This window comes from Scardinius erythrophthalmus (assembly GCF_964197995.2).
Source record: "Scardinius erythrophthalmus genome assembly, chromosome: 16".
NCBI classification, from domain to species: Eukaryota; Metazoa; Chordata; class Actinopteri; order Cypriniformes; family Leuciscidae; genus Scardinius; species Scardinius erythrophthalmus.
The window spans coordinates 8023422-8167600 of NC_138236.1; the positions used below are offsets into that span (position 1 = coordinate 8023422).

The 144179-nt window shown below is 38.8% G+C and overlaps 7 protein-coding genes across 7 annotated transcripts; 1 reads left to right on the forward strand and 6 right to left on the reverse strand.

Moving 5' to 3' along the window:
- Positions 1-64851: 64851 nt before the first annotated feature.
- On the forward strand, positions 64852-73710 carry tbx20 (T-box transcription factor 20). Its single transcript, XM_081389410.1, has 8 exons — positions 64852-65312; positions 66364-66610; positions 66919-67083; positions 67433-67541; positions 68121-68279; positions 68580-68656; positions 70540-70652; positions 71531-73710. The coding sequence occupies exons 1-8, from the start codon at positions 65186-65188 to the stop codon at positions 71869-71871; spliced, it is 1338 nt and encodes a 445-aa protein (XP_081245536.1). The 5' UTR covers positions 64852-65185; the 3' UTR covers positions 71872-73710.
- Positions 73711-78727: 5017 nt separating this feature from the next.
- On the reverse strand, positions 78728-85854 carry herpud2 (HERPUD family member 2). Its single transcript, XM_081389244.1, has 9 exons — positions 85736-85854; positions 84569-84940; positions 83911-83988; positions 82584-82685; positions 82325-82464; positions 82114-82239; positions 80818-81141; positions 80595-80697; positions 78728-79522 (listed from the first exon to the last, which is right to left on the reverse strand). Exons 2-9 carry the CDS (start codon positions 84713-84715, stop codon positions 79346-79348), a joined length of 1197 nt encoding a protein of 398 aa, XP_081245370.1. The 5' UTR covers positions 84716-84940; positions 85736-85854; the 3' UTR covers positions 78728-79345.
- A 798-nt stretch (positions 85855-86652) lies between these two features.
- Positions 86653-88201, reverse strand: pkdc (protein kinase-like domain containing). Its single transcript, XM_081387935.1, has 2 exons — positions 88137-88201; positions 86653-87787 (listed from the first exon to the last, which is right to left on the reverse strand). Exon 2 carries the CDS (start codon positions 87784-87786, stop codon positions 86821-86823), a length of 966 nt encoding a protein of 321 aa, XP_081244061.1. The 5' UTR covers position 87787; positions 88137-88201; the 3' UTR covers positions 86653-86820.
- A 3099-nt stretch (positions 88202-91300) lies between these two features.
- On the reverse strand, positions 91301-94452 carry LOC308703990 (uncharacterized protein; the record flags this gene model as incomplete). Its single annotated transcript, XM_081388039.1, has 6 exons — positions 91301-91451; positions 91692-91974; positions 92137-92291; positions 92396-92693; positions 94072-94155; positions 94377-94452. The coding sequence occupies 6 exons, from the start codon at positions 94450-94452 to the stop codon at positions 91301-91303; spliced, it is 1047 nt and encodes a 348-aa protein (XP_081244165.1).
- Positions 94453-101504: 7052 nt separating this feature from the next.
- On the reverse strand, positions 101505-105441 carry LOC308704435 (uncharacterized protein). The gene is made up of 6 exons (XM_081388723.1): positions 105349-105441; positions 104500-104576; positions 103585-103882; positions 103326-103480; positions 102893-103175; positions 101505-102721 (listed from the first exon to the last, which is right to left on the reverse strand). The coding sequence occupies exons 2-6, from the start codon at positions 104570-104572 to the stop codon at positions 102571-102573; spliced, it is 960 nt and encodes a 319-aa protein (XP_081244849.1). The 5' UTR covers positions 104573-104576; positions 105349-105441; the 3' UTR covers positions 101505-102570.
- A 1543-nt stretch (positions 105442-106984) lies between these two features.
- LOC308703991 (uncharacterized protein) lies at positions 106985-110255 on the reverse strand (the record flags this gene model as incomplete). The annotated part of the gene is made up of 5 exons (XM_081388040.1): positions 106985-107135; positions 107221-107503; positions 107652-107806; positions 107911-108182; positions 110211-110255. The coding sequence occupies 5 exons, from the start codon at positions 110253-110255 to the stop codon at positions 106985-106987; spliced, it is 906 nt and encodes a 301-aa protein (XP_081244166.1).
- Positions 110256-141286: 31031 nt separating this feature from the next.
- Positions 141287-142900, reverse strand: LOC308703992 (uncharacterized protein; the record flags this gene model as incomplete). The annotated part of the gene is made up of 5 exons (XM_081388041.1): positions 141287-141437; positions 141584-141866; positions 142029-142183; positions 142288-142585; positions 142891-142900. The coding sequence occupies 5 exons, from the start codon at positions 142898-142900 to the stop codon at positions 141287-141289; spliced, it is 897 nt and encodes a 298-aa protein (XP_081244167.1).
- Between the last annotated feature and the right edge of the window lie 1279 nt (positions 142901-144179).

A 144179-nucleotide genomic window follows, 5' to 3' on the forward strand; every position in this document is an offset into this window, starting at 1 on the left:
CTTACCCTACAACATGTGTATATATGTATATTATTAATAACAAATGATTATTTTAGCAATTATTAATGAATCATTCATTCATTATAAATTAATTTCCAGTTGACAGTCAACGCAAATAGCAATTTTGAAATATTTAGCTTATATTCTTCATTACAAATTCTTGGCTTGAGTTGTTTACCTGGTTTAGCTTTTTATCTCACATAACGCTAGATGATGATGATGATCATTTTGAGCCATAATCCCATAATATATGCATGAGCTGGCACAGACAGTCCTGCAACATCCATTATCTAGAAACGGTGTCCGTATATGTCAGTCTCAGGTGCCAAGCGATGAATTGTTTTCTGCCATTGTACTGATCTCACCATGGCCTTTCATTGCCTCTGAGTGAATCACTGGTGCTAGACATAACCTAAATACAATAACGAGACACGGTGCCCATCTTGAAAGTTATGGTTAGGGGTGCCACTGAAAATGTCTGTGGTGTTAGCACAGCTTGTGGCCACACTGAAGGAATTTGTTTTTTCAGCAAACATAGCTGAGATCTGGCCCGTTCGGAGGGTGAGAGCGTAGGTTCTGCTGTTAGCTGATGACACCTCCTGTCCAGGCGCTCGGCTTGCCAGGACACTTGGCCCATCATGAAAGCCAACAAGCAGATGCAGCTGCGTCATCATGGTGGGTGGGAGGATGTTTATTCACATTTTTTTGTCCTGTTTGAGTCACTTAGATTGAAAAGTGATGCATACCTATAAGTGCATTTAAAAAATAGAACACTATATCATTTCCTTTTAATTCTAAATAAAATATACATTTTATATAAACTAACATTCTGCATTTGTTGCCCTGAAGAGGTGATGACACCACATTTGAGTTCAATCTGATGGTAAAATATAGTATTATCAGAAGGACGTTGAGAAAGCCACCCACTGACCACATGTATGAGCGGCCTGGCTGGCTGAAGTGTGAATCAGGGATCATTGTTTATGTAAAGGGTTTTCTGTGCCCTTAAGGTTCCCCAAAACTCAAATATCTCACAGATGGGCTAAAGGCGTGCCAGTATAATCATGGGACAGTGAAAATTGGCATTGAGCTCTTTTTCTCTCTCCCTCAATCTCTCTCGCTGCACTAAGTTTGTAAGTATATATGCGAGTGTCAAAACAGTTTAATGCATGAGTTCAATCAAATTCGAGTAATAAAAACTATGAAATAACACCAATTCAATTTTGTGAATTATATAGTTCTGGCCACTTTATTAGGCACACCTTGCTTGTACCAGTTTAGACCCACTTTTGCCTTCAGAACTGCCTTAATTCTTCGTGGCATAGAGTCAACGAAGTGCTGGAAACATTCCTCAGAGATTTTCGTCCATATTGACATGATAGCATCACGCAGTTGCTGCAGATTTGCCGATGAGATGTTTTTGATCAAATAAATCCAGGCTTTATGAGCATTAGATACTTATTTCAAAAACATTTTCTAAACTTTTGACTGGTACTATATACATATTTAATAAAAAATATATTTAAACCTTTAATATAATTATATTTATATTAATATATATATATATATAAAAATTCAAAAGTGACAGTAAATACACTTACATTGTAACAAACTTACTTTGTATCAAGGAATCCTGAAAAAAAATGGATCATAATTTCCACAAAAAAGCAAATAAATGCAGCCTTGGTGCACATAAGAGACTTCTTCATCCTTCAAAAAACTTTTATAAACTTTTTTCTTCATTTACATTAACATTTTTATTTTTTTTATGTTTGCACACTTTTGGGGACTATTCAGCGTAGTATTTGTGAAATGATTTTGCAGTTGGCTATTCTCTCTAACATCTCAGCAGTTTGAGCGCGGTGTGTGGTGCAGTGAGGTAATTGCGTTGCAGCTACTGACTTGCCCGTCTGTGTGACATGTTTATTACTGGCAAGAAACACATGCTGTCAATGATCACTTATTCTTAGGGCTTCAGTTATCTCAACATTACGCCCCATTAGTATTCTCTGGAAACCAATTCAATTAGAGCCCTCCTGGGTCCCACAGATGCCATTTATCTCAGAGAACAGAGCATCAATCACTGTGAGAGTTTATCAGCTGTCTGAGCAAAGCACAAGAAAAGTGTGTCTGGGCCTAATTCCCTTTGCGACGTGCTTTGTGTATTATTATTCAATTGATTATTAAACTATGATCTTCAAAATCCTTTCTTTTGTGAATAAATCTTGATAGAATTATCATTTTTATGTGAATTATTCCTTCAAGGTTTCTCTCTGCTCTTGTCTCTCCAGGCACACCTGCTCAGACTGACTGCAGACCTTGCTTTAATCCCAATACAGCGCTTTCAGGATTACAGCTGCTCCGTCCTCTCAGTGTGTTAGTCACCTGATGCCTCTCCAAGGTGATCACACACATGTTGATATCAGTCTCTGCTCCCTGTCTTATCCCTAACACACACACTCACAGTCTCTGTGAGAGGATTTGGACATTTTTAACTTGTTCTTATAGGTGTGGTGTGTGTATTCTTTGTTTAAATGCTAAAATATTCCTATCATTTCTTAGTAAACAGAGATAAGACATAAATTATATGTATATAATAAATAAAACATTCATAGGTTGATATATACAGAACATAAAAAGAGGATATTATGAGAAATGTTTACGTTTTCTTGTCTATACAATAAAGGTCAATTCAATTTAATTTACTTTTTTATTTAATAAAATTATCCATAAAAGCAATATATGAAACACTAAAACACTAATATATATATATATACAGTATATATATATATATATATATATATATATATATATATATATATATATATATATATATATGAAGAGTTCAGATGCAAAAGCCTCTAAGTGCCATCTGAAATTTTCTTCTAGAATGATCATTTTATGAAGCTTGTATATTTAAGTTCAGTAATTTCACTTAAATGGCAATGAAAATGACCTATTAATTGCTATTTAAGTGAAATAACTGAACTTAAATAAACGAGCTTGATAAAAATGATCATTCTAGAAGAAAATTTCAGATGGCACTTAGAGGCTTTTGCATCTGAACTCTTCATATATATATATAACATTTATTTGAACAAATAATCTATAACTGTTTCAGATAGTCTATCATTTTTAATAATCTAAAAGAATGTAGGGTCCAGTGTTGTTTTGACTTTCGTCTTATGAATAAAATCAGTTGAAAAATTCTAAATGTTTTCTTTTGTGTTTCACAGAAGAACATACTTCAGGTTTACAATGACATAATGGGGAATAAATGATGTCCGAATTTTTATTTTTTGGGGTGAATATCCCATTATCTTACATTAACTAATCTTTACCCAAATGGCTACAATCTGTGGCACATACATACATCAAAACTTCTGCTAAGTTAATGTATTGTGGCGATAAAAACAGGCCCCTTTCAGTCGAGCATTTAATCAGAGTTGAATCAAAAGCACTTTGCGGGTAAGATGTGGTTGGGGGTTTGCGAGAGGACATGATTGGCTTAGTCCAGTGCAGAAAGATTGTTTCCTTTGGCCCCGTTCAGTGATTTCCTGCCCTGTGATCATCTCTTCCATATGATTAGACCGATGTGCAGAACATGCCGTCATGTGATGGACTTATGCCACAGGCCGTCAGTGGGTGTGAGCATAAAGAGAAATGAACTGCAACAGGCTTTGCAAAGAGACGGGGTAATTACTGGGAGAGAGCAGTAAAAACCCAACATAATTTACCAGAAGATATTAACATTGGGCCTGATGCCGCAAATGCAAAGATATTTCTGTCAGCAGCCTACGACAATATTATTTGTTGAAATAGCACAGAACCTCCTCCCCTACACACACAGAAACACATATGGCACCACAGCTGAGACACACTGGGTCCGTAATGCAATTACTCCGACAAGATGTCTTTTCATTCAAACACAACACAATACACAGAAGCTTTGCTGCAAAGTTGCAGCTGCTCCTCTTTAGGTAATACAAGCGCAGAGAACAAACTGTTAAGTAGTCGGGTGGTGCGGACACCGCGAGCGAACAGGTTGAGAGAGGATTTCGGATTGAAATCAATCATTGGTCTGACATCGCCAGTGGCCTCCTTGCATTTTTTTGCCTGCTGCGCATAGCAGCTAATTATGCGAAATATTTTTCCACTAAGCCTCTTACTCAAAGATGTACCTGATCGTCTATAGATAGAAATGTGGAAAGCCAATTACTTTAATTAAAGTGGAGGGCCTGGGATGATCTAGAACCCCTTGGTGTGTGACGGCTTCAGAACGCTTTACACACTAGAAGAGACTCCCTGTCACTTGTCAACACCCAAATGTTTTAATCTTTCCTTCCTCGGTGCGTATTAAAAGATTATGAGCTTTCTGCATGGCCGGGCGGCACACAGTCCCCTGTTTTGCAGCTTTCTAAAGGTCCGGCACATGTGGAGGCCCAGGCGGGGCGGGGGACAAGGGTTTTCAGTTTGACTTCAGATGGCTAGATGAGGAGAGAACTTGGAGAATCACACAGAAATGTGTTATGCTCACAAAAAAATCTAAATTATATTTTGAAGGCTGTATAGAGGCTGTTTTAGGCCATTATGATCATTTGTATTGTGCCGTTATTATTTATAGCAAATAAACCAATTTCACCCCAAATTTTTTGTTAGTCCTATTATTTTTAATAATGATTCTCATTACCATAATATACGCTGATTTCACGCAGCCGCCATTTTGAAATCGAAAGTGAGGCTCCGGTGGGAAAAACCCCGGAAGTAAAGATAAACAACAATGCCTTTGGACTACCAACCTGAAGCTGCTGCCGCGATTTACACTTTTGGATGTTTATATCCAATATAGGATATTTATATAATTCATTCCTGCTTCTTTTTTTACTTTCTGAATAATATAAAAAAAATATTTTATTTATAAATGAATTTCACTGTATATAGTCTAAAGTATGACCGAAATGTATGTACAGTTTTAGAATTGACAAAACATCATTAAACACAACAATACACAACAATCGCATTCACAACTCTCCTATGATTAAAGGCGACACTTCCAGTTTTCTTCCCACCGGAGCCTCGCTTTCGATTTCAAAATAACGGCTGCGTGAAATCAGCGTATAGTAATGTATTTGAGGGGTTATTGAACTATTAAATTATTTTTTTAAACAAATCAGCATAAAGGCGATATATCAAACACTAAAACAATGTGTAACATATATCCACATATGTGTAATAACACATAAACACTATAGCCTACCTAATTAAAATATATATATTGCAATACAATCATTTTTTATTTCTCAAAAAAAAAAAAAAAAAAAAAAATCAATAACAGGGGAAAAAAGCACATAGTTGTCATGAAAATAATGTCACAAGGCTAAAAAAGTTTAATTATCTGAAAATATAATTTTCTTTAAAAACACAACAAATAATAATAATGAAATTTTATTGGAACCCCCCACCCACAATTCTCTCTTTTTTGTTAATCCTATTATTTTTAATGATTCAACAGTGCCACAATATAAGTAATTTCTCTTATAATTATTACATTATTATTAATAGGCAATATATCAAACACTTACATAACGTATAAATACTTTCCAATTTTATAAAAAAAATTATACTACTTATTTTAACAATAATTTATAACTGTTTTAGATAATCAATCATTTTTAATGTCTCTATATTTTTTTTTAATAATGTATATTATTTTGATTGTTGTAATATTTAAAATCTTAAATAAAGTTGAAAAAAGTTTGAAAAAGTCATAAAAGCAAGAAAATCAAGTTATGATGGTAACACTTTACAATAAGGTCTCATTCGTTAACTTTAGTTAATGTAACAAACTGACAATGAACAATACATTTGCTACAGTTTTTATTAATCTTTGTTAATGTTAGTTAATAAAAATACAGCTGTTCATTGTTCGTTCACGTTAGCTCACAGTGCATTTACTCATGTTAACAAATACAACATTTGATTTCCATAGTACACATTGAAATAAACATAAACTAAGATTAATAAATGCGTTAGAAGTATCGTTCATTCTCAGTTCACGTTAACTAAAGTAATGAAACCTTGTGCTAAAAATATTAGTGTTAGCATGTGTTTATGAGTCTCAGGCTAAATTTGTCTATGAAAACTTTGCCACATTACTCCCAGACTCCATCCTGACACTAGCCTCGCTTGTTGGAGCCCATTGAAAAAAGAAAAGTGAGAAAGCGAGAGCACAGGTTTGTATTAACACCCCTTACAGGTAGAGAGCAGAGGCGTAATAGGCTCTTTCAGCACCTAAGCGAGCCGGCGTGCTGCAGTAATCTTTCAGCAACTTGGCTCCCCGCTAACAGGCCTTCTCTGAGAGCGCCTTTCAATTAGCAGTTTATTATTGCAGAGGCCCCACAGCACCGGGCGCTGATAGCCACATGCCAATACTGCTACTGACACTTCAGGGGTAAGCGCTTTCACCGTGGGGGTGGGGAGAGGGGAGAGGGGGGACTGACACCTCTCACTTACACCGGCATCTGAAACAACTACAGCTGATAGATAGCGCTACCACAGTCACACCTTCGTCTTTTCATTCTCGGTCTCTAACTTGCAGAAATACACCCATCTTTTGATCGCATTTAAATGGCTCGACATCGCAACCGACAAAACACTGCACTTCCCTGTCCTCTCTCTGAAACGCTTTCACACAAACACGGCACCGTCCGAACCCCGGGCTTCTATCTGCCAATGCGCTTGTAGAGATATTGTTAGCATTCCATTTGCCATTTACATTTTCTCTGCTTGACATAATTGAAGAATGGATGCTCTTATGAAAATTAAACTTGCGGTCCTCCCGGGTTACTGTAACCCTGTTAAAATGTAATGAGATTCTTTATGCGTCTTCTCGTGATTTTTTATTAAATAGAATATCAGTATGACTAATTCCCCGAGCCTAAATGCAGACTGGGACACAGCATTATTGATAGGCCAGTGCGTAAGTGGTCTCCCATCCCCAGCCTCTAATGGTCTAATAATGCATTATACCAGTATCAGTGGGCCTGTGGCTTGCAGTGCTTATTGTCGTTATTGAAAACACCTGGCCGGGCCATTCATCAAGGTTAAATCAAGAGGGCCCATTTGTTCATTAGCCTGTCACTAAACATCTTTATTTAGTTTTGCCGTCCGAGGAAGATCGCCGGCCCTGGAATTCTGAGCAGAGGAGTCCCGGAGAACGGGGAGCGATGCTAAACGGTGTCATTCCGGACGAATGATAAAGAGAAACAGATTATAGCTGTTCCCGGAACACTGGCTATTTCCCTGTGTATGAATTCACCGCACTCATTTATCTGGCCGTCCTGTTTATATGGGAGGGTGAAAAATATGGGAGGCCTGTCTCGTTCTTCTTCTTCTTCTTCTTTTTTTTGTTTACCCACACTAACATGCAAGAAACAGTCTGAGAAGAAGAAAAAAGCGACGCTCATTTCCCTCCAAATATTGACACGTGTAATTAATAGAATTGATAATTATCAGACGTTAATTAATTCTCCAAAATAAATGAGCAAGTCCTCTGAAGCCTATTATGAAATTACTGGCAATGACAACTGAGGTCATTAGTATTAATTATCTTGCCCACAAAGAGGATAGAAGGCAACCATATGAGCGTTTAAGAGCAAATTATATCTCCCTTTAAGCCATTTATTACGAATAAAATCAATAAGGTAATTTTTTATCGTCTCCACTATTCGCAAATGTTCATTTGGAAACGTAAGGCTTCGTGTAAGTTCAACTGCACTTTGTATTTATTTCTCTTCAATTTAGTTCTTTTTTATATCATATTCTCGTGTGTAAATATTAGTAAATATGAACATTTTACATTTTTATTCTCTTCAGCTATATGCATAAATACAGATATATATTTGGCACATTTATTTTGAGAGAATAATACTTTTCCATTAACTTCATATAGCCAATAATTTTTATGGGATCAAATAAAATCTTTAATATTTTATTAAGAAGATTGTCATTGCAATAAAACTTATTGCAATATTACAGTGAAATAGTTTCATTGCGATGACAATATAGCCTGTATATAATGATATATATACAGTATATATATTGTTAAGAAGGTAAGTTTTCAAAACAGCAAGCCTAACTGGTTGTTGGTGACAGAATAGGATCTATTGTATATTTCTGACAGTTTGACATATGAGGCTAAAACTGCTGCGGTTCGATATACTGTACACTATTCTGTGTGTTTGATTGTCAATATGCAACAGTCAACAACAGTCACTTCCCACTTCCAGGTTCACAGAAACCTGAACAATGGCATCATAAAACGGCAGCATTTCACAGAGACTGTAAATGTCATGAGCAATAAGGAAAAAATAATACACACACACCTTGGCTATATTAGGCGGAAACCCCGACACATTAGGCAATGGAGGGGCACCGCGTTGACGAACACATGCGCTGGTCCGAACCCAGATGCCAGGGAGGGACACGGTGTGAACCCAGTTCACAGAACCATATATCTCTCATGACCGTGGCACGCGGGCGTCCACCAGCCTCAGCCGTCTGTCAGTGTCCCGGGTCACACAGACCAAAGACAAACAAACACACGCAGCTGGACCTGCACCTTTCTCAGAAACACACACACACACAAAATCACAATTACGGTATACATCTTCACCCACATAAACCTCTGGACACATTTGGACATTGTGTGTGTGTTTTTGCACAACTGCTGATTCTAAATCTTGCAGAGACACGTACATGTTCGGTAAAAAAGGAAAAATGGTATGCAGCCAAAAGCTGCAGGGGTGCAGGACAAAAGTATATGTTACGAGATAAATGGCTAATATAAATAGTCATGAACATTAGTGAGCAGAATCACTAGCAAATGCACTGTTTGGGTTTCTGTGGTGTTTATATTGCAGTGAAATGCCAGTAACTCTGGGTGGAGACTGTTCTCATGGACAAGGGAAAAGAAAACGGAAAGAGAGGTTGAGCGCGAAATCAAGTTGGCAATTGCTGACTGTGGTTCATATCTCAGTTATATATCCCTTAAGAAGACATTTTATATAGATGGATGTTATAGAGGGTCATTTGCTGTTCGTCAGTATCTTTTATAGTATCTTTGAATGAATATGAATAGATTTGTACTTTAAGTTAAGGTTGTCTTTCTAGAAAAAGACTTTGCTCTGGTCAAAATTAATTGATAAGGAAATTAAAAAGATGGCAACAAAATGAAAATATATAAAAACAGGATTTCAGGAATGGAAATCTCAGGATGACAATAAAGTGCTTTCATGTTTTGAAATGCGAAATTACTAATGATTTCTGTATTGTTTCAAACATGAGGGAATGGTTTTAAAGTAAGACAAGCCAAACAGCTACAAAATAAACTTTAGAGCTTTCACTGTTATTTATACTGTTGCTTCCCACAAAAAATATCACTTCCTGGAGAATAAAGTCAGTAGGGAACTGGCTTTTGTTAGTATAGTAACGTATTTGACATGACTAACAGAATTGACAACGACATTAAAAACATTCCAAATCTATAGATTCAGTACAAATGAAAACAATATTCTAATTACATCACTTTCTCTCTCTTTTTTGGAATCAATTATGGAAAACCTAAAGAAAAACCTGGATTATTTCTTAATAAAATGACAATTTCCCATTCTAGATATTAGTGTAGTGTAGCAACCGGGAACATCGCAAGATCCTCAAACCGAAATAGTGAAATTATTTAATGACCACTGGAACTAATATGAACTGAGTTTAATATTTCATCCAATATATTAAGATACATATGAATAAATGTACTTTATCGCTGCAGGAATGAGCCATTTCCAATACCCTTTACTTTACCATATGTTTTACTAAAACCAGACCAACAAAAGTAATGACCATAACGCCATAAGACACATGTCTCACGTTTGAGTGGCTGTACGGTGTTTCAGAGAAAAAATGGGCATGTTTCTCACTCGAATATTCAAGTCTAATAGACTTGATTGTCTGTCAAAAGAGGGAGAAAATGTTGTGGTGTGGATTCACTTAGTAAAAAGGAGAAAATTATTCTTCATTCCTTTTAACAATTTGGCATGCGCTTGATGCAGGGAGAAAATTATTTTCAATTGTCTGCATCACTCAAGAAGCCCGAGGAGCTATGAATGGCCAAAAGTGATTTGATTAGGTTCAGCCTAATGACTTGAATCCATCTTCACATTTATCCTCTCTATTTAAACGGAGACAATGTTCCTTGTCAGCAAATTTTTACAACTGAATGGCTGTCTCCTGTTTTTCTGGCGATGACAATGAGGTTTTTTGCAGGCCTGTATGTTGCAGCGAACAGTAGCAACCTCAGCCATCATCATCTGTAGCACCACTCTCTCTCTCCATCTCATGGTCAGCCTCTCTCTCTCTCGCTCGCTCGCTCAGGGTCAGGCCGAGGGCCTGGGAGGGTGGGAGAGCTTTCCCTCAGGACTGTTTATTTTAATTTGCGGAGTTGCCGGGGACAACGAACAGTGGTTAGTTGTATTCCTTGGCAGCTTGTTTTAAACAGCCTTCTTGTCTGATGTCATGACAGGATTAGGGGTAAGCGTGCGAGTAACGCGTTGATGACGCATTCGTAATTGAACAGATCATAATCGGGTCCATATTGATCAACACCTACATATGGGAAAAGACATGGTGTGATCTAATCAGCAATAGATAAGTCTGTCAGATATAATTAATTTAGAGAATTTATCAAGATGAGATGAAGTATGCAAAAAAAGTAATGCAAAGGGCAAAGCTCAAGGCAAGAGAAAAAGAACTAAAATGTTTGTAATAGAGGTCAACAGTCGGGTTCAGGAAGTAAAAACTGCTTTCGATTTCTCCATAAGGAAATTGATTTTGAACAATAACTTATAAACCTTTAAAGATAGAACTATTGTAAGCGAAAAGGATGTTAATGTGGTATTTGCTTCTGCTGAAACCGCCAGCCTGCATTATTTCAGCTTATTGTTTTAAATGATCGTGTTTAACAGTGGAATTCCTGTTGAAAAACTACATTACCCATAGTGTACAGAAAATTACACCAATCAGAGAGTCGAAAATAGCTCTTTAGCTCCACCCACTCCCACAAAGCACTGCAAATCGACTCGATCTCCCTCAAAATACTGAAACGTTTGTATATATATATATATGCATATTTTGCAATAAACTTAGAATATAGTTTTTATACATATAATAAACATTGGTAAATAAGTAGTTTTATATTTCTCCATTGTTTTTTATTCGATTATGCTGTTCGCAATGCAGGAAGCTGTAGTAGCCTACACAGTCTTGTACCTTTGTCCGATTTTTTAAAACTTTTTTGTTGTGATTCACCTCATAGCTTGGTTCATGGTTGATAAATCTTTAACAAAGACTTAAAAAAAAAAAAATCCCTGGAAAAATGAAGGAAAAAAATACTTCTGGAACTACGCCGCTGAAAAAGGGGACAGGCACTAATGCACTCTATTATGGACAATTAATGAATAATTTATGATTCAAAAAGAGTAATTAAAGAAAGTAAATTAATCAAAAAAGTTTAAACAAACAAACAAACAAACAAACAAAAAAACATTTTAAGAAAGTTAGATTTATCATTGGCAATCAGTCGGGAAACACTAATAAATATAGCCTAATTAAAAGAAAAAAGGAAAATAAGTAAATTAATTTAAATAAATAAATGTGAATTAACAATTCAACAACAAAAAAAACAACATATTTCTGAGAAGTTTTTATAACTATGTTAGATTGTATGTTGGCATTTGCTGAAATCAATCAAAAACACTGATAAACATAAAATGTAAATGTAAATAAATATATTTAAATAAATAAATCTGAATAAACAATCAAATTAACTCATTTGCTCAAAAACACTAATAAACAGCCCAATAAAAGAAAAAATTAAAATGGCTAAATTTGAAAAACAAAAAAACAAAGACACATTAATTAATAAATAAATATTTTTTCATGACCTGTTTCATGTTTATGTTTAAATTTGAAAAACAAACAAATGAATAAAAACATATTTTTGAGATGTTTCTATAACTATGGCATTATTTCCAGCTGAAATCATTCAGAAACACCAATAAATAAACCCTAATAAAATAAAATAAAAAAATTAAGTAAATAAATAGGTTTAAGTCAGATTTTCTTAGACCAAGTTACATTTTATGTTGGTGATATTTTATCAATCAATTAAAAACACCAATAAATATAGCCCTACAATATTAGAAATACACTCTAAAGAGACCACAGAGCTTTGCCCTGTGTCTCACTTGTCACACCAGCTCAGTGTTCTAGCATTTAAGATGGAGGCAAAGATGCCAGCTGACATCCAACTCATGCATTAAATCTAATAATGAAGTCTTGTTTTAAAGAAGGAGAGAGGCAGCACGCCGGTAGCTTTTATTAGATGATGCCATTGGAGGAGTCTGATTCGGGAATAACTGAAGAGGACACCAGAGAGCCTGTGAGACTGAGTGAAACTGGTGTTTCAAAAAGAGGAACCGAGAGGAGAGGAGACAGGTGGCGTTTACGCCGCTACTACCGCAATCACAGGAGCATCTGTCGGAGGGATATTGCTCCTGGCGCAAGGGGAAAAAAAGAGAAACATTTCACCGCTTGCAGAGTAGAAAGTCTGTTGGTGAGGGGAACCCTAATCACATTACCCTAGAAAACTTTTACTTATGGCTAATGGAATTCGTTTAAAATTGAACCATGGGAGCATAAGTACATTTGCATTGATCCAGATATGTATAGAGCCAAAGTCAGTCTATCTATTTTGTGAGGGAATTAAAGCGGGTAAGCCCATAGAGCCAGACTGTATAATCCTATGTTAGAAGATCAATACGAGCTGGCCCGCTCATAGGCCTTTTTTATTTGCTAAAACGTGTGTATGCGCGGGTGAGCGTTTGTCCGGTGTATATTTTGCCAGCGAATTCTTCTGTGTGTGGGAATTGGCCATCTCCCATGCTTACCTGCTTGTTGGGTGGCGGCCCGGCTCTTTCGTGGCTCTTTGGGGTTTTGCGCGCCTGTTAACGCCATACAAATAAGCAGCGCTGCCCTCCGTTTATTTAGTCTGACACTTGTGACATCCATCGTCTATAAAAGCCCCTGTGACGGCCGGCCCTAAAGAGGAAACTGTAGGATTGCAGGATACCATCAGTCAGTTAAATAAAAAAAAGCACAGTTTTAAAAAATAAAATAAAAACGTTTCCATATAAATTAAGAAACATCTAAAATACTGCTAAATGAGTAACGAATGAATGAATATTTTAAAAATAACTAAATATTAATAACTTTTTTTTAAAGTGTGCCACATTATCCAACACTGACTGTACTCGTATTAGTCTGCACATTATGCTACTGCTAATTTGCATAAATGTAAACTCAACAAAGCACAACTTTGTAGCATTTCCAATTGCTACAATTGCTCACGTTGTGAGAAATCGCCAACTCTCAGTTGCTGTATTTCCATCCCAGGTTGAAAATTTAACTTGAGTGCAAAATTGGAATATCGCATAAAACATTTGCGAACAAAGCACTGTTTCCATAACGTGTTCAGGAGAACAAAATCATCACTTCCTGGGAAATCGGTGCAAAATATTTGTAATAAAAATGGAAGTTGTTGCATTCAGGGAAGACACTGTGGTTCTTTTTGCTTACATTATAAATGACTTGTGCCTCAGAGCGTGCAGACAAATGCAGAAAACACTTTCATGTTATCTTGCGTTCGGATGCCTGGTGTTTGGGAACGCCATTGTTTAAGACGTTTCTGGGAGGTAATTATGCCCAACCATTGTCATGACAGACTTTCACTTTGGCATTTCAGAATGACCAAACCAACATTTAATGCTGAGCAATGAGATTGATCCGCTAGTTAGTCCAGTTATCCAATCACATCCACTGTTGAGGAGAAGTCACATGAGATTTATTTTTGCGCATCCAGGAATTTATACGGTAAATTTATTTCCATCATAGTTTATGCGCATTTCTTCTTATCAGATTAAAAAAATGATCTGCCTTAATTGAGCGTATATGTTTTTTTTATTTAGGTGCATTTTGGTGTTTCCATCCAGTGTTTCTTTATACCACATCCCAAAATTTACATAAAAATAGGTGGTTGAAACATAGCTATTAAAAATAACTGATGTCTGGATGCTATGTCATTGCAAATCACTGTAAGTATGCACAGATGGAATTCAATACGATTGAAACACAAACTGGCACAGCTTAATGAATTTTAAAATGTAACACATCCAACCGCACCACAACTTCACACCTTGCCAGGGTCATCCACCACTATTCATTTTCCAACTTTCACAAGCGTTTCACTAGACTCAGTGGAATTAGCGTTGGATAAAAACCACAATGACATTCACTGTGGCTGGCAGAAGGTAAATCTGATGACTAAGAAACCCAACTATGAGATTAGTCTCGAGCTCTCCTTCCCTAAGTGCTACTCACTACAAATGGGACCCTAAGAAGATAATAACCTTACAATTGCTTTTATAGGGATTGAGTTATTCTATTACAAGGCTATGGAAGAATATCACCTTTATCCTTATGACTGCAGCATCACAGGCATCCTCCAGTTGTCCGGGAGGGGTCGGTGATGTTGGTGAATGCCATGGGAATCTGGATGATAAATAAGGATAAATATTACGAATCTTAAATAAAAGTCAACATGACATCAAAATTAAGCTGTTGTGAAAAAGAGCAAGAATTTTCTGCATTATATTATATGCTAATATAAACAGTACAGTTTATTCACACCAACTGGTGACCTGTGAACCAATTTTGTGTAACTTAACCATTGACTTTCAGGTATCTGTTATTATGAAATCACAATATGTTATAATGCTGAAATCAGATATCTCCTTCATCCTTTACCTATAAACTCTGACCTCAGAGAGGCTCCTATATATTTTCCCAATCTCATAAAAGGGTCAGGTGTGGAATAATCTCCCTATTCACACCCATAATTACAGCACTGTTGCCCTCATACGGTTTAGTGAAGCCCCATGTGGTGAGTGTTGCCACCAAAGACCCTAATAGTATTTCATAGAATCAGCAAAGTGGTCAGTAAAAGTGAAAAGGGTCTAATGGCTGATATCCTTCCAATGGCACTCCTCTTAACACATAATCCCTTTTGTCATCATCTAATGGAATAAAAGTGGCAGGGCCTTTCCCAAACTCCTCCTCTCAGTTTGAAAAACATTACTCTGCAAGGACCAATGTGACCACTTCCCATACACTTACACTGAAAGAAGGACCCGAGCCAAAAATAGGGAGAGAAAAAAGAGAATTGGGCCAGAACCCAACCACCAAGATGCCACAGCATAGCAACACTAAACTATCCAGAAGCTCCTTAGTAGAATAAATAAATAATAACATTTTTTTTTTTTTGTAGATAGTACGTCAGAGAGTGTATTCTAAAATGAACCTGTTAAAATAAATATGCAGTCATTATAAAGTATAGTATATAGTATGAGCACGACCATTATCTAAGGGAAGATGATGAGAGATGTGCATTCAAATGACTTGGTTTCCATCATGGTCTGATTCTTGGTCTATGGCCCTGTTTACACCTGGTATTAAGATGTGTTTTGGTCGCTCGGATCAGAAGTGGACGAAGCTTAATACAGGTGTAAACGGGGTCTAAAACGTTTTGAGCTTGTCCATTTTTGACCACTTTCAGATATTGTCGAAAGCGCATTTGACCGGATTGCTTTGGTAGTGTAGACGCTCATGTGATCGAATGTGTTCGAACAGCCACAAAAGACCACCTACTTACTTAAAGCATAAACATTATGGGAAGTGCGTGAGCCAGACGGGATTTAAACTTTGTCGGCTGAAGATTTGGTTTGGTTTGAAGACGAAAAACATACCAAGCACAGTGTTCTCTCATAATTCCTGATTTCGAACACGCACTCACAGTGTTTGGGTTGGTCTTGCGGCTGTTAGAGCAGAAAAACGAAAGCTGTTCTCCGTATATTTTCATATGTAAATTGCACAAGCTTATATTATCGAAAGATCTGGAAAAACCCATACATTTAGACCCTCCTCTCCAAGAAATCAGGACAGAAGTGGTTGAAAGTGGACAAAAGAGATGGATTAAAACACCAGGTGTAAACGGGTATGAGTCTCTCTCGTCTACTTGTCATCCGATCGACCTAAATGCATCTAAATACCAGGTGTAAACAAGGCCTATGAAGGGGGATTAATGGAGGCCTTATTGAACGATTTGACTTGACACCTCCCAGTCCTGCGGGTCCTGCTCGGGCATTAGTCATATCTGAATACAGTTAGCCTTAATGCTACTAATCCTTTTAGTGGCTCATCAATAGCTTTCAGTTGTGAGATGCTAAAATCTAAGTTGTTAAAAGTCCCCGGGACAAGACTTTAGGAGCACCGATCTGGGGTAAATTACCCAGCCAAAAAAAACAAAAAAAAACACAGCAGAACAAATAAACAGCAGGCTGGAAATGAGCTGTCATGAGCAGAAATAATTTTCTGGCATGGTGACTGACATCTCCTCGACCACCCGGGAAAATCCACGTCCACGGTTTTCATGCTTATTTCGGCCCGAGGTTTAGGCCGTCCTCACAATGCCAGGATGCTGAGCTGTTTCGAGAGAAAACAGAGCATGAATCATCATGTACGGGGGTTTGGGCCGTGCATGAGGGTGGCGGGACAAACTGGTGTCCCCAGATCTGCTATTTAAAGCCTGCCACCACCAGGCAAAGGAAGAAGCGGTTGTATTTCATTTCAAATGATGTCTTGTTCAGGAAGACCGTGAGGAAATTAGTCTGGCAGGATGCCACGGGGGTCCGAGTTCGACTCCCTTTCACACAGTAATGGCTACCGGGCCGTGAGTAGACCTGAGAGAATGATATCACATCAGTGATAGTGTGTTCGAAGGAGTCAAGAACCTTCACTTACCTCAGAACAACACATTTAACACACAAAATGTTCACACAAAATGAGAATTTTCACGCTACTCAATTATGAATAAGACAAACAAGCAATTAGTCCATATGACTCCATATGGCACTATATGTGACCCTGGATCACAAAACCAGTCACAAGTCACACGGGTATATTTGTGGCAATAGCCAACAATTCATTGTATGGGTCAAAATTATCCATTTTTCTTTTATACCAAAAATCATTAGGATATTAAGTAAAGATCATGTTCCATGAAGATATTTTGTGAATTTCCTACCGTAAATATATAAAACATTTATTTTTGTGAGTGAATGCAGCACAATCGCGAACGTAAATGAACAACTTTAAAGGCGATTTTCTCAGTGTTTCGATTCCAGATTTTAATAGTTGTATCTCGGCCAAATATTGTTATATCCTAACAAACCATACACCAATAGAAAGCTTATTTATTCAGCTTTCAGATGATGTATAAATCTCAATTTCAAAAAATGTACCCATGTGACTGGTTTTGTGGTCCAAGGTCACATATTACTAGTCTTCTGAAGTAAAACGATTAATCTACATATGAAAACCATTTGACATCTACAGCAGGGGTGTCCAATCCCACTCCTGGAGTGTCCAACAGAATTAATCTCTAACCCCACTTAAACAAACCTGAGCCAGTGAATCAAGTTCTTACTAAGCATATACAGTACTAGAAACTTATGAGCAGGTGTGTTGAGGCAAGTGGGAGCTAAACTCTGCAGGACAGTGTTTGGACAATTGAACAATTGTAGAACAATTGCCAACAATGGTCTCTACGATCAACTTAGGCTTGCGATGCTTTTGGGAAACTCAGCCCTGGCCTGTGTGGACAGAAAAATACAATATTGAAAATGACATTGCTTAAATGCTTAAATTTATCAAACTCGGGTTTATGTTGCTACAGCAAATATCACAACGTCTATACAGTAAGTGGGGATTACTCTAGCTAGCTTTCAGTAACTTGCAGCTTATCAAAAAGAGCACTTTTCTGCCAGCTACTTTAAGAACACTTATAACGAAGAGGACAGACCTGGAGAATTTCAGGCAAGTTCACACAAACAGACACCCTGAAACACACACGCACTACTGCCTCCATCTCTCTGCCTCCTCTGTTTTGTTAAATAAACAAGGTTTTCTTATCATAAATGAGTATTTACTGCATGACTGGAGATAGATGCACATCCAAAAGTACATGTATACATAACTGCACACTGTTATAACAGTATTCTGTTTAAAAGATTGGGGTCTGTAAGATTTTTAAAAAGAAATCTCTTTTGCTCACCAAGGCTGCATTTATTTTGATAAATATATAGTAAAACAGTAATATTTTGAAATATTATTACAATTTAAAATAACTTTTCTATTACGGTTTAAAATTATTAAATGATAAAAAATGATTCCTGTGATGCAAAGCTGAAAAGCATCATTACAGTGTCACATGATCCTTCAGAAATCATTGTAATATGCTGATTTAGTACTCAAGAAACATTTCTTCTTATTATTAGCAATGTTGAAAATAGCTGTGCTGCTTAATATTTTTGTGGAAACACATTTTTTCTTTTAGGATTCTTTGATGAATAGAAAGATCAAAAGAACAACATTTATTTGAGATAGAAATATTTTGTAACAATATAAATGTCTTAATTGTCACTTTTAATCAATTTAATGCATGCTTGCTGAATAAAAGTATTAATTTCTTTATAAAAAAAATTCTGACCCCACAATATTGAATAGTAGGGTAAAAATGTAATTGCATTAGATAATGAAATATTGAAACAGGTGGCATCAGCTTTTCTGGGACATCTGAAACCCCATAAAGTGGCTTGACAAAAGCAGTTTTCCTTCCTGTGTTGATGTGTTTCCTTTTAAAGCAGGAAGTTTTGATGGGACTTATGAAAGGGTTTGTGGCTTTTTAAAATAGCCAGAAGGCTGTAATTTCTGTCACAGCCATAAACCATTACTTGATAACGCTAGTCAGTGTCAATGGAAGGTGGTGTTAGGAGGAGTGACATTCTCCACAGAGAGAGAAAGAGAATTTGACTAGACAGATGAGAGATAAATAAAAAATATAATAAACATGAGTCTTTTTTGGTGCTTTTTCCAGGGAAAAAGAAAGACTGTCAATTTAAAAAAGCATTTTTAAAATGTAGATTAAGAACATGTCTCTATAGATGTGTGCATTCTGTGTCATTACATTTCCTCAACTCTTGTTTTATATTCTAGCTTCAGAGTAAATCAATTAACATTTTCACTTTGTTAGTAATTCCCTTAACATCAAGCAGGTACTGGTCGCACCACGTCCACCGGCCCTTTAAGACTAACAGTCACGTCTCCTTCACTTTAGTCTCCTGATCTCTTCTCGCCTCCCCAATTACAGCACTAATTTCCCTAATGGAGCATTAATGGACAAACAGGCTGCTGAAGCGACGAGGGAATAAAGCTCACTGCTCAGCACAAAGCGAGCGAACACAACACAAGCCTATTAGATTTCACAAACAATGGCACTGCGATGCCTTTCCCCGAGAGACAAACATCTCCCAAGTAGCAGTCACGGCTACTTAGCATGCGGGACAGGAAAGCCAGGGCTTGTTTGCATGTCACGGTGTGACCTTGCTGTGAGCGGCATCTATTGATTGTGTTCTCCACGTGCTCGCTGTCGTGGTGATTATCTGTGTTGATTTTCAAACGGCTGGTACTGTATCCAGTGCCTTCTAGTGCTTTAAGGACCAACGAGTCGACTTGTGCAGTGTATTAGGAAAATTAACTTCATTGCCAGGTTACCATTGCAGGCTCTCATATCCAGACAGCCATGAGTGAGTCGTTTTTTTTGTTTTTTTGTTTTTAAGATATGTGGTCTCTTGAGCTGATATGATGGCACGGGAGAGCTTTGAAGCTGTGCCTACTAAAACGGGAATGCCGAAAGATGAGTAGCTAGTGTAAGATCTGTCGTACAGTGCTTAGATATTGGCATTGAAGAAGGGAGGGTGTCAGGAAGACAGAACTAAAAGATCAACACTGTGGCGCCAAGACCCTCTTCTTATCCTAGTCATTCGCTCACAAGCAAACACACACACACACGCACAGCACTTTTTTCTCGCACCAATAACAGTCAGACACTGGACACAGACATCACATTGATTGGAACAGAGGTTGATAATTAGCAAACACTCATTTGAGTGGAGTGAGGCATATAGTTTAATAACACAAACCACAAAGATGGTGAAACTCAACAACCACATGTTTAAAGACAGTAAACACCATAAAATCTCACTTCTTTTATTTAAAGGTATAGCGGAGGATTTTTTACTTCCGGGTGGATCACCTATACTATTGGTCCTCCTAATTGTCAATCATTCTGGTGAATCAATCAAACTTTTCAAAAAGTGGAGAGGGCGGGTCTTATCTAAAATTCGGAAAGATCCTCCGCTATACCTTTAAGCCAACAGTTTATTGGCCCAACACACACACACACACACACACACACACACACACACACACACACACACACACACACACACACACACACACACACACACACACACACTGTGTTTTCATGGTTTATGGGGACTTTCCATAGACATAATGATTACTGTACAAACGGTATATTCAAAATTCCCTAATCTTAAACATACCCATCACAGAAAACGTTCTGCATTTTTTTTTTTCATTTTCCAAAAAAACATAATGATTTGTTTTCCTCATGGGGAATAAAAATGTCCCACAAGATAAAAAATGTCTGGTATTACTATGTTTAATTCTTTCTTGCTGTTTCTTTCTAATTATTTGTCATATTTACTAGCAATTTTTGAGTGTTTTTATTCCAGTATCTATCTATCTATCTATCTATCTATCTATCTATCTATCTATCTATCTATCTATCTATCTATCTATCTATCTATCTATCTATCTATCTATCTATCTGTCTGTCTGTCTGTCTGTCTGTCTGTCTGTCTGTCTGTCTGTCTGTCTGTCTGTCTGTCTGTCTGTCTGTCTGTCTGTCTGTCTGTCTGTCTGTCTGTCTGTCTGTCTGTCTGTCTGTCTGTCTACTTATACAATACAATATATAAATATATATAATAGGATAGTTTATGGTCTTTGTTTTTTTAACACCTGCAATAACATGTCCTACAAGTGAAGTCAGAAATATCATATTTACCAGTGGCCAGTGGGAAACTTTAAAACTCAATGATATCCAAACTTAAAGTCTAATGTAAGTTTAATTATGAAGTAGTGTAAAGCTAATGACTCACTGAATGAATTATGTGTTAGATACCATGCATAAATAAATCATATACTGTATGTAGTGTAGAAGTGATGTATTTACTTATGCTTACCCACTGATGCAACACTGTTTGGCATCGTACAGTATTGATTTGTTGTTATTTGACCGTCCATTCCAGAAGTAGGAGGCTCTAGGTGCACTTTAAAGCAGCTAAATTAATAAAAAAGGAATAAGAAACATTTTTTTGATTCAGTAAAAGTACACCTATTCACTTTTAATAGTACTCAGGTAAAGTACAATTCCCCCATAAATTACATAAATAAAGTAAAGAAGTAAAGTACTTTATATCCCAGCTGGAGTGACATATCTGGAAAGCATGAACTGTGGGAGGGAGGAAGGGGTGACGGACAAGTTCAACAGAAAGAAAAGAAAGCAAGTCAAAGTAGCAGAGAAATGCAGCCGCTCTAATCTGAAGTCTGGCTCCACAAACAGTTCGAGTGAGAAGCTCCAGAGGTCAGCTGGACCTGGGATCCAAATCCACCTTCTCCGCTCCCAGATGACTCACACTGGAAGGCCTTCTATGGTGACATCATCTATAGCGGAAGAGGAGAATGAGAGTTAGTACGCAAAGGACTCAGTATGAGAAAATAATCTACAGCCCTGATTTAGGGCACTGCAACCAGTCGTGATCATCCACATACACTAGTTCTCATGGGAAGAGTTAGGTGTAATGCATTACAAGTAACTCGTGCTTACGTCATCCAGGGTTTTTCAACTTTTTACAGGCCGAGGACTCTTGCAAGGGTGCAAAATACACCTCAAGCCAGATATAGCGCTACTGTTCTGGAGGAAAGAGAACATCAGCTGATGGTCAGAATATGAACCCTGACCCTGCTCGCATACTCGAACTACATGCTTCTCTCTAGCTCTGCTGCGCTGGGGTGAATTTAAAGGGGCCTGATAAGAACTGGAGCCAAAGAGTTGTAAAGCCGACTGTCTGTTTGCATTCCTCACATGTCTCAGTGCCTCCTACCACGCTTGAACACTCACGCTAAAACTTACACATGCAACAGTCATACTGATCGACAGGGATGAAACATAAATCTTCCATTTTAAGTTGTAGCTTCTTGCTCGTAACTTAAGAAGTGGCGACAGCTGAATATAAACGGAAATATTAGCATCATCGATAAATTATGCTGGTTATGAAAATGGTCAGATTTAGCCATTCACCGATTTTAGTCCAAATTGTATCATTCTTGCTGATTTATCGCAATTTTGTACTGAGGCAATCCAATATGTTTTAATAACTACTCAACAGTTTATTCAAGTATCTTTTTTTTTTTTTTTTAAGAGAAAGTATCTTTTATACTTCTGCCTCATTTGGTTGTTTTGGATTTAGGCCTTTAGACTGCATAAATCAGAGGTTGGCAACCCAAATGCGCCATCTTTTTGTCATGGAAAGAGTTAATCATTGGCGCATAAGTGATACGAGTGAGAAATTATTACTGGTAAATGTATTCAATTTTATTTAGTTATTTTAGAAATCCCTCATATGCATTTACTTCTTGCTGCTTGCAGCCTGTTTTATTCAGTTATTAGCTGTATGGCTGCCAAACAATAATGAATCTTACAAACTACTTGTAATCTACATATCTCTGATTAATCAAAATTAAATTCATCAAATGTGACAGTAAAGACGTTTATAATGTTACAAAATATTTATATTTAAATAAATGCTGTTCTTTGAGTTTTCTATTCATAAAACAATCCTTAAAGTATGTGTCCATTTTGTACAAAATAAAAGTTTTTCAAAACAAACTTCCTGGTGAAGTATTAAAGTAGACTAGTGTGATCAACAGTGCATATTTTATTTAATATTGTGAAAAGTATTAATAAATAATGCTTTGCATTTGCAATGCAGCGCCAAGCGCAACGCACGTGTTTTGCACGGGTCCAGAACGCGCGTACACTCTGCCTATTAAATACACAGGGACGCACAGCGGCACACAAACATGCCAAATATTTAAAATAAAAGGATTACAAAGTAAAAGATTCTTATTGTGTACATAAAGATATGGAGGAATCCGCTTGTCCCGTAGACGCACTTTTACCTCGCACACGAGCAGTTCCGTTTGCGCTTTGGAGACGCGATATTTCCACTATCAAATTCCGTCATGTAAATAGCGAATCTGCCATGGCGCGAGCTCAACTGGCATTTAAAGGGAATGGGAGATGAGACTCTGATTGGTTTAACGCACGTAAATCCCAAAACACACCCATTGCTCATTAAGAGAATAGGGACAACCCTTTTAGACCATGCGCCTGTTGCGCCGACCATTTTCCCATCCTTAAACTAGCAAAAGTGGATTCGGACACGCCCTAAGTGAGCTTTAGACCATGTGCTTAGTTCGTTAAAATAGGGCCCTTGACCCATGTCACCCCGAACCTGAACTGATTTTCTTTATTCTGTGAAATATGATATTTAAAGAATATTTGAGCTGTTTTTGTCTACATTATGAAAGTCATTTGGAACCCCAAAAGGTCAAGTTCTAAAAAGGACATAAAAAAAAAATCCATGCAAGTTTAGCTAAGTGTTCTGAAGTGACAATCACTGAAGTGACAACTATATCTTTAACAAATAAAAATGTAAGATAAATAACCTCTGGCATAGCCGTAGTAGAAAAAGCAGTAGGAGAATATTTACAGTATGGGCCGTTTGTGCACTCTAGTGAAACTCTTCTCAAACCTGGACATATTTCTGAATTTCAGTGTTCTAAAGCATTTTAGATATGTATATAAAAATGCAATAACATCCACACAAATAGAAGAGAAGCAGTCTTAAATGCAAAGTTGAGAGGGTCAGATCCTGCATGACCTATTATTCATTTTCTCTTTGGGACTTGTTCAGTTTCAATCAGCTCTGTATGCTAGTTCATGAACTACAGCCCTCGTGCCAGGCTGGAGAAAAAATACTGTAATTACCCAAGTTGACATGAAAATAACCTCCCAGTAAAATACTACATCCGATTTCCCAGAGTATGAATGGAAAGGTTGCTGCTTTTACAAGCTACTTAATGATTGTGAGTGTTGCCTTAAACCTTTTGGCAACACTGTTTTGCTAAGGAACAGAAAGTTCCCTGTGTCAATAACCTTGTTAGAGCTCTCTTTTGTTCTGAACTTGACAGTTCATCAACAAGTTCGCCAGGAGCAAAATTTGCTATCCCTCAATGGGAAAAGAGTAGGCTGCTTTCCTCTGTCAGGATAACTGAAAATATATTTTTAAAAATAATAATTCACCCAGAAATTTGAAGATTTCAAGCTTCAAAAAAGGACGGCAGACCACTATAAAAGTATCATACATGCAAAAAAGGGTTAATTTGACTCATACACGATTTTCCAAGATTTCTGAAGTCATTAGATAGCTTTGTGTGAGGAACAGACATTTTATTACAATTTATGTCATTCTTCACTGATGTACCCCAATGAGCTGTTGCACAGCTACTGGTTTGAGTCAGTTGAACTCAAGAAGATTAATAAACAAATCATTCAGAGTGGTTTTGTGAACTGAATCAATCAATTTATTGAAATGATTCTGACTCAAAAGAACGATTCTTTACATTGCTACTACTACTCTGAAATATTGCAAGGAGTTCAAGCCGAGGGCAGATGTCAAGATTTTCAGTGAATAATGACTTAATTTCAGTCATGACAACTCTCTGGATAGTTTATAACACACTTTATCAATGTAAATGGTTTCATACGTTTTATAGGCTTTTATTGGGAAACACATACAATATATGCAAAAAGTCAATACTTACATTTTTTACCCTTCTTCTTCATAACCTCTACAATTCAGTCTGACATGCTGGATATCAGCTTCTGGGCCAAATCCTGACTGATGGTGATCTATTCTTGCCCTATTTGTGCCTGAAGTTGTTCACTTACCTTTTGAGGATTGACCACAGGTTCTCTATGCGCTTAAGATCCAGGGCTACAGATAAAAAAAATTCAATGTAATTATCTCTGAGCCACTTCATTATCCCTCTTGCCTTGTGATATGGTGCTCCATCAATGCTGGAAAATGCACAGATCATCACCAAATTGCTCCTGGGTTGTTGGGAGAAGTTGCTCTTGCAGGAAGTTTTGATCCCATTCTTTATTGATGCCAGTGTTTTTGAGCAGAATTCTGAGAGATCCCACTCCCTTGGATGAAAAGCGACCCCACACATGGATGGTCTCAGGATGCTTCACTGTTGGCACAACACAGGACTCATGGAAGCGTTCACCTTTCCTTCTGAAGAAAATCATTTTCCAGATGTCCCAAACAGTCGGAAGGGGGCTTCATCAGAGAAAATAACTTTTCACCAGTCTTCTGCCGTCTAATCCTTGTACTTCCTGCAGAATTTCAGTCCGTCCCTTATGTTTTTCTTAGAGAGAAGTGGCTTCTTTGCTGCCAGGCCATTGTCTCACTGTGTGTGTAGATGCACTCGTCTTCAAAACCACTTGCTGCAACCGAGCAAGATCTGCACTGGTGGTGACACAATTCTGCAGAGACTCCTCACGAGGAGACCGGCCTGGTGCTTGATAGATGCTCCGGGACGTCCTGAAGCCTTCTTCACTGTAATTGAACCTCTTTCCTTGAATTTCTTGATGATTAAGTAAATGGTTCTTTTGAGGTGCAATATTCGCAGCAATTTCCCTGCACGTGAGGCCATTTCGATGCAAAGCGTGAAAGCGATGACGGCTGCACCTCTTTCTTTGGAGGTAACCCATTACTAATGCAAGAACACAATGATTGGAAGCAATTCTTTCTTGCTTTTTTATAGCAATGATTACTCATTACTTAATAATAGTGCTCGTTCAGACTTTCCCATGCACTGATGATTAGTGAAATGATGTTAGCTGGTCATTTTGTGCCAAAGAAATTGTGAAATTTCGTTTTTGTGTTTTTTTTAGCCAATTAAGCTTTTTGCAATTATTTAAAATCATCTGATCACTCTGCACAATAATCTAAAACAATGTGAATCAACACCACAATGACTGAAGCAGCGAACTTAGCAAAACACAAAATTTATGTCACTGCCAACACTTTTGACCATTGCTGATCGGATTTATATTTGTTTTGCGGGAACACATTTATGTGGCCGAGAGTTCATTTGAACAGTTTTAACAAATCGGATAGCTGTCCGATCAGTAAAAATGCATGAAGTGACAGGTGCAAACAGGCCCAGTCATCAGGACCTGTACACTGTAAACATTTATTTTCATGACTTATCACAACTTTAATTCTTTTGTCAAATCAACTTAGATAATTAATGCGGTTCGGATAACATAATATTTTGAATTTCTATTTTTTTAAACAATCTCATTAATTGTATGAACTCAATTTTTTTATTTCAATGAACTTACTTTTTTTAACCCTCTATTGCATAGCGTTGCCATATGGCAACAATTACTTTATCTTAATTTTTTTTTAAAGCTGTGATATAAAATCTATGTTTTTACAGTTAGTTGTGAAAAGGGGGCTTTAACTTCTAAGAAAATACAATTTATGAGGTCACATGACCAGGATATCCTGTTTGCCAGTCCTTTTTGCTCATGGACATTGAGATGCAAACATCACTGTCTGGGGCTCCTGAAGATAGCCTTTTATTCAGAATTTTGGAAAATTTTCATCAAATAAAAAAATTAAATCAGTATGTGGGGTAAGTAAACTTTAATTTTTTAACATTAAATTCAGTTTTGATTTTATAAGTTTTTTGTAATATGCTAAAATACATTTGTTGCCATATGGCAACTATATGCAAATATGGAAACGTCCTGGTGCATTCAACCTAATGGAGTCCCATTGACTTACATAGCATGAAACTACTCTGAGACTATGTTTACAAATTTTGCTTATATTTTAAAGGTAAAAACATTAGACCTTCACAAGCTGTTGTGGTGGGGAAAAATAAAAGAGGGCCCCAAAGCTTTGTCCCGCCAGATCCTGTCCGCAGAGACCGCACAGACCACTGGCCCTTGCATGCATCTGAGAAGGGCAGATGCAAAATGCCAGGATGCAAGGGCATTGTAAGAAGCAAGTGCTCCAAGTGTTTAGTTTTCCTCTGCTTCACTGACTTTCACAAGTCATGAAGAGAATTAAATGAAATGAAACAGCAAAAAAAAAATGACTAAATGAAATGAAACGAATGAATAGTGTATTTCAGTGAGACAGGTTCCAGGTTCCTGGTTATTATTACCAGACATTTCAGATAACTGTTGAAATTATATAATGTTTTTACTGTATAAATGTTTGTTTAAACATTTCACTAAGTATGAGAGGGATTTGTTGAGTCTTGTTTTAAATAAAATTAGTTTTTTTAAATTTTTTTTTATTTTATGGTACTTTCCACGATTGCATATTGTTGCCATATGGCAACAATTTACCAACGACCCCCCTTTAAACTTTTTTTTAGATTTTTTTTATATATATCTGTTATTTAGCTCATGTTAAGTAATAAAAACATGCAAAACATTTTTTACAATGTCTAATTAATAATGCGTGCAATAGAGGGTTAAGTTAAACCAACAATACTTTTTTACAGTGTATGAAATGAGGTTTAATAAATAATGACATATTTCTCTCTATCTTTCTCTCTTTGTGAATTATTCCTAAGAAATTATTCTCCAATTAGAGGAAGTCTTACCCAAAGCGATAAAATGTTTGAGCAAATAAGACATAAAAAAACTCTTTAAACTCTTTAAACTGTCAAATAACACAAATGAAAGCTACTGAGTAATTATAGCATTTAGCTTTCCACACTGCCCTGAGGACTTTGGAATCTGTGTTTTGACAGGAATACATTTTTGTCAATACAGCACACCTCTGAAACCACAAAAAAACCACAACTCTGAAACAACAAGTTGCTTTTAACATATGTCCAATCATAAGTGTTAATTGATGGATTTAAGCTGCCCATTTATTTCATTTCTGATAGTTACAATAGATGAACTTGTGCTTTCGCATTCATCTTTGTCATACAGGAAGATAAGATTAGACTTCAAATGTTCTTTCATTCATATGAATCACATTTCATCTGTGCCTCAAGGGTCACGTTCACTTTCAGTAAGAACATAAGCTACCCATGATTCCGGCTGTCATCGTTGCCATTGATGTATGGAATTATGCCATTTACATAGATAGGAACAGAGTAATGACAGCTGAAGCTTTGGGAGGATTTGGAGACAACGATGGAGCACACTTTGCACTTTCTCACACAAAAGCACAATTTAAATTTCCTCTTCTCGCTAAGGCCCCCAGGACTGGGCAAAGAACCTTGACTTTTGAGATAATTCATATGGACACTTTGGTCTCATAATTGTGAGCAGTTTTACATGACTAAATTCATTCTGCATAGTAACACCTCAGGTTGTGAGAAGTATCAGGTCTTTGTGTTCAAGCCAAAAACCAAATGTTACCTGTGCGTAAAGCTCAGGTGATTTAAGGCTGACGCCCGGAGATTATGTGAAATTATGGAAAGAGTGTGTTGCATGAGGAGAGGTAATTATGTCTGATAGCCATCAGAGAGGGGGGCGACCACAGGTCTCCTCTGTTAATCTCGGACCAGTTGTGGCCAATTAAAATCCCACCCGGCAGCCAAGACTGATGGAGCTGTGGAGGGGGGCATTATCTACTACTTTCATCTGATTAAAATGGCACAGAGAAAAGCCGCTAATGGTTCAGATGTGATTCACAGAGGGGAGATAGAGGATATGCATCACGTACACACTCATTACGTCAAGCTGCACCTGCTGAGAATGTCCACTTAGTATTTAAAAAGTCTTTCATTTGATGTTTCTGTCAACTTAAAATGCAATTGATTTAATTAATGTATACCACCACAAAAATATTAAGCAGAACTGTTTTCAACATTGATAATAATAAGAAATATTTCTTGAGCAGCAAATCATCACATCAGAATGATTTCTGAAGGATCATGTGACACTGAAGACTGGAGTAATGATTATGAAAATTCAGCTTTGTCATCACTGGAATAAATAGCATTTAAAAATTGTTATTTCAAAATGCAATAATATTTCACAATAATACTGTTTTTACTGTAAAATGCAGCCCTGTTGCAATCTAACAACTTTTACTGACCATAAACCTCAATAAAGGTATGAAAAACCTTTATATATAAAAAAATAAAATAAAAACTATTGCTTTGTTGTGGATGGTTGCCAGGGTGTTGCTATGCAGTTGCTAAGGTGTTTCAAGTTGTTTTTAGCATGCTGATATGGATTGTTAATGTGTTCTGGGAGGTTGGCAAGGCATTGCTATGCAGTTGTTAAGGTGTTCTGAGTGTTTTTTAGCACACTGATATGCAGTTATAAGGGTGTTTTGGATGGTTACCAGGGAGTTGCTATGCAGTTATTTAGATGTTCTGAGTGGATTTTAACACATTGCTATGTGGCTGTTAGGGTGAGATGTGTGGTTACCAGAGAGTTGCTAAGTAATTGTTAGGGTGTTTTGGGTGCTAAGGTGTTCAGTCTTTAAGGTGTTCTGAGTGGTTTTTAGAACATTGATATGAGGCTGTTAGGGTGTTCTAGATGGTTGCCAGGGTGTTGCTATGTGGTTGCTCGGGTGTTCTGGGTAGTTGCTTTGGCAATGCTATGTGGTTGCTAAGTCAAATATATTCTAGTAAATATTCTGCTCAGATCCTTCCTTCAATGTAACTGAGTTTTTTTTCCTATGTTTTATTGTCTGCCAGGCAAAAAATATAAGTCTGATTGCTTAGAAAAGTAATATCATCATCATTGATGCCATTATTGATGTCCGCAGCACAAACAGTACAGGTTGAGATACAAGCCAAAGTTTAATGCTTAGGGGTTTGTTCAAATCCATAACCATAAGTATGAGCAGTAGTAATAGTTGCTTGCCTGAGACAATGTTCTCTCTAAAGACATCACACATTTCAGAAGAACATTAATGGTGACAGTAACTGTGCTAATATAAAGACGCGTCCTGAAAAAGAGTCAACTCCTGTCCATTAGCAGCTTCATGAGAATCAGTCAGAATCACAAACTGTAACGCACTAATCCTAGCCAAATCCCAAGCATACTTGAGGGGCACTAGATTGCTGATTCCTGGGCTAATGGGTAAAATAAGGGTGAGGGTACATTCCAGTGGAAGGACGGCCATTGCTCTTAGTCATGGCCTTCTCCAATCACCACCCTTTGGTGGAGTGATGCATGGGATCTATGCACGAGATAAGTTAGGGGTTAAAAGGCCTATTATGTCCTGTAATGCCTTTTGCTCACGCCATGGCCTCCAGAGGAATGAACTAATGCTAAATCACAAAGATCGATGTGGGAAAAACTTTCAAGTGGACTCATACTCGCGTTCATTCACACACAGAGAGATAAACACCTGACTCACAGAGAGGTTAAGGTGCTTGTGTGAGAACTTGGACGTCACAGGTTAACAAACACGCCGTAAAGCAACAAGGTGGAGACAGGCTCCTCGTCGAATGCACTTTTTAACTCCCCCCAAAAACGAACAGAGAGGAGGTTTACACCTTCTGGTACAAGGGACGTGTTTACACTACACTAAAGCCTCCGCATATTTATTACCAGCAGCACGATCCCAGGTACTTAAGGGTCTGCGGACAGAGGGAGATCGGGAGAGAAAACAGAGCCGCCACTCTGTGCTCACCGCTAATCCTCAGGCATCCCGCTCTGCTATCGAATAAGAGGGTCTGGATTGCGATGAGAATATATATATATACTCGAAGAACATAGCTAAATTCGAAATATTATACAAGCATACCACTCTTACTATTTCTGCAATGTAGATACTAGAGGTGTAATGGTACACAGAAGCCACGGTTCGGTACGTACCTCGGTTTTGGGGTCACAGTTCGATAGGAGTTCGGTACAGGAAAAAGCAGCAAATCCCCAATGCAGGTTTCTTTTCATTAAATTGCAAGTTACAGTTTGTTCCACCTAGCGGCATGTTAGTCCCCTAGTTGGTACAGTACAGCCTCCTTTAGTCTATTAAGCACTAAGCAGTGAACAGAATGCACACTTGCATAGGTAATATTTTTTGTAGGGCTGATAAAAAAACAAAAGGTTTCTGGTCATAATCAGCTACAAAACTGAAAAGTGTGTTATAAATGAAAAAAATAAATAGAATAATGAAAAATGAAACCTGTGCAGAGATTAGTTTTTGCACTCCTGTAGTCTTTTTCTGCCTAACTCACACATTGGCACATCTGGATGATGCCATTTTTTTATATATATCATTCTGACCCCACCCCACCCCACCGATTCCTCATGGCTTAAAATTTACAAAGTAAGGAATTGTTGATTTGTTACTCTAATTTAAAGATTGACCAATGCTGTGCAGTAAAATACAACTGCTGTTTTAAAACGTATTGATTTGATTAACGTGTTGTAGCTTATGCTGTCATTTTCTTTGCGAGTGAGGGCTCATTAACATGTGGTGACATGTTCGGATGCACAAAGTTCAATATTACGCTTTTTCAAGAAATCACGGAAAGATGAGCGAGAAGGAGAAAATGTGCCATCTACATCAGAGCCTATTTCACCTTTCCATGAGGAGACGGCGAGTGAAGTGGCACCTGCGGCTTCCCATTTCTAGGACACGCATATTTCATCACTGGACTGTAGTGAGACTTCCACAACACAAATCGGCACAATGCCAAATGATTTTGTCTCATAACAGCGGAAACAACTCTTATCTGGTCATACAGATAAGAGTAAAGCATCTAGGGTCTATTTTTTTTTGTGTACAGTACACTCACAATAAAAACAAAACATTGTGCTTTTGTAAAATATAGAATATAAACAGGGTGACGCTTTTTGCCGTCCCAGTTTCCTTTCTGTGAAGTTTGTGGAGCATGTCACAAAAATTAATCGAAACTCAGCGTATAGGCTACTTGCAAGCTCTTGTGTGCCATATGAACTTGTTTTGCTTCTTCTTCTGCTTTTTCTTGTTGAGGCGGTTAGCAAAAAGCATTGCATTACCGTGCACGCGCCCCCTTCTGGATTGGAGTGTGGATCGCCTGTGACTGTATTCGTCTTCTGACTGTATACACCGAAGCATGACATCCGTACCGTGACGGTTCGGGACGAATACATGTACCGTTATACCCCTAGCAGATATGGTAGAATGTTAGTATGCTATTTCAAACACTGCATGTGTGCGAAATATCAACACTTTTACTATTGCGATAATATACACAAGTTTGTAATATACATCATTTCCAAAAGGCTATGCGATGAATTAAACATGTAACATAATGATGGGGTCATGTGACAATCCACGCAGTATGTTCGCATTGGTGTCGGGGCACGGAGGTTTCCAGAATGATTTTCATGAAGACAAACAGCCCCCTCTCGCCTCACACGCCTCATCTAAGTATGCTGAGGAGAGCGGGAGATGGAGTTAAATGGAGAGAGAGATTGAAAGCGAGGGATGAAGATAAGTGGGACAGGATTAAGTTGTCTTGAGTCTGTCTGACGGTCTACATGGCAGAATGGCAGCTGCTGAAGTGTTTATCAACAGGAGTCCTGCTCCGACGCTCTGTTTGTTTTCAGCTGTTTGCAGACAGCTCAGCAGTTCACACACAGAGAAGATCAGGAGGGCGCGAGCTGTGATACAGTTATATTGTCACTGACGGTGATATACACATGCTCATATCTGCTGTTATGTGATGTACTGTAGGTGTAGGTACACTTTCAAGCCCCCATGAAATTAAAATTGAAGTTTAAGGCTCAAGGCTATCCATAAGCGAGTGTGCTCCAAAACAATGACAAAATCGCATTTAGAATATGTGAGCAGTCTCTCACTTCTGCCAATATGGATCAACGATTTTGATGACATCACTCTGCACTTCGGCTTGTCGTCAGATTTTCTGTCCAATCAAATGCTCTGTAGAATCGACAGCGTCCCGCCTCCTACATTATAAATTGACGCTGAAGCTGAAATCAGTCACTTGTTCACACAATTACTATTTTCTATATGGTGAATGGCACATAGTGCACTATATAGGGGATAGGGAACGATCCAGACAGTGTTCATATGCTTTCCATTGGGGTGAATGAAGTCTGGTTTCACGTTAGTGTCACGCACACACAGTCTGCTCTGGTCCAGAGACACGATAGCAGAGCGGATCTTATGCGTGAGTCGGCGCAGACCACAAAACATATCAGAGCCATTTGAATTCTACACAAAATGCTATATTCTAAAGCGATAGGGAGACTAGGAGGAGAAACATTTAGAAAGACTCAGCCCTGCGAGTAGAAGAGATAACACAGGTGCCAAACACCAACAGAAATTACACAATTTTCAAACTACACATCCTCAGCATGATTATGATCACTGTTTTGCTTTAGTAACATGCAGTTTCATATTAAATTTAAAAGGGTTAGACTAATCTATTAGACTGTGACCGTCATAAGCTGTCAAATGCGGCTTTACCGAGCTCAACAGCTCTGGCTGAGCTGTGATATAAACAAAATACTATTGGCTATTTTAACAAAAGAGGAGGAGCTGCTCGATATGTCCCGCCCAACAGTCAACAGTCAACATGCAATCAAAACGAACCATATTTCTGGTGTGTGTGTGGGGGGGGGAAAGTGATCCATTTGATCCATTTAATCCCAAATAGATAAAATCAACTCCTGTCCAACATTTTTTAGCTGGGAAACATCACATCAAATACAGATATAATTTTTCTTTTTCTTTCTTTTTCTTTTTAAATGTGCTTGTTCCTATTTTTCTTTCTAAACAATGGATGAGACCGTGGTTTTATACTCCATACTGACACTTATCTGCATGGATGAAGCAACACACAAAAGCAAAAGGTGAGTTACCAATGACATTGTAAAACAGGGATTCCCAAACTTTTGACCAAAAACAATTAATCCAAAGTAATTGTCATTAACAAATAACTTATTAACAAAAGTTATTGTTAATATTTCAACAATAAATGTGCATGTTTATGGTTCTCTGATGTCGTTTAACGGTCACATGACATAAAGGTTAACAAATAAAATATATATTTTTTAAGTGTTCTATTTTGATTTCTTTCATTTTCATTTTAAATTATATTAATTATATTATTAATAATTTATAAATCAATATTTTAGCTTTTTGTTTACCCCAGGGGATTGAGAAATGTATAATTTTCTGTGTCAATTATTAATTTATTCCACAGCTGGTCATTTGGACATGGCAACCCTAATGTAGAATAAAACAGCTTCATCTTTTTATGCACATGTGCATCATTGTATAACGTCCAGTATTTGACAAAAGTAAAGCTCGTAAAGCTTTTAATTACTTACATTGAGACGCAAGTCCACATTTTAAGCTGTCAGGCAGCAGACTGAAGTCTCTTATCTATGGTGGCCCTTGCAGTGGTCTGGGTTTCTGGTCCTGTGGTCAGCATGGACAGTGTCCATACAGTGGCATCGGCCCTGCGGGGATAAGAATGGCAGCGGTGAGGTGAGGGATGAGGAAGGTGACAGGATCCTGTGTGAACTGGCTGATAGAGGAAGCTATTCCTGCCCATTCCCACGGACAGGCCCAAAAAACACACACATGGGTGTCAAGAACCCTGGCAACACTGCTGACAATGCAGAAAGTGACAAGCGTGTTTGCTGCCACCTCTCTGAAGAGGCACAGCGAGGCCCTCACGTGTGCGTTTACGTGTACATGCTCGAACAGACATACACACACGCACCACGAGCAGTGCTGATGCTGTGGTCTCCAATGACTGTTCTATGTAACCTCTCAAACTAATTTAATTGAGGTGCTGATGGCCTTTTCTGCACACTTTGATCATAAAATCTGTAAGGAAACAGAACAACGCACTGACAGGAAGACAGTCACCATGCGGCCGGTCGATTGCGTGTGTTTGTGTTTTGAGAGGTTGTTGATTCTAAGCATCAGCACCTTTGAACTCATTTAAACTTTTGGGGTCGGTAAGATTTTTAAAATGTTTTTTGAAAAGTGTCTTATGCTCACCAAGGCTGCATTTATTTCATAACAATACAGAAAAAAAGTGATATTATGAAATATTACACTCTAAGGACACAGATATGAAGGAATTTCCATATTGATTTTTCACAGGTGTTTTACCCACATTTCGAATTACACATTGCATTGTGCAATTAAACAATTACGAGAACCTTTTCTACCGCTTTTTTTCTCACAAGTGTATTACAATTTAGATTAACTGTTTTCTATAATACATTTTAAAATCTAATTTATTCCTGTGATTGAAAAGCTGAATTTACAGCATCATTACTCCAGTCTTCAGTGTCACATGATCCTTCAGAAACCATTCTAATATGCTGGTTTGCTGCTCAAAAAACATATCTTATTATTATCAATGTTTAAAGCAGTTGTTCTGCTTAATATTTTTGTGGAAACCATGATACATTTTTTCAAGACTTGCAGGTATGACGTCAGAACCCAGAACACTTGGTTCCATCTAGATTTTCATATAGGGTTTATTAATAGGGATTTTTGATTTATGTGTAAAATAAAACCTGTGGTAAATGTAATTTGACTATACTTTGACATTTTGTTTTAGGTTGTAGAACAAAATGTCAAAGTATCGTCAAGTTATGTTTACAACAGACTTTATTTTTCTTGTAAATTGAAAAACCATATAAGAAAATCTCGAAGGAACCAGCGGCGAATTAGACTTCTGGGTTCTGACGTCAAACCTTCACCACTCTATAACATTAGAAATGTCTCTACTGTTACTTTTGATACATTGAATGAGTCCTTGCTGAATTAAAAGTATTAATTCCATTTTTTCCCTTTTAAATCACCCTGACATCAAACCTTTGAATAGTAGTATATTTTTTTTGCACTATTAAAAACTGATCTCATCTGGTTTTTAATACACAAAAGCTTCAATTCTAATGCATGATTTCTGCTCCAGTTGATGCTCTTTTCTATTTTCAGTTCTGCTATTTGCAGTAGAAAAACAAGGAGTGACATATGCTTTGTCTGGCATTGAACTAGTGGTACTAGAGAATGGATGCGCTGGCAGTGCGGGAATGAGCTAAGTGATGTTTCACTCTTTGCCCTGCCTTTTTGCTTTCGCTCCCAGTGTCAGCCGTGGATAGCGTCCTCTCATTCAGCCAGTCTGTGGACAGATCCTCAGCCTGCAGACAAAACATTGTCACCCATCAAAATTGACTGCAGCGGCCATGCCTGTGCAGCAGACCGGCGGATCGGTCCCTCTTTGGCTCGGCTCAAACCCCCAGCTCCGCTGACAGCTCCTGCTTTTGTCCATCACTCAGACCGCCACAAGCCACCCCTGCACGCAGGCCAAAGCGCAAACAAGAGGACAAAAAGAGAAAGGATGACACAGATATAAAAGCCCTCCCCCTGGCTTTCTTTAATCCAATTAGAGGGCTGTAAATTTGATTGGGGCCCTGAGAGTGTGCCTTCAGCTGTCCGTCATTAGCGAGTGGTGAGAGGGGGCTCATACCTCATAGCAGAGGTAAAGACTGAGATCTGAGTACAAGGAGACACGCATGTGAAAATGGAACCGCAAAGGACATGTTTGGATATTGCACAGTGTAAGGAAAGAATCTGTATAAAAATGGAAAAGATGCTAGGACATTATGAAAAGTTGAATGAAAAGTTTAGGGGCATTTCATTTAACCCTAATCCACAATGCAATGCGTAATTCAAAAACTTGGGAACATGGCGTAATTCAAAAACACTTCCTTCATACTAACATAATCTATATCGTTATTTTGATGAACTTTTTAACAGAGATGCAAAGGTGCTGAAAAATAAGAGAATATGTGAAATATGAATATAAAATATGAAACATGCATGTTAATAACTCAAAGTCACTTATAAAACAGACAGAAATAAATATAAAATGGGGGGGGGGTGCAAAGCAAAAGAACAAAAAAAGCAAAGAAAAAAGCAAAACAAAACAAAGCAATTTTTTATATATATATTTTTAAATATAAATAAATATACTTTTTAAAATACTCTATGTCTGAAAACATAAAAAAAATGTTTGTGTGGTCAATAATAGTAAATTATATAGTTTATAGTCAATAATTTTAAAACTATTAATAAATAAACAAATAACATCTGTAAATTCATCTGTTGTAAAACCGTATCAATTAATTATTAACAACAAAGCAAAGCAAAGAAAAAAAACAAAGCAAAGCAAAACAAAAAACACAACACATAAAACAAAACAAAGTAAATCAAAATAAAAAAGAAAAGAAAAATAAAGCAAAGCAAATAAAAACAAAGCAAAGTAAAAAAAAAAGAAGAAGCAAAATCTGGGTTATTATAATATAGGCCTACTTTATGCCTGAAAACATAACAAAATTACAAAATAAAAAGTCTTGTTTGTGTGGGCAATAATAGAAACTATTAATAAATAAACAAATGACATCTGTAAATTCATCAGTTGTAAAACCGTATCAATTACTTATTACAATTAGTCTTAAACCCAGCTATTTAAATAGCTGCATTGAATTGAATGCAACAATACAACATTTTTGTGGATATTTTTAGTGTTGACAACTGACAACATAATGCATGCAAGTTATTGTAATTTTGCTCTGCGTATTGGTTACAACATCCCTTTACTATGGTAAAAATAACTGAAACACAAGGCCTTCATTATCATAGACTTGCATCACTGAATTCGACTGATTCTCTGAACTAAAACGCAAACATTATCAGAAACAATACAAAGACAGAGGAAACAACTTTGAATCTGCCATAGATGAGTATAATACTGAGGTCATTTCAGCTATCTTGTTAGTAAAACAAGAAGAATTGATCAACATTCAACGTAATTTCTCCTTTGTCACACGAACACATGTCTCAGAGAGGCTTTGTTGGAGCTGGTGGATTATGGGGGTGGCGCTGGACAGAACCTTGGACGCTGCGGTAACCAAGTTTACTTGCCGCACATACAACGGGACAGCAGGGCCCTTTCTTTAGGTCATTGTGTAATTATTGTGTCAGAGCTGCATTAGTCTGATGGCTGTCACAGGCCTGTCCTCAAGCTCTTAGGGTCAGACTAATGGATGTAGTTACAGTGGTCGGTAAACAAATTGACTGTGGAATCCATACAGGAAAATAAAAAGAGAAAAAGAGAGAGAGAGACCGAATGAGCAGACAAGAGTTAGACAATAGAGAGAATGACAGGAGGATGAAAAAAGGAAAAAGGCTAAAGAAGAATAAGCAGGAGGGAATATGAAACAAGAAAAGACTCAAATCAATAGAAGTCTGCGGGATCAATAAGAGCTACATTTTCATCTGTAACAGGATTGACTCTCTGCGACCTTATATAACTATTCCCAGTGCATATGTTGAATAGAGGGAGTCCTGCCCTGGGGACGTGACTGACAAGTCTCAATCGTTCAACTACAGTTTGACAGGAATCGTAAAAAACAAATGATGAAAACAACGGATTAGCAGAGCTGTGCAATTTATGAAACTAAATTGTCCTGGTATGTTTATTATTTTTTATCATATTCACCATAAAGTAGGGAATACATGCAATCCAATAATCACCCTTATCTATATGTTAAATAAAAACAAACAAAAAACTGCGTTATCATATTTCAGTCATTTATTTTTATAAGATGCTAGTGACTAAATGTGTTTCTTTAACTAAATGTTTTGATTCAAATTCAAACTTGCTGTAACTACACAAATTTAACCAAAACATGACAATTTAATAATTATTTACTTGCCCTTATGTCGTTCCAAACCTGTATTTTTCTTTCTTTCTGTCAAACATAAAAGAAAATATTCTGAAGAAAATTGGCAACCAAACAGTTTCTCTCCCCATTGATGTCCATTTTATTTTTGTCCATACAATGGTAGTCAATGGGAAGCGAAACTGCCAACATTCTTCAAAATATTTTCTTCTATGTTCTGCAGAACACAGGAATCCATACAGGTTTGAAACAATATGTGAGTGAGTAAATTATGACAATTTTTTTTTTTTTTGGGTGGACTATCACTTTAAGCTACATGAGTTTGATTCACTAAAAATAACCTGTTCATAAGAGTAATTTGTTTTAGAATCAGATTTGATTTGCTGTGCTGTAATTATTTGATTCACTAAAAAAGAACACACAAGATTTATTTGTGCAGTAAACCAGGGTTGAGAGGTCTGCATGACAAAAATAGCAATGGCCAAGCTAAAATAGCCCAAAAGTAGCCAAATGAACATATCTGCTGTGATGGAACAATCAAAATATGCCACTCCCAAAAATTCATAATACATTGTTATGCAAATTGGAAACCACTATATCATACATATCAACACAGCTCAAAGGCGATCTAGTGTAGTGGCCCTCCTTTACAGTGTTATCACTAGTAGAACATAAAATATTTCAATTCAAACATAGCAGTCAAATATAATTTATGCAATTTGTCAAACCTTTAACCCACGAGGGGGGAAATCAAACCGCGCCAACAGTTTAAAAGTCGCCAAACTTGGCAACCCTGCAGGAAACAGACTATAGGCTGGTTGCTTTTGAACCAGCCAACAGACCAACAAACCAGATGCTAAGGTTTGTTGAAATCACTGTAAAATACTTGATAAACACACTTGTGAGTTATGACAGCATCAAACTGAATACTAATATCAATATCTATCACCACAGACTAATGAACTATATAGCTTTGGCGGGGGGGAAAAGTTATTATGATTATTACTAAGTGTAATTACTTGTATTGGTATGTTTTATCATCTTGTAGGTGCCATCTTTTTTTTACAAAACTTAAATCAAGTGGTCTCTCTCACGCTATAGATTCAGTAGAGATGTTGCAGTGCTGTTTCCTCATCATGGAAGAATGCAAGCATGAGAACCGCTCACAGACACAAACATTCAAAAATGGAAAGACTACTGAATAAGAACTGGTACTTGGTTCCCAATTGAATGAAATGCATATATGGGACCAAATGGCACAGAGTATTTGTGGCATAATTAATATCTGGAGTGTACCGTACTCTCCACTAAGGAAATCACAGATACACTCACAGTCTTATCTTTTATTGGCTGGCTCCTCTCAGACTTATCTTTTATTGGCTGGCTGCTCCTGATGAGAACCAATGAGCTGAGGCAGGCCTGCTCGACTGTCCTATGGCAGATAAGTCTATCGCCACAGTCTGGGAAAGCAAGCCTGTTTCCACTTTCTCTGTGTCCTGTGCTTTTCTTTCTCCTCTAGGCCTCTTTCTTCTTCAGTGTAGGGTATTTGTGGGGACAGAGAGGCTGGACAGGGATTAGAGTCTGCAGCGCTCGTACATTCATCATCGCCCTCATGCTCTTTTGATCTCGCTGCTGAGAGACAGTGAGGGAAGATGTTCAGAGTCAGGAAGGTTTCCGCTAATTAAAGAGACATGTAAAGAGAGGTCGTTTTTAATGCACTACTTTGTCTGACATGACCTGCTGGTTTATGAAAATCTGCAGATGACATGACATGCATAACATACAGTACATACAATGTTAAAGGCTCAACAATAAGTTTTTTTTTTCCTGCTAGTTCAGATTTCTTATTCGCTTTGTCAACATTTTCATTGCCCCCAAAACCAAAAATACATTTTATATTTTATAAAGATACATTTTTAATTTGTATGTATTTAAATTTATAAGTTCATATTTACATTCATACTTGTAAATAATCTTTCAAATACTTATTATAAACAATCCAGGGCTCAATAGTATGGCTTTTTTTTCAGCTATATTTCTTCTTGTACTGTCAAGAATAGCCCAAAATCATATTAAATTTATATCTTTAAATATACATTTATACTTGTGAATTTTTATGTACTTTTTCATCAAATTATGTTTTCCCTGAAATTATGCATTTTATATTAAACATTATTCTGAAAACTAAAAGACAACCATATATTCATAAACACATTTGCTGTATGATGTAGACAAGTAACGAATCAAATATACAAAAAAACAGCAGATGTGATTGCGCTGAAAAGACAATAAGTTAATATAAAATATTTAGCGAAGAGCAATTTCAGTGCATTTTGTGTCCGGCTGAACTAGATTGTGGGTGGTTAGTGAATGAGACATGTTTTTTTTTTTTTGTACTGAAATACTATGCATTAAAGAAGTCCAAACGTTTAGCGAATTCACCCTTTAGTGTTACCATGTCAGAGATCGGTCAAGAGCAGACACCAAGTCTCATCCAATCAGTCAGTGACCCCAGACCCCCAAACCCCAGCCAGTGGAATCTGGAGTCAGGAGCCAAAGTTAATCCCTGGCTCTCATCAGGATCTCTAAAGTTGAGCTGGGCAGAGGTAGAGTACCATGGTTTTGTCTCTCTCTCTCTCTCCACTCACTGACATATGACAGAGCAGTAAAGAGCATCCTCAGCACTCATCTCCATAGCCCTAAATCACCCTAAACCTAAACAAGACATTCCGAACTCAAAGCCTTTTCACCACAGTAGCACCACAGAGCAGAGGGAAATCATCACGTCGGCTTTTATACATCATTCCCCCTGACACCGATGCATTCTTCTCCTGTCAATGATTGAATCACTGTCAACATTCGTATGTTGCTTAGAACAGGAATTTTTTTACTTTTTGATGCCAAGGACCCATAAATATGACAATCAACTTGCAAGAGATCCCCCTTCCTAAAATATACAAATGTTTATTGTGTGTGAGACAAATATTAAGTACAATGTAGACAACTAAATTAAAGGGGCTATATAAGAACTGTCATGTACTGTATAAATCGCTTTTTAATGTGTGAACAGCTTGTGACAAAACTTACGAGACCTTCCCTGACTTATGAAAGCCTGCATGTAGACTGATTTTTGTGGGAAGGACTCGGGACGTTTTGCCGTGAAAATCCAAAGGGTGTGACGTTTACGCACGCTCCCGAGAGTCACCCCTCCTGAAATGAATGCTTATACAATGTTCAGGATAATGCCGAAAGAGCAATTCTGTACTGTACTTGATGTATTCTAGTCAGAATTAATCTATCTTAAATATACTTTATAATCAAACTATCATAACAGTGTCCTTTTAATTACCTATCTGTCCACATGATGCTGGTGAATTGCAGAGCTTGTGTAAACATAGGCCTAGCCACATAGTTACAATCAAATGCTTTCTTAACTTCTGTTTTCTCACTACTGTCATTTTTTGTTTTGTGTTTATTTAGTTTTTGAGGAAAGCTAAATTCATCAGCACCTGGATGTTGTAAAGGTATTTCCAACTTCTTTTTACTCGCAAAGAAAAAAAAAGAACTTCACCATGAGAACACCAGGGCCTTGAATCATGTTCAGTCTCCCGTACGAGCATGAGCAGCAGTAGCTGGCTGCAGTTCACGTAACGGCCACCGGTGTCGCTAATAACAAGGGTTTCTAAATTCTACATTTAGTCCCTTAAAAATGTATTTTACAAAATCAAATGTCTTTTAAATTGTCTTTTCACTAAAGCAAATAATTAAAATATTATCTGGAAAATATTTAATTTTTGTTACCTTTTTATTTATATTTTTTACAAAACTATATGCAGACTTTATTTAATGTTAAAAAAGAATGCGTTTAGTAGAACAATTCATTTCCTGATTTCCAACCGAACTTCAAAAAGCAGAATTAAGAAGAAATAATATGAACTTTGGTTAAGGTGAATGATTAAAAACTTTGTCAACATCCATATGTTCTTTAGAATTAAACTTTTTGGTACCAAAGTACCCATAAAAACGTACCCCTTCCTAAAATATAGAAACATTTATTCTGTGTGAGACAAGTGCAGGAAAGACACCTAAATTAAATAACTGTTTTTATAAGTAAATAACTTTCAATTATATTGTAAATTATTGAAATATTATCCGGAAAATACTTATATTTTGTAACAACTTGAGTTTTACCTGCTACACCCCACCACCTGTCTGATTTCTTGTTTTTCACAATTCCTTTTAATAATGCATAGCTGTTTCCTTCACTGGCCAAAACTGTTATCTCTTCTCTTAACTGTTGGCAATTAGTGAGTGGATAATGGGTCCACGGCCACACCAGACACTCCTGGTCCTCATACACACCAAGCCTGGTTCTGTCAATGACGCACAATCAGCAATATGAGTTTCTGCGGCTGCGGTGCAGGTCGGGTGAGCAGGTGCAGCCGTCAGGGAGACTTCTGGAAGAACTGGATCTGTTTCTTTGTTTTGGACAGAAAGGGTGTCATGGCCCTTAGGGCTTCACTGTCCAATATCACAATCAACAGTTAAAGCCAGGTCTGTTTTTAATGAAGATGTTAAAGGAGACTTAAGGGTATTATAGGGTATTTTCCTGCTGAAAAGATCAGCAAATGCTCCTTGGATTAAAGGGATAGTTCACTTTGAAATTAAATTTTGGTATGTTTTAGCTTACCTCAAGGGCATCCAAGATGTAGGTGTCTTTGTTTCCGCAGTAGTTTCAATTTTGATATTTTTAGGTCAAACCGTTCTTGTCTGTCAGTCATATAATGCAGGTCTATGGTCACAGTCTCAAAGAGCATGCACAGAGTCCAAATTAAAACAATTCCCCATCGTCCAAATTAAACAATTCCCCATCGTAAGTACACACTGATGGCCTAAGACACGAAACGAGCGGTTTGTGTGAGAAAACGAACAGTATTTATATCGTTTTTACCTCTTATACACAGCCACGTCCAAGTGATCTGAGGGCGCGCACGCATCCTGGTGTGTGACGTGTACGCAGACTGGTGCATAGATATATACACTAGATGTCGCCTTGTCTACGGCAGTTCATTGGAACGAATGTCTTTAAGGCGACATCTAGTGTATATATCTATGCACCAGTCTGCGTACACGTCACACACCAGGATGCGCGCGCGCCCTCAGATCACTGTGCATGCTCTTTGAGACAGTGACCATAGACCTGCATTATATGACTGACAGACAAGAACGGTTTGACCTAAAAATATCAAAATTGAAACTACTGCAGAAAAAAAGACACCTACATCTTGGATGCCCTTGAGGTAAGCTAAAACATACCAAAATGTAATTTCAAAGTGAACTATCCCTTTAACAAACGGTCAGTATATCACAACAAGTTTATCTTTTTGTGTTTAAATGAAACCCATGTGCTGGAATAAGCTGGTCTTTTCGGGAGGGTTGCTCTAAAGCAGCGGTTTTCAAACCCACTAAACATTTGAGAGAAATAAATGACAAAATGTTGACGGACAATAAGATTCCACTAAAGCAATTTATTCATTTAAGCATAGTTAACAAACAATTATGAAATGTTAACTTTGGGCCACATCCATCCATCCATCTCTCTCTATCTATCCGTCTTTTTGTCAGCCTGTCTATTACAAAAGAATATCAGATCATTAATGGTGCACAAAAGCTGACACAACACATCATATTTCCTATCTGGAGTAGCAGACTAATTTGGTGAATGGGAGCACTTGAAACCCCTTTCACTAAGATGTGAGGAGATAAAGAGAAATTTGACTGACTTGACCGAAGACAGAGTATGATGAATGTGAGACACTGAAGCTGAGACGAAACAAAGTGAATGACCTTCACGCAGCCTCATGAAATCCAGCTTTGAGAAACTGCCACCATCATAAAGCGTTGGCTCAAGCAGTGGCATTTTTTTTCAACAATGGAAGTGAGAAAAATGGCTAAAATCTAAATTTTCCACACTTTGTTTACCCTGAAACATAGTTAAGCCAAACAAGTCCGTCACCGGACGGATCATAGCCTAAGACAAGAGCTTGAAAACTTTTGATAATAGACGCACAAATATGATGGTAAAATAAAAATGATAAACTAAAATGATAAATACACTACTGTTCAAAAGTTTGTGGTCAGTAAGATTTGTTTAAGTTTTTGAAAAGTCTATTATGCTCGCATCCATTTATTTGATCAAATAAAAAATATTGTGAAATATTGATACAATTTAAAGGAACCATTCTCTATTTTAATAGTTTTAAATGTAATTTATTCCTGTGATCAAAGCTGAATTTTCAGCATCATTACTCCAGTCCTCAGTGTCACATGATCCTTCAAAAATCATTCTAATATGCTGATTTGCTGCTCAAGAAACATTTGTTATAATTATGTTGAAAACCGTTCTGCTTCTTAATATTTTTGTGGAAACTGTGATTATTTTTTTTTTATTAGGATTCAATGATGAATAGAAAGTTTACTGGTAGGAGGTAATAGAATTTTTTGTAACAAATGTAAAAGTCTTTACTGTCACTTTTGATCATACATTCTTGCTGGATAAAGATACATAAAATATATATTTTTAAAGACTTTTTTAAACCTAATTTTTAATTTTAACTTAAAACATTTTTAATAGTGTATATGTAAGTTTAGTGAGCCTTCCCTGAGTTCATTCCCTGTAAAATAATGTGGCTTGATCTTAATTTGTCTTGCCAATCACAAACCTCGAGTGTCACATTTACATAAATATGCAAAAGGAATGCACGACTAATAAGGTCCCTGCATATGATGAATAAATTGATAACTGATATAAACTTTAGAGTCTTTCATTCAACAGTAAAATATCCTTTTACAGCATGACTTTTATGATACATCACAAACCTTTTGCATCTTTTCTTGGTATTTTTGCCACTTTTAACAGACAGAACACGGAGGACACCGGAAATTATTTGGGTAGAGACCACAATGCAGACTATATTCAAACCTACATCTTCTAAATGATCACTATGGATTAAACATTTCTGGAGGGAGCACATGCTCTAACCACTGCGCTCACCCTGTTTTCTGATCAATTTCTTTCTGAATCTGACCTAAATGGTGCCCACACTGGCCAGGGTGTGAGAGCCTGATGAAGGAAAGTTTCCTTCTATCAGTTCTGCTGTTTCCCTCTCCAGCCTGCCTGTCTCCCTCTTATCAGAGCAGACCTCCCCCTGCCGGCTCCTATCAAACCCTGCTGCAGCCATTCTCTAACCGTCTACCACTCCGCATTCTCTCTCTCTGGAATATCTCTCTCTCTCTTTTGTCTGCTGCCCCACTATAGTTCAGCATAACACTGCGGTAAAGCTCTCGTCCTCTCTTTGGCTTTTCATAGCCTCTCTTGGGATTGTCCTGATGTCCGTGCCGCACTATCGGAGTGTGAGGGAGCGCTGTGGCTCTGCACAGTGTCTCAGAGCTGCAAGTGTGCGCACATACACACATATACACTATACCGCTTAAAAGTTACTTTTTGTTTCTTTCTTTTTTTCTGAAAGAAATGTATACTTTTACAACTGTTGTTACAACTATATATGTTACAAAAGATTTCTATTTCAAATAAATTTGAAAAAATGTAACATGGTTTCCACAAAAATACTAAGCAGCACAACTGTTTTTAACATTTATATTAAATTGCATATTTTAATGATTTCTGAAGGATCATGTGACACTGAAGACTAGAGTAATGATACTGAAAATTCAAAGTAATAAATTACATTTTTAAAATATATTATAATAGAAAACTTATTTTAAATTGTAATAAAATTTCACAGTTTTACTGTTTTTACTGTATTTTTGATCAAATACATGCAGCCACAGAAGACTATAAAACTTTAAATCTACAGTTTAAAATAAGTTCTCATTATAGTTTTATTACTCAAGCTAACATGACCAATGAGCTATTTGGTTAAAAATACAGTAATATTGTGAAATATTATTACATTTATTATTTACTGAATTTGTTTTTAAGGCAAGTGGTAACACAAAATCTTTAAAATTGACATATTTTTAGTTCAACTTAATGTTTTTCTGTTTTTGTTATTTCAGTTCAAAAATACTATTCCAACATATTCAAGTCTGTGATTTTGAGTAAATGGAAAATACCTGGTTTTGTTGTTTGGTTATGTTGTACAATTAAAAGACTTCAGTCTTCAGCAAGCACAGCACAAGTATAGGAAGGTACTTGTTACTATAGCATTATCAACACTATTGCTCATTGAACAAAGCAACATGCATCTTACATGCAGTTATCCACAACCTAACCATAAGCGCACAATGGTAACATAAAAACTTCCACCATAGAAACTCCTTTAAATGTCAAACATAAATAATAAACATTATCAGGTCTTTCCATTTACTCAAAAACACATAAAATAACATTAAACATGTTGGGAACTAAAAATCCCCTATCCAGTTTCAGTTAATGCAACAAAAATCATTCATGTAATCCCAACACAAATGGATTAAGTAAACATCAATTTTAAATATAGTAAGTGGATTGAACACTATGAAATTAAGTTAGGCCAAATGTAAAGCAATTGTGTTTCTTTAGCTCATTTTAACTAAGCCATTTGAACAAACAGCAAAAATATTTTTTTCCCAGTGTATTTGAATCTATTCCTGTGATAACAAAGCTGAATTTTCAGCATCATTACTCCAGTCTTCAGTGTCACACGATCCTTCAGAAATCATTCTAATATGCTCAAGAAACATCTATTATTATTTATTAATATTATTATTTTATTATTCTTATCAATGTTGAAAACAGTTGAGCAGCTTAATATTTTTGTAGAAATATTTGTGAGCAATATATATTTTAACGCGTTTATTAATCTTTGTTAATGTTAGTTAGTAAAATATAATTTTGGTTTGATTGTTCATGTTAGTTCACAGTGCATAAACTGTTAGCAAATACAACTTTTGATTTTAATAATGTATAAATAAATGTTGAAATGAACATCAACTAAGACTAATAAACAAAAAATATTGAACATATTTAGCTCAACTTTAACATTGTTAGTTCAACTTTAAAAACGTATTGAACATTGTTAGTTCATGTTAACTAATGTATTTAAACCAAATAGTGAAACCAAGTGTTGTCAAAACATTTTACCAACACCAAACTGTTGAACGGTATAGTGTTAATATGAACATACATATTCTCATACTAACAAAGAGAGACATGAAACTAGTTTTAAAACCACATAATATCCACACATCTACAAACAAAGGCGGTAGCATTAGTTAACACATACATGTTTCATCCACATAAACAAAAGCAGGAGACTTTATCAGAGCTCTGTAACCAATCCAAAGCAATCTCACTTCTTGTCACTGAACAGACAAAACTGTTTTGGTCACCCTGACAGAATTGTATGGTCTTCCAAGGATACCTTCGTAGTGACGAGATCCTTTTGAATTTCACCCAGTCTGGTCTGATATTTGCTTACACACACATAACACACAAACGTCCCATTGACCACCCACATTCCCTCCCCGAAACGAGCTCGGCCAGCAGATGAAGAGCTGCCATGCTTCGCCTCAGTCAGCGTTGAGCTGTCATCTTCCTGCGTTACGTCACGTCGTGAGTGTGGGAGCTCGGTTCTGCTCTGCACTTCAAATGTGTGAGAAACAAACTGATGTACATGTCTGTGGACCACCCTGCTTCTGTTCAGATAGCGCCAAGATAGGACAGCAAACCTAAAGCGGAGACTAATCTGTTGTATATTTGTAGCTCATCATTGATAGGGACACCGCTTTTAACCCCCATATTAATATTTTAGTCACATGCAAAATCATGTTGCACCATATCATCCATCCAGCACTGTAGTTGTGGGATACTATAAAAACAATATATACCTTTCAATAGTTTGAGGTCAGAAAGATTTTCAAAGAAATTAATACTTTTATTCAGCAAGGATGCATTAAATTGATCAATTGACAGTAAAGACTTTTATAATGTTACAAAATGTTTTCATTTGAAATAAATACTGTTCTTTCTATTCAAAGATTCATGGGAAAATGTATCACAGTTTCCACAACTGTTTTCAAAATTACAAATTCAGCAAATTAGAATGATTTCTGAGGGATCTAGAGTAATGACTGCTGGAGGTGTAGCGTATACATTTTATATGATATTAAATCTACTGTATTGTGACACTATCAAAACGGCACTATCAGCAAATGTGGCTTTTTTGGGGTCCAGGGACGCCCAGAGGGCCACATCTCGATACTCAGGGGTCTGTGGATAATTTCAGAAAAAAAACAAAAACATTAAAAGAGCTAAACAAATAAATCAGAATTAAACTTAAAATGTTTCTCTTCATTTTTGTACATATAACACTGACGATAATATTTTCCAGATATGTTGATTACTAAAATTATGCAATTTATCCAACAGCATGCTGTCTCTATAATATCTTGTTTACTATTTTCACACATGCTATAATGTGTCTGCATAAATTAAAATATATTTACATTTAGGAAGGGAGTCCCGCAAAAGTAGATCATCATATTTGGGGTCCTCGGCATCGAAAAGTTTGAAAACCGCTATAGAGACATCATATGGCATACATTAAATACGGCATGCCCTCTACACAGAATATATCATCATAAACTGTAGTTAAAGTTTACTATATTACAGAATTGTTTTAATGGTGTTTTGTTCTGCAAGCTGTTTAAAGAGACAGTTCACTCAAAAATGAAAGTTCTGTTGCATGTGATTCCACAAGTTTGACTTATTTTCTTCTGTGAAAAGTTGTTAAAAAATAGTTTATAAAAAAGTCAAAGGGTCCAATGTTGTTTAGACCCAAACGTTCTTAAAAATATCATCTTTTGTTCTCCCGAAAAGAAAGTCCTGCAGGCTTGGAACAACTAAATGACGAACTATCCCTTTAATTATCAACAAGACTGACCATTTGCCATTCTGCACAACTAATCAAATCCATAGAATTTTGGGAAATTGCAGATTATTCCCAGCGGTGCTGACAATGGCTCCATCCTTATCCCCTCCTTCCTCTTCCTCACTGTGCAGTCCTTCGCCCTGTCTATCTGCCTGGGCCAAGGAAGAGCGTGTCACCCAGTCACTCAGGGGGCTCAGATAGGCCTGGCTCCCTGCTAGGCCTGGGACGCAGCTTATCAGCCAAGCCTGGCTCCATTTGAGGGGGAGTGGGCAGACAGCGTCTCCACACCAGGCCCGAGCGCCCCCACCCAAAATCACAAAAAATACTGATAACACAAAGCAGGGAGTGTGAGAGCGAGCAGTTCCCATTTCGCAGTGTCCGCTTATAGTTTCCACAAAAATTATTAAGCAGCACAACATATTAGAATGATTTCTGTTGGATCATGTGACACTGAAGACTGGAGTAATGATGTTGAAAATTCAGCTTTTCCATCACAGGAATAAATTACATTTTAAAATATATTATAATAGAAAACAGTTATTTTAAATAAAAGTTATTTAAATGCAATAATATTTAACAACATTACTGTTTTCACAATATTTATTTGATCAAAAATGCAGCCTTGGTGAACATAAGAGACTTCTTTTGAAAAGCATTAAAATAATCTTACCGAGCCCAAACTTTCGAATGGTATATTGCATCATATACAGATATTTTGTCATGCAATCAATACTACACAATCCTCGTATTTAAGTTATAGTTGTTGCATGATATCTATATGGCATGCAACAAAAATAGCAATAGCACAAAGCATCTGCTCATAGATAACATCATTTTAAGAATGTTTCAGAAATCAGCGCAATATGTATCCGGTCGTTCTGAAGCCAAATCAATGAACCAAGTGCAGAATCCATCTTATATGACAGAGCTTCAGAAAAAGGAAAGTTTAACTAAAGGAAATGGGATTGCGAGTAAATGGGTTAACCAACCATTACAAAGTATTCCCGTATTCTCCTATTAAAACACTGGTGAAGCCATTTCAGTGTTGTCATTTCTCCGTTATACCTTCGGGCCATTCAGCAAGCTCTAACTTTATGGTGGTGCTTTTCATAAAATTAGCATCGCGTAATGTATTTCCTGTCTGACTCATGACTAGAGAGAAAAGAGGGAGTTTATTAGCCAATAATGCTGCGGCGCTGCAGAATGTCACTGTGTGCTGTCAGGCCTGATTTCATTACCTTACAGGATAAGAAATGCACTGTGATATTGAGGAGAAAGTCCATCATTCGTGGAGGGCATTGACAGGCAGGGAGGAGAGCCAAGGAGCCTTGGCATCTCCTGGGGGCCATTTCCTCCTGTAATCTGTGGGACCCAGGCTGTTAGAGCATCCTTCCACTGGTTCTGTCTCTGATCCTGTGGCGCTATCATCTGCTGACCCCATGTATCTCGCACACATACAGAGACGCAGCCGGTCAGCTCATGTCTTATCGCCTCGGCCTGACGGCATCTTTAGAAGCTAACTGTCTACAAATATAGTGATTGCAGGAATTGTCAGCACCAGCCTTGTGGTCTGATATCATTCGGGCACTCACTTAGGAACCGTTTAGAAGCAAAGCTCCAGCATTTTATCTATACCTCTATTGGTCAAGCCAATGTAACAGGAGAAGACGTTACATATCAAGATATAGCCTGAGCGAGTTACAGGCCAATGTTAATCTTGTCAGTAACAGTTCAATATTCTAAAATCATAGCCACAACTATTCAAAACTTTGGGGTCGGTAGGCGTTTTTAATGATTTTATTAATAAGTATTTTATGTTCACCAAATAACTGCTCTCTATTCAAATATATATTTTAAAATGTAATTTATTCTTGTGATGGCAAAGCTGAATTTTCAGCATCATTACTCCAATTTCAGTGTCACATGATCCTTCAGAAAACATTCTAACATGCTGATTTGCTGCTTAAGAAACATTTATTATTACTATCATCATTGTTAAAACCAATTGTGCTCCTTAATATTTTTTTTTTGTGGAAACCATGACAGTTTTTTTTTTAATTCTTCGATGAATGAAAAGTTGTGACAGAAATCTTTTATAAAAACATTATAAGTGTCTTTAGTCTCACTTTTGTTTCAGTTTATACCGCAGGGCTGTTGAATGCTTGAATCTTATTGGTGTGCAATTATTTTCAGGGAAACGCACGGCTAAAGTAGTTCCAGGCAGGTCTTTACCGCATTACAGTTCGGTCCGCCAAATTTGTTTCAAAGGTCCTTCCAACTTGAACGGCAAAATAACCAAAACCCACAATTACACTTATATATATATATATATATATATATATATATATATATATATATATATAGAGAGAGAGAGAGAGAGAGAGAGAGAGAGAGAGAGAGAGAGAGAGAGAGAGAGAGAGAGAGAGAGAGAGAGAGAGAGAGAGAGAGAGAGAGAGAGAGAGAGAGAGAGAGAGAGAGAGAGAGAGAGAGAGAGAGAGAGAGAGAGAGAGAGAGAGAGAGAGAGAGAGAGAGAGAATTGAAAGGAAGATTCTGAATTCATTTAAACATGGTAAAATGTGTGAAATGGAGCTGAGAGTAGCCAAAATATCTTGTATCAAACACAAGACTTTGGAGATATGTAGCACTCCGGGTGCAAATTTCTGTTTTAACTATTTTCATGTGGTCAGTTGTTATGCTCTGGTGAGGGAGGTGGTAATTGGGGTTTTTCTGAAGGGTTAAGGAGAGCAGGACCCCTTGACAGACTGCAAGCTTCCAGCCCTCCTCCCTCTGCCTGACCTCAACACATGTACACTGGGTCTAAAGTTCAAGGTTCTGAGAAAAGAGTTCAAATCCACAGTCTGATAACACTTTCAGTCCAGAGACACCAATGCTGTGGTATAAAAGAACCCAAAGGTTAAGGTCTCAGAGACATATATCTGTACGTTCATCCTCAGACCTGAAAAGATAAGGAGAACCCTCACACGATGACTCCAAGGAGGTCTGATGGGAAGCAGATGAAGGTCAGAAAAACCACAGTGATTTCAGAACATCATACTTCCTTCAGACTTCATCACAAATTTGATCATAACATACTGAATTCACGACAAAAACTTGGTGACAGACATTGGCACAGGCCCCCAGCAAAGACCACAAGAACCAGACAAGTCCTCTGCACACACCTATGACCAGCTTCGTCTCCATACTGGTGATGAATCCGATCTCAAAACAAAAGGAACTGGAAGAATATTTGGTTTGGAATATTTGGAAACCACAATCTGGTTTCTGACTTGTGATGCAGCCTGAATCATAATATCCCTGTGTTTGTTCATTGGCCAGAGGAGAATTTGCCCCCCCCGACTGAGTCTGGTTTCTCCAAAGGTTTTTCTTTCCTCCATTCTGTCACCTGATGGAGTTTGGGTTCCTTGCCACTGTCGCCTCTCACTTGCTTAGTTGGGGACACTTAATATTCAACAATATTATTGATTTGACTGCACTGACATTATTTGATAAGAACTGAACTGAGCTGGACGATGACATTACTGTTTTTCTGCAGAACTTTCTTATAGATTAAATGAACTAATTTAATAATTGATGATCTTTACAACAGTACTGAATCAACACAACTTCAGATGAACAATGACACAATATTTTTGCCTGTACAGCCGAAATGAACTTGAATCATTTTCCTTTTATCACTGTAAAGCTGCTTTGAAACAATCTGTATTACATAAAGTGTTATTTAAATAAATATGACTTGACTTGAAGGTAACTTGGGTGGTTGCTAAGGCATTGCTATGGATTTCTGATTGGTTGCTTACCCAATGGGCAATTATGGCATAATTTACCTAACCACGTGTCATTGCAAACCTGTACAACTTTCTTTCTTATAAGAAACATTATATTATTGATTATTTTGTCTCAATTTTATCCATACATTGAAAGTCAATGGGGTCCAGTACTATTTTGTAGAAATACATACAGGTTTAAAACAGTGTTCTTATCTAAAACTATAACGTAGTTTTTTATTAATTAAAACAAAGCTGACAAAATATAAATAGACAAACTAGCATAAAACAAGTTTAAGATGAAATACTGATTTTAAACTAAAATTAAAATGAAAAATTGATATATACAAATAAAAGCCCATTCAAAATATTAAAAGTATATAAAAATAACAGTGGTTTCAAATGACATGAAAGTGAGGGAACTTCCCCTTTAACAATAACCTACAGGTACAATTCACTGTGTCTAATGGTTCTTTGTTATGTTCCATCCTCATCATGTGAGGTCCTAATCCCATTCACGTGACATCATGCTATTTAAAGATACAAGCACAAGTTGTAAAAATACAACTCAAATAGACCTTACCGCAACTAAGTGTTCTTTATTCTACTCATATTTTGTCAGAGAGCAACAGGACGAGCAAAGGAGACATCTAGCAGTTTGTAATGGTGTGAATGTCCCTGTCTGTGTTTACTTCACGCCTTTCATGGAGTGCTAATGCAACCGGAGTATTTGAGCGCTAAATGAGCCACACTCGGGACGTCTGGGAAGCAGTGACACTCTCAGCCCCATGTGCCTGACAAACAACGGTGGTAATGGACGCAGCCCAGGGGGGCGGGGGAGATTTAGTTATGACCCCTTGCCACGACAGATGAAGGCCGTCTGCACGTTAACCAATTTCAGAGAGATTTTCTGCTCCAGTGGAGGCACGAGGAAGCCCTCCTGTACCTCGGCCTCACCTCCCCTCCTCCCTGTCTTCACGTCCCCCTTGGCACCCTCTCTCCCACCACTTGTCTTATCCTCAAAGTTTTTGGTTCTGTCCCTCCTCACAAAAAACTCAATCATTGACTAATCAGCAAGATTTCCCCTCCAGAGAGAGTGCCCAGCATGGGGCATTTCAGGGGGAAATGGGCTCAACGCCACACTCCCCCACACCTTTCTAGCAGTATTTTAATTGAGCGTATATTTAAACTAAAGAGAACATTTCATCATGTTAACAGAGGCTTGACCTCAGATGTCAGTCATGGAGTGATGAATACCAGTGCATTGTCTGTTTCACACCTTCACTCTTGGTCTCACCCGTACACTTGACAGACTACAAAGGAACTGAGGTTACGCTAACTGAAATCTACCAAAATTTAAAAACGCATTGAATTTTTTAAAAACAAATTTAAAATGCTTCGTCATTTTGACAGAAAAAGGACCAGAGGTTATGCTAACTGAAATGTATCAAAATCTAAAATTTCTCATTTTAAAACCGTTGTCATTTTGACAGGGGAACTGAGGTTACGCTAACTGAAATGTACCAAAATGTAAAAATTTCAAATTTGAAAAACAAATATAAAATGCTTTATCATTTTGACAGACAAAAGACCTGAGGTTATCCTAACTGAAATGTCCCAAAATCAAAAGATCACATTTAAAATTAAAAATGTTAAAAATCTGACATTTTGACAGATTACAAAGGAACTGAGGTTACGCCAATTAACACTGTACCAACATTTTTAGAATATATATTAGAAATTTCTGTCATTCTCTTGAAATCAATGTCATATTAAAAATAAGTATTATAATATTTCACTGAAGGATAAAAATAAAACATAACAGAAAGTATTATAATTTATAGAAATTTGTATTTGTAGTGTAATATCTGCCCCTGAACACCCTGAACAGAGTAGGAGGAATTCACAAGCTGTGCTAATACCTTCAAAAGCCTGAAATAAATTTTTTTTTTTTGTCCCTTCAACACTCACATTGGGCTGTATTTGACCCTGTAAAGTGTATTAGGGCAAATCTCTGAGAAAATCTCTGCTAAATACTTAAGAAAAGGCTTCTGCATGAGACTGACATTGGTTAGATTCTAGAGGTAACAACACAGGGAAACAATGGGCCTTTATTGGAATCTGACTGAACTACAGTTTCTCAAATGTTATGTTAGTGTCATGACTAATTCCACTTGTGTTATGCGTATGGTGGACACACTATGTAGCGGCTCAATCCGACAGCCTGCAAAACCCTACATAAATCAAGACTGAGCTCGATAAAACCTCACAGTTCTTAAATTAATACAGTTCATGTGTGAGAAAGTGTGTGAAATCCGCACACATAAACAGAGCCAGATAAATATTTTCACTCTTTCTAAATTCTTTCTGTTTTTGTCCTTTTTAAACAAGTCACTTTCCTTAGTTCCCCCCAAAATGAAAATTGTGTCATCATTTACTCACCTTCATGCTGTTGCAAACATATATTTCATCTGTGAAAAACAGAAGGAGATGTTTTGGAGATGTAAATTTCTGTCTGTTCAAAACAAAAGAAAACATATTGGACTACTTTTATGGGTTGTTTTTGGGGCAAACAGTCTGGGGCCAGTTACATAAACTTAAGGCACCCACAGACTACAAGATCTCTAGGACTCTAGTTGTTTGTGAATGCTGTTAGTGTGTGGTGTGCTGTCTTGGGCACAAAACTGTTAATTCTATGATTTTTTTTTTTTATCGTCATGTTTGTGGTCTCTCACATTTTGAAAATCTGATAAGATTTTTTAAATCATTTGGCGTTAAGACTGTGCTTACGTGACAAACAAGCAATTCAATCTATGGTAAGGGTGCACATCTGCCTTTTTATGTAACTGACTTTAAAGAGATAGTTCACCCAAAAATGATCCCATAATTTACTCACCCTCAGGCCATCCTATAGGTGTATATGACTATAATCTCTCAGATGAACACAGTCTGAGTTATATAAAAAAATATCCTGGCTCTTTCAAGCTTTATAATGGGATTGAATGGTACCCTAGATTTTGAAGGCCAAAAAAGCGCATCCATCCATCATAAAAGTAATTCATACGGCTCCAGGGGGGTTAATAATAAAGGCCTTCTAAAACGATGCAATGCATTTTTGTAAGAAAAATATCCATATTTATAAAATATACATATTTGGGTGGTAAATCGTGATCATTTTTTTAAGGATTCATTGATGAATAGAAAGTTCAAAATACAACATAATTTTTTGTAACAATGTATAAGTCTAGAATCCTGAACCAGTGCAACCTGGAGAGCGTTCCTGAACCACAGCAGAAGGCTGTGAGTGACAGGAGAGAAAGGCCCAGGAGAGACGCTTAAACAGAGCAAAGGTTAAAGTCAGAAATACTAACAGAAGCTCTTTGCACATGCAACACATTGTCCTGAGCTGGGCTGAAAATGATCACCACAGCCCCTGTTGCACATGCACCTCACAAATATCCTCCTTGCTCTCCATCTTCAGAATTAGAGTTATCATATTGAGAAGGGCACATTTGAGAAAAATAATGCTCATACTAATTCTGCCTCTAATCTGTTCTGTATTTTAATGAATGTCCCTACAGTGCAGAACTGAGCTTCTTCCATAAACTAACGTGACTTGAATACATCAGGACAGCGGATTTTTATCTTTTAAAACATTCAAAGGATTATTCTAGTGAAAATGAATGACTCATCAATGACTGTGATGGTTTACTCACCCACGTATCATTCCAAATCTGTACCACTGACTGATTTCTGTGGAATACTGCAAAACACATTTTGAAGAACATTAGTGACCACAGCCTGTCAAGATCCATAAGAACGAAGAAAGCATGATAAACTCTTCTGAAGCCATGCAATAGCTTTGTGTGAGGAGAAACAAATTTAAGTTATAGTTCACTGAAAAGCTTCCACTCCACCAACTAATTTGCATATGAAAACTTTGTTGAATAAAAAAAAAAAAAAAAAAATCACATGATAGTTGTTGTTTTTTTAAGATTTATTTTTGCCGTTTTTTGCCTTTATTATGACAGGACAGTAAGTTGACAGGAAGAGAAGTTAGAGAGAGAGGGGGACGGGACCGGGAAAGGTCCACGGGCCGGGACTCGAACCTAGGCATGCTGCCCACAAGGCTATTGTGATATTGTTAACTAAAACTAAAACTATTAAAGACATTTTTGTTATTTGAAAAAAAGCTAATAAAATAAAAGTATTAGATGAAAAACTTAAACTAAACAAATTATAAATCTTATCATGGCAACTTACTGAAATAAATGTATATTTGAAGCATTAGAATTACTGAAAAAAAAAAAAAAACTGTAAATGGCAATATAAAAAAAACTACAAAAAAGAGAGACAAAAGCACATAATAAAATTACTAAAACTTAAACCAATAAAAAAATATAAAACTGTGAAAATACAAAAAAAATCTCATTCAAAATATTTATAAAAATTATAACAGTACATAAATAATACTAAAATAACACTGCATAGTGACAATGAAGAATCAATGGTGTTCGGCATCATTAACATCAAATGCATGTGGCATATTGAAATATGCGAATAAGATTTCTGAACTATGGTTGGCGGAAAGATTTTTTACTCAATAATAAGGTTGGTCTGTTAATGCATTTCAAAAACTCATAACAATGGGAATATAGCACATATCAAACATTCAATATTATTCACTTTGTGTTCCACATGAAAAAAGAATATTCATTTTTGAGTAAACTAACCCTTTAAATACAGTTTGCACACTTATCCAGCAGACAGTGGTAAAATGTTCTTCGGTTTGTGCTAGTGAAAATCTGTGGAAGTTAAGAGAAAAGATCAAAAGCAGAGGTCAAAGTAAAGAAAGGACACCAAGTCAACGCCCAGAGTTTAGAGCGTCGAGTACGATTACCACTTTAGTCCTTTTTAGAAATGTGATCACCGCTGGAGAGACACAAGGGGGATGGGACAGAAGCGGCCGAGTAGAAACACAATTAAAGTGCTCCTTAAAGAGATGTTTGTAGGCTCCGGTCCCTCTGCAGTTTGCAGCGTTGTATTACCGGAGACCTGCTAGTCTTGATGGCTTTTATCACCGCACGCTTGCCGCTAAAACCTCAACAACATCGGTGTGATGCTGCAAAAAGGCTTTCAGCATCACAGACATCCTCTCTCTGTCACACCCTTTCCCCCGTGGGATGGGCCGCTCATATTCTTCCTTCGCAAGTGTGTTAAACCACATTAGTACAGTTTTTAACCACCAGGCTTCTCTATTATTCATGGCTGTGGCAAAGTCAAACATTCCCATTTAAAGATTTTACACTTGTTTGACCAGGAGAATGTCCGATAGTCATGTACGGACAGGAGAGCATCTCAGAGCAAATGAGCGGAGGGGAGGGGAAGGACAGACGCCGTCTCCTTTTTTTCCTGCCGCTTCCTATTGCCAATGCGAGAGAGGGAGGAAAAGAGATAAAGAGAGCTGAAAGACAGAGGCAGTGAGAGAGATCCAATCACATCTCTGATGGGGACCTTTGAAGGTTGTGAGGAGCACATGTTGACCGGTGTGACCATGGAGAGACTGCCGCCCATGCCAACGCTTTTATCACACTCTCGCAAACACACAAACACTCTCTGGAAGGACACAGACGTGGGCAGATATAGGATGGTTCACTCCGGCATGATTACTAAAGTGATAACTACACTGAAGGGTTAGTTCACCCATAAGTGAAAATTCTGTCAACATTTACAGTACTCACCCTCATGTCTTCCCAAACCCGTAAGACTTTTTGTACATCTTCGAAACACAAATAAAGATATTTTAAATTAAATCAGAGATATCTGTCACACAACTACCACTCTGACGCTTCAAAAAGTTCATAAAGAGATAAAAAAATATATATATATATGAATTGAGTGGTTTAGTCCAAATTTTCTGAAGAGATATGATCGCTGTATATGATGAAAAGATTGAATTTAGGCATTTATTCACATATAAACATTGATCAGTGAACCTAAACAGGTTCATCCTCAAACAGAGAATGAGCCTCATTGGAAACAAAAAACTGCATCTGTTCATCATATAAAGCCACAGTGTCTCTTCAGAAAAACTGGACTAAACTGCTCAATTCATATGGATTAGTTGTACGATCTCTTTATGAATTATTTGAAGCAACAAAGTGGTAGTTGAGTGGACTGTCAATGGAGGGACAGAAATCGAATATGAAATTTCATTTTCATATCAAGTTTTTAATGTTGTTTATGTCTATGTGGTGTTTTTAATGCTTTAAGACAAGCCATGTGCAAATTCATAAGTCAACACCATTGCTGAGTATTTTCTCTTTAAAACAGCAGAGTCTCAAATCGCAGGTGTTTCTTATGTCACAAATTACCTTGTAACCAATCACGTCAATATGCGAGCGGGTTTTAGCATATCATTAACTATGCTGCAAAGCAGGGGAGTAATCGGGAACATTTAGCAATATAGCAGGGGAATTATGTGATGTACTGTATATTACGATGTTATGATGAACTATATGCCTTTCTCCATTGATGTTCTGAATCGTTCAAAGCATTGCTGATGATTGTTAGAAGGCAGACTGAGATGGTGAACGGGAACATGGTTTGTGTAACATGAGCAACACATTATTAGCGTTATTTTTAGTAACACATTATTAGTTTTATAATGTCGTCAACCAAAATAAAACAGTAAAGTTGGCCGAGTGGATCTCTGAGCTGGTGTGAGTGAGTGGAGGCGGGGCTAAATTATAAGGGGATAAATAAGGAATACAATTGTTGACTACAGGGGGACTTTGCGTTTCGAAGATAAACGAAAGTCTTACGGTGCTGGAAAGACTTGAGGTAAAGTAAATGATCACAGATTTTATTCTTTTTTGTTAAACTAACCCTTTAGGTTAGTGCATGGGAGTGATTCTGGCACTTTTTCAGGTGGAAGACCACTTTTATACTGAAACAATTCAACTGTAATTTTTCTGTTTGAATATATTTTATAATGTAATTTATTCCTGTGATGCAAAACTGAATTTTCAGCATCATTACTCCAGTCTTCAGCGTCACATGATCCATCAGAAATCATTCTAATATGCTGATTTGGTGCTTAAGAAACATTTCTTATTATTATCAATGTTGAAAACAGTTTTTGTGCAAACAGTGATCATTTTTTTTCAGGATTCTTTGAAAAATAGAAAGTTCGAACGAAGAAATAGAAACCTTTTGTAAAAATTTTAAAGTCTTCACAATCCATTTGATCAATTATTTTATTTATATATAATATTTCTTTAATTGTTTATTTTGTGTGTATAAAATAAATTTAAAAATGGTCAAATTAAACATATATTTACAAAATAAGCATTTATTATTATTGATTAATCAGTTCAATTACAACTTTTTTTAAATATAAATGAGCCAATAACCTTGCAAATCACTGTAGACAATGAGAACCACTGCATTATGAAAGATGAATAATGTTTTAGAAAATGAAATAAAAATAAAATCCAAATTTCTCAATCAAAAATATTTGGGACATTAGAGTCATCCTCTAATAAATGATTTAGCTTTGATTTAAATAAACATAACAATGACCACAGTAGAAAGTAAGGGTGGTGTAAACTGAAGACAACTAGTGTTAAAGGTGACCCTCAAGAAGTCAAATCCACATCCATCAGTGTTATTGGCACCCTGTTTACTTGCTCCGTTGCACCAGCGTTAGCCAAACTATGAGCAGCACTCTGACAAGTTCTCACTCACTCATACAAGACTAATGACTTGAAGCTATTTTCACTCTTACTTGGGGCCGCCTTCCCCCTCTGATGGGCCCTGATACAAGCTGGAAGCACAGAGGGGTCTGAGGTGATGAGAAGGCAAGAGGTCAGACTCAAACTTCCTGGGTTGATTTATCGCTGCTTGAGCAAAGACACCTCATTCGCTTTCAGTTCTTAATGAGCCTAATCTGAGATACGTCCAACACCCTCCCCGCATTACCCCTCCTTCTCCTCCGAACACTTATCCTCTACAGTCCGTGCTCCCTGCACACACACCGCCTGATCCCAAGCCTGTCCCCAACAGGCTCCGGTCCCGGCCCAGGTCAGGGCAAAAAAAGGGTAGAGGGAAGGGGCGGTTTAGACGGCGGGGTGGAGGAGTGCAGTGAGCCGGCGCTGCATTTGAACTTAACCTCTATGTGCCCCAAGACGGACGTGGCAATTAGCACTAGAGCTCAGCATCAAAAAGAACAGCGCAGCGTGAAGCTTGTCTAATTAGTCATATGAACGGAGGCACTGGCTCGGCCTATGCATGCCTGTCAGCCCGGGCTAGCTTGGGAAGGGCATGCCTTGGAAGTAAAGGGGGAACTGGAAAAGCTTCTCTACTTTTCTTAGAACTAGCCTGATGCAACACGACTTATTTTGCTGCCCTAGAATTTTAAGGTCATTACTAACCATGGCAACTTAGTACAGCTGACCGAATGTTTTACTTTTCCTGTTGAGGCCTCTGAATGAAGGATGATTGTTGTATTTCACGCCTCTGGATTAATCCACTATATAATTAATCCACTTAATATAGGCCTAACAGGAATTTTAATGGTGACAATATAATTCACACTTCATGAGATAATTATACATAAAAAAGTGCATATGCATAAACATAACTTATTTTGTTGATGTATATTTTTTGGATATAAAGCAATACTCTAAACACCAACAAAATGAACACCAAATCTGAAATAATCTGACAGCTCAAAAATTCAAGTGATTTAACAACTGTCCAAAAAAGATTTCAATATTGTACCTGGAATTTTTTTTTACTTTTGAGTCACCAGCATATAAGAATATACATACATACATATATATATATATATATATACACACAGCTCAAACATGCATCTTAGTCTGGGTTTAGAATTAAGCCTTCTCTGTGAAACCGGCCAATAATACTGGGAAACATAACTCAGTCTGTCACACTCATCCAACAAAACAAACACCCGTAAAGTTTCTTGGCCCAATATGATTTGGCCTTTACATTGGCTAAATGGGATGAAATCAATGCACCTATATGGATTCCGTTTAGATTGGACTCCATAGCCTAAATATATTCATAACAACATTGTTTACCACAGACAGCACATTCGTTTTAGGCCTATTCCAAAGTATAATTGTAAAGTTTGTCTGAATTGTCTCACCACCGTTATATGATCCCCGTCTGATGTACAGAAATTATTATAACAGTCGTTTGTTAACTGCAGACCATGATACAGCAATCCTCGAAATGTATCCGTCAGGTGTTTTCCTGTTTGTTACGTTCCTACTACTTTTGCCAGTATGGAATAGGCCTACTACATGCTTAAACAGTGTTGCCAGATCTCACAAGAAAACAACCAAAGTGGTTCGATAAAGTCAATAGAGAGTTGCAATATATATATATATATATATATATATATATATATATATATATATATATATATATATATATATATATAGGCTCTAAACACACACACACACACACACACACACACACACACACACACACACACACACACACACACACACACTCAAAAAGATTATTAAAATTCAAGAGGGGAAAACTACATCCATTAATAATGGTATAACATGTTGTAGTTGGTGATATTTGGCAACTACATTGGTCACTTTCTGCCAAGCGCTAGCAAAGCCGTGACTGTAAGGCCAAAGTCGCTGATAACATGCGGACATGGCAACACTGCACCTGACGGGCACGTTTCGGGGGTTTGCCGTATCTTTAAAAGTAGCCTTTGGTCGGCTGGCACATCGGCCCCTAAAGTGTGAATAATATTCAGTAAGAAGTTACGCTAAGTGGGAAAGCTTTTAGCACATTATCCGCTGGCAATTGCAGAGTAATCTAATTTTTCCAGCCAAGGTCCCTTATAATATATCTGCAGCATTGGATTTGCATTTGAGTGTCGCCTTAATGGGTTTAAACGCTGTAGATCTGGGGCTCTTGCGTCTCTCCAGAGAGAGTGACATTGAGGATGAGGTGATTCCTCAAGCGGAAAAAACACAAGAGTCAGCGCTTTTACGATATATATTTTGTTTACAGACTACAAAAAGCACGTAGGCCTATCAATGGTGAATTAACAGGAAATAATCAAAAACGGATAGGCTACCTGTAAGCTATTGTGTTATTGTGCTATAAATAAATTCAACATGAATATTTAAATAAGTGAAAAAGTCCCATCACGCTAAATTGAACTGGTTAGGCATAACCCGACAGACAAGAGCTTTATTTGTGGAAAACGTGTTAGTTTAAATCTGCAGTAGGCTAATGATTTCACCAAGCTTGATCGGCATAAGCTTACCAAGTGTTTGACTTGACAAAGGGCCTGTGTCTCAATTTTGGCATCAAGGGAGAGCTGTGGCTTGAGGTGGCGTCTAGACAGGATTTATTCTTATCAAAAGTTCAAAAGGATAACGCAAAAAAAAAAAAAAAACAGAAACGTAGCCTACTATAATCAGATAAAGAATGAATTAGTGAATACAGAAAATATAACAATAATAATAATATACTATACTATTTTACTCTTGTTTTAGCCTACTGTTTTCTTGTCAAATTAATTTATCAATTACAAGCAGTATAAATGGAGGATTTAAAATTATTACAATAGGCCTACTTTTTACTTTACAGAAAAATAATTTAACATTTTAAAAACGTCTGGATTTTAAAATAGCTAAATAAAATTAGCTAAATTGTGATAGGTGATAAAACATTTGTCTTCTTAAGAAGGTCTGTAAATTTCCTCACAAAATGTGAACATTTAGGTTTCCAATAGCTAATACATAACCAGCCTTTTTGTGTAGACAGATGTGACTTGTAAAACTGATGAAGTTTATTTAGCATTTTGACGGCTCTCTCAGGTCTGACCATGATGAGACCCTTTCATTGAAATCATAATCATAGCGCCCAGAAGGCGAGCTCGCAATGATGAACTCGTGAATATGAATAATGTAATTTATGACGTTGAACGGTAACCTTGAGGCATCCAGTCACAAAAGGTCATAAATATTCATAACAAGCCACGCCTTCACAATAAAGTATTCGTTATGATTCGCCAGCTCACTGACGCCCTCTCACTAACGTCACTCTTTCAGCAAATCAGAAACACATACGCTACGTGAATAAATTAATATTCATGAACCGAGCCTTCATCGTAGTAGGATTTGTAAATAAACTCACTTCGGAGAGTGTTGAAGAGCCAATGATCTAAAAGCAGCACAACGATTGGTCGTGTCTGTGTAGGACGGAGGGGCTAGTGAAATTAAGGAGACTGCAAGTGTCCCAACACTTACAATGAAAACCTTGCTTGTGCAAGAGAACTAGAAGGTGACTGGAGCAGGACACACATAATGTCCCAGCCGCTTTGGAAGTAACAGCCTGTTGCAATCTTCTCAATCCTGACTGAAGTATCATCTTGCGATTTAAAGTAACTTCGGGGCTTCATCTGGACATTTGTGCTGTTGAGAATAGTTTTGAGCACCCGCATCATGGAGTACACCTCTTCCCCAAAACCACAGCTCTCTTCCAGGGCGAACGCTTTCTCCATAGCCGCACTCATGTCAAGTGGGAAATCGAAGGACAAGGAGTCGGAGGAAAATACCATCAAGCCGCTGGGTAAGATCTGACTATTTAACGAGTCAAAGTTTTCATGGCGAGTGTTTTGTGTTTTGTTTTGCACGTGAGGCGCACGGTAACATCAGTGTCAAACTAGAGCAGTATTTATATAAAGGCAAACATCCTTTATAGGCTATGTGCATCGGTCGAATAAATACTTGCATAAATAAATTACATAAGTACTTACACAGGCTTTCAGTGCTCTTGCGGTCATAAAATTGTAAATATTGTAAATTGGGTAAATTGGTGACCTGTCAATATGAGTAGCCTAGTAATTCTGTTCCTAATCTTTTTTTTTTTTTTTTTTAAATATACAGGCTAAAAGAAAACATGAAATTAAAAAGTTTTTGTAGGCTATCTGACTAAGGGTTTTGTATGATTTCCTGACAAATCAATAGATTTAAATTTATAGGTGAACCGTAACCATCTCATATGCCTTCCAGTTTTATTTTATTTTATTTTTTACATTTACACATTACAATCAAAATAAGAACGATGTCTTAATTGACCTATCGCTAAATATAAGATTCAAAAACATGAATATCGGTGTGTTTAATGCCCACTGCACTAAAATATTTTTGGTGCTTCTGTAGGCTAGTTTGTAAAAGGCCTATTTGCCTACATTTCAGAGATATTAATGAAAATGTAAAAAAATAAAATAAAATAAAATAAAAAATACATATAGCCTATATAGTAAATCCATGCATTTAAACAAAAAAGCAAATAAAAATATCCCACAGTATTTGTATTTATATTGGGTCATTATATTGTTTGTTTTTGTTGTTTTATAAAGAATATAGCGATGTTAAGTGTTTCTAAATGCAATAATTTTTACATTTCATATCGTATATTCTAACTATGCAATATTAAAGCAAATAATGCAAACGGTATTATGCCTAAGTTCCTGTAGTCTAGCTATATGGTTATTTTATATTTTATTAGAACCTGTACAGTCCCAGACTTTAATATATTTTGTAACACCAACTGCAATACATTTTTGCACATATAGGCTATATAGCCTATTTAATAATGTTTGGTCTTTCAATCCTAGAACAATTCGTGGAAAAGTCGTCGTGCCACCCAAACCTCGGCGACCTGCCCTCGCTGGAAACCCACGGGGACTTCAGCGGCAGCGTCACCGGCACCGGAGCTCCGTTATGTACCGAGCCGCTCATCCCGACGACCCCCACCGTGCCCAGCGAGGAGATGGCCAAGATCTCCTGCAGCCTCGAGACTAAAGAACTGTGGGACAAATTTCACGACCTCGGCACGGAAATGATTATCACAAAATCTGGAAGGTAAAAATGCTGATATGATTTGACTTTTTTTTTTTTTTTTTTTACGAATTTAGCCTATTAGATGAATTGAATTATTTGCTTTTTAGGTTATTATTTTTGAAGGCTATTATACTTATTTAAAAACGTTGCCTATTTCTGTTGTCAGAATCCAAAATATGCTTCTTCAGTTCATTTTTTTGCCAAAAAAATTCATTTTTTTCATTTTCAAGTTCATTTTTTGTCTGTTTCACATAGGCCTACTTGAACCAGTTTATTCTTTCAAAAATTATGTTTACTCACGTAAATGCCACTTTACGTTGCTTCAACAGGCGAATGTTTCCGACAATTCGCGTGTCATTTTCCGGAGTGGATCCGGACGCCAAATATATCGTTCTTATGGACATCGTTCCAGTGGACAATAAAAGATATCGATATGCCTACCACAGATCCTCATGGCTTGTGGCGGGAAAGGCAGATCCACCGTTACCTGCTAGGTAGGAAGCTTTTTATATTACGTGCACGCGTTGTTTTGCTGTTTTTATTTTATTTTATTAATTTATTATTAGTTGCTTTCTAATCATTAAATTGTGAACGGCCGCTGTAAAAGGGAATAAATCATAACGAATCAGATGTTTTTATGTTGATGGTCTAATTCGCTTCGAATGTGTACGGATAATTCTAACAAATTACAATTTCGCACGTTCTGTGTCTATTTTTACGCAAAAGGTTTTGTTTTATAGATATGAATTCAAATGCAAATCGAATTTTGCGAAATGTAGGCCTAATATAAGGATGATTAATATATAAATAAACAAACGACTTTTTTCTGTTATTATTTTACAGGTTGTATGTGCATCCAGATTCGCCGTTTACAGGAGAACAGCTATTGAAACAGATGGTTTCCTTCGAAAAAGTGAAGCTTACAAATAACGAACTGGACCAACACGGACACGTAAGTCAAATAAACAGTGTGCAATTGCGGCTTTACATTTTATTCTGTGTAGCAGCCTAATGAAATAAATAAGAATAGTGCGTAGGCTAGGAATGTAAAGTGAACAGAAGAAATTTTGCCTGTTATGTCCAATTCTCTCATTTGTGTTTTTAAATAATATGATTCAATATATGATGTAGCTACAGATTTGCCAGTCAAACCATTCGTTTTTCAGTAAGCTGATATACAATACAACACAACATTTTGATATGCTTAGGCTGATGACGCATAATAATGTTTTATTTATAATAATGTTTGATGAATTAATATAATAATTTTAATATATAATATTTATAATGTATAATTATTTAAATGTTTAATACACTCCAAGGGTTTGGGAATCATGATATTATTGTTTTTATATGTATTTATATCACAAACTCTGATTAGACACATTTATAAACATGCAGTTCTTGCACAATTCTTGCTTATTAAACTGTTCTTGGTCTTTTATTGAAATATACACTATTATATAATATATAATCATGTATAGCCTAAATATAGCAAATCACAATTTTTTTTCTCACGTTCCTTTAACAGATCATCCTAAACTCCATGCACAAGTACCAACCCCGAGTTCACATCATCAAGAAGAAAGATCACACAGCATCACTTCTTAACCTAAAGTCTGAGGAGTTTCGTACATTTGTCTTCACTGAAACAGTTTTCACTGCAGTCACTGCTTACCAGAACCAGCTGGTGAGTACAAATCAACCAGTTTACAGATTTCCCAGTAAGGCACCAGAAAAGCCAGTATTTATGCAAGAATGCTAGATGTATGTTTTTTATATACCCATTAGCTCTTTTTATTCTGCTGTAAATTATAGTCCTACGTATTTTTTGGCAGCAGTTTAAAATTGATTCACTTTTAGCAGAACAATTTACTGGAAGACATCAGTCATCCCATCCGGCCTTATGTTTAATTTAATGCTTATGGCATCATGTGGGAGAGGAAAAGATCTGCTGGATTAATTTAGTTGTTTCCGATTTTCGCTACAGATAACCAAACTGAAGATTGACAGCAACCCTTTTGCCAAAGGCTTCAGAGACTCGTCCAGACTCACGGATATGGAGAGGTATGAGGAATTCTGCTGTTGGTCATGTGTTGATTTCTGACCTGTGTTCAGTGCAGTGAGTGATTGCAGAAGGAGGAGCAGCTGCTCTGGGGAGTGAAGCATGTGTGTGTGTGTGTGTGTGTGTGTGTGTGTGTGTGTGTGTGTGTGTGTGTGTGTGTTTGTGGTGGGGGGAACGTTCAGCGAAACTCATTAACAAGTGCACAAGTGGCTTTTCATTAGACTCTCATTAGACCTAGACATGTGTGGGTGGGTTGGTTCAATGAAGGGAAGAGAAAATAAGCAAAAAAAAAGTTAACTTAAACGTTTGGCTCATGTGGTAAAATTAATAAATTAATCAATAATAAAATAAATTTGATTCAAGTCAAAAAATTGTTTAACAACAGAATCATATCTATTTATTCATTTACACTTTTATAATAATTCACTTTTAGCCCACCAGTGAATAATATATGATATATTTTCATTAAATATATATTAACAGAGAAAATGCGCTCATTTGTCACAGTATCACTCATTTTCTCATCTAAGATTCACAAGCAAAAACAATACAATGACCCACGTGCTAGAAATGCTAGAAATGACCAATTTTGGCAATGTGCTCTCAAATTACACCAACAAAAACAAATATTAGATTTATATCAGATTGAGCTATAGCATCTAAAAGTAATAGTTGGAGGTTGCCCCTTTTTATTGTATATACACTTATGAATGACCCACTAGTAAATTTGTGTTATATGATCTCTAAATGGCATATATTTTAATTAAGTCAATATTAACATATATATAAATACTACGAGAAAATGCACAAGAAAAATGATCAGTATCGCTGACTTTTCTAACCCAAGATTCACGAGCAAAGCAATTGAATGACCCAGAAATAATTTGATAAAGCTAGAAATGCTGGAAATGACCGATTTTGGCAATGTGCTCTCAAATTAGCATTCCAGTTAAACATTTGCCAGCAAGTTCCATTTCAGACCCCAACGAAAGAACAAGCGAAAGTCAATGACTGCCAAAAATACCACACAAAAATGCATCCTGCTCTCTCTCTCTCTCTCTCTCTCTCTCTCTCTCTTTCTCCGTCTCTCTATTTCTTTTTCTCTTTGGAAGGGCTGTGAATTAGATCTGATCAATTGATCTTCAGGGAGCTGCAGAAATCGCATTAGTCTGGAGTCGGGCACTGCACTAAAACACAGCGTAATTCAATTGGGCCCCGTGACTGATTGAAAACAGCCACCCAAGTTGTAGGGCTGCGAGGCCCCTCTCCTCGGGAGCGCATCGCAGATAAAAACACACATATTTGTATTGCGCTGCTGACAGATATTGCACTTTCCTAACCTAATTGGGAGGCTAATGTGGACGCATGGCTCTCGTGATGCAGACCATCTCAGCCTGTCTGAGGAGTCTAATCTAACAGGAGCTAATGCACTTACTGCAAGGCTAGCAGACACACTTCTCTCTGTGTGTTAACATATTTTTATGTGCATGTTGTTCAAGCTAGTTTGAACTGATGCAGTGAACGCGGGAACCTGCAGAGAGATAAATTGGAGGTGTTATTTGTACCAATAAATTAGCATATTCACACCATAATGTATGGTTTATGGTTGTTCCAAACCTGTATGACTTTCTTTCTTCTGTACATACAGTGAAAGTCAATGGGGTCCAATGTTGAACAAAAACAGTTAAAACTTTCTTTAAAATGTGCTCAGTTGTGTTCATTTTTGGATGAACGGTCCCTTTAAATGAGAAGATATTTTGTGATGCTTTGAAAAATAATGTTTTAGTTTATTAAAATGCACATTTAACCACATCACATGATTTTGTGTAAGCGGTTGTGAATATAGAGATATATTTTGGGCTGTTGTCTTTTGGTTTTGCTGTAGGGAAAGTGTTGAGAGCTTGATCCACAAGCACTCTTACGCCCGGTCGCCCATTCGGACTTACGCTGGTGATGAGGACACCTTGGGGGAAGATGGACACTCAGCACACAGTAGAAGTAAGAACATCTTCCTGTAACAGTCCTGTACACTGTAAATATATCCTGCTAAATTTACTTAACTATAGATACCATAAATTCACTGTAAAAAATAAGGTGACAATGTTTCCTGTATTACAGGATGTCATATTGGTGCTAACTTATAACCGTATATTTCATCAAGCGATATAATGTTAATACCAAATTACCAAAATCTGCTTCGTACCTTAAAATGTAGTGATAACTACTATAAAAATACAGGTAAAATAGAAAAACATGATGAACATGAGTTCATCTTATAGATGGTACACTCACACAAATACAAAGCACCATCAGGGAAACATACATTACACTAAAATAATCCAAGAAAATAAATATTAACTAAATAATATAAAATGTAACACAAAAGTATTTTACTAATAACAAAATTATAAAATGTAATAATGTGTAATGCCACAGTTTCAATACCGTAAATTATATGGCAATTCATAGTTTTTACTTCCATTTACCATAAAAAGTAAATTACATATAATACAATGGTATACCATTAACATTTTTTTTTTTCACCATATATGGTACACTCTTAAAAATGAAGGTTCTGTATTGGCATTGATGGTTCCATGAAGAACCTTTAACATCCATAGAACCTTTCCATTCCACAAAAAGTTCAATATAGTGGAAACATTTTCTTTAGATGTTTAAAATATTCTTCACACTAAGATAAAATGGTTCTTTGAGGAACCAAAACAGGTTCTTCTGGGGCAAAAACGCCCTTCTGGAACTATCAGTTAACCAATTAAAGCAGGTTTTACTGCTGCAAAAATGAAAAAAATTATATTAAGCCCTAAATATGCTCATTTTATGGTACAAATTATACATTGAATTCTTTCCTTTTGCAGATTCGGCGTTCACTGCATCGGACAACCTCTCTCTCAGCTCCTGGGTCACCACCACATCTGGTTTCTCAGGCTTTCAGCACCCTCAGTCTCTGTCTGCCATCGGAACCAGCACGGCGTCCCTGGCCAGTCCTCTTCCTCACCACATCCAGGGTTCTCTACCCCCTTACAGTCGCCTGGGCATGCCTCTCACCCCGTCCGCCCTGGCTGGCTCCATGCAGGGCAGCGGGCCTACCTTCCCCTCCTTCCACATGCCACGCTACCACCACTATTTCCAGCAAGGGCCCTACGCCGCCATCCAGGGACTGCGGCATTCTTCCACGGTCATGACACCGTTCGTATGATTCCCGCCCCTTCAGCCTGATAAGATTTCCCTATCGCCAGCATGCGAAGACATACGGCAACCCTTACACACGCAAAACACGCTTACACGAAAGGAAGAACCACATGTAAATAACATTGACTGACAGGGCATTACCAAACGACCCGGACGTGCTGCTTCCTGCAGTTACGCTGGAGAAAAAGCGAACGAATGAGCCCGACGGACACGGATTCTTAGAACTTCGAGGTTTTAGCGTTGATAAGAGTTTTCATCTGCAGACATGTTTATGCTACCTGTAACGATTCATCTCACGCCTTTATCGCCGCTCCGAGTCAAATGAGGGAGAACGCAACTCGCTGAATGTTACACTGGACAACTGCTGTTTCTCATTCCACATGATCCATCACCTCTTAATGATATGATACGATATCTGTGGAGCTGCCAACCACTCAGCCCTCCTGTTCAAATGGTCGACACCAGAGGGCGCTGTGCTTTCTGAAAACAGCAATACTGGATGGAAACATTATATATGTGGACTCAAAAATGTTGGACAGGTTGGTTTTATCTTTCTGGCCAGATAAGTATCTTCTTTAAAAAAACTTAAAGGCATTTAATTGTATTTCATATTTAAGTTGCTATTCTGTTCTCAGCAAGAAAAACTATAAATGAACATAATTCTGTTAAAATGAGGGTGAACTGCAACTGATATGAAGCAGCGGACACTGTGAGGCGACAAGTCGCAACCAAATATCCAGAGGAAAATGCACATATTTCTGTTTTGGAACTGGCTGATAGAAGAGCGAATGCTGATCTTTAGCCACTCAAGGCTGCTTGCCGACAGCCAGCTTGCAGGAAGTCTACACCTGTAAATAATGGGCTAATTTTTAAATAATAGGCTCGTCTTCTCCAGGGGAATGAGGGAAATTGGGTGATTTGTGGCTGGAGTGGTCCTATTTGTACAGTCACATCGACGACAATTCATCAACATCCTGTAACCAAATCACTGAGAAACAGCACTAGCCGTAATAGCCAGATGAAGAGGAACTGGTGCGTGTGTGTGTGTGTGTGTGTGTGTGTGTGTGTGTGTGTGTGTGAGGAAGTTAATGATGATGGCACTGTCTTTTATTTATCCTTCAAATTTGACCAAATCAGGACAGATGAGCATAAATACACAACCATCCAAACAGAGCCACACAATGCAAATAATGTTGTGCATTTTAGGGTTCAGGGTGTTTTATTCAAATTCAATGTGAAATTCAAGGTAAAGCACCATTTTCAAGCCCTTTGATTTGTTATGAACAGACTGTACAAACAGTTATGTAGTTGCAATATATTAGCAAATGTTTTCTCTTTATTTCATTTTTGTTGTTTTTTTGTGTGTATTTTTAAGTCAGGTGTATCCTACTCATAAGGAGACGTCTGACAATTTTTTGTTTTGGTGCCTTTTTTAAGTGCAATATATTTATTTCAGCTATGAAAAGGATATGGCTAATGTAATATTTGAAGCAATGATAGATGTTATTTGTAAACAAAAAGAAATATATATCACCCCAAAAATAATGTTGTGAGAGTGTGATTTTTACGTTTGCATTTTTGTTATGCTGCCTTTGCAATCATTTTATAAGCAATTGTAATATACCACGTTGAAATTAATCTACATTTTAGGTTTACACTATGAAACTTGCATAGAACTGATTTATAGTATATTTAAAAAAACAAGGAGGAAAAAATTAACAAATTTAACCTGTGCGTAATCTATAATAATGTAAAATGACATCTTATTGAAAGCTGATTTATTTTTTATATGACTGAAATGTGAGGAAAATTAATTTAAGCATCAATTTATTTAATAAAAACAGCCAAAACTAACCATTTATTTACTTTCTTTTTATTACATATACCTAATTTTTTTTTTTTTTTTTTAAATGAACTGATGGACAGCAAACATAAATAGCCTATGTGGAATTATATTTAACACTTTATTTAACAATAACAAAACTCATGCAGGTCATAATGATTTTACAGATCTTCATTCTGTTTTATAAACTGTAAAGAGGTTCTGTTCCACTCAAAGACCTTATATTCTCTTAAAGGGAGCAAATTATGTAGGCTACAATTTCCTTCATGAACATTTTACGCTAGTAATTCCGTAAGGGAGAGAACTATCCCTGTATGGATGCATATATTCATTCATAAAATCATTTGAATTAATAATTTTATGATCATTCATTCTTTGAAGCCTGTGAGAGTTGTACATTTAGGAAGTTGAAGGGATAGTTCACCCAAAAAAAAAAAAAAAAAGTCTCATTAATTACTCACCCTCATTTCGTTCTAAACCCGAATGACTTTCGTTCATCTTCGGAACACAAATAAAGATATTTTTGATGAAATCTGAGAGATTTCTGTCCCTCCATTGACATCTAGTCTACTTAACTAGGCTACCACTTTTGACGCTTCAAAAAGTTCATAAAGAGATTAGAGATCGTAAAAGGAACTAATCCATATGAATTGAGGAGTTTCGTTCAAATTTAATCCAAATCCAATCGCTTTATATGATGAACAGATTTAATCTTTTTTTTCACACATGAATATTGGCAACACTATCTCACGCCAATTCGAATTCGTAGGAATGATAAAAAGTGGGCTAATTCGTACGAATTCGTACGACCTCACTCGTACGAATTTGTACGATTTTTCTAAACCCACGTGATAGGTAGGTTTAGGGGCGGGGTCAGGGGTAGGTCATTCGTACGAATTGGGCAATTCGTAAAATATGTACGATTTTGCAAAGAGGTCGTATGAATTCGTACGAATTAGCCACCTTGTAGAATTTGTACGTTTTCCCGTGAGATCAGGTTGATATTGATCAGCGAACATAAACAGAAGCACAATCGAACCTGCTTGACGTGAGAGAATGAACCTCATTGGTTCTTGCTGAAGCACATGAGAATGAACCTCATTGGTTCTCGCACGTCAAGCGAAAATGTTTGAGCTTCGTTTACCACAACTGTGTGAGTTGATGAATGTTTATATGTGTATAAAAGCCTAAATTTAATCCGTTCATCATATAAATTGATCGAGTCTCTTTAGAAAATGTAGACTAAACTCTTCAGAAAATGTTGACTATTGATTCCTTTTAATGTTAAGTAGGCCTATTTAATATGAAATCTGAATGATTCTCGTAAGTGCTATAGGTCAACTATTAAATGTTATTTCCAAAATCACACACAAATAGCATTTTGATTGAAATGAATGGTTTTAAAAACTAACATTAATCCCTTTAATTATTTGGCATTGTAAATTAATTAATGAATGAATTTTAAAAAATGACACAATTTGTACCAACCAGAAACTAATTTTCTGTCATTTCTGAATCTTTATGGTCTATTCTTTCTAATCTTAAATGGATTTGCAATCTAAATCCCCAACAATTATCTGACTGTTTCTGACACAGATGTGACACCAATTATTTATTATTCTGCATGCATTTGTTGCAAAGTTCATTCTAGGAAGAAAGGAGGCGGGAACCTGCGAACATTAACAGACTTTAATAATAAAATGAACAAATAAAAAACGAAAGTAAAAGACAGCAGCCCCTCACGGACGACTGCAAACAAACAAAACACAACATAAATCCAGGCCTGTTCCTCTCTCGATCTTCACTGCTTCTCCTTTATGCTCCTCGAGACCGGTGCGTCACGCAGGTGTCGGTCATTATCAATCACGCCACCGGCCTCGCGCCGCTCTCTCACGGCCCTCGGCCTCGTCCTGCTCGCCACAGCGTTCTTTGTCTGGCAGGACGCTGTGTGGCAGGAAATGTCTAAGGTATCTCTAGCATAATTCTAAATATAAAGATGTCCTTTCTATCACACAGCCATCGCTATCATGGACAAACCAACAAATCGATAGCAGGTCGTTAGTCACCGTTTCACCAGGAAGAAGGCACTTCTATCCTCTGATAAAAATCAGTTACATCCATTGAAAATAAATAAGCAAATAAATAACATCCAGTGAGAGGGTGATTGGATTAAACAGATAGAGGAAGGGCGGTCTGAAGACCGTGAGGTATGGCTAAAGAAATTGGAAGGAACAGTTCACCAGGGAGTCCATTTTAAGGAATAAGAATTTACACAGCAAGGACTGCCAGCTAAATCTAATGTAATTTCATTCAATTTTGCATGTCCCCCCCCTCCCTCCCATGTTAGCCTACTTTAATTTACGCAAGACAAAAAGAGCACATTTCATGGCAGGAATGGAAAACCGTCTGCTGTCTTTGCAGTGAATTAAGGTTAACCCACATCCCTGTCAATACAGTCCATGTTGTTTATTGCCTCTATTAAACACTGGTTTAGTAAGAGTTTCACAGATGCCTCACTTAATTTTATTTGAAAAAAATACATAAATAATTAGTAGATTCAATTTCAAGAGTCAGAGTCAAACAAAACACTTCTTGAATACTTGGAACATTCTTGCACTCAACTATTTCCTATTTTATCTATCTATCTATCTATCTATCTATCTATCTATCTATCTATCTATCTATCTATCTATCCATCTATCCATCTATCCATCCATCCATCCATCCATCCATCCATCCATCCATCCATCCATCCATCCATCCATCCATCCATCCATCCATCCATCCATCCATCCATCATTGCCTTGGATAATGTTAACTGTACACATTTACCTTTTGTGACAAAATGCCCCAATATTGTCATGATATGGGGTAAAATGTCACAATGGAAACTGCCAACAACATTTTCAGCTAAATTTAAACATTATGAAAGAGTTAATTTTAACAGAATTTAAGACAACATACTGTATACACACACAATTACAGTTTTTCCTCAATCGCTTTAGCACGTTTTTCAAAACACTCTCTAAACTGTAAGTTCAAAAGTCACAGCTGTTTGCTGGATATCAGCACTCTATATTGCACGACTGTGAAATGTAGTAACTCACACAAAACATTTAATTCATGCCTCAAAATGATTGTGTGAGTAAATTGATGAATGACACAATAAAAAGTGTTATTAAAACTTTTTTTTCACCATGGAAATATTTGTTATAACTGTTTTTACTGTACTGTCAAATAAATGCAGCTTTTAGTGTAAATAGATATAGGGCACAACTTTTTTCCTATAAAGAAAGCATGAAATCAAAATGGACCCTTTACACTTTATTAATAAATGTCCCATTTTAATGTGCACAATTCATTATTATACTACGCTATACACATGAATGTCAGTTTTGTCTAGTTGAATGCTCTTATTTATCACACTCAGCTTTTTAGATACAGATTTCAATTTAGGTAAAAATGTACTTATTTATGCAGTAGGGCTACATTTATTTTTGCAGAAATGTGTTACATGTAAACTGAAGCACATTTTACACATTATGTCTCCCCCGAACTTACATGTCTTCATGTTGCTCTTCCGCAACAAGCAACTTTACATGTAAGACATTTCTACAAAATGAAATGTACTGTATATTTACACTGCTAGCTGCTGCTGTTTAGGGTTGTGCTGTGGGCAAACTCCATATGCTTCCAAACTTGATTGGCAGATTGGTAAGATTGTAATTCCTGTGGCAGGACATTTGCCACTTTAGCAGACATTTCATGTCAGATATTTATGGAATAGGCCTATACTTGCATGTCTGACAGATTTCGATAACTGAATGGACCGTTTGCATGTGATGGCTCACATGATGAAAGAATGTTCTGAAGAGTATCTACTCATCATTTTTGATCAACAACAAGCCATGTGCATTTAGTTATTGTGCAGACTGAAGAAAATTGCACTTGCTGTTTTGCACATGTTCCAAAACACATGCAGTTTGCTTAAATCAGTAAGAAATTCAAATCTGATGTGAACAAAAAAAATATTGTTCAGAGATCTGAGCTTATTGTTTTGAGGACATTAACATTTTGGCTAACAAATACTGTAATTATAACATTTAAACCTCCATTTGAGTTAAAATCTTGCTTTATTATGCACTTGAGTCTTATCTGAACTTATTTCATTGTGACTTTGTTGTGTTTTGTGTGGCCAACAAATAGCCTAGTCTATTATAAACATATGATGATATTGACATTTTCGTTCGGAGGACAGGATTTTTTTTTCTTTTCTTTTTCTTTCTTCTAACTAAGACTATTTGCTTCGTGGTGTTTGAAAACCACATACAAAAAACACTTCTATGGAAACACTAAACCTTCTAGTTAGTTACTCCGAAACAACCTCTGTGACAACTAGCCCCCGTCTCCTTTAATCGATAGTTATCAATCACATTTTTATTCCTTTTTTTTTTTTATTCCTGGAAAAATTCACTTCAATTCAAGTGAAATAATTTCAACAACTGCATTTGTCTAGGTCTATCCAACCAAGGATGGAGTCATGATGAAATCATCGTCTGACAGACAGAGCCCTCCTCAGAGATCTGTTCTCCTGATAAGAGTTGTCCTACCTTGGGAAGAGGGACTATAACCCGATTTGTCCAGTTACTTAGTGGAGTCCGGGTGAAATGAGCCCAATAAATGTCTATGTCATGCATAATTAATTGTGTTGTTACAATGAACCGTACAAAATCCATCTTCATTTGATTAGAGGTTTTCTGAGGGCACTGAAGTGCATGATGGTCTACTTTGTCTCAATCTCACCTCAGTGTCTGTATATGACTGGACGGAAGGGTGTAAAGGCTCTGGCTTTCATTTCAAAATGTAAAATTCAGATATTCATATATACCGTGCGTATATGTGCACCAACTCTTACCAATGCCATCCAAGCGTGCTTACATTAGGAATCACAAACACACACAAAAATATAGGCTATTAAATCTGAGAAATTCTTCCCCGAGTAGAAATAATTGCACCATATAGCTTGTGAAATACTTTTAATTACAAATTATTGGGCTAAACATAGTGCATATATCACAGGGAAGAAGCATCATAAAAATCTGTGCATATATGTAGATATATTTAGATCTTTATGTAGATGTAGCAGTTTTTAAATCAGTGGCGCCCACTAGTGTTGCATCAGTTGAACAGCTGAAGGAGAAAAAAAAAACTACGTATTACGATTAGAAACCAAAACCTGATTTTATTCAAAAACACACCTTGTTTCAATGAGATGCATATATTCATATCTGTAAATATTTACTATTTATTTACACACAAGGAAGAGAAAAATAGTTATGCACTAAAGTAACTGCATGATTCACTAAGTCTTATGGTCGTATGAGTTTATCAACCAGCCTTGAGAAGAAAAGTCTTTTGTAACAACATGGACAACACATCCATGAAACCTCACCCGACTTATTGATAAAGGCGGAAAGAGAAGCATTAGGCAATGGCATGGGGGGGGGGGGGACTGAACACCATTAAAGCAGCATTACAGACTTGCCAGGACATGGCAGACCATGTTGTTCTTGTTTTTTATTTAATGATTTTTTATTTTATTTTCTACACTCCACAGACTATGTGGAGACATCTGAGTTCAGTTGGCAGCGTGTGCAGGTCCCTCAGGGATGAGGGAGGTGAAGAAAGTGCTAATGAACGACCACGCGGCCGACAGGAAGCCCGGCTGATGCGGGCCTGCGTTCATGGGATCTTCAGGACCTTCCTCCCCGCTGTCCCCGTCATCATCCTCCATCCCCTCATCCATCATACGCTCCTACAGAAAAACAAAAAGAAAAGCGATGGCTGTGTTTGTTTATTATGCTTCGGTTCACAAGTAAGTGGTGTATAAGTTTCATAATGAATTAGTGAGAATGATATGTGACCATTTTAAGATTATTGGTATCAGTTGATAATTGTGAAATGGGTCGGTTTTAAACTCCTGACGGTCTTAACAATATATAATGAGCATTTTCTTTTATATATCTGATTCTATAATATACACTAAAAACACAAAAGTTTGAGGGTTGTTTTCTAAGAAATTAATACTTTTATTAAGTTATCAGAATGATCAGTTTCCATAAATATATAAAGCAGCATAACTTTTTCAACACTGTATAAGAAGAAGAAATGTTAAAATCAATCTATTAGAATGATTTCTGAAGGATCATGTGACACTGAAGACTGGAGTAATGATATTGAAAATTTAGCTTTGCCATTACAGTAATAAATTACATTTTAAAATATAAACTTTAAAAACATTATTTTAAATTAATATTTTCACAATACTACTGTATTTACAGTATTTGTTCAAATAAATGCAGCCTTGGTGAACATATGAGACTTCTTTCAAAAACATAGTACCATCCCCAAACTTTTGAATGGTAGTGTATAGAGTAAATAAATAGTGTAAAATAAATTCTCGTTTGCCACTATAAAATTACATTATTGCATCAGATGTACAAATGCACCACCCGTAAAAGTTTAGACACCCATGATCATGATGATTTTCCACACTTTAGAATAATGTAAAATTCATAAAAAATATATAAAATAACACAAATGGAAGTACAGGGATTAAATAGCGAGGCCAAAATTAAAAATATAAAAAATATATTTTTACAGGGAAATATATATATATATATATATATATATATATATATATATATATATATATATATAGGCACAATTTCCATGTCTACAAACCTATTTTAATGTTTTAGGGCAATACATTTTTAAGATCATAGAAAACAAATTCAGTCAAAGCTGTCCAAACTTTTGAGTTCAGTCAGTATATCGGCAACCTTGCGCTCTAGATATCTGCAACAATATTGGCCACTATTACTAACCATCTCTTGCAGTTCCTGATTTTGCTCAGCCTCGTCTTGTGGACCTTCTTCAGCTCTTGGATTCTGCAGTTCTGCTCTAAAGGGAAACCAGCCAGCCTGGTGCCTAGAGTACACAAAAAGAGACAAACTATAAGACAATGAAGTGCAAATACAATGTTAACCTTCCTAAAAGAACAAGTCAACTACTGCTCATCAGAAAGCTTCTGTTTTGTATGTGACGTACAGATAAACCAGCAGCATGGCACCGATCACCATGACGAAGCGACCGAAGGAGGAATAGAAATAGACGATGCTGAGCAGGATGGCGGCACGTGACACGGTGTACATCCAGTCCAGCCAGTCTCGGTTGAGCTCATCGTCGTTCAACATGGCTCCTCCCTGAGCGTTCATCTGGATGTTGGGGTTGGCAGGGCGGTCCTCAGGGGCGGGGTTGGGCCCCATAGGGGCTGCAGGTTCGTTAGGCTGAGCTGGCTGTGTGGCGGGACCAGGGCTGGGGGCGGGAGAGGGGGTCGCGCTGGACACCCGGGAGGCTGCCATGGCTGCTTGACTGAAAGACAGAAGATGGAGAATGAAAGATCAGGAAATAAAATAATGCAGTGATGAATTGTGCACATTAAAATGAGACATTTATTAAGAAAGTATAAAGGGTCAAATTGTGCTCTATATCCATTTACACTACCTATCAAAAGCTGAATTTATTTGATCAAAAATACAGTAAAAACTGAAATATTATTATAATTTAAAATAACTGTTTTCTATTTGAATATATTTTCTAATTAAATGTATTGCTGTGAATGCAAAGCTGAATTTTCAGCAACCATTACTTCAGTCTTTAGTGTCACATGACATGATCCTTCAGAAATTATTGTAATATTCAGATTTGGTGCTCAACTGTTGTCAATTATTATTGGTGCTCAAATATTAATAATGGTTCTTATTATTATCAATGTCAAAAAAAAAAAAATCTGCTTAATATGTTTGTGGAAACAAAAACGTTCAAAAGAATAGCATTTATTTGAAATAATAATAATTTGTAAAATTATAAATGCAATTACTGTCACTTTTGATCAATTTAATGCGTCTTTGCTGAATAAAAGTATTTATTTTTAATCTTACTGATCTACAAACTTTTGAATGGTAGTTTATCATGGTTTCCACAAAAATATTAATATTAGTTTTCTTCATTAATAACAATAATAGTTTCTTGAGCATCAAATAAAATGCATATTAGAATGATTTCTAAAGGATCACGTGACACTCAAGACTGGAGTAATGATGCTGAAAATTCAGCTTTGCATCACAGGAATACATTATATTTCAAAACATATTCAAATAGAAAACTGTTCTATTAAAATGTAAATGTTTTTAACTGCATTTTGATCAAATAAATGCAGCCTTGGTAAGCATAAGAGACCTCTTTCAAAAACACTTAAAATACAATCGCTGTCAGAGAGGGCTCAAATACATTTATTCAGGGTCACACCTTGTGTCTGATGACAACTGGGCTGTAGTAACTTACTATTGCACATAATAATGGCGGGCATACATCTGCTGCCACCAAAACATTTGCATCGGCATATACATAGGGTGGGCGGGGAAGCCAGCAGCAGGACCACCTTGCATGGGAAGAGGCATTCCTTCAGGCCTAAGTGGGACAACAAAAGGCCTCAAAACTCAACTCAATTCAACATGTTTTGTCTTGAGCAGTAGAGTGTTATTTATGTCTTTACCTCTGCATCACACCAGTAGGGGCAGGATTGAGGCCATGTGTTTGCACTGGGTTCCCCCGGTGCCGTAGACCATCAGAGTTGGCTGGGGTTTCAGGACTAGGGGTAGAAGATGAGGAAGATGGACCAGCACTGTCTGACGTCTAGGAATAAGAAGGAATAATGGACATAATAAACAGTGAGAAAAGAAACTTCTCTTCATGGAATGATCCATTTCTTTTTTTTTTTATTCAGTGCATGCATTGTTCTTCTAGGCACTCACTGAAGAGCTGGAATCAGTGGTGCTAATAGGGCTGCTGAAAGTGGGGGATGATGGGGGGCTTCGTGAAGCACACACCAGGTGGACCATGTGGTATTCATCTTGCTGTTGGGGTTGAACAAATCCAGTGATTAGAGCTCTCGTCAAATACGATACAATAATACATTAAGAATAACACAATATGAACAGTGTTCACTATACAAGTTATTGCATTCAGTTTGTGCCATTTTTAATTATTGGTTGATGTAGAAATGCATCAAATGAATGTCTCTGACTACTGTGTCATATCTCTCAATGTTTTTGAAATGTAACGGAAGTAGCGACAGATCTTTTATTCTGCACCGTGACACATCAGAGTGAAACAGATTTTCGGGGAAAAAAGTAGTGCAGGGACTTTTATCCAAATTGTTGATTGGATGGAGGCAGATCTGAATGCATGTGAAGAAAGGGGCAGGTTATAACTGGACTAAATGACATTGGCATTGTGATTAAAACATTTTTTGGTTAAAGGAAGGAAACATGCATGGATGAATCATTCACAATACAATCTATAAGATGCATTAGTATTTTTAGTCAACTAGTAGCCTAGTCGTTCATTTAAGCAATTGGTCGACTAATTGCACATTTACATTAATTGAATTAATTACTTACATTTATTGGGGGGTGGGTGGGGGGGGTACTAAACCATAATGAGCCTTTAATAGGCTATATATAGATGTAACATATACAGCCAATTCTGCACTCAAGTGCACGCACAAAGCTTGCCGTAAAGCACTGGAAAAAGCATATGTGCCTAATAATAGCTCACATTTATCTAGGTTAACGTAAGAGCGACCAGCCATGTAAAGTTCTTAGTACTTACATGTTTCAAATCATAAGCCATATGGATGATAGGCAAATGTTTGGATTTCCTGCCCTACATACTGTGATTACTACAAAGTCCCGATGTTAACGATCTGTCCTTCATGGACTGCATGACTTTACCACTTCCTGTGGAGTTTCTGCGAATAACCAACTTATAAAACTGTGGTCGATTAATCCTCTTGTCGACTAACGTTTAGTAGGGGGCAGCCCTACAATTTCTAAGAGTAAAATCACCCCAAGATGGTGGGGAACGGCCTAATAACTGTGCCTTCAATATCAAGATTATGATGGTGACACACAAAAGATTTGGGATCTTGAAATAAAACGGCAGCTTCAGAATCCCAACAATCACAAACACTCATATACTGTTTGACACACTTCTCTTTTCTATAAGAAACTTGACTTGTTTTTGTACACGTCGCATTTGATTTTATGTTTAAACAGAGATCAGAGATTAGGAGTGTACCTTTCTTAGCACATCCCTCAACTGCAAGTGATCCTGCAGAAGTCGTCCAGAATAGACAAGCCTCTGGTCCTTGGATGACTGAAAGAGGAAACATTAACATGGACTTTATTATTATTAAGCTTGTCTAAATGTAAGAAAGGCATTGACAGTTTCATAAGAAATACATTCAATGTAATCTCTGATTAAAATGTCTAAAACAAATCGTTCATCAGTAATGGCAGCAGTATAAGGAACTAATATGTGAACTGCATGAGGCTCTGAAGAAAAATACCAGTGATGCCACCTGCTCCACAGGAATGTTTGGCATCTAGCTGCCATTTCCTGAAGTCAACGCACAATTTCATAGCCTTCTTCTGTTTTTCAAATCAATGACAACCTTGCCTAAAATGTTAAATTGGTGATTTACAATTAGAAAGCTCTTTAACAGGTAAATAAACATTTTTTGAACACAGCAGCAAGAAAGAGGAATTATGACACACTAACAGCTTATTTTAGTTCTTGTGTATGAAAATCTACTGAAATACCTAAAATACTGCACTAATGATTAGTGAGACACTAAACACTTGGTCATAGAAATAAAAACACTATCCTATATGAGAGGGAACGACGACATGTTTTTTGAAATAGAATAACAATCCTGATAATAATATAAACTCACCGGCTTGCTAGGATACACTTTGGAGATGTGTTTTTTCAATTTCTCAACTGTCCAATTCAAAAAACAATTGATGGTCTGGTCATCATATTTCTGGTTGGGTGCCTTGATGACAAGAGTAACAGGGCAGTCAACTGTACCCTGGTCCATGTTTCATAATAAAGCAGCTATTGAGCTTTGAAACAGGAATAATCACACAGAACCAGGTGTCCTGTTCAAGGGCAGGGATATTTTCCTTCCTCAGACTTGATTCATGGCTGATACACCGTGAAAGTATCCTTCATGTTGCTTTCCAAGCAGTCTTAGCACTTAACATTAGCCATACTACTTTAGTGAGAGGAATGTGGCAGAGACAGGTGGATGCACTCAGTCAGCCTATGAAGAAAAACAGAGGGAGAAGAAATATGTTACTCATAAATGAAAACGTGACACTTCCTTTTACATAAAAGACCAGTTTTGCATGCAAACAGGCCTAATAAATCATTCACCACATACTTGCATGAAGGCACTATGTGCTAGATAGAAATCTTACATGAATAAAGCAATGAGCTCATTACACACTTTCTAACACCTGACACAAATCTTGGCAGCAATGTAATGGGTCAAATATTCATTTTGTGTGTTAGATGTGTTCAAAAGCAACATAAAATATTAATTTGCCTGAATAATCGCACCAGTTGGATGAAATCTGCATATATGGTGAAACTATTCATTATTTGACACTTGCATATGATGATTGCAGAAAACTTTCAGTAATCAAAAAAAAATAATAATAATAAAAAAAATACGATATAAAATTAAGAAGAGAATAAATGCATTATGCTCGTGACAGTTACCAAGACTAGTAACGTTAAGTTACTAGAGGTAAGTTAACTAAACACAACACAACACTACATCACATATAATGCCCCCAGGATAACTGTTGGTTTGCTTGATAAAAAAAATAATTATAGTTTTCTCTAATATATGACTGTTTACCCGTATATTAACAGTAAACACATAGGAAACAAACATCAGACGATAATGTCCAGGAGCTAACTAGCCAGTGAGCTACAGACTCCAGTGCACATTAATCCCACAGACAGCAAGAATGCTCAATATAAGTTAATAATATTAAAACAAAGATAGAATCTTGTAGGCACTTACAAAGACAAAGAAAATTATACGTACCCGAGTAAAAAATATCTTGCCCTAAGATTGTTTTCGTGTAAAATGGAGTCGGGCGTAACTCCGGAAATGTCGTCATCAGCACAGGAGAAGTGGAGAACAGAGCGCGGACAGTTCCGTACATTTGGAGATGTTTCCACATTCATAAAAGTAGAACGTATGCACTGACCCCAGATCAGCTTTGCGATTTCATTCTCTTATAAAATAAAGCTATGGGGTATTGTTGGCTGTCCCTAATTCAGCACGAAGGAGCCTTCTTCTCAAAAGACTAATGCCGGTTCATGGAAAGATTATTATACAACACAACTCTTTAAACGGTGGGAAAACAGTTTTTTTTAAAGCGAATAAAATATTATATAGACACTAATTACATTAAATGCAGCCAAACATTGTAAGTATTTACTGGATTATAACGTTAAGATAAACAGGGAACTTATTTTGCACATTGTTTTTAAAAAGTTTATATCAATCAATCAATCAAAATTAGTAGCCTAAATCATATCTGAAATCATACTACATTTCTGATGAAGAAACGTTCCAATGACGCCTTTAGAACTTTAATCTGATTATAAAATCTTTCTATGAAAAATTAGTGTGGCATTAATTCAACATTAAAAAAATTTAATGTTAAATACACATTTTAAATACAGAATACAACAAATTCTAAATCAACTGTTTTAATTTAAAAATAAAAAAAGTATTTCCCCCCTAACTTTATATGCACTTTGTTTAAAAGTTGTCAATCAATCAAAATATAGCATAAAATAGTAAGACCTGAAATTATACCCCTTATACTGCATTGAAAAGGTTCTTAAAGATGCCTTTTAAACTTTAATCTAATTATAAAATATTTCTATGAAAGGTGAGTGTGTGTGTGTGAATGCTTTAATGTTAAAAATGAATATAGAATACAAAAATTTAATAGAAATAAGTATTTGTTTTAATCTCAAACAAGTGTTTACATTACATTCAGAATAAAGACAGTTCTGAAATAATCAGCATCTTGCGGTTCAGCCCAAAGGAGGACCTTTATACTCCAGTGTAATCTTAGTATAAAATTCTATCTTTCTTCCTCTGTTTCACATTGATTAAGATTGCTTCAGTTTGTTTAAAACCTCCTGAGTAAGTCTTTTGCTATATTTATTAATCTTGTGATGTCCTGGCATCCATCCAAGGAGAAAGCGATGAAAGTCTGTCCAAGCGAAAGCGAACATGCTTCGCCATTCTTTCTCCAGGTCTTGAAAGTTGGTCTTCGTGTCCAAGGATTTCCGTAGCTCTAAAAAATAGTGATCCAGAAAGCCAGGCACTCTCTTTTCACACTCTCTCTCATCCATGCAGCTGCCCAAAAAGTAAATTACATCCTTCATCCCACACCCTCCACCAACATACTGAAAATCAACAGCTGCAACCTGTAAACCGTCCTTGGAGAAGCAGAAATTTGCTAGTTTTGCATCACCATGCAGAATTGTCTTAAAGCGGCAGTTGTTGAGGATGCTGTCTATCTCCGCAGCAGCTGCTTTGAGTTTTTGATCTGACACAGCTTCTAGCTCTTCAGGTCTTGTTTCTAAATGCCAATATGTGCCTATAGGCCAAAGTCCTTCTGGGGCGACATCAAGGAAAAGGGCATGAAAGCTGGCAATCCAGCTGAGGCAGGCCTTTATTTCAGCATCATTAACATAGGTTTTTCTCACAGGGAATCCTGCAACATCAAGGTCCTCTAAAACAATCAACTGTTCGTCACCAAATGCCTTGGCAGCAAGACAAATGGGAACTCTGCAGCGTTCATTGGTAGCGTAGTTTTGGTACCAATAACTTTCTACTTGATAGGACCGCACTTTGCGCTGGTGAGATATGTCTGTGTTCCAGCCACCTGGATGTTTCTGGTTTTGGGGAAACATCACATGTTTGACAACCACAGAGGAACGGTCACATCCCTCCAAGTGGACTCTTAATATTTCACCATAACCGCTCCACAAAGTCTGAATCTTTGCACCAATCTGCAGAGACTTTGCTCCACATGCTTTCAAAACGAGATCTTCGTGTTCCTGCTTCATTCTAGAGATTCAAATTAGCAGAAAAGTTGCTTGTATTAATGAATCATCAGCTAGTGTCACGTGAGCAGTGAAAAAGTAGGCTATTTATTTGGCTAGACTAGTAATGGAATACAAACAGATATTAACATTAATCACATTCACATTTAATCACGTAATATACTTTAGATTTTGGCCTGAAATGGACAACAGAAATAGTTAAGGAGAAGTGTAGATAGCGATATCTTATTTACAGCTCAGTCACAGTGAATGCAAATAATTAAACGTCTTGTCAAGTCTCAAACAGCAAGGGAGGAATCGAATAATTAGCAAGCTGTTGACTTTTACGATACACCTTTGTTTACATTTATTACCTTCTGTATCTTGAAGCGAGAGGTGATCGGCAGAGAGGACGATGAGAATGTAAGTTGAACTTCCGGCATACGAGACAATGCATTCTGGGAAATGTAGTCTTTGTATGAATGAACGGAACCTCACTATTATTATTTCTCAGAAAAGATAATTGGATACCACGGGGGCTTCTGCTAAGTGTGGTGGATAGTTATTGTAGGGAGGAGCAAAATATGTCTAAGTCTACTATAATTGTATTAAGTCCCTAACCCTGAGTGGCAATGATGAGTAGCAAAACGTCCTTGATGCGTCTGATTAACTTCCACGGCATGTTACGATCTACAATGACCTGAAATGCTGGGAATCCTCTAAAAGCTGATTAAGAAAAAACATAATTGTTTTGAGAAATTCCGTTTATTAATGAAGCTAAAATAACATTATAATATAATGGCTTTGTAGAGTTAATTTGGTTAGCTCAAAGATATGATTAGCTCTCTTTGTATTTCTCTGTTTGGACAGTCTAGTGAAATCAAATGAGGCTAGCAGACAGAGAGAGTCATCCATATAACACAGCTTCAGTTCATCAAGGGAATATCACATTTTATCAGGTGAGCACGAGTGATCAAATATTTCTGTGGGTTAGATGTTGCCTTCCTTTTCTTGAGCTCCATCAATTTCTTGGGCTTGATTGTTTTTTTTTTTTCTTCATCTTCTTCAGAGACTAAAGGCCAACTCTCCACTAGGTGTCAGTCTGGGCTTTAGTATTTTTGTCCAGTGAGATAATTGGGTTGCCTTCTCCTTTTTTTACACTCTTATATTTGTATTATATTGTACAATAACATTTCAAACATTAATATAAAAAAACTGCAATATGTTTGGAAAAAGTATATTAGATTTTCTTGATTTTTTTTGTGTTATAGCCTACTTTAATAAAAATTAAACATGTATTATATGTTTTATTTAATACAGAAACACACACACACACACACACACACACACACACACACACACACAGAGGGGCAGACTTAACCAATAAGCGAGGTAAGCAGCCGCTTAGGGCCATGGGGAATTAGGGGCCCCCCGACAATTATCATGAAGCAGATATAAATAATATATTACTTATTAGTTTTCTGTCATATATTGTATGTCCTGTCTATAATCATTGCGATTTTAACGTTATTATTACATCTGCTCGAATGCGGGCCCCCCATCATGAATAGTGGAATTTTCCTATCGTAGCCTACTGCACATGCACCAGCAGTAATGACACTGGATGCAAAGCTATTTCGTTAAGGGAACTCTGTGTTGCTACTCCTCCTAAAGCCACATTTTCAACTAAAACAACAGATTTTGAATGAATTATGAACTATGAATTCATAGTTTTGAATAAGTGACATGACAAGGGTTCTTTATTACCATTGATGGTTCCATAAAGAACATTTAACATCCATGGAACCTTTCCTTTGCACAAAAGGTTCTTTAAAGTAGTTCTTTAGATTTTTAAAATGATGTTAATAAAAAATGGTTCTTTTAAAAGAGCTGCTGTTCACGGAAGGTAGCCTACCTTGGGGAAGATAAAATGGTTCTTCTATGGCATCACTGCAAACCCCATCCTTTTGGAACCTTTATTTTGGAAACTGGTCTAGAAATGGTTATTATTCATTTTTAAGTATAGTTTTATTGAAATTCTGTTATTTAATATATAAAGATTAGTAAATGTGTTTTTCTTTTGATTGTTTATTTTTATTAGTGCCAAACTGACCAAATCCTGATCATAAATGTTCTCACCATCAGGAGCTGGATAACCGTAAACCTCAACCTCACAGAGAGTAAGAACCCGATTACGACCAAGTATTTCCACATTGATGAAACGGCCTGGAATGTCTTTTTTCCATTTGAAAGTGAGGGATCTCCCACCTGGAATGGATGAAATCCTTCCAGCCCTGTATAAAAATTACAGCATAAGGATAATATTTGATTTCATGTATATGTAACCTCATCACATTGTTTTTAAGAGAATCTTCTCTTGAAAGGCTTTCTTACAATGGATTGTTGTTGCCGTTGTTCAGCAGAGAGTTTCCGATTCGTATCTCGGCTCCATCAAGCCTTTCAGGACAGCAGTCTTTTCTGTTTGTGATTATTGTGAAATATTTATGGTTTGTTTGTTGAGCTTGAAGTAACTTTATGGAAGCAGAATATGTTATTCAACTCTTTTTTTTTAAGAGTTTATTTTATTTAAGTTATAAAGGTGCAGTGCATTTCATCCACCAACTGTGAGTCTAGATTTGATCAATTTATTAAATGTGAACTTTAAGCAATCTGTTAAAGTGCATGAAAAACAGAGCAAACCAACAGATTCACACAAAATGCCAAATTACAATAAATGTTGAAACCATAAAGTCTACTTTAATGTGATCCAGTTTATATGCACTTATGATTGTGTTTACAGTCCTGCAGTGTTATCTGTTCTATTTCGTTCTCAATGATAGGAACGTGTCTTCTGCACAATAGCAGGTCTTAGTTTTGCTGCAAGACTCTTTTGTTCTGTACACTTTTATATTTCTCCTGCAAAGCAGAATGTTATTTATTCTATTATTTTTGGGATGTTTTAAATGCCATATATGTATACTTAAAATGATTGTTCAATAGAGCAAGTGGGCACAAGGTGTTTCAAATACATTGTATTGTTTGACTCTCCCACATACTAGGCTGGAATAACAGGACAAAAACTCTTCAAAGTAATTTATTGGAAAACATTGATCCATCCACATTTCTCCCAATAACCTTAAGCACTGAATGCAATGCATTTTTTGCTGGGATGTTCCCAGGTTTGTGTTTTTGTCCTGCGACTTTTGATTTAAATTTTTCCATAAAAGCTAAATTATAATAATTACTATTTTTTATTTTACACAGACATTTGCAATACATTACAGACTTATTAACAAAAGGATAATTTATTTTACCACAAACAATTTTCACAGCTGCATTTCATTACAAAAAAAGTGTCCATATTGTCCATTTCCCAGTGTCCTTTGATCAATAGTCACACAAATCTGTCTAATACTTTCTGCAGCATGCAGTGAATTAAAGTACAGAGGCTTAATCATGCCCTGTTTGCAATGGTATAAATGATTAAAGTAAAGCTTTACGGCCACCAATATTTTTTTATCTCCTGTTTAAGTTCTTCTCAATCCAGTGGTGATCCGTACACTTCAACCTCACACATTGTAAGATATTCGGTCCGTCCTGGAATAACAAGATTAATGTAACGTCCTTCCATCCCATCACAGTCAAAAGAGGAGGAAAACCCAGGAGGAATGGAAGAGATCGTAGCACACCTGAAGAAAGAGTGAGTTAAGCATCTTGAGAAACTCTGAACCACCGTCCATAAAGCAAAACACATTTATGCATCAAGTCAAACTAGTTAAATGCAAATGAACAGAATAAACAAAAATGCACAAAACCCAAATCACATTTGACCAAATTGTAGCCAAGTTTTATGTCACATTACAGACTGCAGTAAATCTGAGAACTTCTCTAAATTCTCCAAAAATACATATTAAGATGAATTAATTTACCTTGGATTTTCATTGCCATTGTTGTCCAGACTGTTTCCAATTCTGATTTCTGCCCCATTTAGTCTTGTTGGAACACCGTCTAATCTGTTTGCAATTAACACTGAAAACACTTTGTGTCTTTTCAGTAAGTTCAGTCTCCACCAGGGATTGAGTTCTGCTGCAGTGTGGGTACAAGATCCACGACCGAAAACACCATCTCTGTTCCCATCAATGCCATTGGATGCAAAGCCATATGAGTGGAGGGAACTCTGTGTAGCTACTCCTCCTAAAGCCACATTTTCACCTACAACAACAGATGGGTTTTACATGAATTCATGGTTTTGAGTAAATTACTTCTCTTACAGTCTAGAAATGGAATATGTGTGTACAACATTGCTAAATCTCAAATATCTGCTTATTTTTATTAGAGCCAAACTGATCAAATCCTGATCATAAATGTTCTCACCATCAGGAGCTGGATAACCGTAAACCTCAACCTCGCAGAGAGTAAGAACCCGATTACGACCAGGTATTTCCACATTGATGAAACGGCCAGGAATGCCTTTTTCCCATTTGAAAGTGAGGGATCTCCCGCCTGGAATGGATGAAATCTTTCCAGCCCTGTATAAAAATGACAGCATATGGATAATATTTGATTTCATGTACAGTATGTAACCTCATCACATTGTTCTTTAAGAGATTCTTCTCTTGAAAGGCTTTCTTACAATGGATTGTTGTTGCCGTTGTTCATCAGAGAGTTTCCGATTCGTATCTCGGCTCCATCAAGCCTTTCAGGACAGCAGTCTTTTCTGTTCGTGATAGTTATGGAGGTCACTACATACTCGTCTAGTAAATCTAACCTCCACCATGGGTCATCTTGTATAGGAGTAGAAGTACAGGATCCATGTTCATTATGTGAGTCACGATTTCCATCAATAGCATTACTGGCATGGCCAAATGCTGCCCCAGGATTCTCAACCAGGTCCGACTGTGTGGCCTTGCCATATAAAGCGAGATTTTTAGCTGAAATTGATAAAGCATAGTAAAAATGTGTAATAAAAACAAGTGAATATATCAAAATAATAATAATAATAATAATAATAATAAAAAAAAAACATTTGACCATATAATATTTAACTTTTGACTTCAGTGATTATTTCTCAGGGTATTTCTCATTTCTGTATAGATGTATCTACCTACTCAGTCTATAGCTACAAAAAGTAATTGTGCACTTCCACCTTTATTGCCAAGGAGAAAAATATGTCCTTTTCAGACATTATGCCCCGATCTTGAAGATTTTTTGAAATATGAAATGCTATCTAAAAACATCTTTCACATAAAAAGATAAGCATTTTCAGCAAGATGTAAACAATTATGATTTCATAAAACAACAACAATAAACACTTCCTAAAAACAGTCAAAAAGAGAACATGCAAAAATATCAAACCATAGTTTTGTCCAGAAGACATTTAATGAATTGTATAAAAGTAAAACATATAATCGGTGACAACCTGCCCTGATAACAATATGACATGTTCAGTGATCAGCATCCAGTGTTTATAATGTATTGTGAGTGTGTCTGTCTGTATAACTGAAATCATTTGTGTAATTCTGAACGGTACCTTTAGCAGTTGTTGTGTCTGTAAAATAAGGCATCACAAAAATCCAAAGTAGGAAAAACATGTGATTTTCCATTATCCTACATATGTAAAGGAAAATAATGAAATAAGATAATAACAAATCTGAAAAGTGTTGTTAAAATTGTTTATGTTAATCTGATTTTATAATGGATTTTTTGTTAGAGTTTGTTATAATATTTAACAGAATGTAATTGGACTTTCTTATAATTTAATTTGATAGACAATTAAGTAAATAATGTAATTAAAATGATAGCATGCACATGAAAACTTAATCTAACATTAATTTTGATTATTTTAAATAAGCAAGTCACTCACCTGTATTTTATAATGTACAAAAAATAGCTGAAAAAAAGCTGTTTTCAAATAGACAAGATGAAGTTTAGATGAAAAAGGGTTCATCACCCTTCAAATAATAAAACTATCAATGGGCCAGCTTTAAATACACTGCAGCTTTTAAAGGCCTGGGTGTTTTATCTAAACAGGTCATCTGAGATAAAAGTGCTTTACCAGAATTGTGATAAAATATTTATGGTTTGTTTGTTGAGCTTGCAGTAACTTAACGGAAGCAAACTATGTTATTCAACTCTTTTTTTGGTCTTTTCCGCTAATGTAGATTTAGATTTATTCATTTAGCAGTTGGATGCTGTGGTGGAATTCAGTGAGAAGAGCTGGGTCTAGGATATCTTCTCGAGGAACCTAAGATCTTTCTTCTGGCCCATAACCTTCACAATCGACAAGGTATTCTAAACGACCACCCTCACGTCGGGAGTCCAGGATTTCATGGACGGAGTAGATGGGATCTTCTTCAACGGTAGGTATGGGAGGTGTGTGGTCAGGATCAGGCTCTGTGGAGGGAGGAAGAACAGAAGGATAGTGAGGTTTCAGGAGTGACGCATGGAAAAATGGGTGAATCTTGAATTGAGGAGGGAGGTGGAGCTTGTATGTGACTGGATTGACTTGATGGAGAATTTTGAAGGGTCCGATATATCGTGGGCTTAATTTACGGTAGGGCTGGCATAAACGGAAGTCTCGTGTTGAGAGCCAGACAAGTTGACCAGGTTCAAACGTGGGCGTGTCATTTCGTCATGCATCCGCAAATCTTTTGTGTCTGCGTATGGCCTGCTGGAGATGATGGTGGGCATCATTCCACTCTCTTTCACTTTTTCAAAACCAGTAATTAACAGAAGGGACCTCGGAAGGCTCACCGGACCACGGAAACAGTGGTGGCTGGAAACCAAGGAAGCATTGGAAGGGACTTAGTCCTGTGGTGATCTGATGCAAGGAGTTTTGGGCGTATTCTGGCCAGGCGAGGAATTGATTCCATTTTGACAGAACGTGCGGAGGAAACTATTTATCTCTTGAACCTTTCTCTCAGTCTGCCCATTAGCCCGAGGATGGTACCCCAATGTCAAGCTTATCATTACTCCGAGAAGAGAAAAGAAAGCTGTGAGATAATTTGGGGTCCTCGATCAGACACAATGGCCCTCATTTATCAAAAGTGCGTACACCAAATTTCCAGCGTACACTTGGCGTACACCCAAAACCACGGTGACTTTGAGATTTATCAATATGGACGTTGGCGTACGGCACGCTCAAATCCTACGCCAGCTCAGGAGGTGGTGTACGCACGTTTTGAGTGCGGGAATACGCAGAAAAACAATTCCTAACACCCCAAAAAGCACTGACAAACTAAAAGATATAATATATTATGACCCACTGTAAAAAACAACAACAACATAGTAATTATAAACTTCAGTGTTTATTTTTGTGCAACATGGACTTGAATGTTTAATTTGTGTGAATTTACCAAAGCATTTGAATTGTAGGCATGTATTCCTTAAGTTGCGAGCCTGTGCGCTTTACCTGACGTTTCAAGCCTTGTTTATACTTTCGCCTGGCTCCGCAGCGCGAGTCTCCGCGGACTGCGCGCGCACCTCCCCAAACGGACGAGGCGTTTATACTCGACACGCTCACCGTTGTACTATTCTTTGAAACGATGGTTAGGCCAGGGTTAGGCCCGGCAGGTGTGCACGGACTGGGTTTAGTAATGGAAGGCTTTCAATGACCAAAAACATAATTCAGACTGACAAAATAATAAAAATGCCATTCTTCTTATTTTAAATAATAATAATAATAATACAAATAATAATAATAACGAAATTCTTCTTCTAAATAACAATAAGCGTCATTAATAATAAAAATCTAGAAATCAATTTTGTTTCTTTCAACTTCCCTTCTCTTTCTCAAAGAAGTTTCTATTCTTTGCCGTCTTCCGTGTGTCCATGGCGTAAAATGAGGGCGTGGGGGGAGCGGAGACTTGAATATTTAGGGGCGTGTTATTCTAATGACGATCGATTTCAGCCAGGGCATTTATCAAGGGCATGTATTGCGTACACCAGAATTTCAAAGGTACGCACAGCTTCATAAATCAGGCGATGAGAAGAGTGTAAGCATAATCTTATGCCAATATATACGCCCATTTCTACGCAAGATTGATAAATGAGGGCCAATGTCCTCAGGGATGCCAAAAATGACGAAAAACCTGATTGAAGAGGCTCTCGGCTGTCTTAAGAGCTGTAGGGAGACCCGGCAAGGGGATCAGTTTACAGGCTTTGGAGAATCTGTCGACTATAATAAGAATGCAGGTGTTGCCTCCTGATGGAGGTAAGTCAGTAATGAAATCAATGCCAAGATGTGACCATGGCCGTTGAGGAACGGGTAGAGGTAACAGTTTCCCAGAAGGTAAGTGACGTGGAATCTTCGATACAGCGCAAACTGACATCCCTGGACAAAACATTGTACTTCCTCTCTCATGCCCGGCCACCAATATCGTTGTTGTAGAAGGGTGTAAGTTTGTGTTGCTCCGGGATGACCCATACCAACTGACGAATGAGCGGATTCGATGAGAGGTAGGTGATATTCGTTTGGAACGTACGTGAGGGTGTCAGGGCATTCCGGTGGTGTAGGTTCTTGTCCCGTAGTTTCTTGGATCTGATCATCAATGCCCCATAGAATAGGGTTAACAAAAACTGTAGCGGGCAGAACTGGTTCGGGTTCGTCAACGGTGTCTGGAAAGCTTGTCTGGACAAGGCATCTGCACGGATGTTCTTGGTTCCTGGATGATAGGTAATGTGGAAGAGGAACCGGGTGGAGAATAAGGCCCAACAGGCTTGACGTGGGTTTAGTCTTTTGGCTTCTTTGAGATATTGGAGATTCTTATGATCGGTAAGTACCATGAATGGATGTTGCACCCCTTCGAGCCAATGTCTCCACTCCTCCAGAGCCAGTTGTATGGCGAGCAGTTCCCGGTTACCCACATCGTAGTTCTGTTCAGCTGGTGACAACTTCTTTGAAAAGAAGGCACAGGGAAGAGGTTTATGGACATTCTCCTGGTGCTGAGATAGTATGGTGCCTACTCCAGTCGCGGAGGCATCGACTTCAACGATGAAGGCGAGATCTGGGTTAGGATGACGTAGAAGAGGAGCAGTGATGAATTTGTTTTTCAAAGTTTGGAAGGCGTGATCTGCTTCAGGATTCCAGAACAGGGACTTCGGTTTCCCTTTCAAAAGAGAGGTAAGTGAAGAAGTTATGGTACTGTAGTTGTTAATAAATCTGCGATAGAAATTTGCGAAGCCAAGGAATTGTTGGAGTTCTGTTACTGTTTGCGGAGTGGGCCATGAAGTGACTGCGGCGACCTTTGCATCGTCCATCTGTACCCCCTGCTTACTCACGATATACCCAAGGAAGGTGACTCATTCTTGATGGAAAATGCATTTCTCTGCTTTTAGGAAGAGGGAGTGATCTCATAATCGTTGGAGAACTCTGGAGACATGTCGTCGATGTGCAGATTCGTCTTGGGAGAATATTAGAATATCATCGATATAAACAATCACAAATGTGTTGAGGAAATCACGGAGTACCTCATTCATGATATGTTGAAACACAGAAGGGGCGTTGACCAGTCCATACGGCAAAACGAGGTACTCGTAGTGACCTGTGGGGGTGATGAATGCAGTTTTCCACTCATCCCCCTCTCGTATCCAAATGAGATTATATGCACTCCTGAGGTCTAGTTTGGTGAAGATACTAGCACCTCGTAGTTGTTTGAGTGATGTGGGTACGAGAGGAAGTGGGTACCATAACTTTATGGTGATCTTGTTAAGAGCTCGGTAATCGATGCAAGGTCTTAGACCCCCGTATTTCTTTGCCACGAAGAAGAAACTAGATGCTGCTGGAGAAGTTGATGGACGAATGTACCCATGATTTAAGGCTTCTTGTATATATTCTTCCATGGCTCGTTGTTCTGGGATGGAGAGCAAGTAGATGTGACCGCGGGGCACTGATTTACCAGGTTCCAAGTCAATCGCGCAATCCCAAGGTCTGTGTGGAGGAAGATGAGAGGCTTTTTCAGGAATAAACACGTCTGCAAAGGAGGCATAACAGGGGGGAATTTCTGTGGACTGTTTTTCTCGAGGGCTCTCAATAGAGGTCACTGCGATGGACATAGTCAATTTGCATAGGCTCAACCATAGGCTCAAATCCACGGTGATCTGGGTTCTCAGTAGGTCTGAATGAGAAAGCATATTCTGATTGGTGGTGATCAGGATAATGATTTTGAACTCGATGGGAGACTCGGATAGATTGTTGAATAAACTTTAAAGGGGCATTTCACCCATTTGAACATTGTTTTTTATTTAAAGTGGGTCATATATGTAGTCGAAATGTAAAAGAAATTTTGAATTTGGTGCCTTTGTTACCGAGAAAAGACAAAAAATAACTTCAGGACGCATTTGTATGAAAGACAACAACTCCCACAATGCACCACATTGCACAGCTCCGCAAGCCACTCCCACTAATCCAGAAAGCGCATATCCGTCTACAAGGCTAGCTACCACCAGAGCTTGAAATTAATTTCACATTCACACAAAATGTCTAGTTAGTTGGCGAACTCATTAGTGCATTACTCCTCGTTTGTATTTCTTTCGAAAAGGTGAATTATTGCATGGTACCTGGATGTTCAGTCAGAACATATGCGGTGCGAAACTAGGAAACTAGTTCACAACACAAACGTCCGTGTCCTCGTCTGATTCAGAGATTTCGTCCAGGAGAAATTGTCATCGTTGAAATTCTTTGCCGCAGACGGACTCTATCTCTGTGTTCGTAGCGGTTCGTAGTTGCATAGTGAGATCACCGGCGCCACCAGTCCGCCCTAACTCGAGCCAGTCCGGGCTCCTCGTCCGCGGCAGGCAGGTCTTCTGCCTCGGCTGCTCTTCGCTACAATGCGGCTTGTAAAGGTAGCCACAAACACCTGATTCAAGCATCCGACTTCCGAAATCCTCTTCCTCTAGTCTATATAATATTGAGCACTCTCCTCCGCTATTGTCATAACTTTACATCTGTCTCCACAGCGCCTGTTTGCTTAGCTTCAAACAAGATGGAGGATATTGCTTTCAGTTTCAGAGAGTAAAGTCCCACCCACTGATCTGTAATAGGTCTGTAGCGTGAGCGGGTCCCGCCCCCTGGGAGAGATGAGGAACGAGGGCTTGTAGTCTCAACAGAAATCCCCCCCTCTTACACTTCCTCCTACAATGACGCAAAATGACGATTTTTGCGTCATTGTAGGAGGAAGTGTAAGAGGTGAATAACAGATTTCTCCCGTATCAGGGGAAAATGAAAGAGTGTTGCAAGACCATTCAATAGTATGACTTGGTTTCTAACAATGCAAAGCTTAATGCAAATGGGTGAAGTGTCCCTTTAAGGCTCATGACGTCATCATAAATTGCGAGTTGTAATCTGATGGCTGGATTCAATCCTTGACGGTAAGTAGTGATGAGTGCTCTCTCGTTCCATCCACTCGCAACGGCAAGGGTTCTAAACTTCAAAGCATAGTCTGTGATAGACATTCGGCCTTGATGGAGGTGATATAACTGTTCACAATTGATGAGTCACTTACGGGACAACCAAAGACTTCTTTGAAGTGCGTTATGAAATTTTGAAGAGAATTGGTAACCGGTACTGTCTGATTCCACATGGTTTCTGCCCATTGAAGTGCTCGGCCAGATAGAAGTGAAATGATGAAGGAGATTTTTGAAAGTTCAGTAGGGAAATGGTAAGGTTGTACCTCTAGAGCGAGAGAGCATTGAAGAATAAATCCTTTGCAATCTTCTTCCCGGCCAGAGAAGGGCGCTGGTTTCACCATAGGACTGGAAATACACAGTGGGGGGGAAGTGACAGATGCGGAAGCAAGCGGGAAGGAAGTCGACCGGAAGTTGAAGCCGGCCGCGTGCCACCATCTTGTAGCAGAACTTCACCTGCTGTTAGCATCCCATTGACTCCCATTCATTTTGACGTCACTTTGACAGCGAATAACTTTACATCTGAGGCGTTTGAAGACTCCATTTGTCCATTATTTATTTCTAAAGAAACACGACAATGTATAAAATGCTCCATTACCTTGTAGCTTATGTTATGGCCCCGTAGAAGCAGTTTTTGGAAAAGTAGGCTAACGATTGCGTCATAACCACGCAACTCTCTGTCGCACAGTAGAGAGATTACCGTATGGACAGGAGGAGAAGCTTGCGGGCAATCGGGGAGACGTGGAGGCAAAATGACAAAATAATTAATCAGAATACCTAGTAAAAGTTGCTCCTGCTCCAGCTCATGGACAGCTCCTACTCACACTCTCCGTCTCTGCAAGTTTCGGAAGGGAATGATTCAGATTTCTCATGCCACAGCCACTAGAAGACAGACGGGTTGCTCACATCACATCTACGTCGTCAAGCTCTGTTTGAGTCGGTTTGAGTCTGCGCGTCAGGAACGTAAGTCCTAAAAATTTGCTAAAAATGGGCTTCACTTGTCTCAATTGAGTTCCAATGAGATGGCTCTGTCCACTTCTTATACTGTCTATGTGCGCAGGTGGGGATCACTGCAGCTCCGTGCTCAGCAGACACGAGCAGAGGAAAGTGTTAGTATTACTGGATCAAGTGCTGCCGAAAAAGATGCGTCTTCAGCCGTTGTTTGAAAGTGGCTACAGACTCAGCATTTGGTTGAATTAGGCAGATCATTCCACCAGCAGGGAACAGTCATGATAAAGGTCCGAGAAAGAGATTTTGTGCCTCTTTGAGATGGCACCACAAGATGTCGTTCGCTTGCAGAGCGCAAGTTTCTGGATGGCACATAAGTCTAAAGTAATGAGTTTAGGTAAAAGGGAGTAGAGCCTGCGGTTGTTCTTTAGGCAAACGTAGTAACTTGAATTTGATGCGAGTGGCAACCAGTGCAATTTTGTGAGGAGAGGAGTGACGTGTGCTCTCTCGTTAAAGACCACTCTAGCTGCAGCATTCTGGATCGGTTGCAGAGGTTTGACCGTGCAAGCTGGAAGGGTGATGTGCATTTAAGGGAGATTTGATTTGCATGAAGGGTGATGTGAATTTAAGGTGATGTGCATTTATTCGCATTGCATAAATCCACCACTTTCCCTTCCATACAGTATATGCATGTACAGAACTTCTGTCTCTGTGTGTCACACTCTGAATCTAGATTTGACCAATTTATTACATGTGACCTTTAAGCAATCTGTAAAACAGAGCAAACAAATATTCGCACAGCCTGTCAAAATGCCAAATTACAAACAATGTTGAAACCAAAGTCTAGTTTAAACATGCAGTTTAAACACACATGATTGTGTTTACAGTCCTGCAGTGTTATCTGTTCTATTTTGTGCTCAATGATAGTGTTTTATTCAGTCACCATCATGAAGAAAAGTGTCTTCTGCTCAATAGCAGGTCTTAGTTTTGCCTCAAGACTCCTTGGTTCTGTACACTTTTATATTTCTCCTGCAAAGTGAAAGTTATTATTCAACTACATTTAAAATATTTTTTTTAATATAGAGAAAAACACAGGGTGCAAGGTGTTTCAAATTTATAATATTGTTTTACTCTCCCACATTAGGCTGGAATAACAGGACAAACACCCTTCAAAGTAATTTATTGGAAATCATCCATTAGATTTGACCTATTATTTCTTAAAGTAAAATAAAAAAGATTATAACAATTTATTTTCTCCCAAGAACCTTAGCAATGAATGCTATACTGTTTTTGCTGATATTCCCAGGTTTTTTTTTCCTGTGACTTTTTTCATAAAAGCAAAATTTTAATAATTACTATTTTTTATTTTACATACACATTTTCAAGACACTACAGATTTAATAACAAAATTATCATTCATTTTACAACCTACAATTTTCACAGCTGCATTACATTACAAGAATTGTCCATATTGTCCATTTCCCAGTGTCCTTTGATCAATAGTCACACAAATCTGTCTAACACTTTCTGCAGCATGCAGTGAATTAAAGTACAGAGGCTTAAAATAATACATGCCCTGTTTTGCAAACTCTGGTATAAAGGTCTGGTTAAAGTAAAGCTCTATAGACACTTATATTTAGTTTTTATCTACATCCTGATGTTTAAAGGGTTAGTTCACCCAAAAATGAAAATTCTGTCAGTAATTACTCACCCTCATGTTGTTCCAACCCCGTAAGACTTTCGTTCATCTTCGGGACACAAATTAAGATATTTTTGATGAATCTGAGTGCTGGATCACTCCTCCTGCAGGCTTATGGACACTATAACTTGCTGGCCCAGAAAATGTATTAAAGACATTGTTAATATAGTCCAAGTGACTCCAGTGGCTCAATCTTAAGTTTATAAAGCGACGAGAATACTTTTTGTGCGCAAAAACAAACAAAAATAACGACTTTATTCCACTCTTCATTTCCTTCTCTCTGGACCTCGAGTCTTTTTATGTAGTGTAATAGCGTAGCGCGTCTGTGTTTCACGTCACCACGTATCACACATGACCAGAGTCGCCCAATAGTGAGCCTACGTGGTGACGTGAAACACAGACGCGCTACGCTTAAACACTACGTAAAAAGACTCGAGGTCCAGAGAGAAGGAAATAAAAAGTGGAATAAAGTCGTTGTTTTTGCGCACAAAAAGTATTCTCGTCGCTTTATAAACTTAAGATTGAGCCACTGGAGTCACTTGGACTATATTAACGATGTCTTTAATAAATTTTCTGGGCCAGCAAGTTATAGTGTCCATAAGCCTATGGAGCAGTGATCCAGCACTCAGATTCATCAAAAATATCTTAATTTGTGTTCCGAAGATGAACGAAAGTCTTACGGGGTTGGAACAACATGAGGGTGAGTAATTACTGACAGAATTTTCATTTTTAGGGTGAACTAACCCTTTAAGTTCTTCTCAATCCAGTGGTGATCCGTACACTTCAACCTCACACATTGTAAGATATTCGGTCCGTCCTGGAATAACAACATTAATGTAACGTCCTTCCATCCCATCACAGTCAAAAGAGGAGGAAAACCCAGGAGGAATGGAAGAGATCGTAGCACACCTGAAGAAAGAGTGAGTTAAGCATCTTGAGAAACTCTGAACCACCGTTCATATTCAAAGCAAAACACATTTATGCTTCAAGTCAAACCAGTTCAATACAAGTTGTCACATTGCAGACTGCAGTAATTCTGAGAATTTCTCTAAAAACCCATCGTAAAATTAATTAATTTACCTGGGATTATCATTGCCATTGTTGTCCAGACTGTTTCCAATTCTGATTTCTGCCCCATTTAGTCTTGTAGGAACACTGTCTAATGTGTTTGTAATTACCACTGAAAACACTTTGTGTCTTTTCAGTAAGTTCAGTCTCCACCAGGGATTGACCTCTGCTGAAGTGTGGGTACAAGATCCACGACTGTAAACACCATCTCTGTTCCCATCAATGGCATTGGATGCAAAGCCATATGAGTAGAGGGAACTCTGTGTAGCTACTCCTCCTAAAGCCACATTTTCACCTACAACAATAGATGGGTTTTACATGAATTTATAGTTTTGAATAATTTACTAAATGGAATATGTGTCTACAACATGTCTTAATCTCAGATATCTGCTTATTTTTATTAGTGCCAAACTGATCAACTGATCATGATCATAAATGTTCTCACCATCAGGAGCTGGATAACCGTAAACCTCAACCTCACAGAGAGTAAGAACCCGATTGCGACCAGGTATTTCCACATTGATGAAACGGCCTGGAATGCCTTTTTCCCATTTGAAAGTGAGGGATCTCCCACCTGGAATGGATGAAATATTTCCAGCCCTGTATAAAAATGACAGCATATGGATAATATTTGATTTCATGTACAGTATGTAACCTCATCACATTGTTCTTTAAGAGAATCTTCTCTTGAAAGGCTTTCTTACAATGGATTGTTGTTGCCGTTGTTCAGCAGAGAGTTTCCGATTCGTATCTCGGCTCCATCAAGCCTTTCAGGACAGCAGTCTTTTCTGTTCGTGATAGTTATGGAGGTCACTACATACTCGTCTAGTAAATCTAACCTCCACCATGGGTCATCTTGTATAGGAGTAGAAGTACAGGATCCATGTTCATAATGTGAGTCACGATTTCCATCAATAGCATTACTGGCATGGCCAAATGCTGCCCCAGGATTCTCAATCAGGTCCGACTGTGTGGCCTTGCCATATAAAGCGAGATTTTTAGCTGAAATTTATAAAGCATAGTCAAAATGTGTAATAAAAACAAGTATATTAATCAAAATAATAATAATTAAAAACATTTGACCATATAATATTTAACTTTTGACTTCAGTGATTATTTCTCAGGGTTTATTTATTTATTCATTTATTTATATTTTTGACAGTACATTTCTGTATAGATGTATCTCCCTACTCAGTCTATAGCTACAAAAAGTAATTGTGCTCTTCCACCTTTATTGCCAAAGAGAAAAATCTGTCCTTTTGAGACTTTAGCCCCGATCTTGAGTATTTTTCAAAATATAAAATGCTATCTAAAAACATCTTTCACATTATAAGAAAAGCATTTTCTGCAAGATGTAAACAACCATAATTTCATAAAACAACAACAATAAACACTTTCTAAAAAAAAAAGTCAAAAATGGAACATGCTAAAATATCAAACCATAGTTTTGTCCAGAAGACATTTAATGACTTGTATAAAAGTAAAACATATAAATCATAGGTGACAACCTGCCCTGATAACAATATGACATGTTCAGTGATCAGCATCCAGTGTTTATAATGTATTGTGAGTGTGTCTGTCTGTATAACTGAAATCATTTGTGTAATTTTGAACGGTACCTTTAGCAGTTGTTGTGTCTGTAAAATAAGGCATCACAAAAATCCAAAGTAGGAAAAACATGTGCATTTCCATTATCCTACATATGGGAAGGAAAATAAGGAAATAAGATAATAACAAATCTGAAAAGTGTTGTAAATATTGTTTAAGTTTAGAATCTGATTTTATAATGGATTTTCTATGAGAGTTTGTGTCACGGTTTATATATTCGCTGTCTCTTCTCTCGTCTTGTTGTTGAGTGTGTGTGGGCGGAGCCGCTGATAACTGCAGCTGATCAGCGCACCCTATTAAGGCTACGTTTACACGTGGATGGCTATTTTCATAAACGGACATTTCACCCCTCTTCGTTTACAAAAATAACATCGTGCACACGAACCCGTGTATATGCTTTCAAGAGCATGCCAAACTTGTAGGTGGCAGTGTAACGAGAAGCTCAAGCCCATGTTAGCCAATCAGAAAAATAGTCACATTCTGTGACGTCGCTGCCTAAAACTCATGCCGCGTTCCAGGCAACCTGTAACCCGTGTTTTTCCAACCTTATACCCGTGAAAGTGCACTGGAACGGCAGTAAAACCCATAACTTCCCACCCGTGAACTCGTACTAGATCGATGTACTCCCAGTTAAGAGTTGGAAAAACACGGGTTAGCCTACAGGTTGCCTGGAACGCGCATCAGTTTTTTTTTTCAGTTTACATGCAAACATGCAAACGTGCAAACAAAGTTTCTCCACTCTGGCCGGAGTTTTTAGAAAGAATCGTTTTCAGAGGCGAATTCTCCGTTTGCGTGTAAACGAAGGGCACGTTTTTCAAAACAGCCATGTACGTTTAAACGGGAAGTCTCTCTGTTGTCACCTTGTCTTTGTCAGAGCGTTGTTGGATGTTCCCGTGTGTTCCCGCCTGTCGCCAGTGCCTGTGTGTTCGTCGTCAGTTCGTCGTCGTCCAGCACTTCAGTCACCCGCGCTACCTACTTCCTGGTTTCCGGTTACAGTTTCATCACCACCATCACCGTCGTTCTTCATCGGAGGTCTGGGCTGTGCTGTCCTCAGCATCCCTGTGCTGCCAAGTGCATTTCATCCCTGGACATTATCCTTCACCACTCTCACCGTCTCTGACCTGCTCTCTTTAATAAATATATCTTTGTACTTGCTACTGAATCATCTCCGTCATTTCATTACAGTTTGTTTCAATATTTAACAATGGAATTTGACTCTGTTATTTAATTTGGTCGACAATTAAGTAAATTATGTAATTCAAATGATAGCATGAAAATAGCCTATATGAAAACTTAAAGGGATAGTTCACCCAAAAATGGAAATTCTGTCATCATTTACTCTCCCTCAAGTTGTTCCAAACCTGTATGATTTCTTTTCTTCTGCTAAACACAAAACAAGCTATTTTAAGAAGGTTGCTTAAACAGTTGCTGGTCCCCATTGACATCCATAGTATTATTTTTTTTCCTACTATGAAAGTCAATGGGGTCCATCAGTCATTTGGTTACCGACTTTCTTCAAAATATCTTCTTTTGTGTTCAGCAGAAGAAAGAAAGTCATACAGGTTTGGAACAACTTGAGGGAGAGTAAATGATGACAGAATTTTCATTTTTGGGTGAACTATTCCTTTAATCTGACATTAATTTTGATTCTTTTAAATAAGTGAGTCACTCACCTCTTATAATGTAGCCTACTAAAAAAGGTTTTCAAATACGATGAAGTTTACGCTATGGGCAAAAAGGGTTCATCACCATTAAATAACAAAACCATCAATGGACGTCCTATATATATAAGACAACTTTTAAAGGCCTGGGTGTTTTATCTGAACAGGTCATCTGAGATAAAAGTGCTTTATCAGAATTGTGATAAAATATTTCTGGTTTGTTTGTTGAGCTTGCAGTAACTTAACGGAAGCAGATTATGTTATTCAACTCTTTTTTGTCCATTTCCGCTAATTTAAGCGGAATTTAAGAAATGGTATTCTGTAATACACAGCAATGTATTACATTTGACCTAATATTTCTTAAAGTAAGTTAAATACGTTTTTTAAAAAGGAGTATAATATTTTTTCTCCCATTAACCTTCAGCAATGAATGCTATGCTGTTTTTGCTGCATGTTTGCTTTTTCCAGTGACTTTTGCAGTTATTTAGATTTTTCCATAAAAGCATAATTTTAATTCTTATTTTTATTATTTCACACACATTTGCAAGACACTACAGACTTAATAACAAAATGATCATTCATTTTACAACCTACAATTTTCACAGATGCATTACATTACAAAAAAAGTGTCCATATTGTCCATTACCCAGTGTTCTTTGATCAATAGTCACACAAATCTGTCTAACACTTTCTCCATCATGCAGTGCATTAAAGTACAGAGGCTTAAAATAATACATGCCCTGTTTTGCAAACTCTGGTATAAATGTCTGGTTAAAGTAAAGCTCTACAGACACTAATATTTAGTTTTTATCTCATCCTGTTGTTAAAGTTCTTCTCAATCCAGTGGTGATCCGTACACTTCAACCTCACACAGTGTAAGATATTCTTTCCGTCCTGGAATAACAACATTAATGTAACGTCCTTCCATCCCATCACAGTCAAAAGAGGAGGAAAACCCAGGAGGAATGGAAGAGATCGTAGCACACCTGAAGAAAGAGTGAGTTAAGCATCTTGAGAAACTCTGAACCACCGAATTTCTCTAAAAATCCATCGTAAAATGAATTCATTTACCTGGGATTATCATTGCCATTGTTGTCCAGACTATTTCCAATTCTGATTTCTGCCCCATTTAGTCTTGTAGGAACACTGTCTAATGTGTTTGTAATTACCACTGAAAACACTTTGTGTCTTTTCAGTAAGTTCAGTCTCCACCAGGGATTGACCTCTGCTGAAGTGTGGGTACAAGATCCACGACTGTAAACACCATCTTTGTTCCCATCAATGGCATTGGATGCAAAGCCATATCCACCAAGGGAACTCTGTGTAGCTACTCCTCCTAAAGCCACATTTTCACCTACAACAACAGATGAGTTTCACAGGAATTCGTAGTTTTGAATAAATTACTAAATGGAATATGTGTCTACAACATTGCTTAATCTCAAATATCTGCTTATTTTTTATTAGTGCCAAACTGATCAAATCCTGATCATAAATGTTCTCACCATCAGGAGCTGGATAACCGTAAACCTCAACCTCACAGAGAGTAAGAACCCGATTACGACCAGGTATTTCCACATTGATGTAACGGCCTGGAATGCCTTTTTCCCATTTGAAAGTGAGGGATCTCCCACCTGGAATGGATGAAATCTTTCCAGCCCTGTATAAAAATGACAGCATATGGATAATATCTGATTTTATGTACAGTATGTAACCTCATCACATTGTTCTTTAAGAGAATCTTCTCTTGAAAGGCTTTCTTACAATGGATTGTTGTTGCCGTTGTTCAGCAGAAAGTTTCCAATTCGTATCTCGGCTCCATCAAGCCTTTCAGGACAGCAGTCTTTTCTGTTCGTGATAGTTATGGAGGTCACTACATACTCGTCTAGTAAATCTAACCTCCACCATGGGTCATCTTGTATAGGAGTAGAAGTACAGGATCCATGTTCATAATGTGAGTCACGATTTCCATCAATAGCATTACTGGCATGGCCAAATGCTGCCCCAGGATTCTCAACCAGGTCCGACTGTGTGGCCTTGCCATATAAAGCGAGATTTTTAGCTGAAATTGATAAAGCATGGTCAAAATGTGTAATAAAAACAAGTATATAAATCAAAATAATAATAATTAAAAACATTTGACCATATAATATTTAACTTTTGACTTCAGTGATTATTTCTCAGGGTTTATTTATTTATTCATTTATTTATATTTTTGACAGTACATTTCTGTATAGATGTATCTCCCTACTCAGTCTATAGCTACAAAAAGTAATTGTGCTCTTCCACCTTTATTGCCAAAGAGAAAAATCTGTCCTTTTGAGACTTTAGCCCCGATCTTGAGTATTTTTCAAAATATAAAATGCTATCTAAAAACATCTTTCTCATTATAAGAAAAGCATTTTCTGCAAGATGTAAACAACCATAATTTCATAAAACAACAACAATAAACACTTCCTAAAAAAAAGTCAAAGAGAACATGTAAAAATATCAAACCATAGTTTTGTCCAGAAGACATTTAATGAATTGTATAAAAGTAAAACATATAATCGGTGACAACCTGCCCTGATAACAATATGACATATTCAGTGATCAGCATCCAGTGTTTATAATGTATTGTGAGTGTGTCTGTATAACTGAAATCATTTGTGTAATTTTGAACGGTACCTTTAGCTGTTGTTGTGTCTGTAAAATAAGGCATCACAAAAATCCAAAGTAGGAAAAACATGTGCATTTCCATTATCCTACATATGGGAAGGAAAATAATGAAATAAGATAATAACAAATCTGAAAAGTGTTGTTAATATTCTGTAAGTTTATAATCAGATTTTATAATGGATTTTCTGTGAAAGTTTGTTTCAATATTTAACAATGCAATTGGACTTTGTTATCATTTAATTTGATAGACAATTAAGTAAATTATAATTCAAATGATAGCATGCATATGGAAACTTAATCTGACATTAATTTTGATTCTTTTAAATAAGTCACTCACCTTTTATAATGTACTAAAAAAGGTTTTCAAATAGACAAGATGAAGTTTACGCTATGGGCAAAAGGGTTCATCACCATTAAATAACAAAACCATCAATGGACCAGCTATATATACAAGACAACTTTAAAAGGCCTGGGTGTTTTATCTGAACAGGTCATCTGAGATAAATGTGCTTTATCAGAATTGTGATAAAATATTTCTGGTTTGTTTGTTGAGCTTGCAGTAACTTAACGGAAGCAGATTATGTTATTCAACTATTTTTTGGTCATATCTGCTAATTTAAGTTACAAAGGTGATGTGCATTTTATAGCAGTGCATAAATGCACCTTTCCCTTCCATACAGTATATGCATGTGCAGAACTTCTGGCTCTGTGTGTCGCACTCTGAATCTAGATTTGACCAATTTATTACATGTGACCTTTAAGCAATCTGTTAAAGTGCATGAAAAACAGAGCAAACCAACAGATTCACACAGCAATGTATTACATTTGACCTAATATTTCTTAAAGTAAGTTAAATATGTTTTTTAAAAAGGAGTATAATATTTTTTCTCCCATTAACCTTCAGCAATGAATGCTATGCTGTTTTTGCTGCATGTTTGTTTTTTTCCAGTGACTTTTGCAGTTATTTAGATTTTTCCATAAAAGCATCATTTTAATTCTTATTTTTATTATTTCATACACATTTGCAAGACACTACAGATTTAATAACAAAATGATCATTCATTTTACAACATACAATTTTCACAGCTGCATTACATTGCAAAAAAAGTGTCCATATTGTCCATTACCCAGTGTCCTTTGATCAATAGTCACACAAATCTGTCTAATATTTTCTACAGCATGCAGTGCATTAAAGTACAGAGACTTAAAATAATACATGCCCTGTTTTGCAAACTCTTGTATAAATGTCTGGTTAAAGTAACTTTTGACTTAAGTGATTATTACTCAGGGTTTATTTATTTATTTATTTATATCTTTATATTTATATATTTCTATACTCTTATCATCCAGCCGTCATCCTCATCTCCTCTGCCTCCAGTCAGCCCCGTCAGTCACCCTCAAGACACCAGTGGAATGGTGGGCTTGCTAAGGCTTCCAGTCCTCAGCGTCATCATGGACAGTGGATGCTCTGGATCCGACTCCAACCACCGCGTCCAGGATTCCTCATCGGCCCATCAGTCCACTGGCTGACCCTCAGCTCCTACCTCCTTCATCTCCACTGTGGCCCATCAGTTCACCAGTTCCGCCAGGCTCCCTCGTCCCCCCCAGATCCGCCTAGGTCGCTCGTCGACCTACCCTCACCTCTGGACTGCACTCCTCTGGCTACGCCCCATCCCTTCGTCCCCCCGGCTCCATTAGACTCTTCACTCCCTTCTGCTCCTCCTTGGTCCTCAGTCCCTCTGTCTCCACCGCACCCTTCTGTGTGCCCGGCTACACCTCAGTCGCCGAAGCCAGCGGCTTCCCCGTGCCCCTCTGAACCCTCTTCTCAACCATGGCCCAGCAAACTTCCGTCTCTTCCCTGTCATCCTCCCCCATCGGTTCCGCCTCTGTCCGTCATTGCCCTAAAACCTCCTGCCCTTCAGCCTCCATGGCTCCTCCCTCCATCGGCTCCACCATGGATCATCCATCCCTCTGGACCTATCACCTCTCAGCCAAGCCCTTCTCCTGATAGTCTGCCTGCCTTCTCCAGCTCTTCGCCCACTCCTGTTGCCAGCCATCCGCCTGCTCCTGCTCCAGCAATGTTAACATTGTCAACACAGAAACGGGATGTAATTTGAGGTGAACCAATAAGAAGTAGATCTGTTTTATCAGTGTTGAGTTTGAGAAAATTGCTGGTCATCCAAGCATATATAAGATCAATACAAGCTGATTGGAAAGGTGCACTGCGCTGAGAATGGATGTATAGTTGGGTGTCATCTGCGTAGCAATGGAATTTAAAGCTATGATGACGGATGAAGTTACCTAATGGGAGCATGTAGATGATGAAGAGAAGAGGCCCAAGAACAGAACCCTGGGGAACACCATGTGGGACAGAGGCAGTAGTGGACTTAGCGGACTTAGCCTGGCGGATAGAGATGTAATGCTGGCGACCAGACAGGTAGGAGGTTAACCAGGATAGGGCAGTTCCAGAAATACAGAGAGCAGAGAGTCGTGAGATGAGAATGCTGTGAGAGATTGTGTCGAATGCAGAGGAAATATCTAGAAGAATTAGAATACTGGGAATGCCGGAGTCAGTGGCCATAAGGAGATCATTGACAATCCTAAGAAGTGCTGTCTCAGTGCTGTGGAGAGTGCGAAAACCGGATTGAAAATCTGGGTATCACCTGTGTTCTGTTAATCAGTGTCATCTGTGTTTGTATATAAGTTCAGTCAGTCTTTGTCCGATTTCCGTTATATTTAGTGTGTTGCTGCCTGTTCTGCTGTCCTGTGTTTAATTACCGTTAAACCTTTGTTTTGGAAAGATATCCTCGTCTGCCTTCCTGCAACCACCCGTAACAACACAAAGATATTAAACGCATGGTAAGTGCTGAGATTATTGTGGTTCAACTACAATCTGTTTCAGCTACAAACACAAGAGTAAAATGTACTCGGTTACTAACGTAACCTCGGTTCTCTCTAGAAGAGGGAACGAGTGTTGCGTAAGTTGCTTACGCTACGGGTAAAGTCATCTTTTCTCGAGAAACTGAAGCCAAAAATTATCCTTAATTTTGTACACTTTGTCAACGCATTGCAGCAGCTAGCAGACCTAGAGTGAGCTTACTAGCGTGCTCATTGGCTGCTCTGCGGCAACTGCAGCAGCCACTGAGCCCCACGTGACGTCACGTCCAATAAGGGTGCTTTGCGCCCTCACGCGGCTTAGCCCGCCAGAATGGGTGTGGCTTAGCGTATATAAGGACGGGCTCGAGGGCTGCTTACCTGGTTTTCATCGACTGAAGCGATACCAGCTCGAGGCGGGCATGGCAGGTTACACAATACTCGTTCCCTCTTCTAGAGAGAACCGAGGTTACATTAGTAACCGAGTATGTTCTCTTACGAGAGGTTCTCTCGTATTGCGTGGAAGGGAACCTGCCCTTTTCCAGCAGCTCTTGAAGGAAAACAATACCTCAGAGACCCACAGGTTTGTGGGTCCAGGCCTTTACCCGCGCACCAGCCAGTAAATACAGACCATTTCGACACGTAGAGCCTTCTCGTGGAGTGAGCTCTAGACTGCGTAATCGTGTTCACCACCCCTTCTGGCAGGACAACGGGTACCCGTTGATTATCCATGCATGCAGAGACCAGCACTCTGGATGAGGATGCCAAATCGAACCGCCAGCTTGAGAGAGGAGATCCTTTCTCACCGGAATCGGCCATGGGGCTAGATCTGTCAGCTGCATCAGCTCTGGGAACCAGACTTGGTTCTCCCATCGCGGGGCCACGAGGAGCACCGAATGGCCCGCCTCCCTGATTCTCCTGATTACCTGTGGTAACAGCGAGATCGGGGGAAAAGCGTACAGCGGGCAACTGGGCCACGCTTGGGCCAGCGCGTCCTCGTTCTTTGAAAAGAACCGTGGGCAACGAGCATTGTCTCTCGACGCAAACAGGTTGACTTTCGCTTTGCCGAAACGGTGCCACAGCAGCTGGACCGTCTGAGGATGCAGGGACCATTCTCCAGGGGGAACATTGTCCCTAGACAGTCTGTCTGGACCGTCATTCAGACATCCGGGCACATGCGCGGCTCTCAGTGAGAGCAGGGAATGCTGAGCTCAAACAGTTCCGCCAGAGCACTGAGATATCTGGATCTGATACCGCCCTGTCGGTTCACGTAGGCTACCACTGATGTGTTGTCCGTGCGAACCAGCACGTGGTGGCCCCGTAGCTGTGGGAGGAAGTGCCGTAGCACGTTCTCGACCACTATCATCTCCAGACAGTTTATGTGAAGGCACTTTTTCCAGTCTGACCAGTGGCCAAAGACCGGTCTGCCCTCGAAAAGGGCGCCCCAACCTAGGTTGGATGCGTCTGTCGAGACAACCTTCCGGTGCGAGATAGCTCCCATCGTCACCCCCGACTGGTACCACTCGGCCGCTATCCAAAGCTCCAGAGCTGAGACGCAGCTCTGAGTCACTTCTAATACGCAGACCGCCGAAAGCCCAAGCTCGGTGTGGTACTCGTGGATTCAGCCAGCGCTGTAGTGGGCGCATAGGTAGAAAACCCAGCTGAAGCACCGCTGCGGCTGAGGCCATGCAGCCTAGCATTCTCTGGAAAGTTTTCAGGGGAACAAGGCTGCCTGTCCGGAATGAAGCGGCCAAGTGTCGAACGCGGCGCGCGCACTGCGTCGACAGGCGAGCCGTCATAGACACAGAATCCAGATCTATCCCCAGAAAAGAAATCGTCTGGCTGGGCAGTAATGAGCTCTTGGTCCAGTTGACCGTGAGACCCAAACTCTCCAGGTGGCTGAGAAGCAGCGATCTGTGAGATATTAGTTCTATCTCTGACTGCGCTAGAATCAGCCAATCGTCCAAGTAATTCAATATTCGCATGCCCTGACTTCTGAGGGGAGCGAGAGCCGCGTCCATGCACTTCGTAAATGTACGGGGTGCTAGGGACAGGCCAAATGGGAGGACGGTGTATTGATATACCTGACCGTCGAAGGCGAATCTCAATAATGGCCTGTGACGGGGAATTATCTGGATCTGAGGTGCACTGCTACCACCTCTTCCACGGGGGAAATGGACTTATAAAATGGAGTATCCCTTCTCACACGCGCCGTCCACTTGGGAGAGCGTCGAGGAGATAGAGGAGTGAAGTCTCGCGGAGAATGGAGCGTTCCATGATTTAGTGAGCTCAGCATGGAGCTCTGGCAGGAAGGAAGCTGATCTGGAAGCGGGCGCTTGGCGGCGGCCAGGAAGGAAGCACCCATCGAGCATGTTGGGCGCGGCCTCTTGAGGCGGGGACCACTCGAGGCCGAGTTGACCGACTGCCTTAGTGAGGAGGCGAATAAGCTCAGCCTCCATGCTGGCCCGTGACCCACCGGACTCCTGGAGCGAAGGGGCGGGGTCTGGGTTGGAGCCAGACCAATCCTCGCTTCCTGAAGCCAAGAGGGAGAAGCTGTCATGAATGGCTTCCTGTCCACTTCATCTCCCGAGACGTCGACAGTGCGGGTGGCCGCGGGCATCTGTGCATCTGGGAGGGAGTGTGGAGAAGGGGAAGGCGAGGCTCGCGGGGACGGTTCTAGCGAGCGCTTGCAGGCCATATCAGGCTCCGGTAGCCTCTGGGAGCGGCGCTTCTTGCAACGCGGTCCAGCGGAGGTGGTCGGAGGTGCATGGTCAGTTCCTCGCAGTGGATGCAGCTGCCCGAGGAAAGGGCGAGGGCTGTGTGTTCACGGCCCAGGCAGAGAGCGCAGATGACATGGCGGTCTCCGTCGCTAAGCTGGGCTCGGCAAGAGCCACAGGAAGTACGAGGCATTTGTGAAGTAAAATGCCTCGCACTCTTTTAGAGAAAGTGTGTGTCGCGGTGGCGAGCACACACAGGCAGAAAAGGATATGACGCCGGATAGAGTAGCAGGCACGGATGGCTGAAGGCGGCGAAGGGATTGTCCGGCTTCTTCAAGTGCTGTCCTGGGTGTGCTTTCTTGCTTGAGTCGACGGCGTCGGCTTCTCTCAGGAGATCCAGCGATGTGGAGAGCTTCGGTGAAGAGATGAAAATCAGGTAAGCAGCCCCCGAGCCCATCCTTATATACGCTAAGCCACACCCTTTCTGGCGGGCAAAGCCGCGTGAGGGAGCGAAGCGCCCTCATTGGACGTGACGTCACGCGGGGCTCAGCGGTAGGCTGCTGCAGTTGCCGCAGAGCAGCCAATGAGCACGTTAGTAAGCTCGCTCTAGGTCTGCTAGCTGCTGCAATGCGTTGACAAAGTGTACAAAATTAAGGATAATTTTTGGCTTCAGTATCTCGAGAAAAGATGACTTTACCCGTAGCGTAAGCAACTTAGGCAATACGAGAGAACCTCTCGTAAGAGAACTGTCTGGGTCGTATAGGCACCTATAGGCTATGGTATAGCGCAGGCTATCTACAGGCTCCAGGTCTGCAGCCTCCCCATATTGATTAATTCAGTGGCATTCGCAACTGATATGTAAAGAAAACATCAAACTACACTTACCTACACATGAATTGACGATAAATCTCAACAACAAATTAAAAATATATTTAAATAAAATAAAACACACCTGGATTACGATCGTTCATCTCTCCCCGCATTTTTATTTTTGTATTGGTAACGACAGTCAAAGGTCATTTGATGACGACACACCCGAAAAACGAGACTTTCATTATATAAGACATGACTGCTAGAGGAGGTTTCATTTTAAAACGTAACCTTAGGTCATAACGCTGCTTGTAAAAATGTCATGGGCTCGTTTTTCGGAGGAGGACAGTCAGTATTGTTTGACTCTTCCACATATTAGGCTGGAATAACAGGACAAAAACAACTCAAAGTAATTTATTGGAAATCATCCATTAGATTTGACCTAATATTTCTTAAAGTAGGCTAAGTAAAATTTGTAAAAAAGACTATAACAATTTAATTTCTCCCAAGAACCTTAAGCAATGCATGCTATACTGTTTTTGGTGTTTTTTTTTCCTGTGACTTTTGATTTAGATTTTGTCAGGGTTCTATCACTCCTGTCTATAGTCTAGGTCCTGGGTAAGATTTGTATGCACTTCATTAAGCGGAGAATATCTCAACTGTTATAGACTAATATGACCCCATTGAACAACGTCAGATGTGTGCCAAAATCTGTACCCGGGACGAAAGTCCTGGAAATGACAACAATAGGTGACACTATTATCACACTACAGGTGAATGGGACTTTTTTTCCCCTTTATAGATATCCTCTATTTCTACCAGTTTAATCTTCATATTAAGAAAAACACTTTTTGGATTGCACTTTGTCTTAAAAATAAAATAAAATATGCAAATTAGGCAATATTCCATTAAATATGCGTACATATAAACCCTTGAAGCTACAGATTTTCTGAGGTGATCACAATGTTTACAATGACCATGTAGTGTAAGTGTAAGAATTTTGGTTTAATATTTTTAATTGTTTATGTAGATGGGGGGGGGGGGGGGGGGGGGGGTCCTATTTTGTGCTGTATTGAATGGAAAATTATAAATACAATTGCATACAAACAAGGGACTTTTTAAAAAGAAAGAAAACAAGCATTTGATTAATATACAGGCATTTTATATCCAATTTATCTATTATCATTGGAACATTAACTTAAAGTGAGAAATACAAAACAACAGGTTTATTCCCTGTGTTGCAAGGTAAAACTTTCACAACAGAGTCCAGGTATGGGGATGATGATGAGAGCTCATTCAGTGATAGGATTTTTACAACTATTGCCTCCCTTGCATTTGCAGTACTTGCAACAACGGACACCAGCTCCCCGACAGGGACACCCATTCTTGTGTGCACACTTGCCACATGAGCAGGGATCTGGCAAGCCTTCAGGTTTTGAGATTACAATCTCAGGGACTAATAAACTGCCCTTTCTTACAAAACCATAAGCATCTGCATTTAAGGTCGAGGTGGCGTCTGTGAATGGTGCTTGGATCCAAAGCTGCTGTTGATAATAGGCTCTTTGTATATGTTTTCTTGCATTAGTTGAGGTGCAAGCGGTCCTCTCAAAGTCCATCTTAAGGGCATTACTATCGAACGCAGCAATGCGCAGGTCGGCAAATGTCTCCATGTCCGTTGAAGGTTTGAGACATTTGACCAAGAATGTTTCCGCCATTTGTATTGCATTCTCTGTTAGCTGTGGACAGTTGAAATTGAGAATCAGAGAAGAGTTGTCTTCTCTGATTTTATTTTTAAGACAAAGTGTAATACAAAAAGTGTTTTTCTTAATATGAAGATTAAACTGGTAGAAATGTTTGAGGATATCTATAAAGGGAAAAAAAAGTCCCATTCACCTGTGTAATAATATTGTCACCTATTGTTGTCATTTTCAGGACTTTTGTCCCGGGTAGAGATTTTGGCACACATCTGACGTTGTTCAATGGGATCATATTAGTCTATAACAGTTGAGATATTCTCCGCTAAATGAAGTGCATACAAATCTTACCCAGGCCAGGACCTCTTCTACTAGTTAAATTCCTGATTTTGTGACAGAGCTCTGACACTCCCGGTTCTGTTCTGTGTAAGCACATGGCTTGCGATTAATTTTACTGGCCATGTGCTTGTAGCCTATTTTGTGTGAGCACATGGCTTGTGATTAATTTTACTGGCCATGTGCTTGTGTTTTGTGTGAGCACATGGCTTGTCATGTGTTTCCTTGTGCCATGTGCTCTCCTCTAACCCCGCCCACCTTGTTACCTGATTATTGATTCATTTTCCCCACCTGTCCTCCCTCATTACCTACTTTGTTTGCTCCTCCCTGTGTTTGCAGTACTTTTATTAATAAAAAACCCTTTGTTTCTGCAATTGAGTCCTTGCTTCATCTCCTCAACCCCCTCAAATGCAAAGGTGATGTGCATTTTATAGCAGTGCATAAATCCACCACCTTTCCCTTCCATACAGTATATGCATGTGCAGAACTTCTGGCTCTGTGTGTCGCACTCTGAATCTAGATTTGACCAATTTATTACGTGACCTTTAAGCAATCTGTAAAAGTGCATGAAAAACAGAGCAAACCAACAGATTCACACAGCAATGTATTACATTTGACCTAATATTTCTTAAAGTGAGTTAAATATGTTTTTTAAAAAGGAGTATAATATTTTTTCTCCCATTAACCTTAAGTAATGAATGCTATGTTGTTTTTGCTGCATGTTTGCTTTTTCCAGTGACTTTTGCAGTTATTTCGATTTTTCCATAAAAGCATCATTTCAATTCATATTTTTATTATTTCATACACATTTGCAAGACACTACAGATTTAATAACAAAATGATCATTCATTTTACAACATACAATTTTCACAGCTGCATTACATTGCAAAAAAAGTGTCCATATTGTCCATTTCCCAGTGTCCTTTGATCAATATTCACACAAATCTGTCTAATACTTTCTGCAGCATGCAGTGCATTAAAGTACAGAGACTTAAAATAATACATGCCCTGTTTTGCAAACTCTGGTTTAAATGTCTGGTTAAAGTAACTTGTGACTTAAGTGATTATTACTCAGGGTTTATTTATTTATATATCTTTATATTTATATACTCTTATCATCCAGCCGTCATTCTCATCTCCTCTGCCTCCAGTCAGCCCCGTCACTCACCCTCAAGACACCAGTGGAATGGTGGGCTTGCTTAGAGGCTTCCAGTCCTCAGCGTCATCATGGACAGTGGATGCTCTGGATCCGACTCCAACCACCGCGTCCAGGATTCCTCATCGGCCCATCAGTCCACTGCCTCACCCTTGGCTCCTACCTCCTTCATCTCCACCGTGGCCCATCAGTTCACCAGTTCCACTAGGCTCCCTATTCCCCCCCGGATCCGCCTAGGACCAGGATCGCTCGTCGACCTACCCTCACCTCTGAACTGCACTCCTCTGGCTACGCCCCGTCCCTTCGTCTCCCCGGCTCCATTGGACTCCTCACTCCCTTCTGCTCCTCCTTGTTCCTCAGTCCCTCTGTCTCCACCGCACCCTTCTGTGTGCCCGGCTACACCTCAGTCGCCGAAGCCAGCGGCTTCCCCGTGCCCCTCTGAACCCTCTTCTCAACCATGGCCCAGCGAACTTCCGTCTCTTCCCTGTCATCCTCCCCCATCGGTTCCACCTCTGTCCGTCATCGCCCTAAAACCTCCTGCCCTTCAGCCTCCATGGCTCCTCCCTCCATCGGCTCCACCATGGATCATCCATCCCTCTGGACCTATCACCTCTCAGCCAAGCCCTTCTCCTGATAGTCTGCCTGCCTTCTCCAGCTCTTCGCCTACTCCTGTTGCCAGCCATCCGCCTGCTCCTCTTCCTCCTCCCAAACCCCCACCTTCATCTCTCTCGTTATGGCGTGAGGACACGCCTTGCGGGGAGGGGCGTTCTGTCACAGTGGTGTTTGGGTTAGTTTGTTGTCTTTTGGACTTGTCTGCTTGTAAGACCATGGAGTGCTTTGAATGTGATAAGGAGTATCTTGTATTGAATACGAAAGCGTACTGGTAGCCAATGAAGTCTGTTTAAAATCGGAGTAATGTGAGAAGATTTCTTTGTGTATGTGAGGACCATAGCTGCGGAGTTCTGAGTATATTGGATCTTATTTATAGATGAATTGGGTAATTGCAGTAGTCAAGCCGTGAAGTGATGAAAGCGTGAACCAGGGTTTCATCATCACTGATATTCAGAAATGGATGTAAGCGCGCGATATTACGTAGGTGAAAGAAGGCAGACTTAGTGAGTGAGGAGATGTGTGGAAGGAAGGAAAGAGAGGAATCAAAGATTATACCAAGGTTTTTGACAGTGGTGGAAGGTTGAACCAAAACTCCAGCAATGTTAACATTGTCAACACAGAAACGGGATGTAATTTGAGGTGAACCAATAAGAAGTAGATCTGTTTTATCAGTGTTGAGTTTGAGAAAATTGCTGGTCATCCAAGCATTTATATGATCAATACAAGCTGATATGGAATTTGTGGGGAAAGGAGCATTGCGTTGAGAATGGATGTATAGTTGGGTGTCATCTGCGTAGCAATGGAATTTAAAGCCATGATGACGGATGACATTACCTAATGGGAGCATGTAGATGATGAAGAGAAGAGGCCCAAGAACAGAACCCTGGGGCCATGTGGGACAGAGGCAGTATTGGACTTAGCCTGGCGGATAGAGATGTAATGCTGGCGACCAGACAGGTAGGAGGTGAACCAGGATAGGGCAGTTCCAGAAATACCGAGAGCAGAGAGTCGTGAGATGAGAATACTGTGAAAGATTGTGTCGAATGCAGAGGAAATATCTAGAAGAATTAGAATACTGGGAATGCCGGAGTCAGTGGCCATAAGGAGATCATTGACAATCCTAAGATGTGCAGTCTCAGTGCTGTGGAGGGTGCAAAAACCGGATTGAAAATCTGTTCTGTTAATCAGTGTCATCTGTGTTTGTATATAAGTTCAGTCAGTCTTTGTCCGATTTCCGTTATATTTAGTGTGTTGCTGCCTGTTCTGCTGTCCTGTGTTTAATTACCGTTAAACCTTTGTTTTGGAAAGATATCCTCGTCTGCCTTCCTGCAACCACCCGTGACAACACAAAGATATTAAACGCATGGTAAGATTATGCTGAGATTATTGTGGTTCAACTACAGTCTGTTTCAGCTACAAACACAACAGTAAAACGTACTCGGTTACTAACGTAACCTCGGTTCTCTCTAGAAGAGGGAACGAGTATTACATAAGTTGCTTACGCTACGGGTAAAGTCATCTTTTCTCGAGATACTGAAGCCAAAAATTATCCTTAATTTTGTACACTTTGTCAACGCATTGCACCAGCTAGCAGACCTAGAGTGAGCTTACTAGCGTGCTCATTGGCTGCTCTGCGGCAACTGCAGCAGCCTACCGCTGAGCCCCGCGTGACGTCACGTCCAATGAGGGCGCTTTGCACCCTCACGCGGCTTAGCCCGCCAGAATGGGTGTGGCTTAGCGTATATAAGGACGGGCTCGAGGGCTGCTTACCTGGTTTTCATCGACTGAAGCGATACCAGCTCGAGGCGGGCATGGCAGGTTACACAATACTCGTTCCCTCTTCTAGAGAGAACCGAGGTTACGTTAGTAACCGAGTACATTCTCTTACGAGAGGTTCTCTCGTATTGCGTAAGTTGCTTACACTACGGGAACCCCTTGTCAACACCCTGAGTGCCTGCATTAACCACATATAGTCCCAAGGGCACAGCCGGGGGACACAGATCAGTGGGAATAAGATGGCCAGCCAGAGTGGGCAGCACATGTACATAAGCACACAACATCATGTGGCCAAAAAATACAGAGTGGCACAGCCGGTCCATACTGGCACTTGGATAACTAACCCCACAGTGTAGTTCAGACAGGGGAGCTAAGATAACGTGAGAGTAGCCTGCACATGAACGAGTCTGAGCAGAACATATTCGTAACTAGACCAACAGAAGTCTAGCCTGCAGGGCGGGAACTTCTAGTTTGTAGAACCTAACAAATGTAGAGGGGGAGGCCCAGCCTGCCGCCGTACAGATGTCATGAATAGAAATCCCGCTGGACCAAGCCCACGAAGGGCCATGCCTCTAATGGAATGAGCCCTAACGCCCAAAGGGCACTGCAGGTTTTTAGACGCGTATGCAGCCGCAATAGTGTCAACAATCCACCTGGACAGACTCTGTTTCGAGGTGGCGAGGCCTTTAGTGCGTCCACCGAACGAAACGAAGAGCTGCTCCGAGCGCCTGAAGGCGGCGGAGCGCGTGATGTAAACCCTCAGCGCTCTAACAGGGCAGAAGAGGTTAACATCGACTTCGCTACCGGAACCCTGCAGGGCCGATAACATAATAACCTGCGCTCTGAAAGGAGTGCCGAGCACCTTGGGGACATAACCATGTCTTGGCTTGAGGATGACTTTAGAGTCATTAGGCCCAAACTTGAGACACGCGGTGTTAGCAGATAACGCGTGTAAGTCACCCACGCGCTTAACTGATGACAGAGCTATCAGAAAAGGGATAGCCACATCAAAGGGATGTGCTTTCATGGCCTCCAGGACCACAGAAAGATCCCAAATAGGAACCGACGGAGGTCGCGGGGGATTCATCCTCCTGGCTCCTCTAAGGAAGCAGATGACGAATTTGTTCCTTCCTATTGCCTGGCCGCGCGTCGACTCTGCGAATGCCGCAATGGCGTAAACGTAAACTTTGAGCGTGGAAGGGGACCTGCCCTTTTCCAGCAGCTCTTGAAGGAAAACAAGTACCTCAGAGACCCCACAGGTTTGTGGGTCCAGGCCTTTACCCGCGCACCAGCCGGTAAATACAGACCATTTCGTTACATTTACTTGAGTAGTTTTTTGGAAAAATTGTACTTTTAAGAGTAGATTTGAATGTGGGTACTTATTACTTTTACTCGAGTACATTTCTAATGAAAAAACGGTACTTTTACTTCGTTACGTTGGGCGACTTTCCTCTCGTTACTTTATATTAATGCAATATGTGTTGTTAAATGCGTAAGTGCGATGTATCTTTTTTCTGGGCTTGAGCGATGCTCAATTCACAAATGAATCACTCTTTTGAGTCGATTCTGTTCAAAGACTTCATCAAACAAGTTGGCAGATCTGTCTAAATCGGTTCGCGAATCAGTTTGAATGAACTGTTCAGTTCCTGCACGCACTGAATCGTCTGAAGCGATTTCAATTCACACTCGACTCGGAGTCGTAACAGGAAGATTTACGGACATCAAGAGCGTTGGATGAAGTGGCCGTGGACCTACAGTACAATCAAGTGAGAGCAAATCTGCAAATGCATCATATATTTGCCAGCGATGAAGATCTTTATTAGTTGAACATCTTCGTAAGCTGTCTGTGAATGAATGATTCCACAGCACAGGACGATATATTCGATTTCATTTCACTCAGGTAATACATTTTACAACCAAACAGATTATTACGCCATGATAGCACTTCTAGAAAGTATGACATTACCCGTTTTTTGGACATATACATTAATTTATACATTAAATAATCTACCATTGCCCACAGTTTATGAACACCCGCCATCCCGCGGTAGTTTGTGTGTATTGTTGCGCAGTGGCGTGCGAACTCGACTTGAAAACGAATGCCTTTAATTGCCTGCCGTAGACACAGTTAACCAGTTTAAACATGCTTGCAGAAATATACATTTGATTATATTTTGGAGAACCGACAGAAGAAGATTCGTCGATGTACTTTTTTTGTGTGTGTTCAGATATTCAGTAGCAGTCATGAGCGCGAGCACATGTGAAGAGTTTAACTCTTTCTTCTCTGTGTCAATTGCATGCCTTTGAATGCAACACTCTACAGATTCACTTTATTTCGACATTGTCTAATAATCCAAATGTAGTTGTATAAGTTATATTACTATTATACAAACCAAAGGACAGGCAATGATTTTCTTTTTCAGGCTACAGATGGGAGAAAATGCTTTTTGTTGCAAAGAGAGCCAATCTACTTATGAAAATAATAGTCATTTAAATAAAAACAAAAAAATCGAAATAATATAATTTTATATACATGACGACTTCAGATGCAAAAGCCTCTAAGTACTATCTGAAATTTTCTTCTAAAAGAGCATTTTTATCAAGCTTGTACGTTTATGTTCAGTTATTTCACTTAAATGGCAATGAAAAGTACCTATTAATTGTCATTAAAGTGAAATTACTGAACTATACAAGCTTGATAAAAATGCTTGTTTTAGAAGAAAGTTTCAGATGGCACTCAGAGGCTTTTGCATCTGAAGTCTTTTTCATATATATATATATATATATATATATATATATATATATATATATATATATATATATATATATATATATAATCCGAAGTAAGTTACTCGCTACTTGAGTAGTTTTTTCATTGGATACTTTTTTACTCTTACTCAAGTAACTATTAAGATTATTACTTTTACTTTTACTTTGAGTAAATATTTCTATAAGTACTTGTACTTTTACTTGAGTACAGTTTTTGGGTACTCTACCCACCTCTGGCCCTGACTTCTGAGGGGAGCGAGAGCCGTGTCCATGCACTTCGTAAATGTACGGGGTGCTAGGGACAGGCCAAATGGGAGGACGGTGTATTGATATACCTGACCGTCGAAGGCGAATCTCAAGAATGGCCTGTGACGGGGTATTATCTGGATCTGAAAATATGCGTCTTTCAGATCGAGGGATATAAACCAGTCCCTCGGGCGAATCTGCGCGAGGATTTGTCTGGTCGTAATCATCTTGAACGGTCGCCTCATGAGGGCTTTGTTCAGGCGTCTCAGATCTAAGATGGGTCTGAGAGCCCCATCCTTCTTTGGAACGAGGAAATAGCGTCTGTAAAAACCTGACTCGCTCTGAGAAGGTGGTACTGGTTCTACAGCCCCTTTGCATAGCACAGCAGCTGTGCTATTTCTGCACGAAGTAGGTGTGCTACTTCTTGATTCACTTTCGTCTCGGTCCGGGCTCGAAAGCGCGAGCGAATTGCAGCGAATAGCCCTGCTTCACTGTATTTAGCACCCATTCTGACACTCCCGGAATAGCTTCCCACGCTTCTGCGTGCACAGCTAGAGGAAGGATGGACTCTCGGTTCCGATCGCCGCACAGTGTGGGCCAGATATTGGCGCTGTGAGCGCGCTATATCCCTCGATCTGAAAGACGCATATTTTCAGATCCAGATAATACCCCGTCATATGCCAGCTTCATGAGAGTGGGCTCTGCATGAGTGAAAGACACCTGGGGAACTGTGCTTATGTGTAGGGGTGAACACTGGGAAGCAGGCACATTTTTCTACACTTAAAACACCATCGGCACGAGCCGGATAACCAGAAATTGTAGAGACTTAAAGTACTTTGATTATTATTATGGACATTATTTTGGGTCTTAATTATTATTATTATTATTATTATTATTATTATTATTATTATATAATATTTTTTTTGTTGTTGTTTATTTATTTTGGTTTAAAAACCATTGTGTTTTGAACCTAAAGGGTCTATAATGGGGGTAGTGAAAATTATGGATTAACTATCTTTCTTAGTTTAAGATAAAAGGAATTGGAAATCATAGTTTTATAAAAACTAGTGCATATATCCTGGTATTTATGATTATAGACAATGTCTGAATTTGGGATCTGAGTAGTGACTGTGGGTCTAGCCCATGCTAGGAATACAGCAACAGTGCTTGCTTATTTAGCCCGGCTTCCAGAGAATAAATATGTACTTGTTTTGTAATCATTTAAGTTTATGATAATACCAAATTAGCCAAGATGAATAACAGCTGTGTAAGACATGTAAAGACAGCTATGTCCAAAGGTTCTGGAGATCAATAAGGTACAATGTGGGAAATGTTAAATCCTTGAAGGAAAAATGTATTGTCTGTTTATAAAAATTTTAACCTAACAGAGTAGCATGGGTCAGAAACCAAACATTTTGAAGCAGCCTTTATGAAAAGACCAGATGTGGTGTTTAGGACTCCACATTGGTCTAAAACGGGGGACTGAAGGGGGTGGATTGGAATCCACTGCTGCTTCAATGTATATGTAATGAGTGATTATAATCAAGGTATTGATCAATATTTTTCCTTCTAAATATCAAATGAGTTGAATGACTTCTCTGGAGATTTTATTTTGTTATGGAAGTTACCAGTGTGATTACTGAAATGTTCTTTTCATGTATTCTTTTTAATGTCTGTATTTGATATCTGAATGCAGTAACAGTGCTTGCCTATTTATCCCGGCTTCTAGAAATGAAATAAGGACTTGTTTTGAGTTTGAGAAAGGTCTTCTACATGTTAAAACACATTGGGGTCATTGAAGTCTATAGTTTAAGGGACCATTTCTCAGTTAAAGCCTTACTTTCCATTTAGATTAAAGTTTCCAATCTTTGAGAGAAAGAACTTGTTATCTTGATGTTTTGAGACGAGACTCCTGTTTATAGTTAGAGCCTGGCCGAATCCAACCTTGGAAAAGCTATGTGTCAGTGTGTGTGTTAGTCTTCTTGCTTACAGGTTAAGGAACCACTGGCATTATTGGAGATTGACTGAGTTGTTGTTCGAGACATGCTGGCACCCAGCAACCCAAATCATGCCTTACTTCAGGGTCTGAGTGTCAGATGCATAATCTATGGAGATATGCTTCCGTCTATCTGTATATGTGTGGAAAATTACTATGTTTATCTATTTCTTAGCCAATGAGAGTCATTCAACCTGTAAGCAATGACGTAGCTTAGACCTTGGTGTAGCGAATACGACTCGGGGTAAATTTGAATTAGCTCAAGAATATAGGGAATTTTGGAAATATTAATAATTATGACTCATGGTCATAATTCATAAGTCGCATGTACATTTATTTGATCAATTATAGAGATTAACTGGTTCTGTAACTGATCTAATCGTTATTCGTCCAGCGAATAAAGGTGAGATTATCACAGTTAAGAAGGGTTATCTCTTTACAAACTCCAAGAAAGTTTGATCTCCTGGCCACGGACATCAAACCTTCTGAGTTTATTAATTAAAACTACTGAATGTAGTCTAATATCGAGCTTGTAGCTTAAGATCTTTTGTTTCATTGACTTTAGAATGGTGGGTTTTCAAACACGGAGACAGTGAAAAGTATTTATGAATTTTAATAAATGCATAACTAGAGATTATATGAGCTACGAATATAAACGTACGTAAAAATACAAAACAATAAAACAAACACACATTTAACCAAACAAGAAAATACGTGATCAGGATAACATGAAATGAAAGAAAGAAAGAAAGAAAGGCAGAGAATGGGGAAGCTAGTAATTATTACATACAAATAGAACCTAAGTTCACGAGACAACCTGGAAAGCAGCTTTATCAGAATAATGTTTTACTTGCACGTTTGTTCTCTGTTCGGCGTGAGGCTGAGGCAGGGCAGCGTGACGATGTCGATCCTGTTTCTGCTGTGTCTTCAGGTGCCGCGAAGTTTAAAGGCTCACTGCATGTAACATTACCGAGAAGGTTCAGTTCGTCTTCTGGGTCGTTTCGCAAGACGATGTAAAGGCTTACTTGAATTTAAGTTACCGAGAAAGTTAGATCATTTCCCTTTTTGAGGGGAAAGGCACGGATGAGCTTAGTTGCAAAGAACGGCAGCTACGACTCGAACATGTGTTGTCCGAGGAGAAGACTAAGGCCTTCTTCAGATGATCCTTGGAGAAGCGCTGCCGGGGAGGTCAGGGACCGGAGAGAGAAGAGCGGGATAAGAGCGAGAAGAGCGTGAGCGAAGAAGGAAGAGAGAGAGAGAAGTGGGGGTCTCTTCCTTTTAACAGACAATCTGTTTACGCCTTGTTTTGTGACAGAGCGAATCAAAACTTCTGATCTGTAGCGGGAAGACGTCTTCTTTGTGTAAAGAGCAACACGCCCCCTTGTGTCATATGTCTTCTGAGCGAAATAATTAATATTTCCTCTTAAGATTATACATACAGAATAATACATCTTACGATAATACTATGTGCGGGACTGGTTGAATTAAAACAGGACGGTCAGACAGATACCAAGAATTACAGGTAGATATTGGACACACATAACATTACGTTCATATGCCTCATTACACACAAATAAAGCTTGATTAAACACACAATAAAATTGTCAGTGTTTCCGTTATGGCAAACGACGACACTTTGAGAAACATAGGAATACATATCAAAAATCTTAGGGAGTTTTCTCTGAAGAGTTTCATGTATGTTAAGGTGTTGGAATGTTGGCTTTACAAGAGGAACTGGATGAGATGCCGTCTTGAGGTCATAAAGTTTTATGGTCTGAGGGAGGATTACAACAGGACACGACTGAGGAATTCCTTTCAAGGAACATAAGTCTATAGGATTCCAACCTATATTCTAGCAAACCACACTTCTATTATTAATCAAAGTTAATCACACATACATATCAGAAGGTATACACTCAAGAGCCATTTCTCTACCTGAAATTGTACTCAAAGGAGGTTTTGTGTGTGTGGGGGTGAGTGTGTGTGCGTGGGTCATGAGGTTGTAAAGTCACAGGGAGTCCATGCTGAAATGGGGGTTTCCGGAGGGAAACAGAGTCCTCTTCGGTGACTCTATTGTCCCTCTGGGGGAATCATTAACCAGTCAGTACAAAAGATGATGTGTTCGGAGATCACATGATGCACTTAATTACAAGCAGATGTCGTTGTGGCTACATTGGAAATGGTATAACTGCTGTGATCTTTGTAACTGTAAGCGGGGTGGCCTACGAACTCCTGTGTGAGTTTTGAAGCTGAATTCTGCTGATGAAACTGCAAACTATCTTCAGTAAAACTTTTCTTCAATTTTTTATAATTCTGACTCCGGGTCTTCTTTCAAACATCTGGTCCTTGGGTCCAAAACTGTTAACCCCTAACACAGGCATTCTATGTTGAGTGGCTGACCACCAATTACAAAGGCACCAAACCACTATACCTTGGTATATCACCACAGGCATGGATTGTGTCAGCTGCGAGTGCTACTCCATTCCCTCGGCTCAACTGCAAACACGAGGAAGCCGATGATAGGATGATGTTCCATGTGCATGACATTTTAAGTCACCGTACAGGATCTACATCACTGACACTGTCATCAGGTGACACAGATGTCTTTGTGTGCCTATTATACAGCAACCATATCACCCTGTAGCCCAAGACTGGTTGCCCGCTGAAGCTAAGCAGGGCTGAGCCTGGTTAGTACCTGGATAGGAGACCTCCTGAGAAAACCAGGTTGCTGCTGGAAGAGGTGTTAGTGAGGCCAGTAGGGGGTGCTCACTCTGTGGTCTGTGTGGGTCCTAACACCCCAGTGTAGTGATGGGGACACTATACTGTCAAAGAGCACCGTTCTTCGGATGAGACGTTAAACTGAGGTCCTGGCTCTCTGTGGTCATTAAAAATACCAGGATGTCCTTCGAAAAAGAGTAGGGGTGTTACCCCAGCATCCTGGCCAAATTTTCCCCTTGGCCTCTGTCCATCATGGCCTCCTAATCATCCCCATATACTGATTGGCTTTATCACTGTCTCCTCTCCACCAGTAAGCTGGTGTGTGGTGGGCATTCTGGCGCAATATGGCTGGCGTTGCATCATCCAGGTGGATGCTGCACATTGGTGGTGGTTGAAGAGATTCTCCCCTTCCATGTAAAGTGCTTTGAGTACCTAGAAAAGCGCTATATAAATGTAACAAATTATACCACATAACAGTCAATTGGAGAAATCTTGGCCTCCAAGAGCTCTGGCTCATCCGCAACTCAGGAGTGAAAAGATCAATATTACGACTTCATAATATCTGCATAGCGCTGGGAGACGAACTCACACAGTGTCTCCCAGCACTACATGCCCTGACTGGGTGCGATACAACCAGCAAAATATCAACCAAACTTGCTACTCTGAACACTGTCCGCAAATCAGACAACTCTTCTCTGATTCTCAATTTCAACTGTCCACAGCTAACAGAGAATGCAATACAAATGGCGGAAACATTCTTGGTCAAATGTCTCAAACCATCAACGGACATGGAGACATTTGACAACCTGCGCATTGCTGCGTTCGATAGTAATGCCCTTAAGATGGACTTTGAGAGGACCGCTTGCATCTCAACTAATGCAAGAAAACATATACAAAGAGCCTATTATCAACAGCAGCTTTGGATACAAGCACCGTTTACGACGCCACCTCGATCTTAAATGCAGATGCTTATGGTTTTGTAAGAAAGGGCAGTTTATTAGTCCCTGAGATTGTAATCTCAAAACCTGAAGGTTTGCCAGATCCCTGCTCATGTGGCAAGTGTGCACACAAGAATGGGTGTCCCCGTCGGGGAGCTGGTGTCCGTTGTTGCAAGTACTGCAAATGCAAGGGAGGCAATAGTTGTAAAAATCCTATCACTGAATTTGCTCTCATCATCATCCCCATACCTGGACTCTGTTGTGAAAGTTTTACCTTGCAACACAGGGAATAAACCTAATCAAATGCTTGTTTTCTTTCTTTTAAAAAAGTCCCTTGTTTGTATACAATTGTATTTATAATTTTCCATTCAATACAGCACAAAACAGGACATCCCCCCCCCCCTCCCTCCCCCATCTACATAAACAATTAAAAATATCAAACCAAAATTCTTACACTTACACTACATGGTCATTGTAAACATTGTGATCACCTCAGAAAATCTGTAGCTTCAAGGGTTTATATATGTACGCATATTTAATGGTATATTGCCTAATTTGCATATTTTATTTTATTTTTAAGACAAAGTGTACCGTATTTTTCGGACTATAAGTCGCTCCTGAGTATAAGTCGCATCAGTCAAAAAATGCGTCATGAAGAGGAAAAAAACATATATAAGTCGCACTGGACTATAAGTCGCATTTATTTAGAAATTTATTTCACAAAATCCATGACCAAGAACAGACATTTAATATGGAAAGGCAAGTTATTCAACTACACAGTAGCACACAGAACAACAGGCTGAGTAGGTGTCCGGTATGTTAACGCAACACATTAACATTTATTCAGCTACACAATAGCATAAAGAACATATACCTGGGAGGCTGAATAAGCTAAATTAACATAAGCCAGCGAGTCCAACAAGCAAGTTACCAGTAAACAAGTTCACCAAGCTCCCGCGATCTCATTCCACATCACTGAATCCATTGAATTTTCTTCATCCTTGAGTGTGGCTTCTGAACAACTCCGCCATAGAGCGCCCTCTCGCGGCTGTAGACGGTAATGTTTTCATCTCAGTCTGAATTAATTTTGATATATAAGTCGCACCTGACTATAAGTCGCAGGACCAGTCAAACTATGAAAAAAAGTGCGACTTATAGTCCGAAAAATACGGTAATACAAAAAGTGTTTTTCTTAATATGAAGATTAAACTGGTAGAAATGTATGAGGATCTCCATAAAGGGGAAAAAAAGTCCCATTCACCTGTAGTGTGATAATAGTGTCACCTATTGTCATTTTCAGGACTTTTGTCCCGGGTAGAGATTTTGGCACACATCTGACGTTGTTCAATGGGGTCATATTAGTCTATAACAGTTGAGATATTCTCCGATAAATGAAATGCATACAAATCTTACCCAGGACCTCTACTACTAGTTAAATTCCTGATTTTGTGACAGAGCTCTGACACTCCCGGTTTTTGTCTCGTCTTTGTCTGAGTGCGCGTGCGCGTGCTGGAGCCGTGCACTCACTTGTCTACGTGCCTTGTTACATGTGCGGGGCGTGGTGTTTGGATCCCGGCACGTCGGTCTAGTTTGGTTCTCTTACGAGAGTTTCTCTCGTACTTGCGTAATATCTTACGCTAGGGGAAAACCTCTTTTCCTCGAGATACTGAAGCCAAAAAATTATCCTTAATTTTGCAATAATGTTAAACGCATTGCAGCAGCATGCAGACATGGGCGAGACAGCTCGCGCGCCCATTGGCTGCTCTGCGGCAACTGCACCAGCCTATCGAGAGAGGCCCCTCATGACGTCAGAACCAATGAGGGCGCTTCGCGCCCAATACGTCATGTCCCGCCAAAAGAGGGTGGGGCTCAGCTATAAATATAGCCTCGAAGGGCTGGTTTGACCAGTTTTTATCTCTTCAGCGAAACTCACGCATCGCTGGATCCCGAGAGGAAGAAGCCGCGCCGTCTGATAGAAGCACTCAGCGGGATTAGCGCCACATCTGAAGCTGCTGGACGACAACTCGCCGCCTTCAGTCGCCGTTCCTGAGCACGCTTTCCGGCGTACATATCCTTTCTCTGCTACTGTGTTTTGTGTATGTGTGTGTTCGCCGCCGCGACACACACTCCCTTTGCACTAAAAGAGCCGGGCGTCTTTATCAAGACACCCCTTTTTCCTGGTAAGGATCACACAGCTCTCGCGCTCGCTGACGGCGCTGCCCTCAGCGAGCTAATGCCTACGGTGACTCTGAGGACTCGCCTGGCATCCTTCTCCGAGACTGCACCTCCGCAACCTCCCCCACCCCGCAAAGCTCGCCGGTGCGCCCGCCTGCTTCACCTGCTTCGCTGAGTCTCTTCCTGATGGACAGTGGCCGCCGCGTGCCGCCGCTTCCGTCGTGGATGTAGACCAAGAAGCCGCAACTGCGCCGTTCACAGGGGATGTCAGGAGCGGACGATCACGGGGCTAGCTTTCTCTCTCCCTCTGTTTCGAGCCGCGCAAACTGCGCCGTTCACAAGGGAGACCGGAAGCGTACGGTCACGGGGTTAGTTTTTTCTTTACGTTATAAGAAAAGCTGCCCCGCCCTAGTTGCGCCCCATTCATAATATGCCGTCAATGCTTCGCTCTGTCAGTTCCCTTAAAAGGCGACTGCAGATGTGTATTTTGCAGCCAACGAGCGCGTTTTACAACCCGCTCGCCTGCCCCCATTCAAGCATGTTGACGCTCTGTTATATGCTCGTGCTAACTGTAAACGTATGTATTCTCCCCCTGTGGCTCAGCGGCAGAATCTTAGGCGTTCGCATGAGAGACCTATGTTCGAATCCCGGGTCTACCGACACATAAAATTATGCCGTCAGTGCTTCGCTCTGTCAGTTCCCTTAAAAGGCGACTGCAGATGTGTATTTTGCAGCCAACAAGCGCGTTGTACAACCCGCTCGCCTGCTCCCATTCAAGCATGTTGACGCTCTGTTATATGCTCGTGCTAACTGAAAGCATGTGTATTCTCTCCCTGTGGCTCAGTGGCAGAATCTTAGGCTTTCGCACGAGAAACCCGTGTTCAAATCCCAGGTCTACTAGAACATAAATTATGCCATCAATGCTTTCGTTCTGTCAGTTCCCTTAATGGCGACTGCAGATGTGTATTTTGCAGCCAACAAGCGCATTGTACTACCCGCTCGCCTGCACCCAAACACTGTTTCTATGGCAACACAAAGGATTCCTAGCCGCTGCGGCCGGACTCCCACCAAAACTTCTCGTTCACTCAGTTCCAGTAATTGTGACTGTTCCAGCGTATTCTGCAGTAAACAAGTCGGCAACACAGCCCGCTTGCCTGCACACAAACGCCGTTTTTACGACGACCCAGATAAATCCCATAAAGAGTGTATTTTCTGGTATTCCGGCCACGGCCGATGGTGTTAGGAGTGTAGTAAAAATGCCCACAGCCCAGTGCCCATTCCTACACACAAACACGGCCCGCCACACACGGCCCGCACAAATAAAATCGACTCATGTCGATTGTGCACCAAATGTAGTGATTGTGCTTACATCCCAGTGCCCGCAAACACTACACACTACATGTCTCACGGTTTCTGTAAAGACGAAACCAACGCACTTACAGTCTGCACAAACAGACGGTGTTCTCAGCGTTTTGCATGGGCCCGATGTCCCGCGCCCTCATTCGCTCACAGACATAATAAACCCCACGGGGTTCGCCCCGCTCGCTCTCTCTCAGCACACCGCTGTAGGAGAACTGAGCGCGGGCAGGCTGCCCGCTCTGATCAGCGCACCCCCAGTCTCACACGCTGCAAGCGTGGCGCTCATGTTACAGCACACCGGTGCTCTCCGCTCATCACTAGGTCGCGACCAGAGCCCAGATATCATTCTACCCTTAGCCACTCACGCGAAAGCGTGGGCAGAGCTTCCCAGGGTATCAAAGTGGGTGCTGAACACTATAGAAAGAGGCTATTCGCTACAGTTCGGTCGACGCCCGCAATGCCAAGCGGCGCGAATCGAAACTACGGTGAAAGAGGAAGTAGCACACCTACTTCGAGCCGAAATAGCGAAGTTACTGAGCAAAGGGGCTATAGAACCCTTATCACAGGCTCAGAGCGAAGGGGGCATGTACAGCAGATATTTTCTGGTACCCAAAAAAGACGGGGGTCTCAGACCCATTCTAGATCTAAGACGGCTAAACAAAGCACTTCTGAAAAGACGGTTCAGAATGCTCACGACCAGGAAAATCATCTCGCAAATTTGCCAAGGGGACTGGTTCATGTCGATAGATCTGAAAGACGCTTATTTTCAAATACAAATAGCGTCACGTCACAGGCGATTTTTGAGATTCGCCTTCGAGGGCCAGGCATATCAGTACACAGTCCTGCCGTTTGGCCTATCCCTGGCACCTCGTGCATTCACGATGTGCATGGATGCAGCGCTCGTACCCCTCAAACTCCGAGGCATACGAGTGCTGAATTATTTGGACGATTGGCTGGGTCTAGCTCGATCACAGTCAGAGCTCATAGAACACAGGACCATATTACTCGACCACCTCGAGAATTTGGGTATCAGAGTCAATTGGGCGAAGAGTTCGCTGTCTCCCAGTCAGAAAATATCCTTTCTGGGTACAGAACTGGACTCGCTGTCTATGACAGCGCAACTGTTACCGCAGCGCAGGTTGAGTATTCGGCGCATGACAGAAACTTTTCGCCACGACACTTTAGTCCCGCTCAAAAGGTTTCAGAAAATGCTGGGTCTCATGGCTTCAGCATCTTCAGTGCTTCAGCTGGGTCTGCTTCGCGTGCGCCCGCTGCAGTACTGGTTAAAACCGCGCGTTCTGCGCAGAGCGTGGACATCCGGTCTCTTGCGCCTCAAGGTCGATCAGAAATGCATCGCAGCTCTGAAACCTTGGACAGTGACCGATTGGTACCGGTCAGGTGTAAGCCTGGGGACTTCCTCGAGTGTGAAGGTGGTGTCTACGGATGCCTCAACCTCGAGATGGGGAGCGCTGCTAGAAGGCAGACCGTTCTTCGGCCTGTGGTCAGAACGAGAGAAGCTTCTACACATAAACTGTCTGGAAATGATGGCAGTCGACAACGCGCTGAGGCGCTTTTGTCCCCATATAAAAGGACACCACGTCCTGGTCCGTTCGGACAACATGTCAGTGGTGGCTTATATAAATCACCAAGGAGGTATCAGATCCAGAGCCCTTCACAGGCTGACGGAACGCCTCCTGGTCTGGGCTCAGCACAATCTGCGCTCGCTCAGAGCAGCGCAAGTGCCCGGCCACCTGAATGTGAGACCAGACAGACTGTCCAGGAACAATCTTCCGGCAGGAGAATGGTCTTTACACCCGCAGACAGTCAAACTGCTGTGGAGGACATTTGGCAGAGCGAAAATAGACCTATTTGCGTCTCAAGAGAACGCTCACTATCAGGAATTTTTCTCCAAGAGCAGGGATGCGCTGGCCCGCGTCTGGCCCCGCTGCCCGCTCTATGCGTTTCCCCTGTCACGCCTCTGCCCCAGGTGTTAGAGCGAATCAGGGAAAGCGGATGCTCGGTGCTACTCGTTGCCCCATTATGGACGAACCAAGCCTGGTTTCCAGTCCTGATGCAGCTGACGAGTACCGCCCCGTGGCCGGTACCGGTGAGGAGGGATCTCCTCTCGCAGGCGAACGGCTCAATCTGGCATCCTTGCCCGGAGCTTTGGTCCCTACACGTGTGGGCCATCAACGGGTACCCGTTAACCTCCCAGCGGGAGTGTTAAACACGATCACGCAGGCTAGAGCTCCATCTATGAGACGGCTCTATTCCTCAAAATGGTCTGTGTTCACTAGCTGGTGTACAGCGCGTGGCACTTCACCCTCACACTGTGGGGTGTCGGAGGTTCTTTCCTTTTTACAAGAGCTTCTGGATAAGGGCAGAGCCCCATCCACGCTCAAAGTTTATGTGGCGGCCATAGCAGCATTCGCTGAACCAGCGATTGGCCAGTCATTAGGAAGGAACGTTCTGGTCATTCGCTTCCTTAGAGGAGCTAAGAGGCTGAATCCTCCCAGACCTCCCTCGGTTCCCGTTTGGGACCTTTCCACGGTTCTGGATGCCATGAAAGGTGCCCCATTCGAGCCAATACAATCAATAGACCTAAAACACTTGTCTCTCAAAACAGTGTTTCTTCTGGCTCTCGCTTCAGTGAAGCGCATAGGGGACTTGCAAGCACTCTCAGTGAGCGCAACGTGTATGGAGTTTGGACCTAATGACTCGAGAGTCATACTCAAACCAAAGCACGGATATGTTCCTAAATCCCTCAATACACCGTTTAGGGCACAGGTGATCTCCCTGTCGGCCCTGCCCGTGTCCGAAGAGGAAGAGGACACAGGCTTCCTTTGCCCGGTCAGGGCGTTAAGAGCCTATGTGTCCTGCTCATCCGTTTTCAGACAGACGGAGCAGCTCTTTGTTTTGTTCAGCGGACGTTCTAAGGAACTAGCCGCATCAAAACAGAGTTTATCCAGATTACCCAGGGGGCAAAGGGGGTTTAGCAGACATGGGCTGCTGTAAAAGGTTGTCATATAAAAATGAAATCTATGATGTCTGAGGATCACAACCTGGGTGGCCAACCCGGTCAACAAGCTGCTGGAAACTTGTAATTAGGGTCAAAACAATGCTACCTCAAATTCGGCTTTAACTCCCAGAATCACCCAAACATGCTAAAACGGTTTAATTATATTCATGAATAGTGAGCCATATCTCCCTGATACTTTATACTAGAAACAAACTGAGCACACCTTTAGAAAGAGTGGAAGATAAGCTATCATCTGATGCCTTGATTGTACATGTAATTAGAATGTAAGAGTTAACAATGCCTCTTAATTCATAGGTAGGCAAAAAAAAAAAGAAAAAAATATTGAACATTCCATTTGTAATCGGTAGCATTCTTTTCCCTTTGTTGTTGTTACAATAAACAAATTACCATGTAAAGTTAACTTTTACTGGATGAAATCATATTTTGATTTTTTTTTACTAACCAGACAGTCCTCATGGCCCATAACACATTTAGAGGGAATTCAATTTCAAGCCTATAATAGCCTGTCAATTCAAACAAGATCCAAGAAAGAAGTTTACCATAACTGGTGTTAATTGTATACTGCTCTGTTTCTGTATGTACAGTATATCGTTTGCATATTTATGCAATATCAATTATTTGTATTGCAATGTCTATTTCTAATATTCTTTCACAAGTGGGATAGCTTTATTTATTCTATTGAAATAAAAAAAGGGATTTGAGGATTTTGGGTTAGGCTGGTTAGTGTTCAATCCTGGTGTTTGGAGTGTGAGACAAAGGTACTGACAACTAAATGCTGAAAGACTCCAGGAGTCATGTGTGGAGTAGGTTTAAAAGTATTTACTGATTAAAACTGTTACATTAAGTAGCAATTTGTACCAAAAAACAAAAACAAAAAACGAAACAGACAAACAGATTACAATTCAGGGTGATAACTAATTTCTGTAATAATGTTTATACAATTTGTTTAGCTGTTTCGGAGTCACTGCTGCTGTCGCTGCTCTCTAGTGTTTCAGCAGGCTGTGTCCTACTACATTTGGTTGCCAACCCCTAGCAACAGCATCCTATGTAGCATGGAGCCGTTCTTCTGACAACCTTTAACCAGAGATGGGCACAAATACATCAAAAAGTATTTAATTAAAATACAAGTAATTTGTAATTTGAAAATACAAAAATATATTTTTTACAGTCTTCTGTAGTGTAAGTGTGGCGTTAGGTACATGTAAGAGTCTAGAATATTGCAGTATTATTGTTTAGTGCAGAAGATGCGCTTTTAACGTACATGTTGCCACATACTGTCAAAATAAAATATAATTACGCATATAACACTATATTTGTATTATTTACACAAAAACTAGTTAACGCTGCTGTGAGGGTGTTTCTAATAGCGCGGCTGTGACAAAGTTGACAACTTTCTTTCTTCCGACTGCCATTATCTATTTTTTTACTCTTTTTGAAAGTTGTGAAAACACTGTTGTGGCTTTTTTTTTTTTTTTTTTGCTATTTGAGCAAATTGGAACACAAAAATATATATTTAATGTAGTCTTTCATTCACTGCTATAGAAGTTAACCCAACTATGATGCCTTACACTTCTGAGAAACCCAGAAATGTGAACAGGGTCAATAGGATGTGTCACATCACGTGATTTACTTGCCAAAAACTGTGATAGGCAATTTGGTAGTCCTATTTGTATTTTATGTCTATGGTCCTAGGGATAGTTCACCCAAAAAGGAAAATTAGCCCATGATTTACTCACCCTGACGTCATCCTAGGTGTATATTACTTTCTTCTTTCAGAAGAATACAATCAGAGTTATATTAAAAAGTGTCGTGGCTCTTCAAAGCTTTATAATGACAGTCAATGGGTATATTTTTCATCAAAGTGCATCTGTCCATCATAAAAGTGCATCTGTCCATCATAAAAGTGTATCTATCCATCATAAAAGTACATCTATCCATCATAAAAGTGCATCTGTCCATCATAAAAGTGCATCTATCCATCATAAAAGTGCATGTGTCAATCATAAAAGTGCGTCTATCCATCATAAAAGTGCATCTATCCATCATAAAAGTGCATCTGTCCATCATAAAAGTGCATCTATCAATCATAAAAGTGCATGTGTCCATCATAAAAGTGCATCTATCCATCACAAAAGTGCATCTATCCATCATAAAAGTGCATCTATCCATCATAAAAGTGCATGTGTCAATCATAAAAGTGCGTCTATCCATCCTAAAAGTGCATCTATCCATCATAAAAGTAAATCTATCCATCATAAAAGTGCATCTATCCATCATAAAAGTGCATCTATCCATCATAAAAGTGCATCTGTCCATCATAAAAGTGCATCTATCCATCATAAAAGTGCATCTGTCCATCATAACGGTGCATCTATCCATCCTAAAAGTGCATCTATCCATCATAAAAGTGCATGTGTCAATCATAAAAGTGCGTCTATCCATCATAAAAGTGCATCTATCCATCATAAAAGTGCATCTGTCCATCATAAAAGTGCATCTATCCATCATAAAAGTGCATGCACTTTTATGATGGACAGATGCACTTTTATGATGGATAGATGCACTTTTAATATATATAATATAATATATAATATATTTAATTTAATATTATAATTTATAATATAATATATTTAATATATAATATCATCATAATATTTCAAGAATCTGTCACTTTTCTTGTTTTTAATCAACCTTAGAGACTTCAGAAATGTATCAAGTAAAGCGTTCTTTCGAGCTATGAACCGCGTACATGTGATGTCATATGGGGTGGGGCAATGCGAATCTCCAAACTCCATCCGTCTCAGTCCGTTTCGTCCGATTCCTTTATGTCTGATGCCTTTATGTCTGAGTCTGTTTCGTCCGATGCCTTTATGTCTGATGCCTTTTAGTCTGAGTCCGTTTCGTCTGATGCCTTTAGTCTGAGTCCGTTTCGTCTGATGCCTTTTAGTCTGATGCCTTTTTGTCTGATACCTTTATGTCTGATGCCTTTTTGTCTGAGGCTGTTTCGTCTGATGCCTAATTGTACGAGACCTGACACCTGACATTGTTTTTCCTGAGACCTGAAGCTTTTCAGTCTGAGGCGCGATGCCGTTTTGTCCAATGACTGAAGCCTTTTAGTCTGAGGCATGATGCCTTGTCTTCATATGTCTGAGGTCTGAGGATGTCCTAAAATGTACACCGTATGTGCGCTCTGTCTTGTGTAGCACACAGCTTGTGTTTTTACACTAGCTGTGTGCTTTCATGTTGTCATGTTCTGTGTGAATGCGTGGCTTATGAGTGTTCTCATTGGCTGCGTGTTCATGTCTCGTTCTGTGTAAGCACATGGCTTGTGATTAATTTTACTGGCCATGTGCTTGTATTTTGTGTGAGCACATGGCTTGTCATGTGTTTCCTTGTGCCATGTGCTCTCCTCTAACCCCTCCCACCTTGTTACCTGATTATTGATTCATTTTCCCCACCTGTCCTCCCTCGTTACCTGCTTTGTTTGCCCCTCCCAGTGTTTGCAGTCCTGTGCTGATTCGTCGTCGTACACACGCTGAGTGTTTTCCCTGCTGTGTCATTCCTTAACTCTAGCCAAGTCAAGTCTTGTTTTCCCCCTCGGGTAGTTTTGTTTGTATTTGTTTTATTTTTTATTAATAAAAAAAAACCTTTGTTTCTGCAATTGAGTCCTTGCTTCATTTCCTCAACCCCCTCACCTGACAGATTTTTCCATAAAAGCAAAATTTTAATAATTACTCTTTTTATTTTACATACACATTTGCAAGACATTACAGACAACAAAACAAAAGAAAACATTCATTTTACAACATACAATTTTCACATCTGCATGTCCTTACAAAAAAAGTGTCCATATTTTCCATTTCCCAGTGTTCTTTGATCGATAGTCACACAAATCTGTCTAATACATTCTGCTGCATGCAGTGCATTAAAGTACAGAGGCTTAAAATAATACATGCCTATGGAAGGCCGTATGGGACGAAACACATTGAAACACTTGCGTGTTCACATTAGACTTGTACAGACATTTGAAACACTTGCGAAACGCATTGAAAAACTTGCGAAACCCTGAAACACTTGTGAAACACACTGAAACACTTGCGACACACACTGAAACACTTGCGACACACACTGAAACACTTGCGACACACACTGAAACACTTGTGAAACACACTGAAACACTTGCGAAACACATTGAAACACTTTCGTGTTAATTTAATTACACGTTCGTCATATTAAGCCCTTGATTCAGGGAACAGGGAAATATTTTACCACTCCAAACGCCATCTTCATTAAAAAAAAAAATTGTTTATTAAATGCAAAGTTTTTCATTTCAAAAGCATTTCTAAATTCAGTTCATATTTCCAACAAACGAAACTCAGAACCATTCCCCTGCACATAAGCGGTGATAAAGTCTACATAATAAGTTCATTAATAAAAATATAAAAATGCACATATTAATAATAATAATAATAATATAAACAAATACAACACTTAGCCTATTAAAGATAAACGCCCAACGCTGGTTTCAGTTTTGCCTTGAAATAAATTAGTTTAGGCTTTAAAATAAAAATTGTTTGTGGGCTAATTAATTCTACAATAATGTATGTTTATTTTATAGGCTACTTAGTCTATATTTTTTGTTTTTGTTTTGCATTGAATACCATTTAAAGGATTTGTTGTGGAAACCGCTATGCCATCCTCTAATAGAAAGCCACGTTAAGCGTTTTCTTTATAATAATGGGTTTCTATGGGAAAACGCTTAACGTGTTATTAAATGTGTTTTATTCTGGACTCATGCTTTTATGTACATAGTATGGTTTATTAATAAGGTGTGTACAGAATTTGATCTTTTAATATCACTGTCTCTTAAGCCACGTTAATTGTTTCTCACGTTAAGCGTTAGCATGTCCTGCTACTATTTGCTTTAGCTTTTCGAACGTATGATAAATATATTTGAATGTATTCGAATGTAGAAATGTCGCAAGTGTTTCAGTGTGTGTTGCAAGTGTTTCAGTGTGTTTTGCAAGTGTTTCAGTGTGTGTTGCAAGTGTTTCAGTGTGTGTCGCAAGTGTTTCAGTGTTGCGAGTGTTTCAGTGTGTGTCGCAAGTGTTTCAGTGTGTGTCGCAAGTGTTTCAGTGTGTTTCGTCCCATCCGGCCTCCCATACATACCCTGTTTTGCAAACTCTGGTATAAATGTCTGATTAAAGTAAAGCTCTACAGCCACTAATATTTAGTTTTTATCTACATCCTGTTGTTTAAGTTCTTCTCAATCCAGTGGTGATCCGTACACTTCAACCTCACACATTATAAGATATTCTTTCCGTCCTGGAATAACAACATTAATGTAACGTCCTTCCATCCCATCACAGTCAAAAGAGGAGGAAAACCCAGGAGGAATGGAAGAGATCGTAGCACACCTGAAGAAAGAGTGAGTTAAGCATCTTGAGAAACTCTGAACCACCGTCCATATTCAAAGCAAAACACATTTATGCACCAAGTCAAACCAGACTGCAGTAATTCTGAGAATTTCTCTAAAAAGCCATATTAAGATGAATTCATTTACCTGGGATTATCATTGCCATTGTTGTCCAAACTGTTTCCAATTCTGATTTCTGCCCCATTTAGTCTTGTAGGAACAGTATCTAAAAAATTTGTAATTACTACTGAAAACACTTTGTGTCTTTTCAGTAAGTTCAGTCTCCACCAGGGATTGACCTCTGCTGAAGTGTGGGTACAAGATCCACGACTGTAAACACCATCTTTGTTCCCATCAATGGCATTGGATGCAAAGCCATATGAGTGGAGGGAACTCTGTGTAGCTACTCCTCCTAAAGCCACATTTTCACCTACAACAACAGATGAGTTTCACATGAATTTATAGTTTTAAATAAATTACTTCTCTTACAGTCTAGAAATGAAATATGTGTCTACAACATTGCTAAATCTAAAATATCTGCTTATTTTTATAAGTGCCAAACTGATCAAATCCTGATCATAAATGTTCTCACCATCAGGAGCTGGATAACCGTAAACCTCAACCTCACAGAGAGTAAGAACTCGATTACGACCAGGTATTTCCACATTGATGAAACGGCCTGGAATGCCTTTTTCCCATTTGAAAGTGAGGGATCTCCCACCTGGAATGGATGAAATCTTCCCAGCCCTGTATAAAAATGACAGCATAAGGATAATATTTGATTTCATGTACAGTATGTAACCTCATCACATCGTTCTTTAAGAGAATCTTCTCTTGAAAGGCTTTCTTACAATGGATTGTTGTTGCCGTTGTTCAGCAGAGAGTTTCCGATTCGTATCTCGGCTCCATCAAGCCTTTCAGGACAGCAGTCTTTTCTGTTCGTGATAGTTATGGAGGTCACTACATACTCGTCTAGTAAATCTAACCTCCACCATGGGTCTTCTTGCGTAGGAGTAGAAGTACAGGATCCATGTTCATAATGTGAGTCACGATTTCCATCAATAGCATTACTGGCATGGCCAAATGCTGCCCCAGGATTCTCAACCAGGTCCGACTGTGTGGCCTTGCCATATAAAGCGAGATTTATTGCTGAAATTGATCAAGCATGGTAAAATGTGTAATAAAAACAATTTAATTAATACAACTAAATTAAAATTATAATAAAAAATATAATATTTAACTTTTGACTTCAGTGATTATTTCTAAGGGTATTTCTCATTTCTGTATAGATGTATCTACCTACTCAGTCTATTCACCTTATTTTTAACGGAAATACGGACGCAGCCAGTTGACGGTATTTTGTGCGAGACTTCCGGTCAGGCACTTCCGGTCACTGGCGCGCTGATCACTTTTCACCATATCGGTTAATTAAACAAGTGTTCCTAACAACTAACTCATCGTCATGGCTTCGGGGAAGACCAGGATTGTTTGTGCGGTTAGAGGTTGTCATAAACTGATACAAAAGAAAGGTTTACTTGGAGCAGGAGTGTTAATCATCGAAATCACTGACATTTTAATTATCAGGCGCCCTACGACCAGAGACACACTGGCTGCGTGGCGTTTCTGTTGCGTGGCGTTTTACATGTCTTTGCACACCAGAAACGTGTCTGACGCGGCACTGCTAGGTGACATATGATCCTCATTCATTGGTGATTATATTCGACATAATGGGGAGAGAGTTGTGGAAGGCCTATACTTAATGTTAAACATAAATATATAGCAGCAAAGACAACGTCGGCAGTATTGACGGCAAAACAGGCTACAGAATATTTCGTTCTGTATGTGCAATATTAGAAAAACGATTTTTTTTCATTGCATTTATATCTGCATTTGTCAAAACCTAAAATTTCAAACATCAAAATGTAATTTATTAATATGTATTCATGTAAAATTAAATACAAAGATCTTTTCCTATTCTATTTTGTCTGGAAACGCTTCCAAAACGCTTGCGTGTCGCGTGAAAAATAGGCGTCGATTCTATTTATAGCATGCACGCGTTTTCCGCGCCTGTGAGACGCGCATGTCACGAAGGCAGTGTGCACGTTCTAACCTGTTAACATGGGAGCCGAAATAAAAACGGACACACGCAGCCAGTGTGTCGCCGGCCTGAGGAATCCCTTCGCCTGTGGTTAAAAGCTTTACATTTGAAGAAACCATCGAAACGACCGTTTGTTTGTTCTTTTCATTTCGTGAACACAAAACCTACAGAAGACCACCCGATACCAGAAAAGTGGCTGGGCTATGAAGTCTCAATAAAAACCATGATAAAAACTCCAAGGAGAAACAAAATCATTATAGTAACCCCTGTATAAAATCTAGTGATCATGGCATAATGGCATGATCATGGCATTTATTTTGTATGATTTACAACTATTTATAGCCATCTACTTATTGCTATCCATCCTATGCTTTGGTTGCATTCTTATGGAATTATTAATACATTTGACATGACAAAATACCTCCATATTAGTCCAGCGTTGGCTCGACTATGTTTAGGGCGGGGCTGAAGGCGCCGGTGAAGTTTTGGCACTCTGCCAGCTAGATGCATGAGTGTATTCAACCAGGTCCGGTACCCTAACTGAGTGAGGCGGGGCTTTAGTTCTTTGTAGTATTCATCTGCTACGGCATGTGTAACATTTTTCTATCAACTCTGCATAATCCTTCGCGATCGATATGTTATTTA

What these genes read in the sequence shown, in the direction of transcription:
- pkdc (XM_081387935.1), bottom strand. Translation starts at nt 87,786, where the DNA reads ATGAAGCAGGAACACGAAGATCTCGTTTTGAAAGCATGTGGAGCAAAG.
- LOC308704435 (XM_081388723.1), bottom strand. Translation starts at nt 104,572, where the DNA reads ATGGAAATGCACATGTTTTTCCTACTTTGGATTTTTGTGATGCCTTAT. An exon ending in AGACACAACAACTGCTAAAG is followed by an intron (nt 103,883 to 104,499) that starts GTACCGTTCAAA and finishes TATAAATTTCAG; the next exon opens with CTAAAAATCTCGCTTTATAT. An exon ending in AACGGCAACAACAATCCATT is followed by an intron (nt 103,481 to 103,584) that starts GTAAGAAAGCCT and finishes ATTTTTATACAG; the next exon opens with GGCTGGAAATATTTCATCCA.
- tbx20 (XM_081389410.1), top strand. Translation starts at nt 65,186, where the DNA reads ATGGAGTACACCTCTTCCCCAAAACCACAGCTCTCTTCCAGGGCGAAC. An exon ending in GATCCACCGTTACCTGCTAG is followed by an intron (nt 67,084 to 67,432) that starts GTAGGAAGCTTT and finishes ATTATTTTACAG; the next exon opens with GTTGTATGTGCATCCAGATT. An exon ending in CTGCTTACCAGAACCAGCTG is followed by an intron (nt 68,280 to 68,579) that starts GTGAGTACAAAT and finishes TTTTCGCTACAG; the next exon opens with ATAACCAAACTGAAGATTGA.
- herpud2 (XM_081389244.1), bottom strand. Translation starts at nt 84,715, where the DNA reads ATGGACCAGGGTACAGTTGACTGCCCTGTTACTCTTGTCATCAAGGCA. An exon ending in CCACTGATTCCAGCTCTTCA is followed by an intron (nt 82,465 to 82,583) that starts GTGAGTGCCTAG and finishes TCTTATTCCTAG; the next exon opens with ACGTCAGACAGTGCTGGTCC. An exon ending in CCTACTGGTGTGATGCAGAG is followed by an intron (nt 82,240 to 82,324) that starts GTAAAGACATAA and finishes TGTCCCACTTAG; the next exon opens with GCCTGAAGGAATGCCTCTTC.